At 44.4% G+C, this 144179-nt stretch overlaps 3 protein-coding genes and 1 pseudogene across 3 annotated transcripts; 2 read left to right on the forward strand and 2 right to left on the reverse strand.

The window, feature by feature from the left end:
- Positions 1-3989: 3989 nt before the first annotated feature.
- On the reverse strand, positions 3990-4913 carry LOC115465003 (olfactory receptor 13D1-like; the record flags this gene model as incomplete). The annotated part of the gene is made up of 1 exon (XM_030195399.1): positions 3990-4913. A coding segment is annotated over exon 1 (924 nt), but the record flags the coding sequence as incomplete, so codon positions are not given.
- A 36649-nt stretch (positions 4914-41562) lies between these two features.
- Positions 41563-45030, forward strand: LOC115465004 (olfactory receptor 2K2-like; the record flags this gene model as incomplete). The annotated part of the gene is made up of 2 exons (XM_030195400.1): positions 41563-42471; positions 44995-45030. Coding segments are annotated over exons 1-2 (945 nt in total), but the record flags the coding sequence as incomplete, so codon positions are not given.
- Positions 45031-52025: 6995 nt separating this feature from the next.
- On the reverse strand, positions 52026-84151 carry LOC115464566 (annotated as a pseudogene).
- Positions 84152-129374: 45223 nt separating this feature from the next.
- On the forward strand, positions 129375-130313 carry LOC115464567 (olfactory receptor 2G3-like). The gene has a single exon (XM_030194932.1). It carries the CDS (start codon positions 129375-129377, stop codon positions 130311-130313), a length of 939 nt encoding a protein of 312 aa, XP_030050792.1.
- The last annotated feature ends 13866 nt before the right edge of the window (positions 130314-144179 follow it).

The following is a 144179-nucleotide window of genomic DNA, read 5'->3' on the forward strand; positions in this document are numbered from 1 at the left end:
ATTGCTCAGTGCTGTATTCGTGAAACAATGGGGCTATTTTTCACCATCGCCCAACATTTATCGATCATAAATACAAATGAAGAAAATCAAGCACTTATCTACACCACTCTATTTGCAGATATGCTATCAAACATTTTTCTAAGGAATGAACACTTTTGTGGTGTTATTTTTAACTATTGTTGCTCTTTGCTGGCCCCCACCCAGAAGCTGCCGCTCTAGGTGATCACCTAGTTTCCATAATGGTTAAAAACCAGATCCAAACTTATTTATTTATTTATTGCATTTGTATCCCATCTCTTCGCAGGCTCAATGTGGCTTACAATACATCATGAATAGTGGAAATAAGAAAAGAATAGATATATGGTGTTACAGAAGGATATTGGTTGCATGGTAAAGAAATACATGATAGTAATATAACAGAAAACATTATAAGACATTTCCGGATAAGTGTGAGGAATTTCACATGTGTTGATCTTTGTGGTATATCTTGTCAAACAGATGGGTCTTCAGTAGTTTGCGGAAGTTGGTTAGTTCATAGATCGTTTTTAGGTTGCGTGGCAACGCGTTCCAGAATTGTGTACTCATAAAGGAAAAGGTTGATGCGTGCATTCATTTGTATTTTAGACCTTTACAGTTGGGGAAATAACCTGCCTTATTTTGTCAGTCCTCACCCTGTGCCCCCTATATTCACAATAAGATCAATCATTGTGGACCTCTCCTCTTTCTCTTCACTCATGTCCCCTACACCCATAGCAATACCAGTTTCCTTTCTCTTCTGTCATTTTTCAAACACAACAAAAGGGCATAAATATGACAGGAAAAAAGATTAAACCTTTCAGGCTCATTTTCGAAAGAGAAGGATGCCCATCTTTCAAAAACGGAAGATGGACATCCATCTCACAGAGACGTCCAAATCGGTATAATCGAAACCTGATTTTGGATGTCTCCAATTGCAGTCCGTCGCAAGGACATCCAAATTTCAAAGGGGCGTGTCAGAGGCGTAGTGAAGGCGGGACTTGGGTGTGCCTAACACTTGGATGTCTTTGGCCCATAATTGAAAAAAGCAAGGATGTCCTTGACGAACACTTGGACGTTTTCATCCGGATGTGTTTTTTTTACGAATAAGGCACAAAAAGGTGCACGAAATGATCAGATGACCACCGGACGGAATCGGGGATGACCTCCCGTTACTCCCCCAGTGGTCACTAACCCCCTCCCACCCTCAATAAACATCTTTTAAAATATTTTGTGCCAACCTCAGATGTCATACTCAGGTCCATGACAGCGCATGAAGGTCCCAGGAGCAGTTTTAGTGGGTACTGCAGTGCACTTCAGACAGGCGGACCCAGGCCCATATCCCCACTACCTGAACAGCAAGCTCTCCAAAACCCACCACAAACCCACTGTACCCATATTTAGGTGCCCCCCCTTCACCCGTAAGGGCTATTGTAGTGGTGTACAGTTGTGGGTAGTGGGTTTGGAGGGCTCAGCACATAAGGTAAGGGAGCTATGCTCCTGGGAGCATTTTATGAAGTCCATTGCAGTGCCCCCTAGGGTGCCAGGTTGGTGTCCTGGGATGTCAGGGGGACCAGTGCACTAGAAATACTGGCTCCTCCCACGTCCAAATGGCTTGCATTTGACCGTTTTTGACATGGATGTCTTTGGTTTCGAAAATCGCCGAAAGTCAGAAACGTCCAAATCCAAGGACGTCCAAATCTAGGGACATCCAAATTTAAGAATTTGGACGTCTCTGAAGGTATTTTTGAAATGAAAGATGGAAGTCCATCTTTTTTTGAAAATATGTTTTTTCTCGCCCCTCGATTTCGATGTTTTGCAAAGACGTTCAAATCGCAACTTGGACGTTTCTTTCGAAAATGCCCCTCTTTATCTACTATGATTAAATAAAACTCCAAATTTATTATAGTTCGAGGAAGGAGGACATTATATATTATTATGAAAACCAGGTCATAGGACCTCTTACAGTACACAGCTGTTCCAAGTCCAGACCTTCTCAAAACTTTTAATCATTTGTCATTCCCAACCTACAACCAGATTTCATTCAAAAATGTATAAATTCAAATAAAATTAAAAAGACACTTAGTTGAAATAACAACTTGCAGCACTGACACATTTGGGTCCTCTACAGACTTCTACGGTCTGTGTCCCACAAATGGCAAAAGACTGAAAGAAGATTCGCCAAATCCAGCATGGCGGAATTAAGGCTAATGCCAGACAGACTTCTACTGTCTGTGTCCTGCAACTGGTAAAAGACATCTGAAGCTTCGGCAGCTCCAGTGTTGTAGATCAGCTTATTGTCACAAACTGCGAGTGAGGGTGCTGTGCAGCTCAGGGGAGAAGAGAAGACATTCAATCTATAAATGCAGGAATATATTGGTGTGATCAATAGGTAAATCTATACTAAACAAAACAACACACCAGTCAAAAATGGCCAATCACATAGTGGTATTATAGGAGAAAACCCCTCAGAACCTATCGGACCACGCGTCCTAGGTTTACAACATGCCAAAAATATTCTATCTGTCACAATTCACTAATTGTAGATCGGAGTTTGTGGTATATACCATCATATGCCCGTGCAAAAAAATCTATGTGGGCATGACGACAAGGATGTTTAAAGTACGGATGTTAGAACATAGAGCGAATTTAGCGAGACAAAGTATAAAGGAACCTATTGTAGAGCACTGTTTGCAATTACAACATAAGTTTGAAGATTTGCGCTGTTGCGTTCTTGAGAAAGTAGAGGGAAATCTACGGGGAGGAAATAGAAAACTCATACTGTAACAAAAAGAAGCTAAATGGACGTTTAAACTTAAATCTTTAGAACCTGTGGGTCTCAACAATAAGATAGATTGGCATGTATTCTATTGACTGATTAGAATACTGATCCTATTGGATGTTTTTTACAATCAGCTGATCGAGTTGTATTTAAAGGTTCTTTTTGGCGTGTGACATCATAGCGCCATTTTGTTTCTGATGTGGGCAAACGAATGTATGTGAACCGGTGTGAAGATCAATCCTTTGTGTTATGGTTAAGAGTTTTACAACTGAATTTTTTATTTTCACAGAAAACTGGAAAGCTCTTTAAATACAATAAGCAAGTGAGCACAGAAGTCCCTGAGGAAGCCACTTTATGGTGAAACGGTGGCGCCGTTGGACACAAAAGCTAATTGCTGTATTTATTGCTTCCAGTATCACTACGATGAAGAAGTAGTTTGAGTTGTAATTTTGAGGCATTTTATTTGCACACAAAAAAAAAGAAAAGAAAAAATTAGTGGAGAAAAATTTATAACCCCCATGATTGAAACTATCAACGGCCATTTTTTTGGCATGTTGTAAACCTAGGACGCATGGTCCAATAGGTTCTGAGGGGTTTTCTCCTATAATACCACTATGTGATTGGCCATTTTTGACTGCTGTGTTGTTTTGTTTAGTGAGAGGGGAAGACATCTTGACTGGTAAGTTGAATACTGTCAGCAAAACTTGGGAATGATTTCACTAAAGTTAGTTATTGAGGGGTCCTTTTACAAAGCAGCAGTAAGCCCAATTCGAGCTTACCGCTCGCTAAAAGGGAAGTACCTCTGGGCTATCGCAGTAGCTCGGCAGTAGTTCTCACCCCCAGTGCACGCAGTTTCCGGCGCTACACAAATATTTTTACTTTTATAGCGCTGGTGTGTACCCGGCAGTAATTGGGCAGTTCCGTGCGCTGCCCAGTTACTGCTGGGGTAGTGCGGGAGCCCTTACCGCCATCTCAATGGGTGGCGGTAAGTGCTCCCACCCGAAATGGGAGTGCAGCAAGTTCTTCACTTGCCACGTGTCCATTTCTTAAAAAAAACAACAAACAAACAAATAAAAACCTGCTTTTTACCAGCTGCGGTAAGAGGGGGCCTCAGTGTATGTCAAAAACACACGCCGACACCAGCGTAGGCTCCCTTTTGCCGCAGCTTTGTGAAAGGACCCCTTAGTGACATCTTTTTCCTTCTCATTGTCTTTTTCAGGGCTTCTTTCACTTCTGAGTTCCTTAACGTATAGATAAGGGGGTTCAACATGGGTGCGAGGACCACGTAGACCAGAGAAATGATTTTGTCTTTCTCGGACATCATGGAGCGAGGCCTCAAGTACACTCCCATAGCAGTGCAATAGAAAAGAATGACAACTGTCAAGTGGGAGGAGCAGGTGGAGAAAGCTTTGCGTCTTCCATCTGTTGAGCTGATTTTCAAGACACTGGTGATGATGTGAATATATGAAAAGATAATTACAGAAAGGGGAATGATGATCACTAGCACATTTGACATAAAAAAGGCTACATCGATTGGATGGATATCAATGCATGTCAGCCGTATCACTGTAATAACCTCACACATGAAGTGGTTGGTTCTGTTGTGTCCACAGAAGGGCAGCGTCAGCATCAGAGCCACCGCTGTAATTGACAGCACAAAGCCAGTTATCCATACACTGATGGTTAAGTTCACGCAGACTGACCAGTTCATGATGATGGTATACTTCAAGGGTTGAGATATCGCCATGTATCGGTCCCATGCCATGACTGCAAGGAGAAGGTACTCTACCAACCCAAAAGCCAGAGCAATGTACATTTGTACAACGCAGCCACTAAATGAAATTGTTTTCCACTCTGAGAGTAAGTCCTTGAGCATCTTTGGGATACAGGAAGAGGAGTAACAGATGTCGAGGGAGGACAAAATACAGAGAAAAAAGTACATGGGTGTGTGGAGAGTTTGATCCTTCCAGGTGACTACAATGATGAGCGCATTGGCAGACAAGATGACCACATATACCAGCAGGAACACGACAAAGAGAATATGCTGTGTTTCTGATTGATCAGTGAGTCCCAGTAGGATAAATTCTGTGATCTTGGTTTGATTTTCAGTTTCCATGTGATACCTGGAAGGGAAAAAAGGATCTATAATCAATGAAATGCTTCAAAGCAGTTTCCCCAGGAAAATAGATATATACAAGGAAGGGGAAATGGGACTTAATATACTGCCTTTCTGAGGTTTTTGCAACTACATTCAAAGCAGTTTACCTGTATTCCAGTGGCGTCGTGAGGGCAGCTGACACCCGGGGCGGGTCGCCGCTGCGCACCCCCCCCAGGTGCAGCATGGTGCACCCTCCCCCCTCCGGAGCGCAACCCCCCCCAAGAACATACCTGGAAGGCGGTGAGGGGCGGGCGGGAGAGCCAATCCGCCGAGTGCACGCCGCTGGGGGGTGTCGGTGCCTCGCTGGTTCCCTGCTCTCTCTGCCCCGGAACAGGAAGTAACCTGTTCCGGGGCAGAGAGAGCAAGAAACCTGCGAGGCGCCGACACCCCCCAGCGGCGTGCACCCGGGGCGGACCGCCCCACTGCCCCCCCTTCCTACGCCACTGCTGTATTCAGGTACTTATTTTGTACCTGGGGCAATGGAGGGTTAAGTGACTTGCCCACAGTCACAAGGAGCTGCAGTGGGAATTGAACCCAGTTACCCAGAATCAAAGTCTGCTGCACTGACCACTAGGCTACTCCTCCACTCAGGCAGCTCTTGCTGGCTAATTGTTGAAATAAATGTGCAGGGTTCACAATGCATGTACTTTTAATCACATTAACAAGGAGGCAGTTTAGATCTACAGTGGAAAGGAAATGTGAAGAATGCCATTTTCAGTTCTGTATATATTCTTTTTTTTTTTTTTTTCCTGTTCTCCCTACCAGTGGAAAAGTACATAAGTACATAAGTACATAAGTAGTGCCATACTGGGAAAGACCAAAGGTCCATCTAGCCCAGCATCCTGTCACCGACAGTGGCCAATCCAGGTCAAGGGCACCTGGCACGCTCCCCAAACGTAAAAACATTCCAGACAAGTTATACCTAAAAATGCGGAATTTTTCCAAGTCCATTTAATAGCGGTCTATGGACTTGTCCTTTAGGAATCTATCTAACCCCTTTTTAAACTCCGTCAAGCTAATCGCCCGTACCACGTTCTCCGGCAACGAATTCCAGAGTCTAATTACACGTTGGGTGAAGAAAAATTTTCTCCGATTCGTTTTAAATTTACCACACTGTAGCTTCAACTCATGCCCTCTAGTCCTAGTATTTTTGGATAGCGTGAACAGTTGCTTCACATCCACCCGATCCATTCCACTCATTATTTTATACACTTCTATCATATCTCCCCTCAGCCGTCTCTTCTCCAAGCTGAAAAGCCCTAGCCTTCTCAGCCTCTCTTCATAGGAAAGTCGTCCCATCCCCACTATCATTTCGTCGCCCTTCGCTGTACCTTTTCCAATTCTACTATATCTTTTTTGAGATACGGAGACCAGTACTGAACACAATACTCCAGGTGCGGTCGCACCATGGAGCGATACAACGGCATTATAACATCCGCACACCTGGACTCCATACCCTTCCTAATAACACCCAACATTCTATTCGCTTTCCTAGCCGCAGCAGGGAGTAAAATCTGTGGGGGATCTTTGTGTTCCTATACTTGTGCTCATTAGTTTTCAAAGAAAAATTATAGGTAATGTCCTTTTTTTAAAAAAAAAATTGCTTCCCAGATTCACTGAATCTCTTCATAAAGGTGGTTAATAAATCCCAATAAATAAATAGATAAAATAAATAGGTGGAAGTCCACTATTGACAAGACAAGAATTCTATTTCTGAATACTATTTCATGATTTTTATTCTATGGGTGGAGCGAAATTTTAGTAAGGATATTCAAATTGGAACTGAGATGTCCAGGTCAGGATGACTCACATTCTGCTTGTATTTTAGAACAGGATTTCCCGACATTAGAATCTAAGCTCCATGGAGAAATGGATGCTTATGTTGTGGTTATGCGTGGCATAAGCATCCATCTTAGATAAATAAACATTAGCTCAAAACAGGCACATAAACTTTTATTTTGTGGAATAGCAATAGAAGCTGCAAGATTTAGGTCACTGTGAGTTACATGCATCTCATGTGATACACTGCAAGTTACGTCATGGGTAGAAAATCACGGTAAAATAACCCCAGTCAAAAGCTGGGATTATTTTACCATGTCGGAAGCATCTGGACACAAAGCTGTGGCCTGATACTCCCAGCTGGAGCTTCAAGAAGCTGCAGTGCTGATTCCGTACGCCCCCTCCTCGATCATAAGAACATAAGAATAGCCATGCTGGGTCAGGCCGATGGTCCATCTAGCCCAATACCTTGTCCCAACAGTAGTCAATCCGGATCACAAGTACCTGGCAGAAACCCAAAGAGTAGCAACATTCCATGCTACCAATCCCAGGATAAGCAGTGGCACCTTTTCCTCCCCCGATCCAGTACCCTGATACTCTCACCCCCCCCCCCCCCCCATCCAAGCCTCCATCCACATGCCTATACCTCCTTTCCCTCATGGTCTAGAGTCCCCAGGGCAGGAGCGATTGCCAGTTGCCTAGCTGTAGTCTCATGTGACTACAATTAGGGGTTCATGTTTCTTTATAAAGAAATGACCTCCCAGCAGAATAACCGCATTAAGGTGTGCCTAACCCCTTATAGAATAATAGCACAAAGCCACTTTGGGGCACCAAGACTTACGACAGTTTATGCCAGGTCAATGGCAAGCATAATTCGCCACACCTAAGTGTGCCTTACAATGTGCTCAAGTGATGGTGTTCTATAAGGTGCATGCTTTGGTAGTCAAATATCCATGATATATTCATGCTCTTCCCATGAGTACACCTCCTCACAGTTATGGGTTAACCCCCATATTCTATAAAAAGCACTAAAAATGCATGCTTATTTTAAATGAATAAAGAGCCTATTATTGCTAATTGACATCCTAACAAGCTAATTGGTTTTAATTAAAATGTACCAGTGTAAATGTAGGTGTGGGATCAGCATCTAAATTTTACACATGTCTAAAATGGGGGCGTGGAAATGGGAGGGTCATGAACAGTTCATGGGCGTTCGAGAATTTACGTGTGTAATTTATAGAATAAGGTGGAAGCATGTCTAATTTATGTGCAATGATTTGCATCACGTTTCATTTGGTACAAATGGTCGCACCTAAAGCTAGGCACGATTCCTGGCCATAAGCACTAAATCTATAACCTACACCTAACTTTAAGCGCGGCTGATAGAATACCTGTACGCACTTTTTTTGTGCTGATTTTTGAAGCGCCATATATTGAATCTAGCCCTAAGCAACTTAGGCACAATTTTTATAGAATACACCTAGTGCTTACGTGCATTAATGGCAATTGGTGATGTCATTTATGTACATATGTGCTGCTGTTCTATAAAGATGCACACACAACTGGCACCTAAATATGCGTCCTTTATACAATTGTCCTTTTATTCCTGGATTCTATAAAGGGTTCCCAAATTTGTGCGACAAAATTTGGGTGTGAGCCTGAGATTCACATGGAACTTAACTGGTTAATGAGCCAATTAACGGCAATAATCAGGAGCTAACAATCAATTATTGATGTTAATTGGCACCATTTAGTATTTGCATGTCCAACTAGCCATGCTATAACACTTGGTGCCCAAATCCCATAGTGTGCAACCATAAGAGGGGTATGGGTGGGTCAGGGGCATTCCAGAAATTTGCACGCAGTGTTATAGAATATTGGGGATTTGTGCCCCATTTGGGTACTAGGAATTGCACTGGTTTCAGCAGGTGTGAGTCCTCTGTACCACTGGCTATTCTCTTGAGGTGCTCAGCCCATAGTGACCTTTCTAGAATAGCACCAAGTGCCAGTTTTTTCTGTCAGCAATTCTTGAGTGCCGTTTACTGTATCCAGCTCGTAATGTACATTTTGATATTTAAGTAAACGTATACAAGAGAACATCAGTAAAAAGGAAGTTTCCAGGGTCCGAGAACCTCTTGATGTATTGTAAGAAAACTCTTCTTCTGGTCCTGTGAGAATCTACAAAGTCAGGAAATATCCATATCGTCTGTCCGAGGAACAAAGTATGTCATTTACAAAAGAACAGCCACAAGATAATCCATACTGGATCAGACCAATGGTCCTTCTAACCCAGTATCCTCTTTCCAAGAGTGGTCAATCCAAGTCACAAGTAACCTCCAGAAACTCAAATATTAGCAACATTCCATGCTACCAATCAAAGGGCAAGCAATGGCTTTCCCATGTTTGTCTCAATATCAGACTATGGACTTTTCCTCTAGCATCCTGTTTGCTTTTTTGGCCGCCACCACACACTTGAAAGAAGATTTCAGTGTATTGTCTACAACGACACCTAGATTTTTTGGGGGGTGCTGAGCCCCCAAGGTGGACTGTAGCATCAGGTAACTATGATTTGGATTGTTCTTCCCAGTGTGCATCACTTTGCATTTTGTCCACATTAAATTTGATCTACTATTTGAATGCTCAGTCTTCCAATTTCCTAAGGTCTTCCTGCAATTTTTCACATTCTGTATGTGTTTTAACATCCTTGAATACTTTTATTTATTTTTTTATTTATTTAAAAACGTATATTTCGCTTTATCAAAAAATCTTCTAGGCAGAGTACACCATTAACAAACATAATACATGACATTTGGCTTTCTTGAAGTACTCAGTGATAGTTCTCTGAAGACACTATTGTGTCTTTGAGTTTCATAGACTAACCAGCTTATTTTCGAAGGAGATCGCCGGCCATCTTCTGACACAAATCGGGAGATGGCTGGCGATCTCCTGAACCCGGCCAAATCGGTATAATCGAAAGCCGATTTTGGCCGGTGCCAACTGCTTTCCATCGCGGAACCGGCCAAACTTCAAGGGGGCGTGTCGGTAGGGTAGCGAAGGAGGGACGGGGCGGGACGGGGGCGTGGTCACGAGATGGCCAGCTTCGCCTGATAATGGAAAAAAGAAAGCCGGCCCTAACAAGCATTTCGCCGGCTTTACTTGGTCCCTTTTGTTTCAGGACCAAGCTTCAAAAAGGTGTCCCAACTGACCAAATGACCACCGGAAGGAATTGGGGATAACCTCCCCTTACTCCCCCAGTGGTCACCAACCCCCTCCCACCCAAAAAAAATATTTTTTTGCCAGCCTCTATGCCAGCCTGAAATGTCATACCCAGCTCCCTGACAGCAGTATGCAGGTCCCTGAAGCAGTATTTAGTGGGTGCAGTGCACTTCAGGCAGGTGGACCCAGGTCCATCCCCAGGCCTGTAACACTTGTGGTGGTAAATGTTAAGCCCTCCAAAATCCACTGTATCCACATGTAGGTGCCCCCCTTCACCCATAACGGCTATGGTAATGGTGTAGAGTTGTGGGGAGTGGGTTTTGGGGGGGATTTGGGGGGCTCAGCACACAAGGTAAGGGAGGTATGCACTGGGAGCAATTTTTGAAGTCCACTGCAGTGCTCCCTAGAGTGGCCGGTTGGTGTCCTGGAATGTCAGGGGGACCAGTGCACTACAAATGCTGGCCCCTCCCACGACCAAATGCCTTGGATTTGGATGGGTTTGAGATGGCCGGAATCGGTTTCCATTATTGGCAAAAACCGATGCTGGCCATCTCAAACCCAGCCATCTCTGACATTTGGCCGGCCCCAACCGTATTATTGAAATGAAAGATGGCCGGCCATCTTTTTCAATAATACGGTTCGGGACTGCTTTTTGCGGCGCCGGCCATATAGATGACTGCCCATGTAGATGGCCGGCGTTGTTCGATTATGCCCCTCTAAGTCTGCCAGATGGTAAAATCTGTCATAGAACTGACATCCAGTGGCCTCCAGATAGGCCCGCACGGTGTTGAGACTCTCCAGCGCTCTTGCAAAAGTGACAGGAGGTTGTTGAATTTCGTCAGCATGGACCTCGCTGCTCATTTAATCATCTGTTTCATCATCAGCCGTTGCCTGCGTGTAGGTGCATATCTGGACATCAGTGCTGTCATCAGCTGTTTGTAGATCGTAATCAACAGCTACGTAGTGATGAAACTCCTCTTCAGTAACACCGGCTGGGATGTCAATAGCCTGTTCATCTGACGCGTTTGCAACAGCTGCATCTGTTTCGTCCCTCTCCACATCCCTAACAAAGCTTGCCCACTTGTAGCAGTTCACAATGGTTGCCTGCGTAACATGATTCCAGGCTTCTTTCTGCATATGTAGGGAATCCAACGTTCAACAGCACGTTTATCCTTGCCAGTCTGGTCATCCATAACGCTCATCAGACAACGTAGCACAAAAGCCCAATAATGTTGTTTGAAATTGGCTATTATACCCTGATCCATAGGTTGGATCAGATAGGTAGTGTTTGGTGGCAGGAAGACCACCTTGACATTAGACAGCCTGACATCATCACTGTGTGCAGCACAATTAACACAAAGCAACAAAATCTGACCCTTTTGTGCCCGCATTCTAGTGTCTAACTTCTTTAGCCACTGCTTCCAAATTTCCCCAGTCATCCATGAATTTGCGTTAGCCTCGTATGACACAGGAAGTCGCTTAACATTCTTGAAACAACAGGGCTGTTTGCTCTTTCCAATGACGAGTGGTTCCAACTTCTCACTCCCATCCATATTGCAGCAAAGGAGGATCGTCAGTCGGTCCTTCGACATTTTACTTCCTGTAGTTTCGGCTTATTTGAATGCAAGTGTTTCATCAGGAATCGCTCGCCAGTAGAGACCGTTTTTGTCAGCATTGAAAATGTCACCAGGTGCAAACTCATTCAAGATGGTAGGAAGAACTGAAACAACCCAATTTTCAGCACCAAAGTCACCAGCATCTTGTTTTTCAACATGCTGTTTCTTGAATTTTATGTTGTTCCTCTCCTTCCATCTTCCAACCATCCAACAGTGGCTTTGAATTCAGTTAGTCCAAGACTTTCAGCTACCTGATTAGCTTTCTCCATAAGCAGTGAACCACTGACAGGAAACTGTCTGCTCCTGACTTGAGACAACCACCGAAGAAGAGCATCTTCTACATCCTCAGCTTTTCCCGCCCGCTTACGTTTACGGCGTGGATTTGTATTGTTTTGCCAGTCTTCCAGAAGCTGGTCTTTCGGCTTCAAGATACGTGAAATTTGACTGGGATTGACACCATATTCTTTAGCAATAGATGCTTGACTATGTTTTCTAATTTTTTAAGAACTTCTATTCGTTCAGCCAGTGTTAAAGTCTTACAGTTGTGCAACGACGACGACTCCGACTCCAGTGTACCCTCTAACATTATTCTTTCTCTTCTTCTGCCTGTGGCAGTTAACCGAAGAGATTTCAAATTTACCGCCCCTTTGTCACGTGCCAATCGGCTTCCATATTCCGTGTGTGCGCTTATGCGGAATCTTTCCTGCAGAGGAGCAGTCTTAAACCATGCAAATAAGCGAATCTTGCACTTATCAGTGGTGCGCGAAACCGAAGTTTGTCCCCATAGAAATAGATGGCGCCAAAAACGGGACCGAAGTACGGCATGCAGTTAGAGCATGCTCTTATCCAACGTGCACTTAAATGGAGTGCACTGTAATTGGATATAGCACATAACATCTAGTGACTATACATGCAAACAAAGCAAATAATGTAGCATTTTCCAGCCATATCACACAATGTATAAATATGCAACAAGATCCCAAAAATTAGTTCCATTTTGCCCAGAGATAAGTGGTGGTTTTCCTATGTCTACATGGTTAATAATGGTTTATTGACTTCTATAACCCCTTTTAGAACTCAGCTGTGTAATATCCTCTGGCAACAAATCCCACAACTTAATTGTGCACTAGGTGAAAAAATAAATTCTCCAATTTTGTTTTAAATGTACTATCTTAGGTCCATGCAGTGTCCTTTAGTTTTAGTACTATTTGAAAGAGTAAACATTTGTTCTTTACCTATTCCACCTCTTTCATGATTGTATAGACCTGTATTGTATCTCCTCTCAGCTATTTATTCTTCAATTCCCCTTACGTTCCCGCCCTTAACCTCCGTTCACCACCGCCAACTCCAGGCTCTGCTCATTCTGCCTCGCCTCACCCTATGCTTGGAACAACCTTCCTGAACCCTTACGCCAAGCCCCCTCCCTGCCCGTCTTCAAGTCTTTGCTTAAAGCCCACCTCTTCAATGCTGCGTTCGGCACCTAACCCTTACCGTTCAGTGAATCCAGACTGCCCCAATTTGACTGCCCCTATCGGACCGACCGTTCACTTGTCTGTTAGATTGTAAGCTCTTTGAGCAGGGACTGTCTCTCTTTGTTAAATTGTACAGTGCTGCGTAACCCTAGTAGCGCTCTAGAAATGTTAAGTAGTAGTAGTAGTAGTAGTTCTTTACCTATTCCACCTCTTTCATGATTGTATAGACCTGTATTGTATCTCCTCTCAGCTATTTATTCTTCAAGCTGAAGATCCCTAACCTGTGTAGCCTTTCCTCATAGGGGCATTGTTCCATCCCCATAGCCCTTGTCTAACTTCTCTAGTGTTACAATATACTTTTTAAGATGGGGTGACCAGAACTGCACAGAGCATTAACGATACGGTCAAAACATGGGTACATACTGAGGCAGTATGATATTATCTGTTTCATTCTCTATTCCTTCCCAAATAATTCCTAATGTTCTGTTTGCAGTTTTGACTGCCACTGTATTTCTAGTAGAGGATTCAACTGTTTCATCCACAATGACCCCAGGATCCTTTTTCTGGATGGTAACTCCTGATATGGAACCCGGCATTCTTTTTCCCTATAAATATCATTCTGCACTTGTCCACATTACATTTCATCTGCCTTTTAGTCAACCAGGGGCTGATTTCTATAATAGATAGAAGACATTTATTCTATACAAGAAAGTAGGTGCCTATTTTCCTATATAGAATACTACCATGATTGCTTAAATATGCACTTAAAATTTAGGTGTGAGCACTTAGCCAGCTATAGTGCTAATGTAAATCTTTGTGTCTGAATGCTGGAGATATGTATGTAATCATAGTATTCTTTAAGTTATGCGTAACGGAATTCAAACATGCGTGGGATATGCATAAAGGAATCCTGTGCAGAAGGAATGGATCCTCAGAAGCTTAGCCGAAATTGGGTGATGGAGCAGGTGGGGGGAAGAGGGGTTGGTGGTTGGGAGGCGAGGATAGTGGAGGGCAGACTTATACGGTCTGTGCCAGAGCCTGGTGATGGGAGGCGGGACTGGTGGTTGGGAGGCGGGAAATACTGCTGGGCAGACTTGTACGTTCTGTACCCTGAATAAGGCAGGTACAAATCAAGGTAAGGTATACACAAAAAATGGCACATGTGAGTTTATCTTGTTGGGCAGACTGGATGGACCGTGCAGGTCTTTTTCTGCCGTCATCTACTATGTTACTATGTAACTATATCTGTGATTCCCACCTGTGCTTCGCCCAGATTACGCCCATGTTTACACCCACCTGTCAAAGATGCGCTATTTCAGATACATGTGTATTTACAGAATAGTGCGTAAACCATCATGGAGGCATTTATGCATAGATTCTAGTCATTTGCATACATAATTGCTTTATAAATGCTGCCACCCTTATTTATAGAAGTGCTGTCCACTAGTCTTATCAGGTCTTGCTGTAAACTCTTAAAATCTGCTCATGATTTAACAACATTGAATAATTTTGTGCAATCTGGAAGTTTAGTCATCTCGCTTCTCACTCCCTTTGCCAGAACATTTACAAACATGATAAAAAGCACCAGTCCCAGTACAGATCCCTGAGGCATTCTTACCAAGTAAACCCCACTCATATAATTTAGTGAGAGATTGATCCTCTGTCTCATCCTGCTTTCTGTATATTGCCCGTCTTCTGATTCCTCCCTTTAACTAACTGTATCCTCAACAAGCATACTGCCTGTTTATTTCCACTGTTTCCCTACCTGCCTCATTCTCTTCCGAACAATACACATATCTCTGATGGTCATCCTTTTTCCGTATATCCATTTCTATGTTTCTGCCTTCTCCTCTCATCAGCATTTACCACATCTCTGTTAGGTGTCCTTGCTTTCTATGCCCTGTTCTTTTCTCAGTCTTCTTTATGGTTATTGGTACTATGTACACAGTGTCTGGGGGGGGAAAAAGGGACACCTTACATAGTTTCAAAACACTTTACAACTGTTTAAACCAGTGGTTCCCAAACCTATTCATGAGAGAGATTTGCATGTACTGCCTCTACTACATGTAGATCTCTCTCATGAATATTCATTGTGGATATTCTGAAAACCTGACTGGCTAGGGTATCTCCAGGACCAGGTTTGGGAACCACTTGTTTAAACATTTAGTAAGACCTTTGAAAATACATTAGTATAATGGGTTTTTTTCTTAGTTAATTCATTATTTGTGTTCAAAGTGTCTTCCTTTGACCCTGACATATTCACAAAATCTTCAATGCCACTGAGCTGTTGACTCAATGAATTCTCAGGTTTCATTCATTAAAAGCTCAACTGTTTCGCGAGTTCAATGCCCTGGAGTTTCATCCTTTTGAAAAATAAAGTACTCAGAAATGTCTCAAATTTGAGGCAGAGGTTTCTGCTGCAGTAGGACATTTTTGGGTTAATTTGAAAAAAGTTGGGAGTCCCTTTTTTCTGGACACTGTGTATATTGTTCTTTTTTTTCCCACTATCCCTGCTCTTCTTTCTTGTGGGCAGTAAAAGAAAGTCACAGTACCTCACATGTGCTGAGCACCACCGATTGAGACCAGCAGCTTTCCAGCCTTCTCAACAATGAAAAACAGTAAACTTGACTAACTCCAGCAACATGGCAATCCCAAAACTCATGCATAAAAGAAAAAAAACCTCATGCATTAAAGAAAAACAAGATCTTTAGGACTAAAAATACAAATCAAATACTAGATTAGCATCACTAATCAAATTTATAGCGTGACAGAGACAAAGATTTAAAGATCTTAGGGCTATTTTCCATCCCTGAAGAAGCTCGGGATTGACTGTGATTCATAGAAACAAGAGAGCATTTACCATTGTGAAGAAGCAGGTCTGCAGGTGATTGCTTTAATTAGTGAGGGAGGGCAATACTCATCACATCCTCTCCCAAAAGAAAAGAGGTTTTGCTTCCATTATATTCTAATCCTCAGAGAGGTCTTAGGGTTGAAAAGATTGAGGTTCTGAAGCATTTTACATTCGTTATAGAACTTAAGAAAAAATACAGTCATCAGCATTCTGTTCTACAATTATTCCACATACAATATCCTCCTAATGTACTACAGTAACTCTTAACCATACATGCCTATTGTTTTTTTATTTTTTTATCTAAAATCCTCTTTACTTGGTAATAACGGCAATCTGCCTCATTTGGTCATTCTTCACCTCATGTCCATTCCAGTAGAAATAATATACACCCCCAGACCTTTTATCATTCTTCATGCTATGTTGGCTATACTAATGTCAATAATTATCACCCAACCGGTTTCAATAATTCCTAACCCAATGTTCTTTAGCCATCAATCTCTTCTCACCTGTGATTTCTCATCCCATATTCTCTTCTTCAACAGTGAAAACCATCAGTTGAATTCTTTAGTCATTCCACATTCAATAGCCTCTACAATGACCTCTATCTACAATTATGACCTCTATATCCATAGTAATAATAATTCACCCTGTCACATAATCATTCTTCATTCCATGTCCACTACACCCCAGTAAAAACCAACAAACGGTCTCTTCTTTCATTGTTCATTATGCCCACAGCAATGACCATCATCCCCTTTCATTCTGTTTCTATGCTGTCGGTGATCTGTAGATCTGTCTGTTATATCATTGCTTCATTATGAAGCTAACCCCCAAATTCTATATATGGCACCTTAAGTTGTGTGTTATAATTTGGCTGCATGGCCAAATTGCACTCACAACTTAATTGATTATCAAACCAATCAGCGCCGGTAATTGGTACTTAACAAACAATTACCGGCACAAATAGAATTTATTTAGAATTTATGCGCACCACTTTCTAGGCGTATTTTTCAACATGGTATGCTTAAATTCTATTGTGCGCAGTCAAAAGGGGGCATGGTTATGGAGGTGGAATGGGCAGGGTCTGGGTGTTTCAGAAAATTATGTATTATGGAATACACCTGATCTGCGCCTAACTTAGGCACAGGTATTTAGGCCTGGTTTTAGGTAGCTTAAATGGGTGCACCTAAATTTTAGTTGCAAGAACAGCCCGTGAGCATATTCTATAAAGTACACCTAACTTTAGGCATAGTTTCTAGAATAACGCTAACCAAGTGGTTTTTCGGTGCCAATTTTTAAGGCACCATTTATAGAATTTAACCCTAATTCTATAAAGAAGTGCTTATTTTAGGCACTAAGAAGGCACCTATTTGGCCCTAATTTTATACTAAAAGGTGACACCTGCTTTATAGAATCTTATGAGCCCTTTTACTAAAGGGTTGGTCCACGGCAATATTCTTGCCATTCGCCAATCTGGAACTACCGCTAGGCTACTGCAGCAGCCCAGTGGTAATTCCACCACCAGCATGGTGCTACGGAAATGTATTTTCGTATTTTTACCTCCGGGTTAACACAGGAGCCCTTAACTGCCACCTCAGTGGGTGGCAGTAAGTGCTCCCCCAAAATGGCTGCGGGGCAGGTGTGAACTTACTGCACAGCCATTTCTTTTTTCAGCCTTTTTACTCTCTGCGGTAAAATGGGCCTCATCACGCGTGAAAAAATGTGCTCTGCTGCTAGCGCAGAGCCCTTTTACCACAGCTTGGTAAAAGGGCCTCTTAGTGCAGTATGTCAAACGTACATTTAATGTAAGAGTGATCATTTGCACCGCCCATAGAGCTGGTGTAAATGCTCATGCTTAGAATGTTAAAGAATGTGTGTCCATCTTGTGAGTGCCCACGCTGTGCCCAAACTTTGTTCATGTGATTTCCCACCTGGATTGTACATGCTATCGCATCTTGGTGTGTAGTTATCAATTACATTACAATATCAATATGAAGGGGAGAACAAACATGTGGATAAAGGTGAGCTGGTCGATATTGTGTATCTGGATTTTCAGAAGGCGTTTGACAAAGTACCTCATGAATGTCTCCAGAGGAACTTGGAAAGTCATGGGATAGGAGGTAGTGTTTGATTGTGGATTAAAAACTGGTTAAAAGAAAACAGAGAATAGTGTTAAATGGTCAGTATTTTCAACGGAGAAGGGTTGATAATGCTGAAATTGAATGGATGACGTTGGCTTAACCAGGTATCCTGTGATTGGTGGGAAGGTTGTCATCTGATGATACAAATTAGCATATAGAAAATGCGGCCACCATCTTGGCTGTGTTAATATAAGCCTGCAAGATGAGCGATGACTACTATTAGGTATGAAGTTTTTGTAGGTTAAAGTTTTTAAGTTTATTTACTATAGAAATTTGGGGGGGTCTTTTACAAAGCCGTGCTAGTGTGTTTAGCTTGCGGTACATGCTGAGACACTCATAGGAATATAATGGGTGTCCAGCATTTAATGCCAACTGATTTTTACAGCGAAATAAAAATGGTAGCGCGGCTTTGTAAAAGACCCCCTTGGGATCTTATTAATTGAATTTTTTTATTTCAGAGGATATCCTTGAAAAAGCTTTTTAGTGAAACTTGTGCCATGTCTGATGTGCTTACAATTTATTATGAAGATCCAATGTCTAAGATGAGTAAAAATTTGTTAATTTAAGTGTTAGTTTGTATAAATTGTTTAAGAAGAAAGTGCTTGAGTAGAAAATGTTTAATAAATAGAATGGAGGAAGGTACGACTGGTGACAATTTTGGTATCTAAATTGCTGTGGCAAAAGTTTGAAACCGCAACATGATACTACTGAGGTCCTTATATCATATATATATAAAATATATCTATATCTATCTATCTATCTATCTATCTATCTATCTATCTATCTATCTATCTATCTATCTATCTATCTATCTATCTATCTATCTATCTATCTCATGTATTTTAAGACAGGCTGTTTGTCACCTGATCCTGTTCTAAAATACTAACATCAGTATTGACGTGTAGACCTGAAAGTCCTTATTCTGAGCTGAACGTTGTAATGGAAGTGAATTTTAAAGATTGTTTTTCAACTCAGTCTTTGACCGAAAGTAACTTTTCTTGTAAATACAAAAATGCAGAAGATAAGACACAGCTAATTTGGTATGTAAAGGGGAGTATGGCACTTATTTCCCAGGCCCATCTTGGCCACCTGGACCACGTTCCCATAGACCTAAACACAGAAGCATTAGCTGTAACTTTCCCTAGCTCTGAATATGAGCTCAGAGCCTAATAAAAATGGAGGGCTTATCACAGCAGAGTCGGGGTTCATCTGTGAGGAACATACGGACTGCGCAGAGGGTTTGTTCCTGGTCTAAAGCTCCTAGCTCTCGCTGTGAACCGGGCCCCCCAGCTGATGATAAGAGCCTGGATGATGGAGACCAGTGATGATTGAATGTATAGTGTAATTATTGTTTCTTTCCTGGTCTAAGAACTCTTTGCATTGCTTAGATGTAGAGACCAGTGATGTAATGATTGTTTATACAACTAACCATTCTGTTTATAGAGCTAATCATTGTATATGTGCTAACCATTGTATATATCTTAATCATTGTAGAATTTAGCTTCCCTAATAAAAGTTTCATTTACTTATTATGAATCCAAAAGAATCCACGGTACTTATTGGGTAGTCTGTGTCAGTGAGACAGGCTGTAAATCGATAGCAGTTCATCTTGGCGACAAGCGTAGGGATTCGTACAAAGAATGACACCTTTGTAAGAGGAATGCATGGGAGAGTTGAATTCCAAGGCTGGAATTAGATACTATATGTTATTATAGCCATTGAGTGGTCCTAGTGGGAGGAATAGGATTCCGGTTTAAAGGAATCATTGCCCTTTGCTGAAAACAGAAAGGGAGAGGGAATTACTATGTAAAAATGAGCTTATTTTGTTGGGCAGACTGGATGGACCATACAGGTCTTTATCTGCCATCATTTACTATGTTACTATGTAACTATGTAACAGTACTATGTTATCTGAAAACCCGTTAGAGACGGGATAAACAGCATGGAAAAGGTACAGAATTGGAATGTTTAATTGTGTGATTTATGGTTGAAATGAGATGCTTGTCAGAGTGCTTTACAGTTAAAATGATAACTGAGCATACCGTTATAAAGTGTGACGCAGTTAGAATGATGTGTGATTTACACAGTTAAAATGATATCTGAGCATGCCGTGCTTTTGTAAGTGTGACGTAGTATATGTTTAGACTCATTTGGAGTTATTAATTGCACATAGGTATAGGAGGTAAATCTTATAAGATCCAAGGACTGTTTCAGGCAGGGAACCTTTTAAACTGTCAGACATAGGAATGTGTTAATTACTTAGCCTTTTTTTAAGCAGTGCTTATCAGGGAAAAAATGACCTTGAGTGAAGGGAAACGAGTAACAGGTTTTTTTTTTAAACAGGCTTTTGAGCAGACACAGATTGTCTTGGATCTGTGGGCAGTGCAATTAGAAGTAGAATTAAGTGTCTCAGGGAATAAAATTATGCTAATAAGAGTTTTTGGCAAAAATAAAGGATGGGGTTTTAGAGCCATAGGTTTTTTTAGAATTAGAAAAGAAAATATAAAGAACAAAATCAGGGATTGGGGGAATTCTTTTACTGCATGAAAAAGCGTCAGCCCTTCCAGAAACAGGATAAATTGGGCTAGAGCCTCTGGAACGGGTGAAAAGCCCAGTCAGGTGGGGAAAAGCTTATAATCAATTAACTAATGAGGCCTATATGGCTTTGAAAACTGAGAATTTAGGGCATATATATATACTGATTCATGGTCTGTGGCAAATGGATTAGCTACTTGGCTACCTACTTGGCATAAAAACAACTGGAAAATTAATATCAAAGATTTGTGGGGCAGAGAATTGTGGAAAAACACTTAGAATTATGTGCAGAATACTAATGTTATTGTTTTTTATGTAGATGCTCATTGCAAGGGTGATACTCTAGAACGTCTCTACAGCGCAGTGGCGGATGAATAAAAGTAGAATTACACTCCTCGAGGTGGAAAACTGTGGAAGCCAGATAATTACTCAGGTTTGGTGAAATGGGTGCACCAAAAATGTGAACATCTGGGAAGAAAGGCCACTTACAGGTGGGCAACAGATTGTGGTATTAGTTTAATTATGAATGCTATTAAAATTGTTATTGTTGAATGGTCTGTTAATACCAGACTAGGCGATCTGTTCCCCACATGTCTAAGGGGTAATTAAAAAGGGGAAAATTACCTGAACAAATTTGGTAGATGGATTATATAGAACCTTTACCCAATTTGCAAGGATGTAAATATGTGTGCACAACAGTAGCTAATTATTTTAGATATGTAATTGCACATCCTTGCAGGCAACACTATTAAAACTTTAGAATTGATCATTGATAATGGTTCCCATTTTTGAAGGTCAATTGGTATAACAAAATGCTTCAGACCATAATATATATTGGATTTTTCATATTCCCTATTATCCACAGGCAGCAGGTTTAATTGAACAAATGAATGGTCTGTTGAAACAACAAATACGTAAAATAGGGGGATCATTAAAGAATTGGAAAATAAATTTGATAGAGGCCTTAAGGATACTTAATAATCAGCCTATTGGGGAGGCAGAAACACCCCTAATGTGAATGGTTACTCCTAACCTAAAAGTCTTGACTACCAAACATGACTAATTAGGATATTGGGAAATTACAGCAGGAGCTATGATGCCCTACAGGGCCACTCCAGGAGTGGCAGGGCTGGATTTATATGCTTTACAAATGGTTAAATTGTTACAAATAGATATTCAAATAATAAATACAGGTTTTGGGAGGGGTGATTGATGCAGACTATCAAGGAGAAGTAAGGGTTATACTTAATAGCCAAGATTCACATGATGTGTTAATTCAGGCTAATGATAGAATTGCTCAATTATTAATTTTACCTGTGTTACAATCTGGAATTGTGAAGGTGGATCCACCCACCACCTTTACCACAAGAGGGGATAAAGGCTTTGGATCCACTAATCTGTCTGCAGGTGCAAAGGTGTGGGTTACCCAAGAAAATGGGCCCCCACAGCCTGCTGAAGTTATTGCCCAAGGGGCGGACAATACCATTCTGATCCTCCAATCTGGGCGGGAAAAATGGACTTATGTCTAGTAACGCTATAGAAATGATAAGTAGTAGTAGTATGTCCCAGCGAATAAATGTTATCTTAGAGAGTAATTAATCTGTTAATATGTTTCATCTATAGATCCTTGAAAGAGTCAGTATAATCCTCCTTCTTATGGTGTCTTTGGGTATTACCCATTACCCCCAGTGGATGACTATATCTTACAATCGAAAGACAAGGCAAGCTGATTTGGCAGTGGAAGAATCAGAGTGAAATCTGACAACAAGATAATTACACATGTTTGGCTAACTAGATGTGTTCTGTGGCAACTGTCAACAACATTCAAATATGGAAAGAAGTCCTGTCACATGAATGAGTTTAATATGACTTGCACAAGTCAGAGACAGTCAATACAGCATTGTTGACCCAAAAATGTGGACATTGTTGACATTTCCACCATTAGCAAATGTTTATATTCTTCTTGTGTGAACACTACACCTATGAAGACCTATGTAAAAACTGTAGTACTCTTAATTGCCTTAATTGTAGAGTAAAATGAGTTTAGTGTGATACATTATTGGGAGCTTTTGGTACAGGTGTAGAGATAATAAATACTATCGATGTTGAAACTTTAGCCAACACAAAATGTATTAGAACTGACATTAATCAGCTTGTTATTTTGCAATATGATAAGGTTTTTTTTGATTATACAGTTTACAAGTAGAAATTAATATAGCACAATTTACTACTTGCATGTTGTAACATTTATTTGCCCTTATACAATGGAATAAGGCTCAAGATGACTAGCTCTGAATACTTGTGGAGGTGAATTTCACCGGTGGGTTCCTTCCACAACCTGATTAATAATTTCAAATAGTGCCTTGTGCACTGACCTCTTTTGTTATGGGCAAATTGTGTAGTTTAAGGTAACTAAGCAGTGTGTATTATTTGTAATACTGAATTTTGGTTAGGTATTAGTGGGCAGCATTATTACTATTTACCCTTGGATTATACTTCCTGCTAATTTTAGTATGTTTGTTGAAATTAGTGCTTAGTATATTATCCATTTGTATAATCTGTCTTGTTACTTTTTTTTTAATTGTTTTACCTGATGTAGAGTAATGACTTATGTATGGACTGTCGTTCAGACAGAGTTGAAAATCAAGGACCGATTGTAATGGAAGTGAATTTTAAAGATTGTTTTTCAACTCTGTCTTTGACCGAAAGTAACTTTTCTTGTAAATAGAAAAAACAAGTTGGAATGCAGAAGATAAGACACAGCTATAACTAATTTGGTATGCAAAGGGGAGTATGGCACTTATTTCCCAGGCCCAGCTTGGCCACCTGGACTTGGGAAAGCATGTGACCAAGCTCCCACAGACCTAAACAGAGAAGCATTAGCTGTAACTTTCCCTAGCTCTGAATATGAGCTCAGAGCCTAATAAAAAGGGAGGGCTTGTCACAGCAGAGTCGGGGGTCATCTGTGAGTAATATATGGACTGCACAGAGGGTTTGTTGCTGGTCTAAAGCTCCTAGCTCTCGCTGTTGTAGAAATATGCTGTCCCTTGCTCTCAGTAAAATACAGGCCAATGGCACAGGCTAAGAACTAGGCCTGTAAAAATCAAAGATCGGGGGATCCAAGATGGCGTCTGAAGCAGATGTGCATTCTGTTAGCTCCAGACTACCAGAGAAATGCCAATAGCCTGGGGTTTCCTTGGAACCAATGATGGGGAAAAGGAAAGGAAAGACTACTGTGCCTATCTCCTCAGGTCACACAGGCCTTCCAACTATGACACAGGCGACCCTGGATATGATGGTCCTACGAATGCCAGCATCCATGCTGAACGCTTTGGTAACTCTGTATCAAGACCTGGAACATAGTGCTGAGGAAGCGACGCTGAGTCCTCCCTCACATACAGCCCCCCCACGACCTGGAGGTGAAAGAACGGCATCGGAGGAGCAGCAACCAGGAGCACCCAGAGATGGTTTAGCCCTGGCAGCTGAAGCAGGAGGCCCCTTTGCTACTTCTTACCCTGTGAATACATCAGATGCGGAAGGACAGGGTATGAATTTCATACCCTTACCGACTTCACAACAGGGTGAAACCTCCGAAGGGTTTCGAGGTGTAAGAAGACCAGCTGTTATAACCCTTGAAAGTATATGGGAAGCGATTCAAGGTATGAGTCTCACTCTGCAACAAAGCTTGGCTAGTACAAGAGGAGAAATGGCGGAGATTAAACAATCGCAGGAACATATTACAACTCGATTCAAGGCTATGGACACCAAAGTTCAGGTACTGGAAAGTGAAATTCAGATTTTCAAAAACTTTTCATTTGCTGTTTCTAAAGATAAATCTTTCCAGTCTTGTAAAACTGAGTATTTGGAAAATCAAATTCGAAGAAATAATTTGAGGTTGCTAAGTTTTCCAAAGTCTCCTTTGATTTTCCCTTTGGATATGTTTAAAAAATACTTAATGGCAGTTTTACTTATCTCCTCAGATAATCTCCCACCCATTACGGTTCAGTACATATCGGGTGCTAGAAATGTAAGAGATCTTGCTTCTGCTGATATGAACCTAACTGATTTTCTCCAAAACTCATTAGAAGTTATAACGGAGAGAACCACACTCTTGGTAACATTTGCTCTCGAATTTGATCGAAATAATATCTTCAAATTGTATTTCCGCCATATTAATGATAACTTTCTAGGTGCAAAAATTCAAATATTCCCTGACCTGGCCAGGGATACCCAGAAAAGACAGAAAGAATTTCTTCAGCTTAAATCCAGAATACTTAATTTGGGAGGAACTTTTCTGCTTAGGTATCCTTGTCATTGTATGATTGTATATAATTCTTCAAATTATCTTTTCTTTGACCCAGGAAAGTTACTTGAATTTATCTCTAGTAAAGAGTAAGTTCTTAATACCTGAATGACAAACTATGTACCGGCTGCGCTCAATATGTATGCTTCTGCTTCTAGCATTTATTTGCTTTTCTTTTTCCTATTGTTTAATTTCTTTGTACTTGGATATATTGTGGACTAAAAATTGAATAAATTTTTCTCTTTAATGCTTAATGTTTCTGAAATATTTCCTATTTCCATATATTTATGTTTAATGGCATTAATGTAAAATGAAAACTTTATAAATAAAGAATTTTAAAAAAAAATCAAAGATCATCTCTGACACAGATACATTTCACTGCAGCAAATGCTGAAATGAGGTAATTGGGAGCAGATAGAGAGAGGGGGGAATCTGCTTTGTAAACAAGGAGACCGGCACCTGCAAGAAGTCATGAGCGAAGATGTTTTGGCTAATGGAAGATAGCAGTAGGTCAGGTGCAAGTAGGATGAGAACATCCAAGGGGGGACTAGAGGAAGGCTTGGGAACATGTGAAGTCATTCTTATCAACTGATAAGGGCCAAAGAGTTCTGGTGAGAAAGCTAGGGTCCATTGGAATGAATAGAGCCAGAAGGGTATAAAACAGGGGCGTATCTGCATGGGGCCACAGGGGCCTGGGCCCCCGCAGATTTTGCCCTGGACCCCCCTACTGCCGCCAACCCTCCCCCGCCATTGCTGTCGCCTACCTTTGCTGGCGGGGGACCCCAACCCCCGCCAGCCGAGGTCCGCTTCCTCCTGCCGCTGCCGGCTGCCTTTAAAAGAATTCCTTCAGCTGGCAGGGGACCCCCAACCCCCGCCAGCCAAGCCAAGGTGCAGCGACGTCAGACTCAGAAGAAACTTTCGGCGCCAGCTTTGCAGACTGCAGTGGAAGAAATGAAAGGACCTTGGCTTGGCTGGCGGGGGTTGGGCAAGACAGATCAGGATGGGGTGGAGTGGGCTTTGATGGCAACTCAAGTAATTGGGAAGTGAAGCCGGTAGACTTCTACAGTCTGTGTCTCGAAAATAGCAAGACAGATCAGAATGGGGTGGAGTGGGCTTTGACGGCAACTCTAGTACCTGGATAGTAATGCCGGCATCAGGCAGACTTCTGCAGTCTATGTCTTGAAAATGGCAAGACAGATCAAGATGGGGTAGAATGGGCTTTGATGGCAACTCCAGTAGTTGGATAGTAAGGCCGGCGTCAGGCAGACTTCTGCAGTCTGTGTCTTGAAAATGGCAAGACAGATCAGGATGGGCTAGAGTGGGCTTTGATGGCAACTCAAGTAATTGGGAAGTAAGGCCAGTGTCTGGTAGACTTCTACAGTCTGTGTCTTGAAAATGGTAAGACAGATCAGGATGGGGTGGAGTGGGCTTTGACGGCAACTCTAGTACCTGGATAGTAATGCCGGCGTCAGGCAGACTTCTGCAGTCTGTGTCTTGAAAATGGCAAGACAGATCAGGATGGGGTGGAGTGGGCTTTGATGGCAACTCCAGTAGTTGGATAGTAAAGCCAGTGTCAGATGAAGGCAACTCCAGTAGTTGGATAGTAATGCCGGCATCAGGCAGACTTCTGCAGTCTATGTCTTGAAAATGGCAAGACAGATCAAGATGGGGTAGAATGGGCTTTGATGGCAACTCCAGTAGTTGGATAGTAAGGCCGGCGTCAGGCAGACTTCTGCAGTCTGTGTCTTGAAAATGGCAAGACAGATCAGGATGGGGTGGAGTGGGCTTTGACGGCAACTCTAGTACCTGGATAGTAATGCCGGCATCAGGCAGACTTCTGCAGTCTATGTCTTGAAAATGGCAAGACAGATCAAGATGGGGTAGAATGGGCTTTGATGGCAACTCCAGTAGTTGGATAGTAAGGCCGGCGTCAGGCAGACTTCTGCAGTCTGTGTCTTGAAAATGGCAAGACAGATCAGGATGGGCTAGAGTGGGCTTTGATGGCAACTCAAGTAATTGGGAAGTAAGGCCAGTGTCTGGTAGACTTCTAAAGTCTGTGTCTTGAAAATGGTAAGACAGATCAGGATGGGGTGGAGTGGGCTTTGATGGCAACTCCAGTAGTTGGATAGTAAGGCCGGCGTCAGGCAGACTTCTGCAGTCTGTGTCTTGAAAATGGCAAGACAGATCAGGATGAGCTACAGCAGGGGTAGGCAACTCCGATCCTCGAAAGCCGCAGGCAGGTCAGGTTTTCAGGATATCCACAATGAATAGGCAGGAGATAGATTTGCAAGCACTGCCTCCATGGTATGCAAATCTATCTCCTGCATATTCATTGTGGATATCCTGAAAACCTGACCTGCCTGCGGCTCTCGAGGACCGGAGTTGCCTACCCCTGAGCTAGAGTAGGCTTTGATTGCAACTCAAGTAATTGGGAAGGACAGTGCCTGGCAGACATCCATGGTCTGTGTCCTATTCATGGCAAAGACAAATCAGGATAGGAGTATATTTTCACATATCACACGCTGAAAGTGTGGGTGCTGTGTATCCTAGCAGGGGAGGGGAACACATCTTAAAGTTGAAATTAGGGAGTAAAATGTTAGCAATATTGTTGTATTGTTAATTTAATCATGTACTGATAATGAATGTGACTACACTGCAGCATTAATAATAACAGTGGCTCTGGCCGTCTTGTTGGGCAGTCTGGATGGACCTTGTAGGTCTTTATCTGCCGTCTTTTACTGTGTTACACCTGACCTATGACTACTTCAGTTTTGTAGAGAGAGGTCCTTCCGGTTATTATTTTGTCTCTCATTGTCTTTTTTCTAGGTAGCTATATCAATATTATTACCTGCTGATATATATAAGAGTACTTCTCCATTCACAAACTCTCTTTGGAGCACCAGGCTCTGTTTGGCTCTTTTTGCACAGACCTTCTTCAGGAGTTCCCAGTGAATCCCTGTGTGTCTTACCTTGACTTCATATTATTTCTAGAACTACTGAATTTCTGATAAACATACTGGGGTTGATATTCAAAAGGATTTAACAGAACACAAGAGGGCGATATGATGGAGGTATACAAAATCCTGAGTGGTGTAGAATGAGTACACATTAATGAATTATTTATTCTTTTGAAAAGTACTAAGACTAGGGTCTCTCAATGAAGTTATATGATAATACTTTTAAAATGAATGGGAGGAAATATTTTTTCACTCAACAAATAGTAGCATAGTAGATTGATGGCAGATAAAGACCTGTATGGTCTATCCAATCTCCCCAACAAGATAAATTCATAGCTTAAGGTATGATGTATACCTGACCTTGATTTGTTCTTGCCATTTTCAGGTCACAGACCATAGAAGTCTGCTTAGCGCTGGCCTTGTTCTCCAACTACTGAAGTTGTAATTGAAGCATTGGAGCCGACTCTGTGGGTGCTGTGGTTGCTTGAGCACCCCCAATATTGAGAAAATTCCTTGTATGTGTTCAGGGAGGGGTCATTTCCATTGGGCTTAGCACCCCCAATAAGTTGGCTCCTATGAATTGAAGCCCCACTCCAGTCCACCCAAATCTGTCCAGCCATTATGAAGACACAGACATGGGGTGATGAGTGATAGGAGGGGCAGGGTGATGGTTATTACTGGATTATAGGATACATGAGTGAAGAGTTTTGAATGTCTTCAAATTCTGTGTAACGTGGATCCCCTCAGTATCCCAGTGTTGTTTGTATCCTAATTGGATTGCCATTTAGAAAAGAAGAATTCAAATGTAGAAACTTTATTTCCTTCTGGGAAAGGGTGTAGGGAACATTGCTTGTTGCAGCTCAGCCTCCCACAGGTAAAAATTAGTTTGAAGGCAATTAATTTTGAGATTGATCAGAGATGAAAGTATCCCCCAGAAGACTTTTTACTGTGATCTGGTTATTCTTAAACATTTCCTCTATAAGACGGTCTGTTAGTTGACAGGGCCAGAGATGGCACTCTGAAGTTGTTTTCTTGGTAGATTTTCTTTTGCCAACAGTTTAACAGGTATTCTATCATAAGCACTCATGTTTTTGGACTGAAGTTGAAATTCACCAGTATTCTTTGACTCTCCTTTCATGCAAGGTACTAACCCTTTTATATAACTAATTCTTAGAGCAGGAAGGAAAAAACAGGGACAGTCAATATAAATGTTACCACTTTGTGACAATAAATTGTGACAGGTTCTAAAGTACTGAAGACTTTTGGAAATCTTTGAAATTAAAAAAAAAAAATAGGAAAACATGAAAATTGCATGTGGGTCAATTTTTAGTTGACTGTTGAGATGGTAAGGTAGCCCAGAGGTGCATCTCATGTAACCACAGGTACAGTAATCTAGTTGAGTCAGAACAAAATTGAATTAGAATTATAACTGATGAAAATAAAAATAACTTCTGATTTCTCAACTTCCTGAAGAATTTAGGAATTTGCTGTAAAGGAATAAAAAACATACAGACATAGAAGGAAGGCACAAATCCCTGGATTCTATATAGTGCACTTAGATTTAGGCGCCAAAATTGGTGCAGATTCTGTAACACCGCAGGCAACTTAATTGGCTTAATAACTAATGAGCTCTGATATCAACATTTAACAAACAATAATGAGCACTAATTAGCACTGATTAGAATTTAGGTGCACAACTTGCTAATCATATTCTATAATGATGTGCGCTGGACTAACGAGCTCAGGCAAAAAGGGGCGTGGTTATAGACAGGGAAATGGGCATTTTGTGGGCATTCTGAAATTTAGGCACCTAGTTATAGAATATGGCCCAGTGCACTAAATCTACACGCCAGGATTTACTCCATCTTTTAGTTGGTGTTCATGGATGCACACAGATTTAGGCACTGAAATATCAACTAAGCGTATTCTATAATCAGCTCCTAAATCTAGGTGCCAATTATAGAATATGCTTAGTTGGCACTGATTTCAGCACCAATTTTAATTTTTTTTAGGTGCCATATGTAGAATCTCCTCCAAAATGGATAAATTACAAGTTAACTGGCCAGAAACGGCTCCTGGCCAGTTAAATAACATGTTCAGGGTTAACTACTAATTTTCTATGGCACTTAACCAGTTATTGTGTCCCACTCATTCTGCTTTGGGGTGAGAGGGAGGGAATGGGGGGGTCTCGTTCTATGAGTGGGTGGAGGGAGGGGGTGGGAGCTCATTTTCTGTACAGGGTGGGGGAGAGGGAGGGAATGGGGGGGCTCATTCTGTGTGGGGGTTGGGCTAGGTCTGGCCCTAGTGGACCGTTTCGGCTTCATGCAAAACTGAGTGGCGAATTTCAGCCACAGATTCAGTTTTGGCTGAAACTGAAGAAACCGGTTTCGATTGCCCTCTAGGTACCAAAATGTAGGTGAACTAGAATTGACCCCCTTCTTCTTAAACTTAAGTTTGTTGGGAATGGGAATTTTTGTTTAGGGGATTTTGGGACAGATCTTTTAGGGTTTTTTGGGAGAGGAGGTTTATGAGTCCTCTTCCACCTTTTAATACATGTTTAGGTTTGTTTGTGAAAGGGTTGAGGAACTTGGGATCCCATTTTGCTCATACGCAGATGACATTGTAGACCTTGCACTTTTTCAGGATGACTTATAAGTTGTTGAATGTCTGTTGTTCCATAGTTGAAATATGGATGACTGACAATCAGCTGAGACTTAATCCAGAGAAGACAATTTTGTTATGGTTTTGTAGCCCTGAGTAGGTGGTAACAGCGGTTAGTGTATCTGGGTTTTAAAAAGTTTGGACAAGTTCCTGGAGGAAAAGTCCACCATCTGCAATTGAGATAAAAATGGGGAAAGCAACATGGAAACTTCTTACCATTTGGAATTCTGAGAGGTGACCTGGCTTGGCCACTGTTGAAAGCAGGAGATGGACCACTGGGCTGCCCCAGTATGGCTATTCTTATGTTTTTATAAAGAGAAGCCAAAAATGTGTCCTGCAGCAAAATTCCAGTGGTTGGATCTTTGAAAATTTGGAGAGTAATTTTGGAGTTGTCCCACACCTTGGAAGCTCAGACCGAAGAGGTACCTAGGAAGGTTAATTTTTAACTTTTTTGTATATATAAAACAAAGTCCTCTCTTTTGGAGGACAACTTACAGAAAATTATTCAAGCTACAATTCTCACACAGTTGGATTATTGTAAGTGCTTACATTTGAGTACATAATTACATATGTATTGCCATACTGGGACAGACCAAAGGCCCAGCAAGCCCAGCATCCTGTTTCCAACAGTGGCCAATCCAGGTCACAAATACCTGGCAAGAGCCCAAAAAGTACAAAACATTTTATGCTGCTTATTCCAGAAATAGTTTACATCACACAGTTGCAACACTTTTTTTTTTTTTTTTTAGTAAAGTTGCCCATTTGTGCATGGATTTTATTTAAGCTTTATATGATTTATATCTAAAATATTGTGGATGCATTTGGAGACTGATACATCTTTGAAAATCTTATGTTCCACTGCCTCGCTCATGTTAAAGTTCCCTACTCCAAGGGATATTATGACTGGAAAATTATGGAAAGATTTGATGTTACAAAGTCCCTTACTGCTGGATGGCATTCGCAATATAAGAAGTGACATTCCCTCTAGATCTATAACTTATTACCTACTATGGCACACCACCCCTTGGATTTTCTGGGGGTCTTTTACTAAAGCTTTGCTCGTTATTTGCAGCATTGCTCATAGGAATAAAATGGGCCCTGCTAAAGATAACTCAAGCTAAGCTTTAGTAAAAGACCCTCTATATATGGCATCTAAAGTTGAGAATGCAAATGAGCATTACCAACAACCAATTATTGGTGTTAATTGGCCTTAATTAGAATTTATACGCAGATCATATTCTGTAATGATCCACATGTAGATCCTAATGCGTGTAAATTTTGGGAGCATGGCTTGGGGTGATTCAGTGAAGGGAGCAAAACCACGTCAAAATGCGATGGCCTTCTTCTATCAAGCCACACTAGCGGCTGTTGGTGTGGTAATGCTGACAGAGCCCATTCACTTTGAATAGTCTCTGTCGGCATTGTCGCATGGTAGCCGCTAACATGGCTGTGTTCCAGCGATGATGCGTACGATGTGTTACAATGCGTTTATGCCATTCTGTGCAGTATAATCAAAACAGGCGTGCAAGGCTGCTTAGAAATCAATGTAGAAGATTTAAAACATATTAGGAGAATTAAAAATGATCATTTTGATAAAATACTAATTGTATCATGGTGTCCCTGTGTTTTAATACAAGCATGACTCAAAAAATAATTTGATGTAAAACATGAAATAAATAAATAACTACAATGTAATAAAATAGATTAAAAAGGCTAAATTCTTACCATAATGAATATAAATCAATAAATAATATGTAATATATACATAACATATTTAATAACAAAATAGGAACTGTACATAGATGGTGTATTAATGTTGAATATCTTAATATGTTAATCTGAGTGCATTAATGTTGAATATCTTAATTGTGAGAACAAAAATTTGAGGATTTCCAAAACTTCAAGGACATGACAATAAGTTAGAGCATATAAAGAAACAATGATCAAAACAAGGTCAAGTTCTTGATTTAATGTGGATGTACAGTATTAAATTGGAAAATGAGCATCCATTCTGACTTTAGCAAGATCTGATCTACGTTACCTCCTTCCCAAGAACATGTGGGTTGTATCAGCATACAGAACCTGTAATCCTCAAAGGGGTGACCAAACTGGAATGCGTACATATTAAAAAAATTCTTTTCTTAATGACAGGTACATAATTGAGTGTATTCTATAAGGTTAGTGCCTAATTCTTAGCACGCCCTTGTCCTGCCCATGTCTCACCCATGAAAATGCACCCTTGCAGTTGTGTGCTATTGAAATTAAATACTAACATTATAGGGTAATGACTAAGTGTCGTTAGTGCCAATTAAATCCAATTATTGCCACGTATTGGTTTTTAGCGCCAATTAGCACCTAATTTACCAATTAACTTATGCAACTAACTGGCAGTATTCTATAACCTGTGTACACAATTATGTGCGCTAAGGCCCTGATGCTAAAAACTCCAGCTCTGTTCCGAATAGCGCCATAAACATGCCACAGCGCAGAACAATTCCCTAATGCTCAGTGCTAATGAGATGCAAATATAGACGCATTCACAGCATTGAACAACAGAGAGTTTGGTGGGAGGATTGGGCCGGCACATGTCCAGAAGAGTTCAGCGCTAAGCTCGGCTCCTGTGTGCATTCACCTGGTAAAACCCAAACGTAAAGCACACATTGGCGTTTATTTTCTGTGGCCTAAATATAAGCATTTTTTATTTTTTTTTATTATATATATTTATTCACATTTTCAATATTACATTCATATTTTACAAATGCTAGAAATTAGAAATTCAAAACAAGGCAAAAATATTTTCCCAATAAGGGTTAAGGTATTTAAACTCTTAAACATTTGACCACAATTTTTGGGGACAAGATATAGGAAATTATAAAATAAAACAAAAATAAGTAATCAAGTCAGAGAGGAGAACAAAAATCTGCTCGCTAATGGTATTAACAGCATGTAATCTGTGTGAGGATTCAGGTTGAAACAGCACCCTTTTCCTTACATAATATATATTCCAACATTTTCTTCGGGTCAAGGAATAAGTAATTTGTATTATTTATGGATACAAGGCACCAACAAGGAAATTTTAATACAAAAGTACCACCTATTGCGAGAATTCTAGGTTTTAAAGCCATGAATTCTTGTCTTATTTATATTTATTTATTTATTACATTTGTACCCCGCACTTTCCCACTCAAAGTAGGCTCAATGCGGCTTACATAGTAATAGGGGTTACAGAGCGTTGCTAGAGAAAATATACATGAAGTATATTAGAATAATGAGAAAGAAGGGAGATGGGATACTGGATAGACATGGGGAATTTTTGTGGGAGGTGTAGTCTGGTTCATTGTTTTTGTCTCCTGGATATATGTTAGTGAGATGGGTTCATAGGGTTAGAATTTGGGTAGGCTTGTTTGAACAGGTGGGTTTTTAGTGATTTCCGGAAGGGGAGATAGTCACTGATTGAACAGATAGGTCTGGGGAGGGCATTCCAGAGTTGGCTGCCTAGGAAGGAGAAGTTGGATCCATGGTAGGTTTTGTACTTGAGTCCTTTGCAATTGGGGTAATGTAGGTCTAGGTAGGTTCGCAAAGTTTCAGACTTGTTTCTGGTGGGGAGGTCAGTCAGATTGAGCATATAGCCCGGGGATTCGCTGTGAATAATCTTGTGGATTAATGTGTGAACCTTGAAGTTGATTCGTTCTCGGATAGGGCGCCAGTGAAGTTTTATACGAAGAGGAGTTGCGCATTCAAATCATGGTTTGCCAAAGATGAGTCTTGCTGCTGTATTTTGGGCATTCTGAAGTCTTCTTTTCTGTGTGTCTTTATTTAAATCAGGAAATATTTGAATCCTTTCACCAAAAAATTTATCATTCATATGTCTAAACTATAATCGAAATATATTATTCCTATCTGATTCAAATGCAAATGAGACTAATAAAGTAGTTCGATGTGTAACAACTTCCAGTGAGCTTTCCAAGAATTCAGTAATATTAAGTTCAGGTTGAGGTTCCAAGGCTCGAGTTTTGATTCCGGTTATATATTGAGCTCTAACTATGGGAGGAAAACCCTCCGTTGGAAGTAATAGAACTTCTCCAAGGTATTTTTTCAACATATCAGTTGCAGGCACCAATGGTACTTTTGGGAAATTAAGAAATCTTAAATTTTTCCTCATTCCTTGGTTGTCAAGATATTGTAGTTTCCTAACTAGAATATCCCAGTCACATTTTTAATTTTTTAAAGCTTGGATGCTTATATTTATATGCAGGAAAACAGACGCCAATGTGTTCTTTCGCTTGCGTCACAACCAGCACTTAAGGGCTTGCATGGGCTTTCTTCTGCTTCCAAAAGCAATCAAAACTGGCAGATTTTACAGAAAGAATCATTGGAGAATCATGAGAAATCCTCGCTTCCGGCGCCTCAATGCCTGCTCTGACCTGGCGTTATTTCTTGCAGTGGTAAGGCAGTTCTGTTTCAGGCGCTCTTTTCTGAGCCTTGGGGAGGAATACAAAGTGACTTCGTTTACATGAGCTTGACTACTTTTGCATACTATCTGCGCTAGTGCCTGGAGTGCTCCTTTCCCACGGTAGACTGTTCTGAATATTCGCGGGTAAATGCGGGTGCGCCCACGTTTACTTTAGAGTATTGGGGCCTAAGCGAGAAAATGTGTAGTCAAGATTATACAATTAGAGGGTACATGTCGGTGAGAGAGGCAGGGAGGTCAAAAGGGTAAGATTTTAGGGTAGTGAACAGTTCTGAGAAGGCCGCATTGTTAGGTGATGCCTACAGAGGGTAGGAGAGTGCTTGGTGATTGTTTTTCTGGATTTAACAGCAGCCTTCAATACAGTACAGGAATTAAGTGTCTGAGGGATGGTTGGGCAATGGAAGATTGCTGCCTCTGTGTCACATTGGTAACATGCACATTTGTAGGTCTGCAGAATACACGTGCATGTGCTGATTCTTACATGTATAAGTACCCATTTATCCCTGGTCAATATTTTCTATGTTTAGAGTAGTATAATGGATGCTCCTACTGCATATACCAGCACAAACATATGCAATCTTGTTTGTATTTAAGAACAGGCTCTACATTGGCAGATTGTCTTCTAAAATATTACCAGATCTGCACACATCCAGCAGTTAGCGTATTTGGGTTTAAAAAAGGTTTGGACAAATTCCTGGAGGAAAAGTCCATAGTCTGTTATTGAGTGTCACAGTTGTGGCCGTGCCCTTATGTTCAGACCTACTGTTTCTCTGTATCTAACTCTGTGACCTCTCCAGTGTGCTTCATTTCCTGTTGTTGTTCTTCAAGTTAGCCAAGCCTCGCTTTGGTCTCCCTCTTTCTGTTTCATTTCCTACTTACTACTACTACTACTTGACATTTCTAAAGCACTGCTAGGGTTACGCAGCGCTGTACAATTTAACATAGAAAGACAATCCCTGCTCAAAGAGCTTACAATCTAAAGGACAAATGAACAGTCAGTCCGATAGGGGCCGTCAAATTGGGCAGTCTGAATTTCCTGAAAGGTAAGAGTTAGGTGCCGAAAGCAGCACTGAAGAGGGGGGCTTTCAGCAAAGACTTGAATATGGGTAGGGAGGGGGCTTGGCTTAAGGGCTCAGGAAGGTTGTTCCAAGCATAGGGTGAGGCGAGGCAGAATGAGCAGAGCCTGCAGTTGGCGGTGGTGGAGAAGGACACTGAGAGGAGGGATTTGTCTTGTGAGCGGAGGTTTCGGGCAGGAACGTAAGGGGAGATGAGGGTAGAGAGGTAGCAAGGGGCAGCAGACTGAGTGCATTCGTAGGTAAGAAGGAGGAGCTTGAACTGAATGCGGTATCTGATTGGAAGCCAGTGAAGTGACCTGAGGAGGGGGGTGATATGACTATAACGGTTCTGGCGGAATATAAGACGTGTGGCAGAGTTCTGAACAGATTGAAGGGGGGATAGATGGCTAAGTGGGAGGCCGGTGAGAAGTAAGTTGCAGTAGTCAAGGCGAGAGGTAATGAGAGCGTGGATGAGAGTTCGGGTGGTGTGTTCAGAGAGGATAGGGCGAATTTTGCTGATGTTAAAGAGGAAGAAGCGACAGGTCTTGGCTATCTGCTGGCTATGCGCAGAGAAGGAGAGGGAGGAGTCGAAGATGACTCCGAGGTTGTGGGCAGATGAGACGGGGAGGATGAGGGTGTTATCAACTGAGATAGAAAGTGGGGGAAGAGGAAAAGTGGGTTTTAGTGGAAAGACGATGAGCTCGGTCTTGGACATGTTCAGTTTCAGGTGGTGGTTGGACATCCAGGCAGCAATGTCAGATAAGCAGGCCGATACCTTTGCCTGGGTCTCTGCGGTGATATCAGGTGTGGAGAGATACAGCTGGGTGTCATCAGCAAAGAGATGATACTGGAAGACATGAGATGAGATCAGGGAGCCCAGGGAAGAGGTGTAGATTGAGAAGAGAAGGGGTCCAAGGACAGATCCCTGGGGAACGCCAACAGATAGGGGGATGGGTGTGGAGGAAGATCCATGAGAGTGAACTCTGAAGGTGCGTTGGGAGAGATAGGAGGAGAACCAGGAGAGGACAGAGCCCTGGAACCCAAATGAGGACAGTGTGGCAAGAAGTAAATCATGATTGACAGTGTCAAAAGCGGCGGATAAGTACATAAGTACATAAGTAATGCCATACTGGGAAAAGACCAAGGGTCCATCGAGCCCAGCATCCTGTCCACGACAGCGGCCAATCCAGGCCAAGGGCACCTGGCAAGCTTCCCAAACGTACAAACATTCTATACATGTTATTCCTGGAATTTTGGATTTTTCCAAGTCCGTTTAGTAGCGGTTTATGGACTTGTCCTTTAGGAAACCATCCAACCCCTTTTTAAACTCTGCTAAGCTAACCGCCTTCACCACTTTCTCCGGCAACGAATTCCAGAGTTTAATTACACGTTGGGTGAAGAAAAATTTTCTCCGATTTGTTTTAAATTTACTACACTATAGTTTCATCGCATGCCCCCTAGTCCTAGTATTTTTGGAAAGCGTGAACAGAAGCTTCACATCCACCTGTTCCACTCCACTCTTTATTTTATATACCTCTATCATGTCTCCCCTCAGCCGTCTCTTCTCCAAGGATCAAGGAGGATGAGGATGGAGTAGTGGCCTCTGGATTTGGCAAGGAACAAGTCATTACAGACTTTAGAGAGTGCTGTTTCTGTCAAGTGTAGAGGGCGAAAACCGGATTGAAGTGGATCGAGGATGGCATGAGAGGAGAGAAAATCAAGGCAGCGGCTGTGGACGGCACGCTCAAGTGTTTTGGAGAGGAAGGGTAGTAGGGAGATGGGTCGGTAGTTGGAGGGACAGGTAGGGTCAAGTGATGGTTTTTTGAGGAGAGGTGTGACTACGGCGTGCTTGAAGGTGTCAGGGACAGTTGCAGTGGAGAGAGAGAGGTTGAGGATATGACAGATGGAGGGGGTGACAGTATGAGAGATGGTGTTAAGTAAGTTCATGGGGATGGGGTCAGAGGAACAGGTGGTGCATTTCGAGGAAGAAAGAAGGCGAGCGGTTTCCTCTTTGGTGATGTCAGGAAAGGAGCCTACTCCTTTATAAGGACCCAGGGAGCTTTCCTACGTGGCATTTGCAAGAGGTCTCTTAATCTTGTGTTACCTGTTTAGAGCATTTCCTTGCTTGCCTTGGTTCCTGAGAGTCTTGCTCCTGAAAAACACAGCACAGACCTTCAGGAGCAAGACTCTCAGGAACCAAGGCAAGCAAGGAAATGCTCTAAACAGGTAACACAAGATTAAGAGACCTCTTGCAAATGCCACGTAGGAAAGCTCCCTGGGTCCTTATAAAGGAGTAGGCTCCTTTCCTGACATCACCAAAGAGGAAACCGCTCGCCTTCTTTCTTCCTCGAAATGCACCACCTGTTCCTCTGACCACATCCCCACGAACTTACTTAACACCATCTCTCATACTGTCACTCCCTCCATCTGTCCTGTGAGTCTTGTGTTTCAATGCTTTCCTTTGTTTCTGTGAGTTTGCTGTTGAATCTTGTTTCCTGAAAGCCTGGCTGTAGAGCCACACCCTGCCCTTGGTGTCTGTATCTGTTTGATTCTACCCTTGGCTCCTGCTTTTAGTCTAGCCCTGCTTTTGACTCTTGCTATATTTAAGCTCTGTGTTTAAGCCAACCTCTGTGTTTAGCCAAGCTCTGTTTCTGTATTCCCTGTTCTGTTTCCTATGTGTGTGGTTCTTGTCTGTTTATTCTGAGTCTGTAGAAGCCAGCATCATACCTGATTATTTCACTGCTATCCAGCTGTGGGTGCTGGTAAGCACATTGCTTCTTTGTTTGTTTGTGTTCCCTTAGTCTGCTTAATCCTTTGCCTGCTATGTTTGCTTCCTGGCTCTTGAGCTCTGTTTCTGCCAAGTTTTGTTCCTGTGTGTGTTTGAGTCAGGTTCTGCTCCTGCTGTATGTTTGAGCTAGTTTTGTCCCAGTTCCCTGCCAAGCCAAGTCCCTTTCAGTATCCTGTTTCAGCCAAGCCAAGTCCTTTCAGTATCCGGTTTCAGCGAAGCCAAGCCTGTTCCAGAATCCTGAATCCTGTTCCTGCCTTGTGTATTGTCTTGTGTCTGTTATTCTGTTGCCTAGCTTCTGCCCTGTCTTGCCTGTCTAGGTGTGCTTTGTCTTGTCTCTTTCAGTCTGGTCCTGTCCGGATCCAGTCCTTGCCTTGTCCTTGTCTTGCCCTTTTCTGGACCCAGTTTGAATCTACTTCTGTGTTTTGCCTTGTCTTGAATTTCTGGGTCCCAGTCCCAGTTTTAATCCAGTTCTGAGTTTTCCCTTGTCCTGTCTGGGTTCTAGTTCTGGCCCCTTTGCCTTCCTTTCCTTGCCTCATCTGGATCCGGTCCTTGTTTTTTCCATTGTGTTTAGTTACCTCTGTCCTGCCTTGTTGACTCTGTTCTGGTGATTTGTCTGGCAAAGCTCCGGCTTTGGTTCAAGGGCTCACCATTCCTGAGAGTTGTGACATTGAGATAGATATGGGGAAGCCACTGCTTGCCCTGGGATTGGTAGCATGAAATGCTGCTACTATTTGGGATTCTGCCAGGTACTAGTGATCTGGATTGGCCACCGTTGGAAGTAGACTACTGGGCTAGATAGACCATTGGTATGACCTAGTATGGCTACTCTTATGTTCTTAACTTGGATATGTTAGTAAAAAAACAAATAAAATCTATTTTGGGGATTGTTTTGCCTGGCTTTACATTTGATCCTTGCTGTAACAGTTGATGCTGTTTCATGCACAGTAAACAAATCTTTGATTGAGGGACATTTGCCTGATTCGTTAAAATTGGCATCAGTGAGACCATTACTTAAGGATGTAAAGCTAGATGTTTCTAAGGCAGAGAATTTTAGACCTATCTCTTCTCACCCGTTTTTAGCAAAAGAGATTGAAAAAGCCATACTATCTCAGTTAGTTGAGTTTATGAATGAACATCAGGTATTGGATCAATATCAATTTGGCTTTAGGAGTGAACATGATACATAGTCATTACTGCTCTCTATGTTTGATCTTATTAGGGCTGGATTTGATAAAGGCGAATCTTTTTTCTAATCTCATTGGACATTTCTGCTGCATTTGGCGCTATTAGTCACTCAGTTTTGTCGCATCATTTCTGGAATGACAGCACTACTGTGTAGTGCAGGGAAAAGATAGATCTGATGTGACTAGTTTATCTACTGGTGCTCCCCAAGGATCCACCTTATCTGCAATTTTGATTAACATTTTCCTTCTCCCATTGTGTACCCTTCTTAAAGACTTGGGTGTACACTATCATATCTATGCAGATGACATCCAATTTTTCTTTAAAATTGAGAAGTTGGGTAAATGAGAGCATTCAGCTGTTATGTTTATATTTGAGAACGGTTAGACAATGGATGAAAGCAAATCAACTTAGCCTAAATATGGCAAAAACACAGGCTGTTGTTGTATCTGGTTCTGTTAGCTGATGTTTAGCTGATGTTCCAGATTCTTTCTCAGTAGATGATACTGAGTGGTGGGAGGCAGGGATAGTGCTGGGCAGACTTATATGGTCTGTACCAGAGCCGGTGGTGGGAGGCAGGGCTGGTGGTTGGGAGGCGGGGATAGTGCTGGGCAGACTTATACGGTCTGTGCCAGAGCCGGTGGTTGGGAGGCGGGGCTGGTGGTTGGGAGGCGGGGATAGTGCTGGGCAGACATATACGGTCTGTGCCAGAGCTGGCGGTTGGGAGGCGGGGATAGTGCTGGGCAGACTTATACGGTCTGTGCCAGAGCTGGTGGTTGGGAGGCGGGGATAGTGCTGGGCAGACTTATACGGTCTGTGCCAGAGCCGGTGGTGGGGGGCAGGGCTGGTGGTTGGGAGGCGGGGATAGTGCTGGGCAGACTTATACAGTCTGTGCCAGAGCCGGTGGTTGGGAGGCGGGGCTGGTGGTTGGGAGGCGGGGATAGTGCTGGGCAGACTTATATGCTCTGTGCCCTGAAAAGGACAGGTACAAATCAAGGTAGGGTATACACAAAAAGTAGCACATATGAGTTTATCTTGTTGGGCAGACTGGATGGACCGTGCAGGTCTTTTTCTGCCGTCATCTACTATGTTACTATGTTACTATGTAGTAAGAAAATTCAATCTTTGGGTGTCTTGATAGATTCTTCACTGAATATGAAATCTCAGGTAGGTAAGGTGATTAGTAGTATCTTTTTCAAATTAAGACTTGTTAGAAGATTGAAGGATTATCTGTCCCACGAGAATTTTCGTTTAGTAATTCAAAGCCTAGTGATTCCTCGTTTTGACTATTGTAATGCCTTGCTTTCAGGATTACAAAAATATGCTTTATATTATATTGTATGTTTTGTGAAATAGTATTGTTCACTTCTTAGGGTTGCAGATATGCAGGTTATACATTTTTAAATAAAATAAATAAATATAATTTCTAATTTCTATGTTCTATCTAAAACGAGCTTCTAAATAAATAGGTAGACAATTTCAAAATGGCAATAATTTCTGCTGTCACCTGCAGTATATTTATATTTATTTTTTTTTTACAGATGTAGGTTAACCCTCCTCCTGTGTCACCTGAATACCTCATGGAAATTGAGAACCAAACATCCACGCTCGAATTCATTCTACTGGGAGTTTCGGACCAGCCAAAGCTAGAACTAATCTTATTTGTGGTGTTTTTTCCAGTGTATCTGGTCACCCTCTGTGCCAATGTGCTCATCATCATGGTTGTTCTTCTAAACCGTCATCTCCAAAACCCCATGTACTTCTTCCTCTGCAACCTTTCCTTCCTGGATATCTGTTATGCCTCTGCGAACATTCCCAAGTCCCTGAAGAACTTTCTTTCAGAGAGGAAAACCATTTCTTTCAATGGTTGTGCAGCTCAAATGTACATCTCTCTCTCACTGGGGGAAACAGAATGTCTTCTCCTCGCAATCATGGCGTGTGATCGTTATGTAGCCATATGTCATCCCTTGAACTATACCACCATCATGAACAGAGTGGTGTGTATAAAGATAGCCACCTGTACCTGGATAAGTGGTTTCCTGCTAGCTGTGATCCATGTAGCGTTCACATTGACATTGCCATTCTGTGGACACAACAGAATCAACCACTTTACATGTGAGGTTACGGCAGTTCTGAGATTAGCCTGCACAGATATCCGCCTTATAGAAATAGTGATTTTTGTAGTAGGTGTGCTGATCCTCATCTTTCCCCTTTCCTTCATTCTCTATACATACATCCACATTCTAGCTGCCATCCTGAAGATCCACTCTGCTAATGGAAGGCACAAAGCCTTCTCTACCTGCACCTCTCACTTGACAGTCGTTACTATCTTCTATGGAACTTGTATACTTATGTATATGAGGCCTCGTTCAGTGGTGTCACCTCAGAATGACAAAATCATTTCCCTGTTCTATGGAGCCATCACCCCTATGCTGAATCCCCTCATCTACACATTACGGAACAATGAAGTGAAGGGAGCCTTGAGAAAGACAAGAACGGGGATCACTTTATAGTCCAATAAATAGATTCTTTAAATCTGTTCAACCAGTAATTCTTGACTTGTCAGCACTTATCATAAAGAAGAGGGAAAGAAATAGGATGAACATAAAAAGTAAATGCATTAGACGTAGAGAGTGAGGGAAAAATAGGAAAAAAGAAACAGAAATGTGAGAAAGGAAAAAATACAAAACGGATTCACGAGAAGGAGGAAGTACATTGACAGGAATTCAGAGAGGAAGCTGCTTCTGTAAAATTAACAAACTCAGTAACTTCAGCTAGTAAATTAGAATTAGGGTCAAGGCTTGCCACATTCACTTCTGAAACACTGTTTATAACTGACTCATGCTGATTAGAGGTTGTTTTTATTTTATTTATTTATTAGGATTTATTTACCGCCTTTTTGAAGGAATTCACTCAAGGTGGTGTACAGTAAGAATAGATCAAACATGAAAAATAGGCAATTAGAGCAGTAAAAATATTCGAACAACAATACAAAGTATGGCATGGTATACTACTTGCAATGACAACACAATATGTACTAGAACATTATAATTGGTAGTGAAGGGTAAGGCAAAGTTGTAACATATAGATGAGTAAGAAAGTAGGAAGAATTAGAAAGTAAGGTGATTGATTTGAAGAAAGTTGCACGTGAGGTCAGAGAGATGGTTAAATATTATCTCTGCTAGGGTAGGAGTGGATAAACATGTCCCGCTGCAGTGTGTGCAGCCCGAGTCAATCCTTGTGTGTGTGAGTGAGACTAACAGGTACCTCTTCCATTAAACGCTTGGTTGAAGAGCCAAGCTTTCACCTGCTTCCTGAAGTAGAGGTAGTCTTGTGTTAAGCGAAGCCTTTCAGGCAACGCATTCCAGAGTGTGGAGGATACTCCGGAGAAGGTTCGCTTGCGGGTATCACATCGTGTAATGTCTTTTGGAGAGGGTGTAGTTAGTGAAAGTTCTTGGGAGGACCTTAGTGTCCTTGGTGGTATGTGGAGGAACATCCTATTCTTCAGATACTCAGGGTCATTTCCTTTCAGGGCCTTGAAGATTTTTTATTTATTTATTTGCTGCACTTGTATCCCACATTTTCCCACCTATTTGCAGGCTCAATGTAGCTCACAAAATGTTATAGCAACATGTACACATTATAGGATAAGAATTTCAAAATATAGATACAGATAGGTACGTAGAATATCAAAGCAATCATAATAACGGAATAATCAGACATAGAGTTTTAAATTTAGCCCTGTATTGTACTGGTAGCCAATGAAGCTTTTGCAAAAATGGTGTGGTGTGATCACGTTGCTTGCAACTTTCTATGAGTCTTGCTGCTGCATTCTGAATCAACTGGAGCTGGTGCAGGCCCTTTGTAGTCAGACCATTGTATAGTGTATTGCAGTAATCCAGTCTTGATGTTACCATGGCATGCACAACTGGGATAAGATTTACCTTCTTGATGTAAGGAGCAATGGCGAAGCCACAGGTGGGCCTATGTGGGCCAGGGTCCACCCATTTAGAGCTCAGGCCCACCCAACAGTAGCACACGTTTAGTGGTAGCTGGTGGGGATCCCAAGCTCAGCCAGCTGAAGACTTCCCCCTGATGGTAATGAAAACGCTACTCTCCATGATACTGGCACCTGAGCATGCTCATTTTTCAGCGCATACCTGCTGCAGACTGCCAAGGTGGAAAGAAGCGTTTTCCCGCCAGCTGAGATATTTTTTTGGTGGTGGTTGGGGGGGGGGGGGGGAGAGGGACAACACTTGGTGCCCACCCACTTCTTGCCTAGGCCCATCCAAAATCTGTTGTCTGGCTACGCCCCTGGTAAGGAGAGAGGCAGCGTAGCTGTTGCAAATAGTAGAAGCAGCTCTTGAAGGTTGCTTGCATTTGGGGAATCAGAGTAAGGGTTGAATCTAACTGTATTCCAAGGTTCCTGACTTGTGATTTGAGGGGGAGTTCATACTTTCCAAAAGGGATTTTGATGTCAGGTATGTATCCACTTGTGTTAGGGACCCAGAGAAGCTAGGTTTTACTTGAGTTCATAACATAGTAACATAGTAGATGATGACAGAAAAAGACCTGCATGGTCCATCCAGTCTGCCCAACAAGATAACTCATATGTGCTACTTTTTGTGTATACCCTACTTTGATTTGTACCTGTGCTCTCCAGGGCACAGACTGTATAAGTCTGTCCAGCACTATCCCCGCCACCCAACCACCAGCCCCGCCTCCCAACCACCGGCTCTGGCACAGACCGTATAAGTCTGCCCAGCACTATCCCCGCCTCCCAACCACTATCCCTGCCTCCCACCACCGGCTCTGGCACAGACCGTATAAGTCTGCCCAGCACTATCCCTGCCTCCCAACCACCAGTCCCGCCTCCCGATCTTGACTAAGCTCCTGAGGATCCATTCCTTCTGCACAGGATTCCTTTATGTTTATCCCACGCATGTTTGAATTCCGTTACTGTTTTCATTTCCACCACCTCCCGCGGGAGGGCATTCCAAGCATCCACTACTCTCTCTGTGAAAAAATACTTCCTGACATTTTTCTTGAGTCTGCCCCCCTTCAATCTCATTTCATGTCCTCTCGTTCTACTGCCTTCACATCTCCGGAAAAGGTTTATTTGCGGATTAATACCTTTCAAATATTTGAACGTCTGTATCATGTCACCCCTGTTTCTCCTTTCCTCCAGAGTATACATGTTTAGTTCAGCAAGTCTCTCCTCATATGTCATGTAACGCAAATCCCATACCATTCTCGTAGCTTTTCTTTCCACCGCTTCAATTCTTTTTACATCCTTAGCAAGATACGGCCTCCAAAACTGAACACAATACTCTTGGGTTCAGGCAAAGTTTGTTGTGTTTAGCCCATTCGTGAATTGATGTTAGACAAGTGATCAGTTTATTCAAGGCTGTAGGTAAGTCAGGTTCAATGGGTATGTGTAGCTGCACATCATCCACATAGATGTAGAACTGAGTGTCCATTGACTGAATCAGCTGAGCTAGTGGTTTGAGGTAGAAATTGAACAGAATAGGTGACAGTATCAATCCTTGTGGTACCCCGCAGGTCAGTGTCCATGGTGGTGATGAGTTGCTGCCAATCATTATGGATTGTTGCCTATCTGATAGATAGGATCTGAACCAGGCAAGTACTGTTCCATTGATACCTGTTTCTCTCAGTCGTGCTAGTAAGATGTCATGATCCACAGTGTCAAAAGCTGCTGAGAAATCTAGCAGTACTAACATCGAGGCAAATCCCTTGTTTCGGTTTCTGTGAAGATCATCTAGCAGGGATAATGAGGACCATTTCTGTTCCTTAACCAGTTGTGAATCCAGATTGATATGGATCTAGCCAGTTACTCTTTTCTAGTCATTCATTAAGTTGAACACAGACTGTTTGTTCTATGAGTTTCCCTAGAAACGGGATGTTGGATACTGGCCTGTAACTTTCAAGTTAGTGAATTTCCTGGAAGCAATAAGTTGCAAGATCCGAGACAACATGGTTTTACTAAAGGTAAATCGTGCCAAATGAATCTCATTGAATTCTTTGACTGGGTGACCGGAGAATTAAATCATGGACGTGCTATAGACGTAATTTACTTAGATTTCAGAAAAGGTTTTGACACGGTTCCCCACAGGAGGCTCTTAAATAAACTGGCCAGGCTGAAGATAGGCCCTGATGTGGTGAACTGGATTAGGAACTGGTTGACGGACAGGCGCCAGAGGATGGTGGTTAATGGAATTCGCTCGGATGAGGGAAAGGTGAGAAGTGGAGTGCATCAGGGATCGGTGCTGGGGCCGATTCTATTCAATATATTTGTGAGTGACATTGCCGAAGGGTTAGAAGGTAAAGTTTGCCTTATTGCAGATGATACTAAGATTTGTAACAGAGTGGACACCCGGGAGGGAGTGGAAAATATGAAAAAGGATCTGCAGAAGCTAGAAGAATGGTCTAAGGTTTGGCAATTAAATTCAATGCGAAGAAATGCAAAGTGATGCACTTAGGGAGTAGAAATCCATGAGAGACATATGTGTTAGGCAGTGAGATTCTGATATGTACAGACGGGGAGAGGGATCTTGGGGTGATAGTATCTGTGGATCTGAAGGCGACAAAACAGTGTGACAAGGCGGTGGCTGTAGCTAGAATGTTGCTAGGCTTTATAGAGAGAGATGTGACCAGCAGAAGAAAGGTGTTGATGCCCCTGTATAAGTCATTGGTGAGGCCCCACCTGGAGTATTGTGTTCAGTTTTGGAGGCCGTATCTTGCTAAGGATGTAAAAAGAATTGAAGCGGTGCAAAGAAAAGCTACAAGACGTGTGAGGAGAGACTTGCTGACCTGAACATGTATACCCTGGAGGAAAGGAGAAACAGGGGTGATATGATACAGACGTTCATATATTTGAAAGGTATTAATCCGCAAATGAACCTTTTCCATAGATGGGAAGGCAGTAGAACTAGAGGACATGAAATGAGATTGAAGGGGGCAGACTCAAGAAAAATGTCAGGAAGTATTTTTTCACAGAGTGAGTGGTGGATACTTGGAATGCCCTCCCGCGGGAGGTGGTGGAGATGAAAACGTAATGGAATTCAGAAATGTGTGGGATAAACATAAAGGAATCCTGTTTGGAAGCAATGGATCCTCAGAAGCTTAGCGGAGATTGGGTGGCAGAGCTGGTGGGGGGAGGCAGGGCTAGTGGTTGGGAAGCGGGGCTAGTGCTGGGCAGACTTCTACAGTCTGTGCCCTGAAAATGGAAGATACAAATCAAGGTCAGGTATACACATAAAGTAGCACATATGAGTTTATCTTGTTGGGCAGACTGGATGGACCGTACAGGTCTTTCTCTGCCGTCATCTACTATGTTACTATCAGGCTTATTTTCGCTGCAGAATCTGAGGAATGCAAGCCTCTGGCAGATAAGCATAACAAGAATGCTAATATGAGCTAAGAATAGATTCAACTACATATCCCTCAAATTGACTACAGCATACATTGAAACCCAATAACAAATCAGAAGCACCATATTATGGCTAACATGTAACATTTGCATAAAGAGTTAAAACAATATATATCCACACTGCATAAAAATAAAAAGCCCTTTCTCTTTTCCTCTCAGTGTGTCTGCACACAATACTACACGAATATAAATGTAAGCCAAGGTACAGCTCCTTATCAGTCAAAGTCACTGTGCCAGGAAGCCTAGAGAAAAGAAAGAATATTTAAAACCTTTGCTCTTCACACCAGAGCTGTGCAATCTACAAAACTAAAGGCCTGTCAGTATTAATTAAGTAATTACAATTCAAATAACTGCTATATCTAAGTAGAACCTCCAAATCTAAAGTGGCAAGACAGATTGTGGAAGCAGACACAGTCAAGGTAGAAGATATGTTAAAAATCTTTATTAAAGTAGATTAAAATGCTGTCCGACATGGTCCTCTTTCACCCTAATTGGGCTGCTTCAAGGGATAAACTTTTACCTTGTGGTGTCTGTGAAATACACCATCATAAGGCATTGCAGGACCTCTAGACTCCAAAGAGGGATTCCTGCATGGGCACATAAGAACGCGGATTGTATCGTAATTAGCACTCTGGAAATTCTGGAATTTAGAAAAATCACACTCACGTTCTTTGATTTATAGATCGAAGTCCACAGCCCCTGTTATATTGGCAAGCATAGATCACAAGGCCCAAGTGTTATAAAAATAAAATTAACTATCACAAGTCAAAGCAATTAAATAATGATATAGACAAACTTATATATATAAAGACAGAATCAGAACAGAGACACAGAGGCATATTTTCAAAGCACTTTGGGAGGCTAAGTTCCATAGGTTTCTATGGAACTTTGGGAGGCTAAGTGCTTTGAAAATGAGCCTGTAAGTAACTTAGGAGAAGTAAAACATGATGCAAATAACCTAGGCCCCAATTATAGCCTTCTGATTATTTGCCCATTATGATAAAGAGCTTGGCTACAACCTGATAAGGGAGGCTGACTCTGGGTGTCAGCAGTGTCAGATCCATAGCTGCTGTTTGCTATGATGAATCCCTCTCCCTGGAATGCAGACAAGAAGTCTTTGCAGGAACAGTGCTATATGTGGCTTTGATCCTGATGACCTGGGTTCAATACCCACTGCAACTCCTTGTGACCTTGGGCAAGCCACTTGTCCCTTTATTGCCTCAGGTACAAAACCTTAGATTGTGAGCTTTCTAGGGACAGAGAAAGTACCAGTCTGTAATATGTACAGCACTGTGTATGTCTAGTAGTGCTATAGAAATGAGTAGTAGTAGTATGTTTTAAAAGCTGAGAGATGATGACACAGGGCCACTAGTTCAGTTCCAGTGATAGCACTAGACAAATAATATCCTTGAAGATGCTAGTAATATACAGTTCTGGCTTTAGCATCTGGCACATAGGCACTGCCCCTTGTTTTGAACTTTCTGAGACCCTATAAATCACAAGGATATCCAGTTTGCATCACTAAGGGTGAAAGTCCCAGACTCTAAATAGTCTAGTGATATGGGTGTTGTAGCCTTCCTCCATGCCCAGGCTCCTAAGAGCTGGGTTGGCCTGACTTGAGTTCTTGGTATTGTACAAGAGGATCAGGTTGCAATCCCTGTCAGGTGATCCGAGCAGTCCTTGAGCAATTTCTTAGAAAAGCAGTTCTCTTTGGGACACAGCACTGTCCATAGTAATAGCTGAAAGGTGCTAAGCGCTGTGTGTGGTAGCGCTATACAAATGCTAATAATAATAATAATAATAAATCAAGCTCTCACCATAGTTATTTCAGTAGGGGCATAGCCCCTATATAATTATTCATGAGTTTTGCATTACCTTCTAAAGGTGCACAAATATGTGCCAATGCTAGTATTCTCAATATTTATGTATGCAATGCACATGTAAATGCAAGCACCTAAGTTATAGAATTATTCTGTAAATGGATAGCATAGGGTTAATATTCAGTTGGTGGTGGTCAGCATTTTAAACGCTGATCGTGGCCAGCTAAATTACTCCCTGATATTCAGCGCCATGTATAGGCAGTGACATAGAATATTATGGGCTAACTGTTCCCATGCTGGCAAAGGCTCCCGGTATAAGAGGCTTGGGGAGGCTATGCCTCCCCAGCCACAGCAGGATGGATCAGCTGTTTCTATAGAAATGCTAAATAGTATTAGTAGTAGTTCTTCTGCGAGTCCTGCTGCTCTGGGGGGTTTAAATAGCAGCAGTGAAAGCCGTCTCTAGCCTTATGTATAACCAGTTGTAATTTGATTATCTTACTGCTGGGAGAGCAGAACAGGGGGGTTGGCTGGAGGTATCCTGGGTTGCCACGGAGATATTTAACTAGGATCATGAATTCCTGCACATGAGTAGTTCACACCAAAGAGACTTGCACTGACCCCTGAAATTTTAAAAGTGCTAAAAGTAAGTTTTAAAAGTATTTGCATTAAATCTAATTGCAGAATTTAGGTGCTAGGAAGTGGGATTGGTATGCTATGTACTCAAATTTGCTCAAGCCATATGCAAATTAGTCTGTTTTTGGGAGGTTCTCATTTGCATATTTATGGGTAAAAATTGTTGGAAATGTTTACAGCCTTAATGTTAGGGCATGGCTCTGATCAAAACAGGGGCGTAGCCAGACAACAGATTTTGGGTGGGCCTAGGCAAGAATGGGTGGGCACCAAGTGTTCTCCCCCCTCTCCAAAAAAAAATTATCTCAGCTGGTGGGAAAACGCTTCTTTCCACCTTGGCAGCAGACATGCACTGAAAACTCAGCATGCGCAGGTGCCAGTGTCATGGAGAGTAGCATTTTCATTACCATCAGGGGAAAATCTTCAGCTGGCGGAGCTTGGGATTCCCACCAGTTACCACTAAACATGTGCTACTGTTGGGTGGGCCTGAGCCATAAATGGTTGGGCCCTGGCCCAGCCAAGCCCACCTGTGGCTACGCCACTGGATCAAAAATGTGTTTTTGACTAAAAATTCCCATTAGAGTGTCTGTATGTTAATCTGCTTTCAAATAGAGCTCTCTGATTGGATGAGCAGCTCCTGTTAGAAAATCTGCCTGGGAACAGAGAGGAGAGGAGAGAATCAATGGGTGGGTGGGTGTGGATGGCTGGAGGGGGGCAGGGGAGAGGAGAGAATCAATGGGTGGGTATGGATGGCCGGAGTGGAGGCAGGGGAGCGAGGACAGAAATGAAGAAGAAAGGCAGAAAGTAAAGAAATAAATGGAAAGGAAGCCCTGGAAATGGAGTTAAGAGGACAGATAGCACCAAAATCGGATACTGGGCCAGCATGATCAGAAAAACAAAGTCACCAGACAACAAAGGTAGAAAAGATCATTTTATTTTCATTATAGTGTTTGGAATATGTCCACTTTGAGAATCAGGTGCTCAACATTAAATGTTTATATTTATTTACTTATGTATGGCATTTTATCCCACATTAAACATGAATTAGGATGTTTTGTGGCTCTACATGAGAATTGTGATATTATGATCCTTGTTTCATATTGTTGGCGGTCTGCATTTTCCATATGGGTGGTATATTGGTGTGTTAGGTTCTGCCCAGTGTAATATTTATGGTACAGTAAGGTTCTGAGTTTGTTTTTGCACAAAGTTGTGCATAGTGTTTTGTAGTTGAGCGATTGTGGCTAGTATATGCTTTGAGCAACCACTTTATTCTTTGACATATGATACATATCTAATATCTAAATTTAATAAAAGGTATTAATTGTGACTTTTATTTTTATTTATTTATTTTTTCTGTGTGTTATCAGACAATTATGGATTTAAGCTCCACCCCTGGCCCCACCCCTAACCCCGCCCCCTCTAGCCTCCCCAAACAGTTGGGCCACCGATCACATATGCGTGCTGGCCACCAAAGCTTTTGCGGATCCCAACCGATATTCAGTCGGGGCCCACATAACAAAAAAAATCTGCAGATACCCTCCGATCCTCCCCTCCAGTCCTGATTCCACCTGCCATGCAAATTCCTCACACTCTCTCCCAATCTTTCCACATCCAGGATAGCCCCCGCCTCCACCCACGTTGAGGGGAGATATGATTGAGGTCTCCGTAATTCTGAGTGGTTTCACTCGTTCAAAAAGTACAAAGACCAGGGGACACTCAATATAGTTACATGGAAATACTTTTAAAACAAATAGGAGCTCTTGAACTAATTGCCAGAGGATGTGGTAACAGTGGTCAGCGTATCTGGGTTTAAAAAAAGATTTGAACATGTTCCTGGAGGAAAAGTCCATAGTCTGCTATTGAGATAGACATGGGGGAAGCTGCTACATGCCCTGGGATCAGTAGCATGGAAAGTTGCTACTTTTGGGGTTTCTGCCCGGTACTTGTGACTTGGATTGGCCACTGCTGGAAGCAGGGTACTGCACTACATGGACCATTGGGCTGACCTATTATGGCTATTTTTATGTTCTTAGATTGTGGTATATGGGCCTTTTCTCCACAGTAATCACGTTTTCAGGGAAAATTCACATAAATGCACTTTGATTCTCCTATCGCTAAATGAACATATTGATCACTCAAATCTTCAGTTTTTTGTTAGGTATTTCCTTTTGTTCCTATCGGGCCTCAGAAGGATAATGTAGCACTTGGAGAAAAATATACAGCCCAAAAGTCCAGCACTGGAGGCCAGGATGGCGAATATCTCCACTGCCACCATGTACTTGCCCTTGGTGCTCAGGTACGTTGGGATGAAGGAGATCCAGACACTACAGAACACCAACATGCTGAAGGTAATGTACTTGGCTTCATTGAATCTGTCAGGCAGATTTCTTGCTAGGAAAGCTACGATGAAGCTGATACCTGCCAGAAATCCCAGGTAACCCAGAACACAGTAAAATGCAACTACTGAGCCTTCATTACATTCAATTAGTATTGTTCCAGTTTCTGAGTACATGTTAAGATATGGGAATGGGGGAGCAGTGAACAACCAGATGAAGCACAGGAGGGCTTGAATAAGGGAACAGGAAAGAACTATAGTGTTAGGGACCCTGGAGCTCATCCATTTTCGGAGCTTGCTACCAGGCTTGGTAGCATGAAAGGCCATGACTACAGTAATGGTTTTTGCCAGTACTGAGGAGAGAGAGAGAGAGAAAGTGATCCCAAAGGCAATCTGTCTGAGAATACAGGTTATCTTTTCAGGATGGCCGATAAATACCAATGAACAGAGGAAACAGAGCATGAGTGAGATGAGAAGAATATAACTGAGGTCCCGGTTATTGGCTCTCACTATGGGAGTGTCTCGGTAATGAATGAAGATTCCCAGAATGACAGCTGTGACAAGAAAGAAGAAAATACATATGAGAGTCAAAGTTATCCCTAAAGGCTCTTCATAGGATAAGAAGGTTATCACTTTTGGGATGCAGGCATCTCTCCTCTGATTGGGCCATTGGTCATCTGGACACTTGATACAGTTGCTCATATCTGTGAAGAAAGCATATTCTCTCAGAATCTCCTTGAATACTATTATTAGCATAATAAACGATTTTCTCTTTCATTAAAAAATATTTCTTTTCCCTGTAATTTAAATTATGCAGTATTACAGTATGTCCCAGGGTGGAAATTTTGGAAATTGACCCATAAAAAAGACTGTGTGTATTTTCTATCCTTCTCAGAGTAAAAGCATGTGTGTGTTTTCATTTTTAAAGCAGTTGTATATAAAAAGTATTCATAGCTCCTTGCACATGGCTTTTTTATGGATAAAATAATTATTGAAATGTACATGCAAGGTTTGAAAATGTCTACCTTTCCTAGCCACACTTAAAAGCACCATTGGCAACATCTCTCAGTGAACTGAGGGAATCCAATAAATGGCATTCAAAATTCCACTAAGCACGATTCAATAAAAGGCATGTATGCTTTATAGAATTTCACTTAGTTGCAGATCACCGCCTAACTGTTGAGCGCAAGACTTACACCTGCTGAAAACAGGTAGAAATGTGGCACCTAACTTAGGCATGGATCGACCTAATCTAGAATTTCGTGCACAACTTTTGGAAATGCCTCTGCCATATCCCCTTTTCAGATACATGCTATAAACGTTGTGCACGGATCTTAATAGAATAGCACGCAGCAAGATGCACATGCAACTGCCAATCAAAGCCAATTAGCTGCAATAATTGGTTGTTAGCATCCAATTATTGCTAGTTAAGGCCTTGACTCCGGTCAGGTTCTTCCCTTCTCTTTCTCTGTGCCTTGCCCCTTTTTAGGCACCATCGAGTTGTTTAATTTGGCCAGCGAGGTTTTCCCATCCATGCCCACGAAGACTCCCAGTGGCTTCAAGCGCTATACACTGTGTAATCGGATGTTCCTTATCATCAACAGCAGATGAATCCAGGAACTGATGGGTTATATCTGCCTACCAGCAGGTGGAGATAGAGAACACTGAAAGAAGGCAGTGACCCTGGATGTCCAGCCCCTACTATCTTCAGTATATCTCTATCTCCAGCAGGTGGTGGACGGATTCCCTCCAGCTCCTGGATTTGTGTCTTGGGGAGGATCCTGCGCTTGGGCCAGTTGAGCAGGGGGTGTGAGGCTAGTGGTGCCCACTTTGAGGGCATACTTGGTTCCAGGTCCCTGCCTTACCCCATATCTCCCAACCTCCCAGCTTCTGGTCTGTTAACTGCCTGTCTCATACTTTCCTCACAGTTAAAAAAAAAAAAGCAGCATTGTGTGGAGGAGTAGCCTAGTGGTTAGTGCAGTAGACTTTGATCCTGCGGAACTGAGTTCAATTCACACTGCAGCTCCTTGTGACTCTGGGCAAGTCACTTAACCCTCCATTGCTCCTGGTACAAAATAAGTACCTGAATATATGTAAACCACTTTGAATGTAGTTGCAAAAACCTCAGAAAGGCAGTATATCAAGTCCCCTTTCCCTTCCCTCTTTTCCTCTCACTTTGTGAGATGCTGCAGACGACCCGAGCTCCTTCTGACTGGGTAGTTGGCTGTGTGGAGCATGCTGCTCAGCTCCTCCTGGGAAGGTTCCTGCTGTCAGTGTTTCCGAGCAGGGTTTCTTTTTTGGCACGCCACCGCCATTTTGTTTTTGCTAGCGAGGGGGGCAGTGGCGGCTGAAGCGGTAAAGCGCAGGACCGCAGCGGGACTCTGCAGCGCGAACTGCCTTGACTCGGGTCCGGGAAGCATGGCGGTCTCGTCTGGCAGAGAGTCTTTCTGCCCTGCTGATCTCGGTGCTGGCGCCATCTTGGTGGCACGTGCCTCACTGTAGTGGGTGATGGTGAATGCAGGGGGGCACCTGGAGTCACTCCCGATATTCCGAGGGACTCTCATGATTTTGCTGCCTCAGGTTCGGGGGCAGATGCTCAGGGTGAGGTTTTCTCCCCTGAATTTGTTTTATTATTACATCAGGCTTTTCTTTTAAAAAGAGCCCTGCCTGAGTCCTCTGACAGGTCATTGCAGCCTGGGGTTCCTTCAGCTGCTGAGGCCCAGTTTCTGCTGGCTACTTGCTGTCTTCTCCTACGCGCACTCTGATTCCAAGCGCAGACAGGTCTCTTCCCTGTCTGATGTTGTCTCCCTCCTGCCTCATTCTCCTCCCCATTCTGTTTTTGGCAAAGTGCTATTGGTTCTCATAAGGAGAGTCTTGTGCAAAGTCTGAGCGTCACTGTTCTCGAAGCATGCACACTCTCATCCAGAAGCTCAGAAGTTTTCTTTCTCCATTTTCCTAAGGTGTTGTTAGAGAAATCCAGTGTTTGCACAAGACACTCCTTATGAGAACCAATAGCACTTTGCCATATAGGGGCTCCTGAGGCAAGCCTGAACAGCCGAAACACGACTCGTGTCGAGTCCAGTTTTTTAAGAATAAACTCTTGCTGTGAACTTTTTTCTGAGTCCAGTAGAAGTTTGTTTGGCGTCATCCATCTTGTCACCTTCGCTGTTGTCAGTGGCCCATATTGCCTGCCAAAGCAACGTGCAGGCCGATTTCCTCAGAAGGCATCGGGTCAACCCGGCAGAGTAGGAGCTGGCAGAGGAAGTTTTTCTTCAGATTTGTGCCAAATGGGGGACTCCATGATTAGATCTCATGGCGTCAGGATCAAACGCCAAGGTCGATCATTTTTTCAGCAGAAGGAGAGATCCTTGTTCTGCAGGGATGGATACCCTGTCTCAACAGTGGCATTCGGATCTCCTTTACGTGTTCCCTCCTTGGCCCTTAATGGGGCGAGTTCTTCTATGGATTTGTTTGCACCACGGGTTGGTGATACTGGTTGCTCCAGATTGGCCGCTTCGTCCATGGTACGCGGATCTCAGGCGAATGTTGGTGGCAGCTCTGTTTTGCTTGCTTCTCTTGCCAGACCTGTTACATCAGGGTCCGGTGGCTATGGAAGATCCCTCCCGCTTTGGTCTTACGGCCTGGCTATTGAGAGGGCAAAGTTGAAGAAAAAGGGTTATTCTAACAATGTTATTGCTACTCTTCTGCAGGCTCGCAAGCGGTCCACTTCCACGCCCTATGCACGTGTTTGGCACATCTTTGAGGCGTGGTGTGCTGCGAAGTCTTCTTTGCCGATGCTGGCTTCGGTCTCGCGGTTGTTGGAATTTTTACAGGAAGGTTTACAGAAGTGACTCTCTTACAATTCCCTTCGGGTTCAGGTGGCGGCGTTAGCTTGTTTCTGAGGGAGAGTGGCCGGTTTGTCCTTGGCTGCTCATCCGGATATTGTCCGGTTTCTGAGGGGGGCTTTACATCTTCCCCTCCTTTGCAGTCGCCGTGACCGTCTTGGAACCTGAGGGTCGTGTTGAAAGCGCTCCAGAAACTGCCTTTCGAGCTCTCAAGTGCGCTTCGGAGAAGGATTTGACTCTTAAAACATTTTTTTTGGTGGCCATGGCTTCAGCACAGAGAGTGTCAGAGCTTCAGGCTTTTTCCTGCCAGGATCCGTTTCTGCAGTTCTCTGAGTCCGGCGTTACAGTCCGTACTGTACCTTCTTTCCTGCCTAAGGTTGTTTTGGCTTTTCATATCAATCAGCCAATTTTTCTGCCTTCCTTTTGTAAGGAGGACTTTCCGGAGTCTTTTGGACAGTTGCGTCTTTTGGATGCCCGCAGGGCTCTGTTACAGTACTTGCAGATGTCGAATGATTTCAGGTCTTCTGATCATCTTTTCTTTCTTTTGGCGGGACCAAAGCGTGGTTGTCCTGTGTCTAAAGCCACCATAACTCGCTGGCTTAAGGAAGTCATCTTTTATGCTTACCTGTTGTTGGGTAGGTCTCCGCAAGAGGTGGTTTTTTTTTTGAAATTCTTGTTTATTCACAACAGTGCACAAGGAAACTTAGTACATACATGTAAATTACAATATTGATAACCATCCTTACAACCAAAACTGTTCTCCTTGTTTTCCATTTTTATTCCCCTTCTTCCCCCCCTGAATATCTCCCCTCCTTCTATCCCACCCTCTCCTCCCTCCCTTCCCTTCTTTCAAGAGTTTAATATTCTACTTTTTGTAGTTGCAGTCATAGTCTCCCAAAATGGGGCCCATATTTTGCAATAGTCATCCCCCCTCTGGGACGCTAGGTCCGGGATTCTTCTTCGTTCTAGGGAACACATGTGGATCATCAGTGCTCTCCACTGTGATATCATTGGATTTTCGGAAGACAACCAAACCTGCAGGATCACCTTTTTCCCCATTAGGACTGTCCTCTGTAAAAAGGTTTCCATGCCAGCCGGTTTATGACTTTGTATTGTAAATCTGTGGAATAATTGTCTCGGGGAGTGGTGCCACTTTACTTTCCACATGTCTGACACCTGTTCTGCCAGAGATTTCCAGAATTTGTGCACCTTTTGGCACGACCAAAACATATGGCCTAGATGGGCATTCGCTAACCCACATTTTGCACAGGCATCATTTTCTCTTAGTGTCGCTTTATAGGCCCTGCGTGGTGACACATAAAGGCGCAGGATAAACCTAAATTGTGTTTCTTGCCAGCACGCATTCTCAGTCAATTTATAGGTCCTTTGCACACAATTTCCCAGCTGTTCCGCTGTGACAGTTACTCCCAATTCTGCCGACCATTGTCCCGCTTCTTTATCATAGTCATATTTCTTTACCTGCTCCCTAAGAAGGCAGTGAAAGCATTTAAGTGGTATCCGCGTTTGGTCGTCCAGGCCCAACATTGTATTGTATGTCTCCCAACTTCCCGCACTAAGCGATGGGCTAGGAAGTGACTGGATATAGTGCCGTAATTGCATAAACGCAAATACATCTTTCTTGTCCAGTTTGAATTCCGTGCACAATTCTGTGAATGGCTTCATCGTGCCTTGCTCCGTCACCACATGGAACAAGTATCTAACTCCACGTTCCTCCCAAATCTTGAATATCTTAGACGTGTCCCCCACAGGGAATGCCGGATTGCCCCTAATTGGCAATAACGGTGAGGATGTCGTGCTCAGTTCGTAATGTTTTGTCAGCCATCTCCACGTTTTTTGCAAGGGTCTGAAGATTGGCGCCGCCGCCCCAACAGTCTTTTTGGTGTCTGAGGGCGTATGTAGCCAACTGGCAAAATGCTGATGTCGAAACCATTGTATCTCCATTTGTGTGTTTGTAAAGTATTCTTTACTCCGAAACCAATCGGAAATGTGTCGCATTGAGCTTGCTGCTGAGAAGAGCCTCAAATCCAATAGTCCCAATCCTCCCTTCTCTCGCGGGAGCATGACTCGTTTGATTGGCATTCTCGCTCGTTTACCTTGCCACAGGAATTTGTTGAGTTGTTTATGTAACCATCTCTCATCTTTCCCACTCAGGTGCATTGGCACCATTTGAAAAGCATAAATCCATATGGGGAACAGGATCATGTTGTAAAGAGCCACTCTTCCCATTAATGAGATGGGCAGTGCTTGCCAGTTATGAAGTGCGTTCCCAACTCTGTCTTTCATTTTGTCCATATTTAGGGTATACAGTGTGTTAAGGTCAGCCGGGATCTGGACCCCTAAATATGTCACCGCCCCTTGTGCCCATTGTAATGGGAACCTTCCCTCCCATTCTGTTACCAACTCCGGGCCTACAGGAAGAGCTACTGATTTCTGGGTATTTAAAGTGAACCCTGAGTGGAACCCGAACTCCTCTATTGTCATTAACAGCCGAGGTAACGATGATTGTGGCCATGTTAAAGTTAAAAATAGGTCATCCGCGAAGGCTAGTACCTTCACCACCTGCCCCGGAAACTGAACCCCTTCTATGTCCGGATCCATTGCTATCGTACGCAACAATGGCTCCAAGTAAATCAAAACAATAGTGGTGATAACGGGCATCCCTGTCTTGTGCCCGCCTGTATCTCAATTTTGGGAGACTTGACCCCATTTACTAAAATCTTCGCCGTGGGGCCGTCATACAAAGTTTTGACTGCTTTTAGAAACCAGCCATCTCCCCCCCACATATGTTAGCACTCGAAACAGATACTCCCAGTTAACTTTGTCAAAAGCTTTCTCTGCATCGAGGCTGGCCATCAGCATCCTGGTTTTTGTGTCTTGGCTCTGGGCAATTGACATAAGGACCTTCCTCACATTAATTCCTGAATGTCTTCCCCTAATAAAGCCCACTTGATGTTCCCCTATCAACTCCTTCAACCGAGGTGCTAATCTCTCCGCCAGTATTCGGGCCAGAATTTTTAAATCTACATTAATAAGTGATATTGGGCGGTATGACTCAACTCGGTCTTCCGGCTTACCCGGCTTAGGAATTAGTGTTATTATTGCTTCATTTTCTCCAGGAGTAAAGGAGCCCCTCTGTACCACCGCTTCATAATACTCTATCAATGGCCCATAAAATTGTATCGGCAATATCTTATAGTATTCAGCTGAAAATCCATCTGGGCCCGGAGCTGAACCCAGAGGGAGGCTTTTGAGCACCTTTTGAATCTCTTGGGCCTGTATTGGTGAGGAGAGCAAATCTCGCCCCGTCTGTGTCAATTTAGGCATTCCAGAGTCCATTAAATAGTCAATGGTTAATTGCTCCTCTGGACTATCACCCCTGGAATACATCTCTGTGAAGTGCTTGTGGAAGGCCTCTGTGATTCCCTCTATATTATGAACCCGTGGACCCCGTTTAGGGAGGATGGAGGCTACCAGCTTCCTAGGCCTCTGCGTTTGTGCCACTTTGGCCAGAAGTCTACCCGCCTTATTCCCAAACCTATGATAATATAACCGGCTCCCCGTCATCTGTTTTTGGGTCCTTTCGTGTATAAGGGAGTTGAGGGCCACCATTGTGGCTGTTAAAGCATCTCGGTTTTCCGTTGTTGCGTGTTGTATGAATCTATGTTTTACCCTCTTAAGCTCCTGCTCCAGGTTAATTATGCCCGCCGCTATCTGTTTCCCCCTAGCACTCATGTATGCTATTATCCCCCCTCTGACTACTGCTTTAGAGGCCTCCCAAAGTATAATTGGGGATACACATGTTCCTGCATTCGTAGCTATGTACTGGTCCCATTGTTCTCTAATGTATTTGGTGAATCTTTCATCTTTATACAGGAAGGAGGGGAATCTCCAAGTATAGCCCTTCTCCCCGGGAATGTCATGCACCACATCTATCCAAATTAATGAATGGTCTGACACTTCCATCGGGCCTATCTCTGCTCTTTCAATTCTAAAAAATAATGACTGGTCCACTAGTATATAATCCAGTCTGGACCACGTCCCATGGGCCTTTGATTGGTGAGTGTAGTCTAAGGTGGTTGGGTGCAGTAACCTCCAGGGGTCCACCAATCCCAACTCTGTTCCCAGCTCCTGCAAACTAGCCCTCTCCTCGAGTTCCCTCCTCCCTGACCTGTCCAACTGCGGGTCCAGAACTTTATTAAAATCACCTGCCCATATCCATGGCGCGTCAGTATATTGGAGGCCCAATGAAATTAGTGTTTGGTAAAACGTAGTTGCCTGGGAATTGGGGGCATATACCGCACACAAATAAACCCGCATTCCTTGCATGTTTAAACTTAACAGTACCACTCTTCCCTCCCCATCTTTATATATTAGTTTAGAGCCACACATCAGACCTTTTTTAATGAGAATTGCCACCCCACTTCTCTTTGCCCCTGAAGACGAGTAATAGCATTCTCCCACCCATTTTTGTTTTAACTTTTCATGTTCTATGTCTGTTAATTTAGTCTCCTGTAAGCAGGCTATCGAGGCCTTATGATGTTTAAGCTGGTTTAAAATCTTGGTCCTCTTGATGGGGGATGTTATGCCCGAAACATTCCACGATATTACTCGCAAAGTGGACTTATGTGCCTATCTCTTCCTCTATGTCCTCCATTAGTTCCCTTAGAAAAACTACCCCAGGGGCCCAGCCCATCCCCTGTGGTTCCACCCTACCATTGCCCTGCTTCTTAAGTCGCAATATGGTTTAAATTTTCCCTATTTTGACTACAACTTTCAATATTCTTCTCCCTGATACCCTCCCCCCTCCCCTTCTCCCCTCATGTCCTACCCTACCTCTCACTGTTCCACGATTACTATATTTTCTTCCCCCCTCCCCATAGCTCTCCCCTCCCCTCCCCATTCTCGCTCTGGGCTCCCCTCTTTCTCTGAGGGTTAGCCTATCTGGGTCTTCACCTGGTGCCTTAAGGCCGTCTCCCCCCCATCATTTAACTTCTCCCTCTTGTAACTTAAGCTTAAACCATCCATCTTATAACCAAAAACTTCACTTCCCGGCTGACCCCCATTACACACCTGCAATGTGTACTGCCTTCACACTGGTTCCAAGGATTTCACCCATTCTTCTGCCTCTGCTGCCTCTGTAAATGCGTGCCAGCGGTTCAAATGTTGTATCTTTAAAATTGCTGGGAATTGTACCATAAAACGATACTTCTTTTCAACTAGGTGGGAGCAAATGGTTGAAAATGCCCTCCTCTTGGATGCTAGTTCCGCCGAATAGTCCTGGAACATCCTGATTTGTTGCCCTTCGTATTTCACAGACTCTCGCTTGTTTTTAAAGGAACTTAGAAGCTGCGCCTTCTGAGCATATCTATGAAATTTTGCTATAATTACTCTGGGTTTCGTGGCATCCGATCTCGCCGGGCCCACCCGATGTACCCTATCCATTGTTATCTCCCCTTGTATAGCCACCTCAGGGAAGTGCGCAATTAGCCATGTTTCCAGGGTCTTTGCCAGCGACGTCTCTGCTACCGACTCAGGGAAGCCAACAAATCTGAGATTGTCCCTCCTCGCTCTGTTTTCCAGCTCCTCCAGCTTATCGTGTTGTGTTTTGATTATGGCCTCCATACTGTCCACTTTATCCTTGTACTCCTGTAGAGTGTCTTCCACGTCCGAAACTCTGCACTCGACCTCGCCGGTCCGCCGTTGCAACTCTGTTGTGGACTGCGCAATTCCTGCTATTTGCTCCGAAAGCTGCTGCAGTCGGGGATCTAACGCTTTAACTACAGCCTCCGTCAGCTCCGCCGTTAGATTTGTCTGGGCCGATCGGGGCGGCGAGTTAGGCGCCATTTTGTCTTCTCCCGATTTTGCCTTTTCCGCGCCTCTGCGAAGTGTTTTTGCAGCCATCAACGTTTGCGAATTGGTCAGAAATTTGTCCATATATTCTCGGACTGTTCTGAGCCCTTTTTCTCTCAATCTGGGTATTGATGTCGAATTTCAAGGTGTTTTGGGGGAGTTCGGGCCTCGCAGCAATCCCAGGTGCGTCTGCTGTTGTTCACAGCATCACGTGACCTCCGCAAGAGGTGTTTAAGGTGCATTCCACGCGGGCAATGTCCTCTCTGTGGGCTGAAATGGGTGTCTTTTCTCTTCAGTGGAGGAGTAGCCTAGTGGTTAGTGCAGTGGACTTTGATCCTGGGGAACTGAGTTCAATTCCCACTGCAGCTCCTTGTGACTCTGGGCAAGTCACTTAACCCTCCATTGTCCCTGGTACAAAAATAAGTACCTGAATATATGTAATCCGTTTTGAATGTAGTTGCAAAAACCTCAGAAAGGTGGTATATTTTCCCTTTCCCTTTCAAAAGATCTGTTGTGCTGCTACTTGGGCTTCTCACCTTTCTTTTGTTCGGCATTATCGGCTAGATGTCGCAGCGCAGCAGGATGTGCGGTTTGGGGCACAGTTCTCTCTCGCGGAGCCGCATGTTCCCATCCAATTTAGGGAGTGCTTTGATGCATCCCATCAGTTCCTGGATTCATCTGCTGTTGATGATAAGGAAGGAAAAATTAGGACTTGCCTGATAATTTTCTTTCCTTTAGTCACACCGGATGAATCCAGGATCCCGCCCTGTCTGCCTTTGTTTTATACAGATGTTTTGATTCATACAGAGATATTGAAGACAAGCACACAGAATTTATAAATGTTGTTATGAAGCAGGAGGTTGAGAAGGTCCCTCCTTCGCTTTTGTTCTTGCTCCAGTTCAGGGTGCGTTTGTTCACTGTGAGGAAAGTTCATGTTGTGTTGTGTTTCTTCTTCGTTATGCTTTGGAACTTTTGTATACTGAAGATAGAAGGGGCTGGACGTCCAGGGTCACTGCCTTCTTTCAGTGTTCTCTATCTCCGCCTGCTGGTAGGTGGATACAACCCATCAGTTCCTGGATGCATCTGCTGTGACTAAAGGAAAGAAAATTATCAGGTAAGTCCTAATTTTTCCATCTCAGGGAAATGACACCCATTATTAGTGTCTGCAGTTTCTTGGGCCTGACCATAGCCCTGCTAAGTGTGTTCTCTGTCTTCACATGAAGAAGAGGACTCAGGTTTCCCGATAGGCTCAACGCGAGAAGGTTTTTGGAGTCAAGTCTGATTCCTCGACATCAGTATCGAGGGCGGAGGCATCAGAATTGATGTTGAGCATTGCACTGATATCGGAAGTGGTGGTAAGCATGGCTTTTCGAGACCCTTAGACACTGGGAGCAGTGAGGCGTTGAGTGGGTCTCCACCTGTCTCATGGCCTTCTGCTGTGCAGGCCCCCCGGGACCGTTCGTCGATAGACCCGACCCCGAGGCGACATGAGGATTCAACGTCATCCTCAGCAGCACCAAGGGGCCTGGGTGATGTGCTTTGGGCGAAGGTCAAGAAGCATCGTCATCGGTCACCCTCTATACATGGTGCCGGGAGCTCCGGAGCGTCGAAGGATTCAGCTCCCCAGAAGCGTCGGCGCCAGGAGGACCACTCTCCCTCCATACAGGAGGTGCCGATGTGACTGTCTCCAAGCAGCTGAGATCCTGCTCCCGTATCGACCCCAGTGGTTCTGAAACCTACGCCTCAACCAGTACCCCAGCTTTTCCCAGTGTTGGCCCTCAATGAGCGCACCCACCCAGTGGCAGCACCACACTCCCTTCTCTACCTTTCCACCATCAGCGGCCCAGTATCTGCCCCCATCTCTGAATCCCACACCCTGTTATACCTCAGATGCGGCCACAGAGGTTAACTTTTGCTGCCTGCATCGACCTGGCAGGCTTCCCTCTGCCACTTTCCACCAGTAATGAAACAAGAAGTGATGTCAGTGAGGGCGAGATGCTGAAGAGGAATGCCTGCCGGTTTGGCGCAGGCAGTGAAAATGAATCACTGCAGCCGCCTCTGAAGTTCACCAGGGAGGGGATTCAGAGACAGGAGGAGTTGCCATTCTGTGGGATGGGGATTGGGGAGAGAGGAAGAGATGTTGAATGCAGGTGTGTGTGTGTGTGTGTGGGGGGGGGGGGGGGGGGTAAGCTGGGTGTGCCTGAGCTAAAAATAGGTGAGTCTGTGTCCACTCAGGCCCATCCTTAGCTACATCACTGCCCTGATGCCACACATTGAGAACCTATTCTACAATGGTTCCTTCGTGCCCAGATTCTGTTATAAAATACTAGCGTAACCTGGTATTGGCGCACTTATGCACCCACAGTTACACCACCCATAGGTGCCAAAATGCAGCAAGAGTGCACATCAGTTACTGTATTCTAGAAGCTTTGTGCGTAAGTGACAGCCCTGCTGATGCCCCTCCCATAGTCTGATCATATAAATGCACCCTTGTATTTACACGCTATCCACTGGATTCCACTTTTTCGGCACAGAAAAGCATTCTAATGGATTCAAGGAGCCAAAATGGGTCAGAAATGGCAGATCCGTTGCTAGAGGGGAATGGTGTTTTCAATCACTAGGGACAAGCAGGTTCCCTGGAATCCTGCAGTGCTTGTCTGTTTTCACTATTGAAAATGTGATAGTGAAACATCACCCGCACTGGCAGGAATGTAGGTGGAAGTTGCCCGCTTACCTTAGAAGGAGCAAGTGATTCCACTCCCTGATAACCTCGTCTTTCCTTTCTTTTTGATGGGATGTATATATTGAAAATTCTTTTGATCTGAGGAATATCTATCAGACTTCAACATAAAAAAGTTTTTGACTCTAAGGGAAAGGGAAATGGGACTTGATATACTGCCTTTCTGAGGTTTTTGCAACTACATTCAAAGCGGTTTACATATATTCAGGTACTTATTTTGTACCAGGGGCAATGGAGGGTTAAGTGACTTGCCCAGAGTCACAAGGAGCTGCAGTGGGAATCAAACTCAGTTCCTCAGGATCAAAGTCCACTGCACTAACCACTAGGCTACCCCTCCACTAAGCCATATCACATCATTTTTATATTTAATGATAATAATTTTGTGTGCTCAGAAAAGTGCTATTTGCCCTTAAAATTCATGTGAAAGGAATAATTATTGTGTACTAATAGTTCGTCCATATCTCCTGATTCATAAATAAACAAAAATTAATTATCTTAAAGTGTGCTCCCAGTCATTAAAAAAAAATCATTCCTTCCATCATGGATAACTTCACCCAATTTTTTCATGAAATTCTAAATCAAATCAGTCCAAATCTTAGTAACAATATCATTTCCAAAATTCCAATGAGGCAGTGGACAAAGAAATGATATTAAAAGTCTGGTGTTTAAAAAGTTCAATTTTTTTACCTTGCAACTAAAGTGAAGGAATGCCAGATGGTTCAGGTTATTTTCAATGTCTAGCTTGGCCGAGCAAAAGGTTAGAAAGGTCAGTGAGAAATGAAATTCTGTCCCTTGTGAATAATGAAGGCTAGCTCAACATTTGTATACTATTAGGCATATTGAATAGTTTTGCAAGCAGGCATGAGCCAGACATATGACATATTGTAGTTTAAAGATTAGGCAGAAATACTGTTTAGAGAGAGGCAATAGATTAGAATTTAGAAGTTCTTGATATTTAGAATATGTTTTATAAGGATGCTTATTTTAGAATATGTTTTATTCTGTAATTTCTATGTAGAATATTTGTTCAATTCTTTGTCTGACTTTCTAAGCAAGGACTGCAGTGAAGAGGCCAACATGTGTTTTAAGTTATTCTGCAGTTCTGGCTGGTTCAATGTATAAGCTGATAGGTGAAAAAGGTCAGGACTAGTCAGCTCTCTTCTCCTTGATTAATTATAGGTAAAATGTAGGAATGGATCTTGAAAGTAATAACTGATATGTATGCTATTAAGTAAGATTGGCCCTTGACCCCTTTAATGAATGCCAGAGTTTAGTTAGCAGTTAGTACTAGGAATATGAGAATAATAAATGTAAGAATATCCATTATCCTCTAAGTGAATCCAGGTTAAGCTATAGATGAGAAATCAATCATAATAACATGCAGGAGTTCTGGAGCCCAAATGTCTGGCTTGAGGGGCCCCAGGTCAGAGGTCAGTTTGAGAAATATCAAACCTATGTAACTGATATTTTAAAAGTAATGATTGGTTGAGGCAAGGTAGCTAATCTATTCCTTAACCAATTGGAGAGTAAGGGGGGGCTAGGCTAGGAGGGGGATAGAACTGTATTTAAGTGGGAGAAGAAGCAGTTTACGTCAGAAGGAGCTCAGAAGAAAGAGAAGGACAGAAGGAACAGACAGAAGAAGGAGAAGACAGCATAAGAAGAGAAGCAGCTGAGACAGAAGCCACAAAGACACAGAGAGCTGAGAAAGAGAAGAAGAGACTTAATGCTGATGTTCTACTTTGTTTGCTGGCAAATAAAGAAGATTTCTCTCTCATTCTGGTGTGCTGTCTGACTCCTGAAGTATCATAAATTCATGCATCAATTCCTGCAACACCAAGATTTATGAATCTGGAGATATGGAAGTGCCCTTCATGTTTGTAGCTGAGGCAATGGAAGGTTAAATGATCTTCACAAGAAACAGCAGTGGGATTTGGACACTGGCTTCCCTAGTTCTCTGCATACTGACTTAACCATTAGACTCTTTCTTCATCTATGATGGATTATTTAAGATAGAAAATGACAGCAGATAAAAGCCATATGGCCTATCCAGTCTGCCCATCCATATCATCCACTTTTGCTTCCTCCCCGTAACAGATCCCACATGCCTGTCTTGTGCTATCTTGAATTCAGATACAGTCCTTATCTCCACCACCTCCATTGGGAGGTCGTTCCACACATCCATCATCCATCACCCTTTCTGTAACAAAGTATTTCCTTAGTTACTTTCCGTAAAGAAGTATTTCCTTAGTTACTTTCCGTAAAGAAGTATTTCCTTAGTTACTTTTGAGTTTATCCTCCTTCGTCTTCATCTTATGCCCTCTTGTTCCAGAGCTTCCTTTCTGCTCAGAGAGATCTGCCTCCTGTGTGTTTATGTTTTGGAGATATTTAAATGTCTCCATCATATCTCCTTTCTCTTGTCTTTCGTAATTCCTTCCAAAGTAAACATGGATTATATAACATTTGCTCACCTGTCTGGTTGGAGATCTCTCCTTCCGGACAGACAACACAATCATGGCAGCAAACTGGTTCTTCCCTCCTGGTTAATTTCATATAACCAGGAGCACAGCTCTCACTGCATTTGGATTTTGGAGGCGACTAAGGGTTGAAACAAAAACAGAATAAATCTAGTTTGTGCTTTTCAAAATAATCTGCCTTTTTTTTTTTTAATAAAAAAAGAGTTCAAACTTTTTATTTTGGTAGAATGTATCAAATGTATGGTTGGAGTGGGGAGGAAAGTCAATATTTTAAAAATCAGGTGCCAAAATCAGGTGATTAAATATAGGCAGATTGCAAAGAGTCATGTGATGCAGTGGACAGCTACGGATATACCTAAAGACCCCATCCCACATACAGCATGTAATCAGTGTCCTCCTGGTTGGATTGTGCCCAAATTGTACAGCTCAAGCTTTAAGCCTGCATGGACAAACATGGCATCATTCTCTAAGCTCCCGCGGAGAAAGGATGAGCGTGAACAAGCATCAGGAAACAACATGGCGGCCTCCCCACCAGCGTCACAATCATTTGCCAGCTCGGACTTATTAATCGCAGAGCTAACGGAATCTGTAGTGAGAGCTCTATATTTAAGATTCACTCAATTATCTGATCAAATATCAGTGATAGCAGTGATTGCCTTGGATCTTACACGAAGTACTGGTGAACTAGAAACACATGTCTCGGAGGTGGAAGATGAACAACAAGGCCGACCTCAGGGTTGGCCCATTTAGAGCAACTGGCACAGGAATTACAACAAAAGATCAACGATCAAGAAAATCGCTCCTGACAAGACAATATTAGATTCATGGGTTTACTCAAATCGATCCCTGAAGCACAGCTTCAGAAAACTTTGGAGACATGGCTCCTGGTGAACTTTCCAGAATCAGGGGAGGGCTCCACCATTAGACTGGGCCGGGCTCATCACATCGGATTGCAGCACACCTGAGATTTACGCCCTCATGTAGTCAAAACGAAATTCCATCGCTATGCTCTAAAAGCACGGGTACTGCGACTCTACAGGGGCTGCCAAGAGACATTGAAATATGACAGAAAGTTGGTAAAGTTCTTTCAGGATTATTCAGTCTCGCTTGCAGCCTGACGTCAGGGCGTTTATCCCTGTGTGTGCAAAACTTGTGGACAGACATCAGCAATTTATTTTACAACTAGTAAAAAAGGCCCGTTTCTGACACAAATGAAACGGGCGCTAGCAAGGTTTTCCTCGGAGTGTGTGTGTTTGGGAGAGTGTATGTGAGAGTGAGTGTTTGAGAGTCAGAGTGAAAGTGTGAGTCCAATCCATGCTCCTCTGTCACCTGGCCCCTCCATTCATCCCTATCCAGCAATTCCGCTGTCTCCCTGAGGCCTGCCCTGCAATCCATATGCATCCATGGCCATCTGTCCCCTCCATTCATCCCTATCCAGCAATTCCCCTCTCCATGAGTCCTGCCCTTCCAATCCATGCCCATCCATGCTCCTTTGTCACCTGGCCCCTGCATTTTTCCCTATCCAGCATTTCCCCTCTCTGCCTGAGGCCTGCCCTGCAATCCATATGCATCCATGGCCATCTGTCCCCTCCATTCATCCCTATCCAGCAATTCCCCTCTCCATGAGTCCTGCCCTTCCAATCCATGCCCATCCATGCTCCTTTGTCACCTGGCCCCTGCATTTTTCCCTATCCAGCATTTCCCCTCTCTGCCTGAGGCCTGCCCTGCAATCCATATCCATCCATGGCCATCTGTCCCCTCCATTCATCCCTATCCAGCAATTCTCCTCTCCCTGAGTCCTGCCCTTCCAATCCATGCTCCTCTTTCACCTGGCCCCTCCATTCATCCCTATCCAGCAATTCCCCTCTCTGCCTGAGGCCTGCCCTGCAATCCATATGCATCCATGCCCATCTGTGCCCTCCATTCATCCCTATCCAGCAATTCCCCTCTCCCTGAGTCCTGCCCTTCCAATCCATGCCCATCCATGCTCATCTGTCACCTGGCCCCTCCATTTTTCCCTATCCAGCAATTGCCCTGTCTCCCTGAGGCCTGCCCTGCAATCCATATCCATCCATGCCCATCTGTCCCCTCTATTCATCCCTATCCAGCAATTTCCCTCTCTCCCTGAGTCCTGACCTCCCAATCCATGCCCATCCATGCTCCTCTGTCCCCTGCCCCCTCCATTCATCCCTTTCCAGCAATTGCCCTCTCTCCGAGCCCTGCCCTCCCAATCCATGCCCATCCATGCTCCTCTGTCCCCTGCCGACTCCATTCATCCTTTTCCAGCAAGTCCCCTGTCTCCCTTCCATGACCCCCCCTTGCATCCATGCTCCTCTCTCTCCCATGTCCCAGCCTGGGCCGCCCTCTTCTCCCCCACCCCCCCCCTTCGCATCCATGGTGTCGTTTCTCCCCTGCCCTCCCGCTCCCATTGTTTTTCTTTTGTGGCCACCCTCTTCGCTCCCCCCAACATGGTTTTTATTTTTTTTTCTTGTTTTTAAATGTACCTCCGTGGCGGTTCCGGCAGCGAAGCGTCAGGGAAGGAGGCGGTGCTCCCGACGTCTAGCCTTCCCTTCGCTGTGTTCCGCCTTCTTTTGACGTCATCCTTGACATCAGAAGAAGGCGGAACACAGCGAAGGGAAGGCTAGACGTTGAGAGCGCCGCCTCCTTCCCTGACGCTTCGCTGCCGAGCGTTGCGATTGGATGAGTGTCATTGCTCCGCCCTCGACGTCATCACGTTTGACGCGTGGGCGGGGCAGACACAATGCGATCTCACCCCCTTCACTTTTGGCTAACAGGCTTCATTCGAACGTTGGAGGTGCGTTTTATATAGAGAGATATCCAGTGACTCTCAAAGTGCAAGTTGATGGCAAATGGGTTGCTTATTTGAGTCCTGAGGAAGCTCTAGACTGGCTGAATCTTACCCCCCTCCAACTTAAAGTCTGGCCTCTGCAGGAGTGTTGGAATTACAGGTATCACATTAACAGCAGCTATCTATACTTTATGTGAGACTTATGAACAGTATCCTGGTTAAGCAAGCTGGTGGCCTCAAGCGATAAAAATGATTGAATTGCAGGTTATACATTGCATGGGGAGGATTTAAGATTGATGTTCACTTTAACACAAATCCAGGTGTGGGATGGGGTGCTCGAGGCATTAGTGCCGCTCTACCTACTCACACTTTGTGGGGTTGGTCACTAGATTGCGAGAGGAGAAGGGAGAAGTGGAGAGGAAGGATGCAAAATGGGTTGGGGGTTCACAGCACTTGGACAGTCCCTAAACATGCAGGAGTTAAGGTTTATGATATTGCTGTTTTATATGCTTACTCTTTGTCTAACTTCTAGGATTTTGGTTACAGCTACACATAGCGTAATCTATTCAATTCTATATTCTATTGGAGACTTGATGTTGGATTGGGGCTAGGCAGCCTGGGGCTGTGAGATCTTGGCCTGCCTGCTTGCCTTTTCACATCGTGGAGTTCTCTGCCTAACTCTACTCTGACTCGATTAATATCTTGGAATGGTTTGGGCATAACTTCACCCATAAAGTGATCCAAGATTCTTTCCCTTCTTAAACATCATAATGCTGCAATCACATGCTTGCAGGAAAGGGAAATGGGACTTGATATACCGCCTTTCAGAGGTTTTTGCAACTACATTCAAAGCGGTTTACATATATTCAGGTACTTATTTTGTACCAGGGGCAATGGAGAGTTAAGTGACTTGCCTAGAGTCACAAGGAGCTGCAGTGGGAATCGAACTCAGTTCCCCAGGATCAAAGTCCACTGCACTAACCACTAGGCTACTCCTCCACTCCAAGGAGACTAAACTATCTGATGAAGATCAAATTGTGCCAACAATGGGTGGGAGAATGTTATTTTTCCTCTAGTACAAGTTGTTGGTGAGGCCCCACCTAGAGTATTGCGTTCAGTTTTGGAGGCCATATCTTGCTAAGGATATAAAAAGACTTGAAGTTGTGGAAAGAAAAGCTACAAAGACATATGAGGAGAGACTTACTGACCTGAACAGGTATACCCTGGAGGAAAGGTATTAATCCACACACAAACTTTTCCGGAGACGGGAAGGTGTTAGAACTACAGGGCATGAATCAAGGTTGAAGGGGGGAAGGCTCAGGAAAAATGTCAGGAGGTATTGCTTCACAAAGAGGTTGGTGGATACTTGGAACGCCCTCCCGCGGGACGTGGTAGAAATGAAAATGGTAACAGAATTCAAAAATGCATGTGATAAACACAACGGAATCCTGTTCAGAAGGAGTGGATCTACAGAAGCTTAGCGGAGATTGGGTGGCAACACCAGTAATTGGGAAGCAAAGCTAGTGCTGGGCAGACTTCTGTGCCCTGAAAATGGCAAGGACAAATCAAGGTAAAGTAGCATATACAATGAGTTTATCTTGTTGGACAGACTGGATGGACCGTAGAGGTCTTTATCTGCTGTCATCTATTATGTTATTCTTTGCTAGAATGGTGAGGGGGTATGGCCACACTTATTCATAAGGACCTGCCCTGTACCTTGCGGTTAATGGTGAGAGACAGAGTGGCAATATTTATTCATTTAAACTTTATAGGTACTGAATACTTTTTGTGTGTAGTTTATGCACCAAATGTCTATGACGCAGCCTTTTTCATTCTTTGGTGCAGTTGGGCTTATAACATGATAGTGCCCCATGGATATTGCTAGGAGTCTTCAACCAAGTTTCAGACCCTACCTTAGATCGCTCCTTCCTGGGAATATGGAATGGAATGGGGCGTGACAGGTGCCTCCTTCACCTTTGCAAAATTCTTAACTTAATAGACCCCCGGCGACTCCTGAACCCTGCATCACGTGATTCCACACACTTATCCTGTGCACATCAATCGTGGTCCTGAATAGATTATATGCTTTTATCCACATCAACAGAGTGAAAACTGCTGGGACCCATTCATCTCAATTACTGGATTCAGGCACCTTCGTCCACACCGCAATTACCATTGCATTTTGGTTTCCATTTCAAGCCATTGCGGAGGGTGTAGCAATGGCTATGTAAATTTTATTGCCTGAACCCTAATGTTTCTCTTTTACTACCCCTGTCAGGAAATGTGGCTTTTCCAGTGGGGAGTTCCTCCTTGGTTTTTCGGAATTGGAAAAACAATGGTGTTATGTACCTTTTCCATGTTCTAACAGAGGAGGGAACCCTTAAGCCCCCGGTGGATTTGTGGGCAGGCCGTGAACCCCATCTCGCTGAACAGTTTACATATCTACAATTATAACACTATGTAGCATCACTTCCACGACCCGCCTTGTCTTCTGAGGTGTGGGACACTAGTAATGAGATCTTGGATCTGGATGCACAGTTGTCAGTCCCACTGAAATATTATCATAGACAACTCAGGGAGAGTAACCCGGCTATTAACAATGAGTTACTAGCACAGAAATGGTCAACCGAGTTATCTTGTCAAGTGCAAGGTACCCAGGTGAGAGCTAGTTACTTGCTACCCGCACATACACAGTAAGTTCAGTGCATTGGGAGCTCTAGTTTGTTTTTGATGCACCTCCATATATCACAATCACGGACGATTGTCCAAAGTGTGCGGGCATACACTGCTTTTGGAAGCAGCTGTATGCACACGTTTCTAACATTTGGCAAATAGCTTGGCAACGTACGTCCTCCTACTTTTTGAGGGTTTTGTTACAAGATGCAATCCCCTGGCGGGCATGAAGGCATTTATGAAATGGGCTGCCCTCATGGGGAAAAAAGTAATACTAATGCATTGGCTCACACCTGACCCTCCATCTGTATCACAGTGGCACTCTCTGATGATCCAACTGAGTGACTTGGAGCGTAGAGACATTTCCGACCCCTCCTCTGCAAAAGGAAATAGCTTCTTACAGCTTTGGTCCCCATTCTGAGACACTTTGACTCCTCTAATTCTTAGTAGAAGAAATGAATAGCTGACATATAATGAGCTGAGCCAAGTGCCGACAAGATAGGATGGGAAAGGGTGGAGGGATGGAGAGGGGGAAGAGAGGAGGGAGAAACAACTATATAAAACTATTTTCTTAGCTGTTTGTATCTTACAAAGTTTGTAACCAGCTGATTGTATATTATCCTCACAGTTTTTGGCATTACTGTTTTTATATGGTTTATTTTGGATTAATAAACATAAAGAAAAAAAATGTAGGCAGATTGCTAGTAACTTAGGATCCTAAATTTTAGACCAAACATTAACTAAAACCTAGACCTGCAACTTAAGAAAACAATTTTCAAAAGGCTTTCCAAAGGCAGAGGGTGGGGTAGGGAGGTTACCCTTTGAAAAATGTTGCAGGTCAGCAAAACATTTTTCAAAGGGTAACCTCCCTACCCCACCCCCTGCCTTTGGAAAGCCTTTTGAAAATTGTGTACTTGCTGACCTGCAAGTACACACCAAATGGAAATACTCCCAAACACAGAATAAACGCCAAGCAATTTGGAACCAATATTCTGTATGGTTAAACCACACTGGTGACTAAATTCCTTATAATAAAGGAAAGAGGTGACTCTCATTAATCAATTCATACCATCAAAGAAACCAAACTCGGGTTGCAAGTATAGGCTAGGTAAAGGATGTAATCAAAGAGTTCCTCTTCCACCTTCAAAAACTGTGCTCAACCTACAAATAATGTTCAACTTATAAGTGGCCGCAGACTCGACATAAACACTTCCAATAATGCCTAATAATCAAGATTGAAAATACAAAAGGCACTTATCTGTGTTTATTGAGCATTATTGGAAGTGGTTATTTTGAGTTTCTGGACACTTGTAAGTTGTTTAGACATTATTTGTATGCTGAGCACAGTTTTTGAAGATGGAGGAGGAACTCTTTTTGATTATATCCTTTATCTAGCCTATACTTGCAACCTGAAGTTTGATTTCCTTGATGGTATGAATTGATTAATGAGGGTCCCTTCCTTCCTTTATTATATTGAATTTAGTGGGCAAAAATGTATGTCAAAATGATGAAAAAAGCACAATGGACATTCAAGAATGGGTTGGCATTAGAATGATGTTTTTTTAGCAGAATGATATTTATTGAGTCATCTAATAAATATCATTCTGATGCCAACCCACTCTTGAAGGTCCATTGTGCTTTTTTTTTGTCATTTTGGCTTTGTTCTTTGGACTCTCTCTCTCTCTCTCTCTCTCTCTTTTTTCTGTTCATTCAAAAATGTGTGTCAGTCAAACATGCTATGAGATCCTTCCCATCATTTTATGAAGGTAGTTCGGATGATTTATTGTCTTATCTCATGCCTTAACGTTATATAACTCTGACCTGGGTGAACGCTTTGTCCCACACAATCGCCTTCTCGTTGATGTTGAACTCTTGTCCTGCAGGAGCATAAGGGTTGTAGCTGCCAATTATTTCAGAGGTTTGCCTCCCGTTAGGGAGATACACCATGTTTACAATATCGTAGCCAATGGCGAGATCTCCATTATCAAAATAGATCTCTTCACCCAGAATATTCTTAAAGTGGACATTCTTCAGATAACGGTGGAGCTATGGATTGAAAAAATGCTCTTTTGAAACCATAATTCATACATTCTAACATGATGTGTAATGAGACAGTAAGGCATATTTTGTAGCTATGGGGTTACTATTCAAAAGCACTTATTCAAGTAACAGAACCTGCTATCTCAGATAAGTGCTGCTGACTGGGATATTCAGATATTCTAATACCTCTAGATATCCTTACAGACCACTTCTGCACTATGGGGTAGATTCTATAAGTAGCGCCTAAAAATCGGTGCCAAACATGTATTGCTTAGCATGATTCAATAAGGGGTATGTATCTCTTATAGAATCATGCTTAGGGCACAAACCCTGCACCTGCAATTACACCTGCTATAAGCAGCCATAAATGCTGGTGCCTACATTAGGCACAGATTGGCCATATTCTATATCTACATGCGTAAAATTTGGGAACGACCCTGGAATGCCCCAGAAATGCCCCTAGCCATGCCCCCAAATATTTACAAGTGTTAGGGTTTATGCATACATCGTTATAGAATACGATATGCATGTAAACCCTAAGTAGGGCAGATTAACACCAATAATTGGTTATCACCCAATTATCAGTGCTGATTGGCTCGTTACTCAGTTAAAGTACATGCATAAATTACACGCATAAATCCCAATTAAATCAAATTAGTGCCAATAATTGCTTATTAAAAAGCCAATTATTGGCACTAATTAGCTCATTATTCAATTAAATTGCCTGTGCAAATTGGGTGCATGCCCAAATGTGCACATACTACACTTGGCAACTTTTATAGGATTAGGGGATTAGTGTATACTATCCTAGTGCCTACCTTTGGGCACCCTATACAGAATTCTACTCTAGCCCCCAGATTCTATAAAGGTCGCCCAAATGTGGGCATGGATCCCAGCTCAGCACCCCAAATAGTTAATTGACTCTAGTGATTTAATTATTGGAGCTAACAAGCACTTTATTGGCACTAATTATGATTTGGGCACAGATCTGGCTACACACTATTCGGTGACATCGTGTGATAAAACCGGCTAACCACTGATTTTCAGCTTATCATTTGCTACGTTTGGTGGCCAGATTTGGCCGCTCCAACAACAGGTCTATCTTTGGCCACTATGAACTTAGCTAGCCAGCGCTGAAAGCGCTTAGAGCTGATTTCCACTTCAAACTTTGGGTGTGAGAATTTATACCAACTGAAAACCTGGTGTAAATCCTGGCATGTAATTTTGGCACTGATCCCCAGTATTCAGTAATACTATGCGCATCTTTCGTGAACATCCCTAACCCACCCATGCCCCTCCTATAGCCACCCCACTTTTGAGTCTGTGCTATATGATTTGCTTGACGATCTTTACAGAATAGTGCCTAGCAAGATGCGCATGCAAATCCTAAATGTTGCCAATTAATGCCAATAATTGTTAGCACCTAATTATTGGTGCTAATTGGCACGGAAATTTGTGTACCATTTATAGAATGTAGGAGTATTGATAGTAACATAGTAGATGACGACAGATAAAGACCTTTCCGGTTCATCCAGTCTGCCCAACAAGATAAACTCATAGCATAGGTATAATGTGCTACTACATATATACACTTAATCTTTATTTGTCTTTGCCATTTTCAGGGCATAGACCATAGAAATCTGCCCAGCACTGGACTTGTTCTCCAACAACTGAAGCTGTCATCAAAGCCCACCCCACCCATCCAAATCTGTCTAGCCATAATCAGGACATTTTCAGGGCACAGACTGTAGAAGTCTGCCCAGTACTGGCTTTGCTTCTCAATTACTAGTGCTAGTATCTAATCACCACTAAGCTTGCTTGGTTTCATGCCTTCCATATAGGATTCCTCTGTGTTTATCCCACATATTTTTGAATTCCGTCACCATTTTCATCCTCCACAACCTCCCGCAGGAAGGCATTCCAGGCATCTACCACCCTCTCTGTAAAAATGTACTTCCTGATGTTATTTCTGAGTCACCCCCCCCCCCCCCCCCCTGCAATCTAAGTTCACATCCTCTAGTTCTATCACCTTCCCTCCTCTGGAAAAGGATCTGTTTGTATAGTAATAGCACTTATTCTGCTTATATGCAATGTAACACAATAGGACGTTAACTGATAAGTATACACAACTGAAAAAGCTGGTGTTTTGTACACTTGTGTGTGTGTGTGTGTAAATGTGGGCACCCAGTTAGAGAATTGCAGTTTATATGGGTGTTTTCTTCTTAACCGTGATTTGTCTCCCTCAGTTATTTTTTTTGTGTGGATTTGGTAAGCCTGCCTAGAGACCCATATACAGATTACAAACAAAGGCAGACAGGGACCCTTTATACATGTTGAGAGAAATTCTAGAAATGGGGCCCAAAATTCAGTGCCCCCCCAAAATTGGCGCTGAACGGTATTCTATAACGGGCATTCTGGGATAATCACCTTTTATAGGATAGTGTGCAGTGCTAGGATTCACACTCTACTTTGGGTATAAGGAGTTACATCAGCTGAAACCGTGTGTAAATGTCAGCATGCAAGTTGGGCGTAGATTCCAAAGTTGGGCGTGGATCCCCTGAATACTGTAACACTGCGTGCATTTTAAAGGAACACCCCTAGCTCACTTCAGTGGCATAGCTATGGGGGCCCCCCAAATTGGATCTGTGCCCCTGGTTTGCTGGCGGGGTCCCCAACCCCCGCCAGCTGAAGCTTTTTTCCAGCGCTGACCTTTCGCAAATTCTTGAAGGCTTTTCTTTTCAATAAATTCCTTGACTAGATGTTGAAATGAGTTATAGCAAAGATCTTTCTCCTCACTTTTTCAAGAATATTCCTTTAACTCTTACAGTTTTCATAATATGTACTATACTACTACTACTACCGTGTTTCCCCGAAAATAGGACATCCTCCGAAAATAAGACCTAGTAGAGGTCTTGCTGCAATTTGAAAATATAAGGCCTCCCCCGAAAATAAGACTTAGCAGGGGAGGCCTTATTTTTCGGGGAAACATCGGGGTCACCCCCCCCACCCGAGATCGCCGGCTCCCCCCCTCGATCGCCGGCTCCCCCCGCCCTCAGTCGCTCCTGGAACTAACCTCTTAAATGCTTCCTTTCACCTTCGCACTCGCCGCAAGCAGCAGGGCAGGCCACTCCTTCCTTCCGTGTCCCGCCCTCGCCTGACGTTACGTTACGTCAGGCGAGGGCGGGACATGGAAGGAAGGAGTGCCTGCCTGCTGCTTGCTGCGAGTGCGAAGATGAATGGTGAAAGGAAGTGTTTAAGAGGTTAGTTCCGGGAGCGACTGAGGGTGGGGGGAGCCGGCGATCGAGGGGGGGGGGGAGCTGGGCGACCTCAGGTGGGGAGGGCGACCCGATGTTTCCCCGAAAAATAAGGCCTCCCCTGAAAATAAGACCTAGCGGGTCTTGGGGAGCAAAAATTAATATAAGACAGTGTCTTATTTTCGGGGAAACATGGTACTACTTATCATTTCTATAGGGCTACAAGTAACTTATACTGTTTAGTACTTATGTAAGCTACATAAAGCTGAATAATTGTATTAGGATAATGTGGGATACAAGTATCAAATAAGTAAAAGTGTCATCAAAGACTTAAACAGAGCCACTGCCACATATGTTTTCCTACTTACCATTCCTCTCCCTATGCATCTGCTGTTTGGAGTGCTCAAATTTTCTGGGTTAATTTGCATGTGCATGCTAGAATTTTCAAAAGTAGATGCAAAGCTCATCCCTGGGAATGTCTCTTAAATTCTTAAAAGGGGTATATAAATGTTTGTAATGAATGTATGTAGGGCTTTTCATTTGACTGAGTGGAGGAGTGGGCCTAGTAGTTAGTGTAGTGGCCTGAGAATCTGGGGAACCGGATTCCATTTCCACTGCAGCTCCTGTGACTCTGGGGAGTCACTTTACCCTCTATTGCCCCAGGTACAAAATAAGTACTTATATGTAAACCACTTTGATTGACAAAGAAACCAGCAGATCCGATGATCAAATTCATACAACATTTCATTGAAACAAAACCCAATGTGGTCCATATTTGGCCCCAGAGGGCTGCTTCAGGGGTACAGGTCTGGAAATGGCCATGAATATTTATAAAGGGAAAGGGAAATGGGACTTGATATACTGCCTTTCTGTGGTTTTTGCAACTACATTCAAGTGGTTTACATGGTATATTCAGGTACTTATTTGTACCAGGGGGCAATGGAGGGTTAAGTGACTTGCCCAGAGTCACAAGGAGCTGCAGTGGGAATTAAACTCAGTTCCCCAGGATCAAAGTTCCACTGCACTAACCAGTAGGCCACTCCTTTTAAGTATGAGTTTTTGCAATATGTATACATTTTATATGTGCTTTGTTTGTATGTTTGTTAGAGCACATAATTCTAGCGCTGGGATCCCTCACATTTTGTATGTATTATGATCCATTAGGTTGTGGTTGTGTTTTGTATGTTAATATGATTTTATGGCTATTTCTAGTTTTGTACCCCTGAAGCAGCCCCTGTGGGGTTGAAATGTGGACAACGTCAGAATTTTGTTTCATAACATTTTGTGTGGATCTGCTGGTTTCTTTGTTACTACTGTTGCGGACCTGAAGTACCTCTGATATACATTATGAACTATTTTGATTGTTAACCACAGAAAGGCAGTATATCTAATCCCATCCCCTTTCCCTACAGTCCTGTTTCACATTCATGTTGTCTTGGGTGAATTTTTTCAATAAATTTTGTTTTTGATTATCTTGGAACAAACTAATGTGCGTTTAATCAGTTAAAACATGGCAATGCAATTAACACGTTACATGTGGAAGGGCATAATCGAACGAAAAACGTCTATCTCCATGGGCGTTTATCTCCGAGAACGGGGCGGACCGAACCGTAGTTTCGGAAAAAAATAGACGTCCATGTTTTATTCGACAATTTGTGAGCTGGGCGTTTTTGTTTTCAGTGAGAATGGAAAATGAAAGCGCCCAGCTCAAAACGAATAATCCAAGGCATTTGTTCGTGGGAGGGGCCAGGATTCGTAGTGCACTGGTCCCCCTCACATGCCATTACACCAACCGGGCACCCTAGGGGGCACTTTAAAAAAAAAAAAAAAAAGGTAAAGAGCTCCCAGGTGCATAGCACCCTTCCCTTGGGTGTTGAGCCCCCCAAATCCACCTCAAAAACCCACCGCCACCAAGTCTACACCATTACTATAGCCCTAAGGGGTGAAGGGGGGCACCTACATGTGGGTACAGTGGGTTTGGGGGGCGGTGTGGAGGGCTCCCATTTACCAGCACAAGTGTAACAGGTGGGGGGGGGGGATGGGCCTGGGTCTACCTGCCTGACGTCCACTGCACCCCTAATAACTGCTCCAGTGACCTGCATACTGCTGCAGGGAGGTGGGTATGACATTTGAGGGTGAACATAAAAAGTGTGAAACGGCATATGTTTGTGGTGGGAGGGGGTTGTGACCACTGGGGGAGTCAGGGGAGGTCATCCCCAACTCCCTCCAGTGGTCATCTGGTCATTTAGGGCACTTTTTGGGGCCCCATTCGTGGAAAAACAGGGTCCAGGAAAAGTGCCCTAAATTCTCGCTAAAAACGCATATTTTTTTTCCATTATCGGCGAAAGGCGCCTATCTCTGATCGGCCGATAACCACGCCCCAGTTCCGCCTTCACCACGCCTTTGACACGCCCCCATCAACTTTGTCCGCATCCGCGACGGAGTGCAGTTGAAAACGTCCAAATTCGGCTTTCGATTATACTGCTTTATTCGTTTTTGTGAAATAAACGTCTATCTCCAGATTTGGGTCACAATATAGGCGTTTTTCTTTTTCAATTATAAGCTGGATTGCAAGCCCCAATATTTTTGTGGGGGCTAATTGCTCACAATGCACCAAACTCAAATCAATAAAAGGCTGTTACCTTCCAAGGCAAGTTATCCTGTAATTTCAGACTTTTTGCATTCTCCAGCCTGTTATTTCTAGAACCCTCTTTGGCCATTTCATGTAAGGCGTATGCCAAGGAATACACAGCATTGTAAACTTTGTAGCTGCTTCCCAAAAATTTCTGGGTACAGTGTAGGAAATTCAATTTCATAAAATCTGTGTAATTTTTGCAGGTTCTTTTAATGCTCGCGGAGCACTGGGGGTGGCACAGGTCCCACCACCAAACATCAGTCCCCTCGTTGCTTGGAAAAAGGCCTGCATCTACCTCACGGACAAATTTTGAAAAACTTGGAATAGCCCTGTTTGGTGCTGTGAATGCCAAGGTGTTGTTCTTCAGATTCTGACTAAATAAGGTGTATGGATAAAATTCCCATTCAGCTGTAGTGATCCAAACTTTCCTGGACATCTTCAGAAAGTCTGTTCTGACGTACAGGTCTAATACATAGTGCAGATTACTGTAGATAATAATCACGTTAGTTGATGTCTGCATTTGCTTCTCTATTTGACGTATCCTCTCTTCTAGTATGTAATTGGTATAACTGAAGAGTTCAATGAAGGCAATACAGCCTCCATTCTGGACAATCCCTTCTTTTATGATCTTGATGCCTTCCCACTGCTGTCATTATCAGGTGCGATGATACCAACCCAGGTCCAGTCAAAATGCTTCAGCAACCTAACGATTGCAACGCAAAGAGACAGCTCACTGGGAACAGTCCGGTAGAAATAAGGAAACTTACTAGTGTCATTCATAAACAGATTCTCTGAGAAAAAGCTGATCTGTTGACAGAAATGATAATGCAATTGCTGTCTTTAGGCTGACAGATTTAACTTTTTGATCCTATACACAATTTAATAAACAGTGGAAACACAACAGATTTGTTGCAATATGCAATGGACTTGGCAAATTTAATCTCTTTACTTGTATAATTTTATTTAAATTGTTACTTTTTTTTATTTTTGAATTCAGTAAAAATTGCAGACTTCAGCTCAGACAGGTGAAAAAAAAGGGTCAATATGCAGCCATTACAGTCACCACTATCACCGATCCTTTTCAATCTAATGATGACCCCACTAGCCAAGGCCCTATCCAACCAAGGCCTTAACCTATTCATTTACGCAGACGATGTCACATTATACATCCCTTACAAACATGATCTAACGGAAATCACCAACGAAATCAAACTTAGCTTGAACATCATGAACTCATGGGCGAATGCATTTCAACTCACTTAACACAGAAACAACACACACTCTCATCCTCTCATCCCAATACAACACGAACAAACCCACCAATATAAACACCCCAGACTACACCCTACCTATCTCAGACAATCTGAAAATTCTCGGAGTTACAGTCGACCGAAACCTCACGCTAGAGAATCAAGTGAAATCAACAACAAAGAAAATGTTCCACTCAAAGTGGAAACTCAAACGAGTGAAACCTTTTTTCACGAGGAAAATATTTTGCAAATTGGTACAATCTATGAATCTAGACTATTGCAACAGAATCTATGCGGGATGCAAAGAACAAATCATAAAGAAACTCCAAACTGCTCAAAACACAGCAGCCAGGCTTATATTCGGAAAAACGAGATTTGAAAGCGCCAAACCCCTATGGGAAAAACTGCATTGGCTTCCAATCAAAGAATGTATTGCATTCAAAATCTGCACCCTGGTTCATAAATTATATACGGCAAAGCCCCGAGTTACATGACAGACCTACCACAACAAAATCAACATGAACATACCTAAATCTCAACCACCCAAGCTGCAAAAGCCTCAAATACAAATCAGCCTATGCATCCAGCTTCTCCTATCTCCTATATAAGCACACAACTATGGAACGCATTACTGACCGCAATGAAAACAACGTATGACCACCTAAACTTCCGGAAATTACTAAAAACTAACCTGTTCAAAAAGGCATAACCTAATGATCCAACTTAAACGCTTGAACCCTGCAACATAACGAAACCAAAACTCGTACTGGACATAACTTAACCTCCTCTTTATGATTCCCCAATGTGTCTGTCACACATGAACTTTTACTCTACTACTATATCACTTTGTATTTGTTCATACCAAAACTGGCAATCACCATTAAGGTACCATAACCAAAACCGAGCTTCTCATTTTTCCCCCCAAACCCACCTCCCCGCTCCCTCCGTTTTCTATTTCTGTTGATGGCTCTCTCATTCTCCCTGTCTCTTCAGCTCGTAACCTTGGGGTCATCTTTGACTCCTCTCTCTCCTTCTCTACTCATATCCAGCAGATCGCCAAGACCTGTCGTTTCTTTCTTTACAACATCCGTAAAATCCGCCCCTTTCTTTCCGAGCACTCTACCAGAACCCTCATCCACACCCTTGTCACCTCTCGTTTAGACTACTGCAATCTGCTTCTTGCTGGCTTCCCATTTAGTCACCTCTCCCCTCTCCAGTCAGTTCCAAACTCTGCTGCCCGTCTCATCTTCCGCCAGGGTCGTTTTACTCATACTACCCCTCTCCTCAGGTCGCTTCACTGGCTCCCTATCCGTTTTCGCATCCTGTTCAAACTTCTTCTACTAACCTATAAATGTACTCACTCTGTTCTCCCCAGTATCTTTCCATACTTGTACTTCCCTACACTCCTTTCCGTGCACTCCGTTCCATGGATAATCCTCTTATCTGTTCCCTTCTCCACTACTGCCAACTCCACACTTCGCTCCTTCTGTCTCTCACTGCACCCTACGCCTGGAATAGACTCCCTGAGCCCCTACGTCTTGCCCCATCCTGACTATCTTTAAATCTAGATTGAAAGCCCACCTCCTTAACATTGCTTTTTACTTGTAACCACTCGCCTCCACCTACCCTCCTCTCCTCTTTCCTCTACACATTAATTGATTTGCTTGCTTTATTTTGTCTATTAGATTGTAAGCTCTTTGAGCAGGGATTGTCTTTCTTCTATGTTTGTGCAGCGCTGCGTACTTTGTAGCGCTATAAAAATGCTAAATAGTAGTAGTAGTATGTAAGCCACATTGAGCCTGCAAATAGGTGGAAAAATGTGGGATACAAATGTAACAAATAAAAAATAAATAAAAACATTTTTTGATACCCTGGCTGCCTCGGCTAATAAAAATCCAGATATTCAGCGTCTACCCCCTCTAACTGTTCCACAGACACAGTGCTGGTACTACAAGATTTCTATCATTCAGGTGTGTTCAGTGTCTGCTGATAATATTCATATCACCTTGATGAAGAGTAATGCTTTGTAGACATGGCTAATTTGTTAGAATCTAAAGTATAAAAGAGAAAACCTCCCTCCCCTACCTGTGAATAGTGGTACATTTCAAACAAGTTGGATATCTGCATTGATTCCTCAGGTGGAAGGCCTTCAATGATTGCAGATAGTGTTCCAGAGGTTCCACATCTGTAATTTAGGATTCCTTTGTCCTTTCCTGAAAACACATCCACAGCGGCCGCAAATGTTAGGAGTGGATTATTGTAAGAATCGTAAATGTGGAACCCTAGGGTGATGTTGGGTAAGAGCTCCGAGCTGTTGTTGATCTCCTCCACTGCGGCAACCATGGCCAAGAAGTTATAATAGTAAGATGGAACATTTCTGTAATTAAATGAGTTAGTAGTTAAATTTGTATCCACGCTCCCAATGCTCTGGCCCTTAGACTGAGAAGATCGCTTTCCTAGTGTGCTTGTGAAAGATTTCTGTAATTGAGGGTACTACTAAGCGATTTTGGAATGATGATCTTAAAGCTCTCTGGGTGGAGTAGGGAGTCAGTAAGGGGGAAAGGTATGGGGGCTTGCCGGAAAGGTGGGTTTTATATACCAGTAGTATGGTTTTATAAATAAAGAAGACTCTCATCAACATTCCTGGCGATATACAAGTGCAAAAGAATGCACTTGGATCACACAGCACATACATTTAGCAATATATGGGGGTAGTTCAATAAGTGGGCATTTCCTTTTAGGTGCCCCAAAGCCATGCGGTAGAAGCGTCTATAACCGCACCTGGGTGCCCAGATTCCATGATAGAATACTAATATAACCTGGCATCGTCATGCCTTACATTTACACCCCTGCAGTTATACAACTATAAACCTGGTATAACTCCGGTTGCCCACACACGGCAAGGGCGCATGCAGCTTACTGCATTCTGTAAGTTGTGCACGTAAGTGGCAGCTCCACCTATGCCCCTTCCGTACTGATACCCTCCTTGCATTCATGCACTGTGCCACTTAATGTGCACCCTTACAAAATCACATTTAGGTGTTCTGCTGCCCCTTACACACGTAAGTGTACACGTGACCGTGACAGTATTGTGTACACTTATGCATTCAAGTGGTGCGTAACTGTGGACACCCTGTTATAGAATTGCCCTTTACAGGAGTAGGTGTTCGGGGGGGCAAAGAAGAGTTGAGGTACGAAAAACACTTGTGTATAACTTGATGTGGGAGTCTGTTTTAAAAAGGCACATCAGTGCATGTGTTGCTGTTAGGAAACAAACATGTCATCTGTGCCTATGTGCCTTTCCTACCTAGATGTCCTCCACGAATTACAGGGGTATGACCTTTAAATGCATCCATTCTGCAGCCCCCCATTACCTTTCCACTTTCATCTCTCCCTACATTCCTCCCTGTGAACTCCGCTCGCTGGACAAATCTCTCTTGTCATCTCCCTTCTCCTCTACTGCTAACTCCAGGCTTCGTTCCTTTTCTCTCGTGGCACCTTATGCCTGGAATAGACTTCCTGAGCCTGTACGTCTAGCTCCATCTCTAGCACCTGTTTTCAAATCTATGCTGAAGACCCACCTTTTCACCACTGCTTTTGGCTCCTAGCCATTACTCAATTGCCCTCCCCTTGTTCCTTCTCACCCAGTACTTCCCTCGCCCTTAATTGTCTTGTCTGTCTATATTTTTAGATTGTAAGCTCTATTGAGCAGGGACTGTCTCTCTGTGTCAGGTGTTCAGCGCTGCGTGCGTCTGGTAGCGCTATATAAATGCTAATAATAATAATAATAGAAGAGGATAATAAACCTTTAGATCAATGTCCCATGAAACAATGAAAGAGAAATGTGAAGTTCAAAGAAAACTCTCCTATATCTAGTGTATCCTTGGTGCATCTGTAACTTTTTCAAAGGCGCGGTAATGTTTTTAGCGTGTGCTAATAATTAGTGCACACTAAATGCTTTGGGTGTCTCTAGCATTTAGCTCACACTTCTTTTTAGCGTACGCTAAAATTGCTAGCACGTCTTTGTAAAAGGACCCCACAAAACCCAAAGTGGATCTCACAAAGGAGCAAAGCCATGAAGCTACCTACCTTGCGTACCCTCTCAAGATTGGAGAAAATTGGAAGGAGAATGGCTTAGTTATGTGAAAAAAACTGGTTGCTATAATTCCTCCTATTGTTATATCTCCTCGCCTGTGGTATCCTGGTATGGAGAAGACCTTTCTCTGTCTACAGTTGTGCTCATCGGTATTCCACATAGAATCACTGAACAGCAGTAGAAACAGAAATAGGTGGGTTAACATCTTTTCCTTTAGAAAATAGCATATCCTGTAGAGTAATTGCACGTCGTGTTCTGTGGTCTTGTTCGTGGTAAGGGTGGGAGAGATGTTGCAGGGGTCTTGAAAGCCTCATCCAACCGTAGCTTCACCTATGAATTGAAGAATATTAGGCATTTGTCAAGTGATCTCTATCTGTGCATGAGTAGACTCCTATATGGACACAAAGGAAATGAAGAAAAGCTTTTTGAAACCATAACACTGATGCTGTTGAATTGATGCTTTTAAAGGCACCCTGTGACCTGCAAAGACCCTGCTTCTCAGAGGTTCAGCCTCAAGGGCTCCCTCCTCCTCTACTGTGTATTTAGTATTAATTATAGGTTTACTTTTTTAATGTAACCTTACAAAACTTGTGCCTTTATTACAAATCATGCAAATATTAATCTGATTGGAAACACTTACTAACAAACATAATAACGTTTTATTTGTAGCCCACAGCAAAACATTTTTGTCAGAAAAGAAACAAATTGATGCTCGATCCTTTGAAGGAGGGTCTCTGAGGCACTTTTTATAGAACTGGGACTCCTAGGACAAATCATCTAATACGTGTTGGCTTTGTGTGACTGAGGAAGTCACACTGTCACATCTGTTGTTTCAGGGGCCCATTTACTAAGGTGCTAAGGCACCTACTCGCATCCAATGTGCGTCAGTTTGGAACTTCTGACTGGCTACCGTGAACCCTAGGCAGTAATTCCAGTTTTTACGTGCAGCGCAAAATATTTTTTAATTTTTCTACCAAGTGGAGCTAACTGAGTGGTAATCAGCAGTGTACGCGCGCTGATGACTGCCCAGTTAATGCGTGAGACCTTACTGCTAAGTCAATGGGTAGCGGTAAGGTCTCAGGCCCAAAATGGACGTGCGCCAATTTTAATTTGGCTATCCATTTTTGGCAAAAAAAAAAATAAAAAGACCTTTTTTGCAGGTGCGCTGAAAAATGGATCTGTGTATGTCCAATACACGTGTCTACTCCTGCGCAGGCCACTTTGCGGCACATCTTAGTAAAAGGAGTTCTCACAGTCCAAATCCAATAATATTCTGGGCACAAGCCTGGGATTAGATAATAAGAACATCAGAACATAAGTGTTGTTGCCATACTGGTACAGACCAAAGGTCCATCAAGCCCAGAATCCTGTTTACAACAGTGGCCAATCCAGGTTACAAGTGCCTGGCAAAATCCCAGAACAGTAAAACAGATTTTATGCTGCTTGTCGTAGAAATAAGCAGTGGATTTTCCCAAGTCCATTTTAATAATGGCTTATGGACTTTTCTTTCAGGAAATTATCCAAACCAGTGGCGTAGCAAGGGCGGGGCGGTGGGAGCGGTCCGCCCCGGGTGTCAACGGGTGGGGGGGTGCATCCGTCCAGCCCCCCCGGCGCAGCGCCTCCCCCCCGACACGGTCCCCACCTGCCTACGAGCTCCATCCATCTGCAGTGCTGCTGTAAAGAAGAAATCGCTTCGTCGGCCCTTCCCTCACTCACTGTCTCCCGCCCTTGAGGAAATAGGAAGTTACATCAGAGGGCGGGAGACAGTGAGTGAGGGAAGGGCCGACAAAGCGATTTCTTCTTTACAGCAGCGCTGCAGATGGATGGAGTTCGTAGGCAGGTGGGGACCGTGTCGGGGTGGCGCTATGCCGGGGGGGGGGGGGTCCACGCCGGTGGGGGGGGGTCATGTTGGTCTGCACCCGGGGGGGGGGGGTGCAGCGGCGTTCTGCCCCGGGTGGCAGCCGCCCCCGCTACGCCACTGATCCAAACCTTTTTAAAATCCTGCTAAGCTAACTGCTTTTACCGTATTTTCTGGCAATGAATTCCAGAGTTTAACTACATAGGGCCCCTTTTACCAAGCTGTGGCAAAAAGGGGCCTGTGCTGGTGTCGGTGCGTGTTTGTGACGCGTGCCGAGGCCTCCTTTTACCGCAGCTGGTAAAAGGTAGGTCTTTATTTTTATGAAATGGTCAGGCGGCAAGTGAAGCACTTGCTGCGCGGCCATTTCGGGGGGTTGGGGGGGGGCAGCCCTTACCGGCACTCATTCAGTTGGCAGTAAGGGCTTCAGTGCTAATCCGGTGGTAACCAGGATATGATGGCGTGCTGGGAGTGGGAAGTACCGCCGGGCTGCTGCGGTACTTCTTTTTTAGTGAGCAGTAAGCCTGCTTTGGGCTTACTGCTGCTTTGTAAAAGCGGCCCACAATCTCTATTGTTTTTCAGATTTGAGTACCCCTCACATACTGTAATATAGTTATTTAGAGGTGAGTAGCATTGTTACATCAGTTGAAAAAAACAACACAAGATGCTCTTTCACATGTTTATGGCATTAGCTATTCACGCCATACTAGCTACATGGAAGAATAAGACAACTTTGTTGTTCTATGCTTGGGGGGGCTCAGGTATGTGTGAATGTGAAGAAAAGGCAGCAGCAAAAAGAAGGACTTGGGATACTTTCCATAAAGTATAGGCTCCTCTTGAAACTTTTTGTGTCTTAGATCAGTGTTTCCCAAGTTGGTTCTGGAGTACCCCTTGCTAGTCAGCTTTTCAGGATATCCACAGTGAATATGCATGAAAGAGATTTGCATACATATTGCCAGAGGATGTGGTAATGGTAGTTGGCATATCTGGCTTTAAAGGTTTGGACAAGTTCCTGGAGAAAAGTCCCATAGTCTGCTATTGAGATGGATATGGGGGAAGTCACTGCTTCGCTGGGAATGGTAGTAGGGAACAGGGCCGGCCCTAGGGTTTCTAGTGCCCTCATGCAGTCTATTAGTCGGCGCCCCTACCCATCCAGAGGTGGGATCACTATGGCTCCGCCCCCACAGTAGACACACCCCTTTTACCTACCATGGCATAATTGAAAATATTACACCAGTATAGAAGAAAAATAACTTAGCACACAGACCAGGAATTAGGAGAACAGACAGTCTTGCCAACTCTGAAAAACAATGTGTTATCAAAATTTCAGAATCTAACAAACATCCCTATTCAGACACTTGGCCTTGCAGTCACACATGTAGAACAGAGATAGCCCCTCTTCAAATTCTTCAAAAATTAACCTGAAATCCTAAGAAGTTAGACTCTGCATGCAGCACAATAGCCTTCCCATCAAGCACAGCTTAGGATCTAGCTAGGACAGACTTAATCAGCATAAACTAACATGTTCTACAATCTGAGTTGGACAGACTAACAGGAGTTACTGAAGTGGGAATGAGAGATAGGGATGTTAGGAATTGAAAGCAGGCATCTAGCCCTCCTATCCTGTGAGTTGCTGTGTTTGGGGGGGGGGGGGGGGGGGGGAAAAGGGGTGGGTCAGGTGCAGCACTAAACAGCAGTCTCTGACAAAACAAGGGTCCAGGCTCTGCTGTGCTGTCTCTGTCTGAGCCCTCTCTGGGCAGAGGACGAGGGTAGCTGGAGCTCCACAAGTTTATTTCAGAGCCAGATTCAGTTGGAGCAGTGATGTCCTCTGACAACACAAGGAGGATATTTCTCTGCTTGGGAGGGGGAGGGGAAGGGACAGAGAGCTGACAGCTTTGGAGCCAGACTGAGATGAGCAGCCAGAGGATTAGATACTCAGCAGAGCTTGATTGCTTGCAAAGTGGCGCCCTTGAAGGCATGCGCCCCCCCTGCAGTGCTTACCCTGCTTACCAGGTTTGACCGGCCCTGGTAGGGAAAGTTGCTACTAACTGGGTTTCAGCTAGATGCTTGTGACCTGGATTGGCCACTGTTGGAAGCAGGCTACTAGGCTAGATGGGCCATTGGTCTGACCCAGTATGGCTATTCTTAGGATCTTAAGATCTTATATATCCTCTCAAATCTTTTTAGAACTAGGTGTTCAGCAGATTATGGAAAACAAAATAGTTACTTTTCTGTCTCAATTCCTCTGGTAGTTGAGTCCAATCAAAATACTTAACTTGAAAAAAATAAAGAGTGCATTTACTTTTATGCCAGCTGATATTTTATAAAAGGCCAATCAGGCTTGTATGTGGCCACAAAAACATAAAATCTACCAAAAAGAAGAGGAACCAAAATAAAAAAAGTATACAAATCACAAAAATAGTAAAACAAAACACAATGGGAATGACCAAACGAATGAAGGAAGGTGATCCAGTACAAAACAGTCCTTTATTATGGCAAATCTCACAAATCTAATGATTAGGTACACGCGGACACGACATATTGCTGTTTCCTTTAGTACTCGTGGTCTCCTGATGCAGTCAACAGTTCCAAATCATGCTCCACATCGAATATACATGTACCTAATTATCAGAGATTTTTGTGTTGAAATTTGCCCTCAGGGAGGCTAACTTTATAACAAGCCATCTGAACAGGAAAAGTACATGGGCACACACATTGAGTAAATTCCTCCAAAAAGGTGGTAAATAAAATAAACATAAATATACAAGCAATATACAAGCAGCTTGAAATGTTGCTACTACTTGGGTTTCTACCATGTACTTGTGACCTGGATTGATCACTATTGGAAACAGGATACTGGGCTAGATGTATGGCTATTCTAATGTTATTATGTGCTTATGTGTCTATTACACATAGAGGGGCATTTTTGATATGACGTGTAAATCTGATTTTGGATGTTTTGCGGAAAACGTTCAAAATTCCAGTAGTGATTTGCTAGCTGTTGTGCTCAGTGCTTCTATCTTTTTGGACAATTTAATGTCCACATGAAAAACACACAAAATCTAGCCACTGGGATGTAGAAGGAGCCTGCATTCTTAGTAGACTGGCCACACAGACATCCCAGCAGAGCACCTTAGGGGGCACTGCAGTGGACTTTATACACTGTTACCCTTTTATATTACATGATGAGCCTCCGAAACCCACCAAAAACCTAGTGTATCTAACTGTACACCATATAGTAACTCTTACACCTGTAAGTTTATTTATTTATTGATTACATTTGTACCCCACGCTTTCCCGCTCATGGCAGGTTCAATGCGGCTCCCAAAAAAACAACAAGGCAAATGATCTGCAAAATCCAATATGGGAAAGAAAGCCAGCAGATCAATATCACAACAAAAAGATTTTATTGACGATACCGTGTATGAACAAACCGCCCGACACAGACCGTGTTTCGCCCACCTAGGGCTGCGTCAGGGCTACAATGAACAATATATAATAATTATCATAGATCATAATAAAAAAATATAACACACATACGAGCATAATATATCAAATATATAAATTGACAAAAACAAATAATAAAATATGGAATATTACTAAGTATACATAGAGAGTATACTAGAATAATTACATGAATAAGAATATCGCTATGCACTGTCCAATATAAATAATATATATTGTGATAAACACAGTGACCGCCCTACCCTGAGGAGACTGCCAGAGGACGCTCTCCACCTGAAAACCTGGGATATGCCCATTCTGGTCACTAGAGGGAGCCAAAGGGGATATACCAGTGTAATGACCTGAAGGGACAGCTGGGGGTGCTCGTGGTATAGGACCTGTCCTTCCCTGAAGAGGCCACCAGGGGGAACTCTCAGAGTAGAAGCTGGAAAGTTGGAGAGAGTTCTGGGTCTGGACCTTTCTGGAAGTAGGGGGGAGAGGCCTATAGAGGGGGGTGGATTATTGGCCACCCTATATAAACACCCTCTAAGCCAAGGAGAGAGGAGATGGGATGAGAGGAGAGCCTGGAAAGCCTGCTGGAGGAGGAGTACTGGGAAGATGGAAGAGAGAGAGAAGGAGACTCAAAGTCTAGGAAGGTACTTACCAGACCAGGTTGTGGATGGACTTGTGAACCAGGCTATGTTGTTGAGGGACTTGGGACTATGTAAAATGAACTAACAGCCGTGGGATGGAGGATAGGACTGTAAGGTCAATGAGAGTGAAGAGTGTCCTATCCAGGGGTGGTGGCTGTTTTACACTGGGACCCAGGTCTCCCAAAGTAAATGGGCTCAGTGAGTGTATGTACAAATGAATAACTGGAAAGAAGTTGTTCCCCAAAAGACTGAATCCAGGTACTACTAATAAAGTGAATGTGCATATGATGACTGCCTAATCTGCATATTTATGAAGGCTGGAGAAGCAGAGTTATAGTCCCAGAGAAAATGTGTGGTGGGTCACTGTCTGTGAACCAGAGGAGTGACCGGGGCACGGTGGACATAACGGGGAAGGATATCCAGCAGGAGGAAGGCATGTCAGAGCAGTCACCCTGAGTAAGGAAGGAGCCCAGGATATAGAGGTGGGTGCTTGCCAGTGACTGGAAGAAGATGAGATGGAGGCCTGCTCAGGAGCTAGGGGCCAGGGAGGTTGGGTAGAGAGCAGGAAGTGCATGTGTCTAAAGATTACTCTGAAGCCAAGTGCCAGGGAGCCTCAAGAGGGCTTAGTTCAAGAATGCCCTGCGGAGGGGAAGATAAAGGAAACCCCTTTGTTTTGAACTGTTTGCTTCTGTGCTGTTTTGCTGGAGTTACCAGGGATCTACCACAAATTGTTTTGAACTGCTTTGGTTGGAACTGCTTGTGGCAGAGCAGTTTGCTGGTCAGTTGCCATATTGTAGCTTGGCTTGGGAGCCAAGGGAACTCCGAGGAGACTGGCAAGGGCAGCATAACAGCAAAGCAAGGGCACTGGTATAGGTTGCAAACTTCATTACAAATATGTATAAAAAATGTATAAATGAGGTAATAAAAGGGGTGTAAGAGAGTAGGGGGGAGGGGTTGTGGGAAGACTGGTAGGAGGGGCTCTGGTTCATTGTCATTAACACTTGGTTGGGTGTTGTGTGGATGGGTACATAAGTTTAAGTTGGATCATTTGGGTAAGCTTGCTTGAAAAGGTGGGTTTTCAGCAGTTTCCGAAAGGTTAGGTGATCATTGATTGCTCGAATGGATCTTGGTAGGGCATTCCAGAGTTGGCTGTCTATGACAGAAGTTGGATGCATAGTAGGTTTTGTACTTGAGTCCTTTGCAGTTGGGAAGGTGTAAGTTGAGATAGGTTTGCGAAGATTTTGATCCGTTTCTGGGTGGAAGGTCAATTAGTTTGTCCATGTAGCTTGGGGATTCTCTGTGGATAATCTTGTGAATCAGTGCGTGTATTTTGAAGTTTATTCGTTCTTTGATAGGAAGCCAGTGGAGCTTTTCACGTAGAGGTGTTGCTTACTCAAATTGTGACTTACCAAAAATGAGTCTGGCTGCCGTGTTTTGGGCAGTCTGGAGTTTTTTCAAGACTTGGGCCTTACAACCAATGAAAATACTATTGCAGTAGTCGGGTAGTACTGTGGATTGTACCAAGCTGCTGTCACCAGGGAGAGCGCTCCAGGTACAATCAAGAAACAAATGTCCACCAGCAACTTCAATCTTAAGGCTTTTATTCCATGCAGGTTTCTAGTAGACCTGATACACGGTTCCAACAGCAGCATTCACCTTCAATCTTAAACACATGTAAGCCACCTGAAAGTGTGTGGCAAATAGAACCCTTTAAGCAGTAGGCTGCCAGCACCTACCAGGATTCAATGATTCAATACAGGCTCACAGTCAGCTTCAGTCTGGGCTCTTTATCCAGTGCACAGTAAACAGTAGTTCAATTCCCAAGACAAACAGTTCATTCAGTTCATCACCCCAGTTAAATCACAAAGCAGCCTTTACCTTCAGGAGGTTTCAATACTTTAGGGACTTCTCACACCCAAGGGATTTTCCCTGCAACTGCTTCTCTCTCACTTCTTCTCTCTTCCTGAACTGAACTCCTCTGGGACTCCTTCCCACCTGCCTAATCAATCCCTGGCTTCTGCTCTCACAACCAATCATACTCCCTCCACTAGCTTCCCCCACACCCATACCAGCTGAGTTAAGCATTAGACTAATGATGAGCTCCTGCACACAGGGTTTCCTATCTCTCTTTCCCCTTAGTGGCAGCCACTCTACACATCCTGCCAGCTTACACCCATATCTTCCCCAATTGCAGCTAGGAGTCCAGTCCGGGTTCTTCATCTCACCCCCTGGCTCCTTGCCTGCAATGCCTTCTGGGACTTGTATTTCAAACTGAAACTGCCTTAACCCAACTATCCTGGATGTGACTATCACACTGCGGAATGTTTTAATGGGGAGGTATGGTTTGACACGTTTCAGCACCCACATCATATTGAACATTTTCTTTGTGGTGGCTATTGAGTGATTTTCAAGTGATAGATGGTTGTCTAATGTTACTCCTAGAATTTTCAGTTTGTCGGATATGGGGATTGTGACGTCAGGGGTGCTAAGATTAGTTGGGAGGAGTGTGGAGTGTGGGGATGATAGGATTAGGCATTGAGTTTTCTCCTTGTTCATTTTCATTTTAAAGGCGTTGGCCCAAGAGGTTATGGTATTCATGCCAGTGAATATTTTGTTGGAGATTTCTGATAAGTTGGATTTGAAGGGGATGAATATGGTAACGTCGTCTGCGTAGATGAAGGGGTTGAGGCCATGTTTGGATAGGGATTTGGCTAGGGAGATCATCATAAGATTGAAGAGAATCAGGGATAGAGGAGATCCTTGGGGTACACCACATTCTGATGACCAGGGAGATAAGATTGTTGAAGTTGACTTGATTTGGTAGGATCTTGTGGTGAAGAAGCTTTTTATCCATTTAATGATATTTCCGCCAATCCCTAGTTTATCCAGTAGTTTTGTCATAATGTTATGATTTACCATGTCGAATGCACTGGATAGATCGAAGTTTCACCTGTATGTAGGTATAGTAGGTTTTTGGTGTTTTTTGGAGGGCTCAAACTTTCCATCACAAGTGTAACAGTTAGACCGTGGTATGGACCTGGATTTCCTTCTCCACAGTGCACTGCACAGACCATTAGGCCACTCCAGGGACCTGCTTGTTGCTCTAATAGGTCTGGTCATAACATCTGAAGCTGTCATAGATGCTGGTATACACTGTTTTTTTACATCTTTGTGGGAGGGGAGGGGATCAGTGATCACTGGGGGAGTAAGGGGGTCATGCCTTAATGCCTCCAGTGGTCATCTGGGGCACCTTTTTGTGACTTAGGCATTATTAAAACAGGCCTAGCCCCAATGTCTTGGTTTTAGCCCTGACATTTTTGTTTTGTTCCATTATGGCAGAAAAACATCCTAGTGTTACAAACTCCCAAATCCCATCTCCAACATGCCCTGACACACCTCCGTGTGATTTGAATGCACTTAGAAAAACATCTTAAAATGGGTTTCAAAAATAGCAATTTGGGTGTTTTGTGAAAAAAGTCCATCTACCACTTTGTGCCTCATTTGGACATTTTTCTGTTTCAAAAACAAGCTACATAAGCTTTTGCAGAAAGTTACATCTGTTTCATGGGAAGAGTAACTTTGATGCCCTTTTACTAAAGTCTGGTAAATTTTTGTGATTACAGCATTTCACTGTTGGGGCATCAGGGCCAGCCTTAGGGTGAGGCGACCGCATAGGGCCTTGCGCTCAAGGCAGCCCCGCGCGGCGCGCCTGAACTCCGCCCCAACTGCCCGAGTTCCAGTCCCCCTCCCTCTGAATTTTAAAAGTCATCTAAGTTACCTCGTTGGGGTTACGGCAGCAGGCGGCAGCAGTGAAAAGCGTGTGAGCTGCTCGGCGCTTCAGGAGCCTTCCCTTCCCTCTCTCAGCTCTGGTCCTGCCCTCCCGCCCTTGTGGAAACAGGAAATGAGGGCGGGAGTCAGGAGGGGTTTCAGGCCCTGGAGCTCAGAGTGGTGGAGCTAGGGTAGGGGTGGAGCTAGGGTGGGGCAGGGCTAGGATGGGACCCCATCAAATTGGTCTGCACAGGGCCCCGCACTTGCTAAGACTGGCCCTGTGGGGCTTTGCCTGACTTATTCTGTGCAGTGTCTGCACAGGAAAATTCTTACCACACATTTAACAATTCCTAATCTGGGGTAATAAATGATAAGGGAGGGCAGGGTGGTGCTTTCTACTGGGGCACATGGGGTGAGGAGTGATAGGAAGGGCAGGGTGATGGTTATTATATGGGGTGAGAAACATAAGAACATAAGCGTTGTCATGCTGGGACAGACCAAAGGTCCATCAAGCCTCGTATCCTGTTTCCAACAGTGGCCAATCCAGGTCACAAGTACCTGGCAAGATCCCAGAACAGTAAAACAGATTTTATGCTGCTTATCCTAGAAATACAAAAACAATGGCACAGTTTTGTCCAAAAATAAATTGTAAAAATACACAATGTTAACCGGACAAAACAAATTTATTGCAACATTAGAATGTTGACTGGTGAGGGTATCTCATAACATCAAAGACATCTGTGTTTACCACCTTATAATGTGGCTCACAGGTCCGATTAGCAACTTACAGCGTTATCGGAGTTGCTAATATGGTGTCGTAGAGCACCGCTATAACCTGATGAGCTCCAGCCTCAGAAGACGTTGTACAAAGTTTGGAGCTCTCAAGCTAAGTTGATTTTGTGCATTATTTGCTACTTTATTGCAATAATGTTTATTTTTTGAGCAGTAGTACACTTAAGGTTTTTAATGCCTGTTTATCAATGAATGAAAGACAATTCGATATTTAGGTTTTGATACATGAATAATACAAGGTACTACTGGTTGGCTGGGGGTGATCTATGATCACAAGTTTTTATAGACCTGTGAGCCACATTATAAGGTGGTAAACACAGATGTCTTTGATGTTATGAGATACCCTCACCAGTCAACATTCTAATGTTGCAATAAATTTGTTTTGTCCGGTTAACGTTGTGTATCCTAGAAATAAGCAGTGGATTTTCCCAATTCCATCTTAATAATGGCTTATGGACTTTTCTTTTAGGAAATTATCCAAACCTTTTCTAACCCTGCTAAGCTAACTACTTTTACCACATTCTCTGGCAATGAATTGCCCCATGTAAGCCGCATTGAGCCTGCCATGAGTGGGAAAGCGCGGGGTACAAATGTAACAAAAAATAAAATAAAAATAAATTCCAGAGTTTAATTACATGTTGAGTGAAGAAATATTTTCTCCAATTTGTTTTAAATTTACTACTTAGTAGTTTCATTTAGTGATGGGAGGGGGCAGGGTGCTGGTCATTACTGGTGGTTGAGGGGGCATGAGGTGATGAGAGTGCAGGATGATAGTTATTACTGGGGTTGTGAGGAATATGGGGTGAGGAGTAATATTTCCCGTACCTGGATGTCTGCAACTACATGCACTGTACTTGCGGAACATGCAGCTGTGGGAAATATAAGGAACATACATATTTTATTGTGTATATATGAAGAGGTTCACACTCTTGATAATGATATATTTATTTATTTATTGCATTTGTATCCAGTGGCGTTCCTAGGGGGGCGGACACCCGGGGCGGCGCCCCGCCCTCCGGGTGCAGCACCCCCCCCCGATGCAGCGCGGACGCCCCCCCCCCGCCAAAGCACCCCCCCGGCGAAAGAAACCTCCCCTGGGTGCACGCCGTTGTGGGGGGTACCGCAGCGCGCGCCTGCTCAGCGTTGGCGCGTTCGCTGCAGCCTGCAGCTCCCTCTGACCCGGAACAGGAAGTAACCTGTTCCGGGGCAGAGAGGGAGCTGCAGGCTGCAGCGAACGCGCTAACTCAGCCAACGCTGAGCAGGCGCGCGCCGTGGCACACCCCCAGCGGTGTGCACCCGGGGCGGACCGCCCCCACCGCCCCCCCCTTGGTACGCCACTGTTTGTATCCCACATTTTCCCACCTTTTTGCGGGTTCAGTGTGGCTTACAATAAGAAATGAGTGATGGAAGTACAATTTGTTACAAATTGGTTATGGATTACATTGTGCAGAATTATGCGAGACAATCGAAGTGTCGTTAAGGAGTGCAACAGTGGAACACAAACATTGAACATTGGAAGGAGACAATGGGAGCTTGAGGGGCAATAATAAGGCGTAAAGACATATGGTATACATATTTCTGTGAATAAGGGTATGAGTGATGTGGGAATATTATATATATATATATATATATATATATATATAATATATATATATAATATAATATATATAAGGAAGGCTCCGCACGTATGAACACGTACTCATCCAAATAAGGCCCCGCACATGTGATGATGGCCCATGGACGTCCGTGCATCATGGTCGTCCACGTGCCGACCCATCATATATGGGGCAGGACGTCCACCTGCTGACTCGTCCATATATGGGATGGTCGTCCATATATGGAACTGTGCATGTAAGAACGTCCATCACGCATAGGCATCTATATAAGGCGATGCACATTTTCCAATGGTTATTCACTGAGAAACATGGCTCTCAGACAGGAGCCCCCCAGGACTGTGTCCATTAGAACACGGACACAGATACGACAAAGGCTGGAAAGGTAAGTGCTTTTTTTCACCCCCCCACACCCATTGTTCCTGGGCTATCAGGTCCCCCTCCTGTAGCAACACATTTAAGAGCTCCCTCAGCAATGTAAGCACTAACTGTAGTCTGCATTCAAAGATAATTAGTAATATGTGCACATGCACTGTGGAGCCAACTTTTCAAAATTATTGGGGGTGCTAAGCCCAATGAAAATAACCCCTCCCTGGACACATACAAGGAATTTTCTCAATATTGGGGGTGCTCAAGCACCCACAGAGTCGGCTCCAATGCATGCACATTCATTAATAGAATATATGTACTAGAAAGGAAAAACATTCCCACATCCTTGCAATACTGCACATAAATGGTACTCTCTGTCCTCATGTCCACCTCAATGACATCACCTGTACCAATGTAATGCCCCCCCCCAGAAGCGTAGCCAGGTGGGGCGCAGGGAGAGCGGTCGCTCCCCCAAACAGCTGTTCCGAAAAAAGGCGCCTCTGTGCCCTGTGCCAATAATTATTTTTCTGCTCCCTCCTGAGTCCTCTCTTCTGCCCGTCTTCTCCCTCCTGCGCAGCACCGGCGATTCAGAGTGAGCCATGCTTCTGCCGGTGTCGGGGCCTCTTCTCAGGTGCGTCCCACCTCTGTGGAAAACAGGAAGTTGCAATAGAGTAGGCGGGACGCGCCTGAGAAGAGGCCCCGACGCCGGCAGAAGCAAGGCTCACTCTGAATTGCCGATGCTGTGCAGGAGGGAGAAGACGGGCAGAGGAGAAGGTGAAACTGAAAGATGCAACGCTCGGGGAGTGCTGGAGAAGGGAGAAAGCGGGTGGGCGTGGCTGGAGAAGGGAGAAAGTGGGCGGGGGGTTGTGCTGGAGAAGGAAGAAGGCAGAAAGCAGGTGGGGGGATGGCTGGAGAAGGGAGAAAGTGGGCGGGGGTGTGTGCTGGAGAAGGAAGAAGGGAGAAAGCGGGCGGGCTGGAGAAGGGAGAAAGCGGTCGGGCGGAGGCTGGAGAAGGGAGAAAGCGGGCGGGGAAGGTTTAATAGGCTCACTTCCACTCTGGTCAATCTAGTCCATCTAGTCCACTTTAACAAGGGAGCCAAACTTACTTTCCTTGTGCCATCACTATCCAGCAGGATAGGCAATGTCTTGAAAGGTGGAGGATAAAGGATTTTTTTTATATATGTTTATATCACACATTATCCCAAGCAAAGCTGGATTCAGTGTGGCTTACATTTTAAAATACAGTGAGACAGAATAATAGAATTTAGTTATATCATGGGAATAAATAGATGGATGTGTCTGAAACATTTAACAAAGTTGAGATTAGCATATATACCCAACTGGGCATTTAAATGTTTATCCTTTATTGATACCACATGTTCAGAAATCATAGCCATAAGTATAGATAGTTATTCAAAGATTATCACATGGGAGGGGAAGGAGATAGGGACACAAAGAGGGCACTACTGGAACGGGGAATGGGGATATGGGGACAATGGTGAAAAATGGGTGAGATGGGTACAAAGAGTTAATGCTGGAAAAGGGGGAAGATGGTAACAGGGGTAATGCTGGAAAAAGCAGGAAGATGGGGACACAGGACAATGTTAGAAAAAGGGAGAGGTGGGGGACACCAGGATGGCAGGTGCTAGAAAGTGGGAGATGAGGAGAACAGGTAGGCTTGTGCTGAAAAAGGGGGAAGATGGGGACACAGGGCAGATGCTGAACTTGGGGGTAGGGTAGGGACAAGGAACACAGAAGGGAGATGTTGGACAGGATAAATAGTGGTGCAGAGGAAAAAAGGATGGTGCACTTGGAGACAGAAGAAATGTCAGATGGGCAAGAGACCCTGTAAAGGCAGAAGAAACAGAGAAAAACAGAAAAGAGACAGTGGGACCAAAGCAAATGAGAAAACAGTAGAGGGGTCAGAGTGCATTTTCTTAAGTCATTTTGGACGTACTGCAGCACAGATTTTGATGGGTAGAATCAGGGACTGCAAATCCCACATGAATTTGGGATGTGAGTTCACACTAGGACTGGTTGAAAAATCTCCCTTCTGGAACTGGATCACTTGGCAGCTTTGCACACAGCTATTTGATAGTGGGGACATAAAATGAAAGATCAGAGCCAAGCAGATGTAGAGAACGAAAGGAAGAAGACAAGAGGCAAGAGAAGAAATAGAAAGGTCAACCTGGAAAAGAATTTAAGGCTGACTCATGGAACATGGAAAAAAAGACTATTCCCAGACAACAAAGGTAGAAAAATATTTTTATTTAATACTTTGTAAGCCCTGAGATGAGAGAAAATGCATTTCTGTCTCTCTCTCTCTCTCTTTTTTTTTTTTTTTTTTTTACCAGTATTGCACTGTTTAGAGTCTGGCTTCCTTGGGCAGGGGGTCTCTATTTCAATCTTTGTTGTTGTTTTTTGGGGGGGTTTTTGTGGCTCCCTATTCTGCATTAGATTGGTAGCACGGAATGTTGTCATAATTTGGGTTTCTGCCAGGTGCTTGTGACCTGGGTTGGCCACATTGGAAACAGGATACTGGGCTAGATGGACCATTGGTCTGACCCAGTATGGCTACTCTTATGTTATATAGATGAGGGTCTGTCCATGTTCTGCATGTGTGACTGAGGTGAAGGATTCTGCCAGCATGTAGTATCTGTGTAGGAATGTGTAACAGTGCAGCTTGTTCCAGTTTCCCAATAGTAGGTATATTGGTTTTTTAGAGCCCAGTGTAATATATATAGCACTGCCTTCTGATAGGTGGTTTAGGGCTGTTATGGTGTGGTAAGTTTTGTGTTCTAGGGCAGTCCTGGAGTACCCCCTTGCCAGTCAGGTTTTCAGGATATCCACAATAAATATGCATGACATTGGTTTGCATATACTGCCTCCATTACATGCAAATCTTTTTCATGCAGATTCATTGTGGACAGCCTGAAAACCTGAATGGCAAGGGGGTACTCCAGGACCACCTAGGGAAACATTTCTCTAGGTCCCACTGTAATATTTATAGCATTGTCTTTTCATAGGTGGGTTAGGGCTGTTTTGGTGTGGTAAGTTTTCAGTATAGGTTGTGGGTGTCTTTTTGCAGGGGTTTGTGTTATTTCACAAAGTGTCTAGCCCTATTTGAAAATAGGCTCTGGGGCAAGGGCCACCAAAGGTCACCCAAAATAAAAATGCTCAAGACTACTGTTCTTCACATCCTGTAGAGTTGCCACACAAACAAAAGCCCATCTGATTTAAACAAGGTGTCTAGCAGTGGAAGGACTAGGTGTGCTATTCCTGAGGTGATGGTCACAATTTGAATATTTTTATTTGAAGTTAAGAAGACAGGTTGCCTGCTCTGGCCAGTCCAGGGACCTCTTCTGTGTCCTGCCTACTGATGTAACTTACTGTTTCCTTGTAGGCAGGACGCAACAATGCCTCACTTCTGTATCCCCCTTTCTGGGGTGGATACTGTTTCATGGTATTCTTGCCTGATGTCCTGCTCTTAGTGGATGTCATAGCCATGAGTGTAGACTGGGGGGGGGGGGGCGAGGGGTGCAATGCCCCCCAAATGACGACGACTTACCCTGGGCACCAGAAGTAAAAGAAACAAGCAGGCATGCTCGTCTCCGTCTGCTTCGCTTCCCTGCCCTCTCTGTCTGCGTCCCGCCCGAAAGGAAATGACATCAGAGGAAGGCGGGACGCAGATAGAGAGGGCAGGGAAGCGAAGCGGACGGAGATGAGCGTGCCTGCACTTGTTTCTTTTACAACCCCCGCTCGCTCGCCCGACGCCTGTTCGCTGCTGGACTGGAAGGCTCCTGATGCCCACCACTGTAAGGAAGGAAGCCATGTGGTACATCTCTGTTTCCACTCCCCTGCACAGCCGTCGCCATTCACTCAAAACACAGCAAGCAAACCTGCTGTGAGCTGCTGCATCCATGTTGTCGTTCTTCATGGGAGATGCTGCGAAGGAGGAGAGAGGGGGACGGGGAGACGCTGGATAGAATGGGGAAGGGGATAGATAGAAACAGGATGGGCAGGGGGAGAGACGCTGGATAGAATGGGGATGGATAGAAACAGGATGGGCAGGGGAGAGAGGAGAATTGCTGGACAACAGGGATTGGAGGGGGCAGAGGAGAGAGGAAATTTGATGGATGGAGGAGAGGGCAGGGGCAGCGGCATTCCGAGAGGCACTGACACCCGGGGTGGATCACCGATGCGTCCTGCCCCCCGGGTGCAGCGCGACCCCCCCCCCCGGTGAAGGGACATCCCCCCCACCCCGATGAAAGAACCCCCTCGGGTGCACGCCGCTGGAGGGGGGTGCCGCGCGCCGGTCAGCGTCGTTGGTTTCCATGCTCCCTCTGCCCCGGAACAGGTTACTTCCTGTTCCAGGGCAGAGGGAGCATGGAAACCAACGACGCTGACCAGTGCGGGCACCCCCCCCCCCAGCGGCGTGCACCCGGGGCGGACCGCCCTCACTGCCTCCCCCTTGGTACGCCACTGGGCAGGGGAGAATGGAGAGTTGCTGGACAGATGGCTGGAGGGAAGAGAAGTCAGCAAGGAGATGCACATGGATGGAGGGGAAGGGAGAGAGGAGAGATGGTGGACATGGATGGAGGGTAAACTGCTGAGTTTAAGGGCTTGGAACACGTTGAGGGCAGTGAGGAGAAATGCTGGATATGGATGGAGGGTAAACTGCTGAGTTTAAGGGCTTGGAACACGTTGAGGGCAGATATAGAAACTCGAGGAAGGATAGGGACAGGGCTACAGATAGACAGGATGCATTAGGACACAGGAGGATGGTGGACATTGTGAGAGAGAAAATATCAAATGGAAATAAGACACTGCATAAAACAGAAGACACTGGGACCAAAGCGAATAGAAAAACTAAATGATCAGACAACAAAGGTAGAAAAAAGTATTTTATTCGGAATTTATTAATTGGAATATGTCAGCTTTTGGAAATGTGCATCTGTGATATTTTGCATGTAAATTTCAATTTTTCTGGTATTGCTGCATGCTGAGTCTGACTTCTTCAGTTAACTTTTCAGTTCAGTATTTTGCCTTCATATTTTTTTATTTCTAGTTCCTTGTGTCATGTCTGTTGTGTCATGTGTTTTTCATGTGTGATCAAGGTGCAGTATTCTGCTAGTGTGTAGTATTTGCAGCCCTTTTTGTTTTGCTTTTTTTCACGAGGTAGTGTATTGGTGTTTTAGAGCCTGGTGTAATTACAGTTCTGCCTTTTCATGCATAAGGTTGTAGCTCGTCCTGTCCTTGGAATTAGTGCTGTTATGGTTTAGTAAGGATATGAGTGTGTTTTTGCACAAGTTTGTGTATAGCGTTTTGCAGTGGAGAGATTGTGTGTTGGCCTTACTCAGGTGGCACCAAAACATCAGAAAGGGTATAGAGCCTAAATCATGACACACTACCTCTTGAAGGATCTACATATAGAGCCTATGCATTTCTAAGGTCAACACTGCTATGGTATGGGAAAGGGGGTGGGGAAATACTACTGGAGATGAAGAGGGAGTGCTGGGTAAGGAGGAAAGAAGGAAGGAAGGAAGGGAGAAAGAGCTGGCTTGATATCTCATACATATTCATTAATAAAATAAAATTATGGTTATTCCCCAAAAAAGCCATCTCTTTTTCCCTTCCTTCCTCCATATTAGCATATTCATTTGCATATATATATATATGAATATGCTAATATGCTCCGCCCCATCCTTTGCCCCCCCACCCCCAAATGAAACAGTCAAACTACGCCCATGGTCATAGCATGATTTGAAAGTAATGTAAAGAAATAATGCTTCCACCCCCTCCTCCTCCCCCCCCCCCCACAAAAAAATAAAATGATCAGCCTACCATAGTCACAACTCAAAATGCTAACATGCTGCTGAGGAATGAGTGTTGCCTGCCAACACATCTTATAGTGCACTCCTTTTTCAGACCAGCTTCCAGGGTTCCCTGTCATGTCATCTCATGCATCTCACACCCCATGTGTCTAGCCCAGGGCTCACCACTGACCCCACCTTTCCCCATTCCTGCCTCATGCCAGCCAGCCAGCTCCTGCACTACAACATAGTAACATAGTAATGTAGAGGGCATAATCGAACGGCGCCGGCCATCTATATGGCCAGCCATCTTCGGGGCCGGCTCCGCAAAGGGGCAGTGCCAACTGTATTATTGGAAAAGATGGCCGGCCATCTTTTCTTTCAATAATACGGTTGGGGCCAGCTAAATCTCAACATTTAGGTCAAATGTTGAGATCGCCGGGTTTACAGATGGCCGGCTTCAAAAAAAGTGGAAAAAAATCCACGTGCTCGTCAGGGATGGCTTTTTCAGTAGTACCAGTGGATTTTGAACCGGCCACCTCTGGATTACAAGACTGATGCTCTAATCACTTGGCCACAGCTCCACTTACTTGGATGTCCCTCCCTTTTGATTATGCCCCTTCAGGTCTCTCTCAGCCAATCACAGACAGCTAAATGCGCTGTGATTGGCTGAGAGAGACCCCTGTCTGTGATTGGATGAGAGAGACCTGAAGGGACATAATCAAAAGGGAGGAACATCCAAGTAAGTGGAGCTGTGGCCAAGTGGTTAGAGCACAAGGTGGTCGGTTCAAATCCCATTGGTACTACTGAAAAAGCCAAGCAAAAATAGTTTTGATTTAGGACATCCCTGCCGAGCACTTCAATTTAAAAAAAAATTTTTTTTGGGTGGGATGGGGTTAGTGACCACTGGGGGAGTAAGGGGAGGTCATCCTCGATTTCCTCCGGTGGCCATCTGGTCAGTTGGGGCCCCTTTTTAAAGCTTGGTTGTGAAAAAAAAGGGACCAAGTAAAACCGGCAAAATGCTCGTCAAGGCCGGCTTTCTTTTTTCCATTATCAGGCGAAGCCGGCCATCTCGTGAGCACGCCCCCATCCTGCCCCTGTCCCGCCTTCACTACCCTACCGACACGCCCACTTGAAATTTTGCTGGCTCCACGACGGAAAGCAGTTGAAGCCGGCCAAAATCGGCTTTCGATTATACCGATTTGGCTGGTTTCAGGAGATTGCTGGCCATCTTCTGATTTGTGTTAGGAGATCGCCGGTGATCTTTTTCGAAAATGAGCTGGATAGTAACATAGTAGATGATGGCTGAGAAATACCTGCAAGGTCCATCCAGTCTGCCCAACAAAATAAACTCATATGTGTTACTTTTTTCTGTTACCTGACCTTGATTTGTATCTGCCATTTTCAGGGCACAGACCGTAGAAGTCTGCCCCGCCTCCCCCCACCGGCTCTGTACCCAATCTCCGCTAAGCTTCTGAGGATCCATTCCTTCTGAACAGGATTCCTTTGTTTGTCACAAGCATGTTTGAATTCCGTTACCATTTTCATCTCCACCACCTCCCGTGGGAGGGCGTTCCAAGTATTCACCACTCTCTCCGTGAAAAAATGCTTCCTGACATTTTTCTTGAGTCTGCCCCCCTTCAATCTCATTTCATGTCCTCTAGTTCTACTGCCTTCCCATCTATGGAAAAGATTCGTTTTTGCGGATTAATACCTTTCAAATATTTGAACGTCTGTATCATATCACCCCTGTTTCTCCTTTCCCCCAGTGTATACATGTTCAGGTCAGCAAGTTTCTCCTCATACGTCTTGTAACGCAAATCCCACTATGCAAGCTATGCTGAATGTGCTGATCTCAAGGACAATCCTTTTACATACTGTTTTTATTTAGGGGTGTCTATCCCTCCCAGGATGGTAGCCCACCTACCTATACCTAGGAGTAAATAGACCAACCAAGGCTGCATCAGTTTGCTCTTTATTAAATATCTCATCATGTATTTGTACAATTAACTGATCAGTGATATCTCACTAGGAGTACAGAATATTGGTATATAAAATTACCTCTATATCTAAGACTCCATAGTATATACAAGCAATGAAATGCTTTTATTTTACTATTCTCCAAATTTATGTACAATCACATAATTATGGGAATACTATACCACAGGTACACATAGGTGTTTTCTGGGTCTGAGTCTCTGATGCCAATGCCAATTAGTGGATATAAAAGACTCAAAGTTACTTATGAGAAAGCAATTGGGTTACTTGCCAATTCAGTTACAATTAATTGGTTTCTCATGAGGGAGCAGCTCTATGGCTGTCTCTCTGGCTTGAAGTAGGACGTACACTCATTTTTATATGTCCTCTCAGAATATAGATAATATGACAGTAAGCACACTTGATTGGATCTATATTAATGTCATAGTTAACACTGATTGGCTATGGTAATGAAGTGGTTAGTATTTTACTGGAAAAGCCAACAATAGACCACCTCTTACTGGAAGACAAACTCATGTTCTTGCAAGACCACTCATTTCTACATTTTTGACTACATCTTCCTCAAAACACTTTCTGTGACACCTGGTCATCTTCCTGTGGAGCCATCTTTGCACTGTTTTTCAAGAACATCTGTTACCACCATATTGCCACATTCATGCAACTCTGCAAGTTAGACCCCCACCCTTGTGTGTTTCTTCTTGCTTTGCAGTGTTTCAACATTGGAGTTCAAGTCAGAGGCACAGGCCTGTAGTTTTTTTTCCTCATTTTAGATCCTGAAGCAAAGTCAGACCTGGGATCAAACAGTAATAATATTCATATCCCCACTTGAAGGTCTGTGTAAACACGACCTTCACCAAATATGGTTAAGGCTAATGCTTCTCGCTAACGACCTAGTCCTGCACCTAGGTGTTTGCTGTCACCTCATAGTCTTGAGCTAACTTTTTTTTGTCATGAGCTCAACAAACATATGATTAGTACCCTGATTGCAGGCTGTCTTAGGTTGCAGGTATCCAGAATCGCTAAGCAGGTTGGAATTCTCGGGCCTTACTTTACCCGTCATGGCCACACCCAATCATGAGCACTAAGAGGTGGATAGTAAATAGGAGAGGCCCTAGTAAGGGGAATCTTTGTGTTCAAGATTGCCAATGGTGTAACTGAAAATAGGCTGAAGCTATAGTTAGGCCTTCCATCACAAAGTAAAATGGTGGCAACAATTTCTATGGGTAATTCTCATATACCTTTATAATTTTTTATTTATTTATAAATTTTTATTAATCAAACAGGTTGACAACATTCCGGAACCACAGGTTCCCTCAACATTTCAACTTATACCTTTATAATTATGAAACTCCAAAGGAAGAGAACCTAAGGGGAAAAAATTATACTAAGAAGGGTCATAGTCAGCAATGCGGCAGGCTAACGAACAGCACTTCAGGGTGCAGAGGCTGCTCCTGGTGCTGCTCGTTAGCCTGCTGCACAATGCTTTGCAGGGACGAGGATGTGACCTCCCATAAAGGACTTTGGGGGAGGGGGGAAATTTGTACATAATTCTATTTTTGTTAAATACACGTTGGATATTTTTTTCATATAACAGGGTGTGTGTCTCTACTTTGTGCACTACATATTATCAAATGCTGGGGTTGATGTGAGAGGAGTCGGCAAGCTGGGTTGCATGACAGGTGAAGTGTGACAGAGAAACTTTGATACATATGTGTCATAAGTGTGGCCATACAGAAGGCCACCTCTTCCTTCCAAACTGAATGGCTGGGTGGGCATTTCTGTTGAGAAACAAAAATGCCCATCCAGCCTCTCCCCCCTTACCATAGAGCCCCACAGCACAGAGTTGTGTAAATAGGTATGTTGTCTAGCACTAGTGATCTGCCAAGTAGAAACTTGCAGATAACCATAGGTATTGCATAGACAATGTTTGCTGTCTGATCACCAGGCACCCTTACCCATAACCAAACCACATTGGTGAGGGCGAGGAAGGAGCTACAAACAGCTGGGTCATCTTTTCACATTGAATGTATCAGCAATGGTATATAGTTCTGAGGAGAAAAGTGAAAACAACGGTAAAAGCATTAGATGGATGTTTACTTTATCACAATTGCAATATAATACATCAGGTACAGAAGGGCACAGGCTAGGGGAATTATATAGGCACCGGGCTGTAGCCACCTGCAGGTAATTTAGAATAGGAACTGTAACAAGAACCCCTCTCCCTCACCATGACTTAAGGGCTGAAGGCCATGGTAGGCACGCACCTGTGGCCACCTTGAAAATGGTTTGCAGGATAGAATTTAGAAATGTTGTTGTTCCATAACTATGGAGGATTGTAGAACTGTGTTGAATAATCTGTAAAAGACATTCAGTGCATATATGCTCCCCCCCCCAGCAACCTTGAGAACGGGTGGGCACTTCATAAAAGGGGACTGGGGTTCACCACATAAAGAAGGATGGAACCTACCGGGGAGCAGTACAGGCCCAACGGGAAGCGATACAGCAGCTCCAACGGCTGGAGCATAGCATCGAGGGTCTACGGCGTGACCTGCAAGCACATAGTACAGCCCTGATGCAGCAACAAGTGGCATCTCCTTCCACCAGCAAACCTGGTGAAAATAGAGGTAAGATTTGAATGCAGAGAACATAGAGAGAATAGGGAGCCCTTGACCATGAGGGATGCACACATCCATTCTCAGGGCCTCTCCCCCTCCCCAAAGGCAGCCACAACTGAGTGTGTCCAATAGAGAACAAGACATCTGTACAATGAATTGGGTAGAAACAATCATGGCTCTCAGAGTCCAGTGTATTACAGTCCACTGCTGTCTCTTGCAATCCTCTTGACCAGCTGTCCTGCAAGATGCGAGAAGTGTTTGTTTAGCACCTACATAGCAGAAGGAGAAGAGGTGGCTGAGAGGTATGAACTTATCTTGAACTTGTGGTTCCAGAAATTGCTAAAAGGAACACCAATCTGTTTGCTCTAAGGGGCCAGAGGCTGGCTGCTTCAACTAAGGAGAGAGAATGGGGGTCAGTGAGGGACCGCATCAAACATAGCAAGCAGCTCCTGGAGGGTAGAGGATGGAGAGTTGGTCAGATGCAGAAAATGCAGAGTATATGCTAAGCTGCCAGCTAACACTCAGCCAGAAACTTTTTGAAAGAAAAGGTACACAGCCCACACACCAGTTATCTTTTAAGAATTGGCCAAAAGGTATCCCCCCCCCCAAAAAAAAACAAACAAACAGGTCTACAAAAGCATACAGTGGTAAAAACAAGGTTTACTATAACTGTGGGTAAAACGCTTAAAAATACCACCTCAAGATCTAAAGAAAAACCTCTAGTGCAAGCACAGAGAAAGCCGTTTTAAAGAGGCGCCAACAACGGGAATGCAAACTTCCAAACCGGAAGAGCAGCTGGGGACGTTTATCATTTTCACCCATAATCGAAATTAGGGTGTCCAAAACACAGAGCAGCTGGGGACGTCCATAGTTCTCCACCCATAATCGAAATGGGGATGCCCAAATTGCAGAGAGCAGTTGGGGACGTTTAGGGATTTTGTCAATCGAAATTAGGACGCCCATCTCAGGGACACCCATCACATTCTTACATGCAGGGCCGGTCTTAGGCAGAGGCGACCGAGGCGGCCGCATAGGGCCCCGCGCCTAAGGGGGCCCCGCGCGGCGCGCCTCAGCTCTGCCTCGCCGCCGGACTGCCACTGCTCGCTCGCCCGCCCTCCACCCATGTCAAACGAAGGGACTCTCCGTGTTCCCCTGCTTCCCCTCCCTCCAGGCACCTGAGCCCCCCCTCCCGTCCGAGCCCCCCCCCCCCCCGACCCGCAAAACGACCCTCTTCTGTCACCCGACCCGGCCGGCACCTCACCTGACCCAACATTTCAAAAGAAATCTTCAAGCGGCAATGCCTGCGTCTGACTAGAAGAAGAAAAACCGCTTCGCGGTTCGTCCATTGGCCGGCCTTCCCTCATGTCCCACCCTTGCGGAAGTTACATCAGAGGGCGGGACATGAGGGAAGGCCGGCCAATGGACGAACCGCGAAGCGGTTTTTCTTCTTCTAGTCAGACGCAGGCATCGCCGCTTGAAGATTTCTTTTGAAATGTTGGGTCAGGTGAGGTGCCGGCCAGGTCGGGTGGTAGAAGAGGGTCATTTGGCGGGGAGGGGGGCTCGGACGGGAGGGGGGCTCAGGTGCCTGGAGGGGGAGCATGGAAACGAGTCTCGTGCTGGACAAGGGTGGAGGGCATGGGGGACGGGGATGGGGGGTTACTGGACATGGGTAGATGGCAGGGGAGGGGGGGTTGGACATAGGTGGATGGCAGTTGGCAGGGGGAACAGGAGGGTCGCTGGACATGGGTGGATGGCCTGAGGGAGAGTTTGGACATAGGTGGATGGCAGTTGGCAGGGGGGACAGGAGGGTCGCTGGACATGGGTGGATGGCAGGGGAGGGGGTTTGGACATAGGTGGATGGCAGTTGGCAGGGGAGGGCAGGAGGGTCGCTGGACATGGGTGGGTGGAGGGGAGGGGGGTTTCTGGACATATGTGGATGGCAGGGGGGACAGGAGGGTCGCTGGACATGGGTGCATGGAGGGGAAAGGGTTTCTGGACATAGGTGGATGGCAGGGGCGGGCAGGGAGGACAGGAGGGTCACTGGACATGGGTGGATGGCAGGGGAGGGGGGTTTCTGGACATATGTGGATGGCAGGGGGAACAGGAGGGTCGATGGACATGGGTGCATGGAGGGGAGGGGGTTTCTGGACATAGGTGGATGGCAGGGGCGGGCAGGGAGGACAGGAGGGTCATTGGACATGGGTAGATGGCAGGGGAGGGGGGTTTGGACATAGGTGGATGGCAGTTGGCAGGGGAGGGCAGGAGGGTCGCTGGACATGGGTGGATGGCAGGGGAGGGGGTTTCTGGACATATGTGGATGGCAGGGGGGACAGGAGGGTCGCTGGACACGGGTGCATGGAGGGGAGGGGGGTTTCTGGACATAGGTGGATGGCAGGGGCGGGCAGGGAGGACAGGAGGATCACTGGACATGGGTGGATGGCAGGGGAGGGGGGTTTGGACATAGGTGGATGGCAGTTGGCAGGGGAGGGCAGGGGGGACAGGAGGGTCGCTGGACATGGGTGGATGGCAGGGGAGGGGAGTTTCTGGACATAGGTGGATGGCAGAGGGGACGGGGGGGGGGTTGCTGGACATAGATGGATGGCAGGGGGGACAGCAGGGTTGCTGGACATGGGTGGATGGAGGGGAGGAGGGTTTCTGGATATGGGTGGATGGCAGGGGAGGACAGGGGGGTCACTGGACATGGGTGGAGGGCAGGGGAGGGGGATTTCTGGACATAGGTGGATGGCAGGGGCGGGCAGGGAGGACAGGAGGGTCGCTGGACATGGTTGGATGGTAGGGGAGGGGGTTTCTGGACATAGGTGGATGGCAGAGGGGACGGGGGGGGGCGGTTGCTGGACATGGGTGCATGGAGGAGAGAGAAGAAATGCTGGACATGGATGGAGGCAAGGGAAGAGTGAGGAAGGCGATGAGGTGAGGGAAAAGGAAGAGAGGAGAAAAAGTGCACATGGATATAGAAAATAGGCAGAAGCTGGATCCACTGGACAGTCAAGTCTGCAGAGGACCCAGCTTTTACTTACGGATGTAGGGCAAGAAATGAAGAAGAAAGGCGGAAAGGAAGCCCTGGAAACGGAGTTAAGAGGACAGATAGCAGCACAATCGGATACTGAGCCAGCATGATCAGAAAAACGAAGTTACCAGACAACAAAGGTAGAAAAAAACTATTTTATTCAGGATTTATTAATTGGAATAAGTCAGTTTTTGGAAATGGTGGAGGTTCCCTAGCGTTTACAAGCTGCCGTCATTTAAAGATAATTTTATGCACTGAGATATGTCGGGCATATTTTATTATTAAAAACAGTTTTGCTGGATTACATAAATTATACGACTTGGAAATTAAACAGTGTGATATGAATGATAAGAAGGGGATTCAATGAGGATTTGCACCACACCATTGCGCTTGTGACGCAAAGAACATAACTGTTCAGATGGATGTGAGAGGCAGTTAGATCTGATGAACCCCGAAAATAATTTGGAGTAAATCGTGGATGACTATAAAAATTTGTAAACCCTGCAGTGAATATATATGTTTGGGACGCTAATAGGATATTGGATGGAAGTTTAGTCCCCACATTTGTTCTATCTGGTGGGCTGTAATTTGAATAGTTTTTGGAAATGTGCATCTGTGATATTTTTCAAGTAAGTTTCAATTTTTGTAGTATTTCTGCATGCTGAGTCTGACTTCTTGAGGTAACTTTCCAGTTCAGTATTTTGCCTTCATGTGTTTTTCAGGTGTGATCAAGGAAGGTACAGTATTCTGCTAGCGTATAGTTTGCAGCCCTTTTTGTTTGTTTTTTTTTTCACTAGGTTGTGCACCGGTGTTTTAGAGCCCGGTGTAATTACAGTTGCCTTTCCACGTCACGCATAAGGTTGTAGCTCGTCCTGTCCTTGGAATTAGTGCTGTTTATGGTTTGTTAAGGTTATGAGTGTGTTTTTGCACAAGTTTGTGTACAGTGTTTTGCAGTGGAGAGATAGTGTGTTGGCCTTACTAAGGTGGCACCAAACATCAGAAAGGGTGTAGAGCCTAAATCATGACACACTACCTCTAAAAGGGTGATTTGTGGCTCTACATGAGAATTGTGGTATTATGATCCATTGCTAGCTTCATATTGTTGACGGTCTGCATTTTCCGTATGGCTGGTATATTGGTGTATAAGGTATTAATTGTGTCTATTTTATTTTTACTTATTTTTTTTCTGTGTGTTGTCAGACAATTATGGATGACAGACAGAGTCGGAGTCTTCTTGAGTCAGAGAGTTGTGGTATATATTTTAAAACAATTTTAATACCTTGGTGGTGTATATGTTTTTATATTGTACATTATATTTTACACATCACTTAATTTTATTGTATATCTTTTCATTTCATTTTTCTTTTATTGCATATATGGGTTACAGAGTAATAGGGGAATTTGAAAGTACTGAATCTTTTCTTAATATTTTTCCTTTATTCTCCTATGAGAATTGGAATTACTAATTGTAGTGGACTTGAACTGAATAATTTCTGGGGAGGGGAGGTTTCATGATAGCATTGTGTTTATTATTTCAATCAGTTTTTTTGTACAAGTTTAGCTTCATTTGTCGTTATTTGAAATTTCATTATAAAATGGAATAATTGTATCAATGGGGCTGAGCTAGGGTGGGGGCGGGGCTACAGTGGGGCGGGGCTAGGATGGGGCCCCACCAAATTGGTCTGCTTAGGGCCCCGCACTTGCTAAGACCGGCCCTGCTTACATGGACGTCCCTGGGATAGTATTTAAGTGCCCTTCTCAGTATTTTTGATTCTTTGCATCACATTGGTACAATGGCACCAAAACAGTCACCCACCCACAAAGGTAATTTCACTGTGACCTCTACACTCCTTCCACAGTTTTATGTCTACCCCACCTGCCTATGTGGCTCTCTTGCACATCAGTCTCTAAAGTGCACTCTACTCCTCCTCTCCATCTGTGATTACCTGCTAATGCCATTCTTCATCATCTGTTTCCTGGGTCTTCACATGTGGGGCTATAATGCTGCAAAACAAAATGGGTTATTTTAAGCAACACACTTCCGCCCCTTTTGCTGTGCAGGTGATGACACCAGTCAGACACAGAAGCTGGTCTTAGTGGGCACCAGCCCCAGCATACTGAACAGCAGATAGAGCAGCAAACCAGGGACACAGACAAAGGTAACAATAAAGACTTCTCATAAATTTAAACAAAAAAAAGGTAACAGGGCACTGAACAGCTCTCAACTTTCTCTCCCAACAACGATCTCGCCACTCTCCAACTCCACAAAATCGCTAATAGGTCTAAAGAAGACTTCCCCTTTAGCCTGGTCGCTTTTATTTCAGGTCTAGCTAAGGATGCCTATGTTCCCGCCCATGCAAACCCATTTTGCTAGCCGTTATACGGTGGAGGCGCCCATCTTGTAAGGTCGCCCATAACACGCCCCCTGTGGGGACAACCATAGATGGGCGTCCTCGCACTGAGGACGTCCTTACGGCCCTGTTTCGATTATTGGATTTGGACAACCTTCTTTCACGGGGACGCCCATGTGCCTTTTGTGTCGCTTTTTGGACGCCCTTCTCTTTCAAAAATGAGCCTGATAGTAACATAGTAAATGACGGCAAATAAAGACCTGTACAGTCCATCCAGTCTGCCCAACTGTAGGGTGTAGGGTGAGGAATAATAGGAGGGGGCAGGTTGATGGCTGTTACTGGGGGTATAGAAGATATAGAGGAAGCAATGATATAAGGAGGCAGGTTAATGGTAATTTTGATTGTTCTACTTTCTAATTTGATACAATAACTCTTACTTCCTTTTAAATGGCCTCCCAGAGGAACCCATTATTATATTCCCTGAATTTTCTAGTGTCCTTAAGTGTCATCAGGAGATTTCTCAAACTTTTTTTTCATCAGCTTCTCAAAGTCTTTCTAATTCTAAATCTGATACTACTGTCCACTCAAGAACCCAATGGAAGCTTACATTTTTTACTTATGGGAACGGGTGGATGCACACAGCTGCCCTCCCTTTGAGATTTAATTAACTTCATGCAGACCTGTTCCCTCACACAGTTAAAGGTTAGTTGGTGTCTGAGACAATTAGCTGTGAGGTTCTTTGGGGATGGAAATGCCCCCATAAGACTTTTAAAGACGAATCACTAAACTCTTAATCTACTCCATAAAGTGGGTGTGATGCATTGTTCACAGTTTTGTAATATCCGTCACTGGTGTTGCTCACACATTCCATTTTATCTCAGTTATAGAGGATAGAAATCTGCTTGTGTCACCTGTGTCTCCTCACAAGGTACTTTGTGGTTTTCTTATGTCTTATTGTAGAGTCTTAATGGCAAATATCTGAAAGCAAAGTTAGTATTGTGATAATCATTGAGCTGGTGTTTAAAAATCTCTCATAAAAGTGCAATATTTTGATTGTTACCACACAGGGAAGCTCACATGGAAGCTCACTAAATGACCATGGGCATTTAGTATGTGGTCCCCTTTCACCTTGTTGACTTTACTGCATTCATCCGCATGACACCTGCTGTCTCTAAATTTCACCCACAAAACTGTTGTATACCCACTTTTGGACCTGTAAACTCATTGAACAAAAAACTTTCTTGGATGTAATACTCATCTATGTTAACGTTATAGCTGATGTATCTACTGTATGTGCAAGACACACATTTATTGATACGGTGCATGTATTCCTCTAACTCCCAGAAAGGTTGAAAGTGGGTCACAAAATGCCGTAAGTAAATGACAAAAATCAGAGAAAAAACTTTTTCAATAAATAAGTCTTTAGATTTCTCGTGAAGAGATGAGAAGATGACAATAATTTTATATCATTTGGAAGAGACTGCCAGATCTGAACTGCCTTATATGAGATTGAGCTCTCGAATACCCTCATGTTTTGAACACCTAAGGGAGAGGGGAAGTAAATTAAATGTAAGTTGTTTACTTTAGAACATCTACGATTAAGAGGGAATGAAAACAAACTGGCCCTCAAATATTTTAAAGACCAGGCATTCAAGCTTATTGCTACTTCTTCTCCTGTTGGTCTAGTGCAGTAGGGGACACACAGCCAGTCAAGTTTTCAGGATAATCCGCTTTCCTACTTGTTGTTATAACCACAATGAATATGCATGAGATAAATTTGCATGTGCTATTTCTATTTTAGCAAATCTATCTCTTGCATAGTCATTGTGGGGAACTGTAGGTAGTCACAGATGATACTTATCGGAGAAATCTCCCAACAGTCTCATCTGCGCCCGAGGTTCCCAATACAGAATTATCTGCAAGCAAAATACTCTGTTGTCTGTCTAGGGAAGGAGGGAACCTTGGATTGGCACCAAGCCAATACTTTTGATAGAAACAGAACTGCAAAAACCAGCTGGAATATATATTAGATTTTATTATAGAAATATAATAGAAGATATACAAAATAGAACTCTGTAGCAAAGCGGAGCGATACAAATATATATATAACTTGCTGAGAAGACTTACAAAAATATATTGTCACTCACTAAACACTCAGATTCTTACTGGTTACTAGGTAAATTACACAACCTGATTTGGAATACTACTGAACTATGTGAGGTAAGTACGGTTATTAGCAGCAATCTTCTGACCACAAGTATGACGTAACCAGTCTTTGGCTAAGACAACACTAAATGCTACTCCCTGACTAATAGGAAATAAATCTCTGAGTCTCACCAGGCTGTCTCTCCAGCAGTTAGGATGAGATAAGAGTGGATTCCTTCGCAGACTCAAGCTGTCTCTCACAGCGAGTCTCTGTCTCAGAAATAGGACAGGGTCTCTGCAACAAGCAGGGGTCACAGTCATTCCATTCGGGTACAGCTGAATCAACCGGTACACTCTCCAGATAGACAGTTCACAAGGTTGTGGACCACATCAGGTCTCACTAGTCTTCTTGCCAGCTCCAACCTCTTCCATGGATTCCGAACAACTCACTTCTTTCTGTTCCCACTTTCCTTAGTCCCCTCTTCCCAGGTGACCAGACGGGGCCAATCATGATCTTGTCCAGCTCATTCCCTTAGCAAGAAAACGGCCGTTGTTCATGACCTTGAAACTGTTACTTCTTGGTATGCATTTCTGTTTCTCACCCGCCTTCCTGGAACCATGTCTCACTCCCTATTCAGCTTCTCAGGGAGATAAAGGTGGGGGTGATTGCCCACAGCATGTCCTTGGATATTGCATGACTGCCAGTGTTTTTCCACAAGCAGAGAGCTGAATATACTGGCTCACTGACGTGCAGGTCATAGGTTGCAGACTCCATCTTGATGTATTAGGATTATACAGGCTAAGACCAGCAAGGTGAGATACACAGGGAAATATCCCTACATAACCTGACTGGCTAGATGTGTCCCAAAGACTAGGTTGAGAATCCCTGTACCAATAAGAGGTCTCACAACATGTAAAGAATCCAAGTTTCTTTAGCACCAATGCAGCTTCTAGATCTCCAGAATAAAAAAGGAATGAAATATTTAAGATTCTTGTGCTTCAACTAGAATGGGATGTCAGCATGAGATGAACATGATACTTATGTTGGCAAGCAAAAACCATTTGGCTCACTCAGAGTGCCTGTTTGACCCACTCTTATGCTGCATTGGCTAATGATTTTTTTTCCAGTAGTAAAGGGTAAAGGGAGCATGGATTTGATATACCACCTTTCTGTGGGTACAACCAAGGTATTTTATTTTTCAAGAAAGGAACGCAGGTACTAGATAGTCCCACATCATAGGTTTGAGAAGTATATTGCTCCAAAAGGAAAAATGAAAACAGTAAGGCAGCCTCTTTCTCAGCTGTTGTAGTTAGAGACCTCCAAACTCAACACATCAACTCCACAGCATGGTCAATTGGATGGAATTAATCCAAGAGTTGATTTTGTCCATTCAAAGTCTCGTCCCTACTCTTTTCTTGTTCTTTCAGCAACATTAACCCTCTGTTAAACTCTGACTTACTCAGGTTTTAGTGTTCAGAGCTCTGGTACTCCTGTATGGATGTTGTTTCGTTATAGCTGTTTGCATGGTCCTCCTAGGGACTTTATCAATAGACTCAGATTCAAGGATCCTGGTCACTGGTTGAACATTCCAAGTTGAAAAGAGAGCTTAGCCCTTTAGATGTTCACTCCTCTGTGATGAGCTTCAGAAATCAACTAAATGAAGAACCAAAGCCAAATACCTTAAGAGCAATTCTTTTTGACCTTCTTTTTTAAAATCTTTTCCAAATCAATGGATGTTGGAAGGAAATTATATATAAGCGGTCGAGAATGAATTTTCCTGTCAGAAGAACAAGACAATCTGGGTAACCTGGATGATGAAATAATGGATCGCTCCTGGGGAAGCCTGATGTGAAATGGTGATGTACTGTAAAGCGCATTGACTATAAAATTGAGATAAGTACCCACAATTTATAGTTTTCTGTAAAGTTTCATTTGAATAGAGTTAAAGATTTCATTATAAAAGAAAATAAAAAATAACTTCTGGAGAAGAATAGTGAATTGATCTGAAGATATAAAGATAAAAATAAAATAAAATAAATAAGGAGGTTTTTTAAAGGACTTGTGAGCAACCAATGAGCAGGACAGATTCTGAGCTTCTGAAGTCCTTTTTCCTCCATTTTGGAAATGTCTTCTGATAAATAAGGACTTAGCATTGTCTAAACATTACTTGCAATATTGGAGAGTGTTTATATTCTTACAGCAAGTTAATAGCCATTTTGGACAGTTAGAACACAATTTTTGGCAACTTATAGAATTAGAAAGTTAGCGCTTATTTATTTATTTATCACATTTATATCCCATGCTATCTAAAAATCTAAGCAGGTTACAATAAAACATACACAGTATTAAAATTATATCAAATACATAACTAACAACTACAAAACCAACCTAACTGAAAGAAGACAAAATACAAATCAGCTTCATCGTGGAAATCATTCATCAAGGAACATCAAATGGCCAGTTTAATCACCATACAAACTTACAAAACCTATTAACCACAACCACCCTCAACATTAAATGCTAGTTGGATAAGATGGGTCTTGAGTTGTTTCCTATAAACAAAGATACTATTTTTCTTATAGAGGGAGATTGTTCTACATTGTAGGACCAGCAATATAAAACATGCGGGAACAATCTTCCTCTAGGTGGACCTGATAGAAGGAACAATGGAATATCTAACAAACACTTCTCCCATGACCTAAATACTCTGAGACTTGTAGAAACACTGGGGCCCTTTTACTAAAGGGTTGGCATACGGCAATGGGTATCTTGTGACTTGGCTGTGAATAATGGATTTTTTTGTACATTAAGGGTGGAAGCTAGAGTTGTAGAGGTAGCTGCATTTGTCTGTGGGTTTCTTGTATATGGATGTTTGTACGTTGCCATTGCTGATTGAAACTGTGGTGTCTAAAAATTGACTTTTTCTGGGGAGTGTTCAATTTTGAATCTGATTGTAGGATGGTATGTATTGAAAGAACTGTAAACTTGTTTTAGAGTTTCTTATCCCTCAGTCCAAATCATAAAAATGTCATCGATGTACCGGTAGTATCTTAGGAGTGTGGTCTGATATGTATTTTTTAAAATGTCTCTTCCAGTTCAGTCATAAAGAGGGTGGCATATTGGAGTGCTGTCCTGGTGCCCATCATAGTGCCCAAGATTTATAGATAGATATCATTGTTAAAGCGGAAATAGTTGTGAGTTAGAATAAATTTGATTAATTTTGTAATATTTTCTGGTGAATGCTGATGATCCAGTGTGGATGTTTTTAGGAGTTTCTCACATGCAGCTATACCATCTGCATGGGGAATGTTGTTGTATACCACCGTATCTGTTCTGACCCCGGGGACAGAGATAGACACCTCAAAATCCTGGCTGCATCCTTCAAACATAAGGGCTACAACCCCAAAATAATCTCCAAGAGTATTGCCTCCTCCCTCAAAACACCCAGGGAAAATCTGCTACAGTACAAGGAAAAGAGAGCCACAGACAGAATCCCCCTTGTAGTGACATACAACCCAGAGCTGGAAAAACAGAGAAAAATCATAAGAGATCTGCAACCACTACTCCAGGAGGATGAATTACTGAAAAAAAATATTCCCATCCCCACCAGTGCTGGCCTTCTGACAACCACCCAACTTAAAACACAAGCTAGTGAGAAGTAATCTCCCTACAGAGACGCAAAAAGAAGAAAGTGGCACACATCCTTGCAATATATCCAGCTGCAAACTATGCCAAAACATTTCACAGGATTCGACAGTCATCCACATAGAAAAAGTATTCAATATAAAGGAATCCTACATATGCTCATCTTCCAATGTGGTATATATCATTCAGTATAAGAAATGTGACAAAGGGTGCTATATTGGAGAAACAAGTCAGATGAAAAATGCCAATACCAACCAGGATACCACCTCTGTGGGACAGCACTTTACAAAACCAGAACACTGTATCAATGATTTTATGGTGAGAATACTAAAGGGGAACTTTAAAATAATACAGGAACATAAAACCTTTGAAATCAGAATGATTAAATATTTTGACACCCACCAGACAGGACTTAACAAAGATCTGGTTTTTCTAGGCCACTATTAACCATAGAAATTCCACTGCCTTGTCGCCCGCTTATCACCATGCATATCTTCCTGTCCCTCATCCACTCAGCCCTCCCTGTCTCTCACCTAAACTGCCCCACCCTCACCCTGTTAGACTGTCACTGAAATGCTTTGATGTTTCACTTATATATACTGTCATTAATCAACATTTGCCTATTTCTGATCTGATGAAGAAGGGCTACCTTCGAAAGCTAATCAAAAAGTGTATCATCGTATTTTCTTTTCTGTGTTTTGTTTTATTTTATTCCTATTGATAAAATGGGGGAATATCTGAAGAAGGAACTGATGGCATGGGTAGGCATAGGTGAAGTGGAAAATAGTGGTCCAAGCTGAAAGCTGCAATAAATATGGCAACTGATCTTTATGCAAGAAAAGTAAACAAAACAAGAGAAACAGGAAGCCTATATCATTCTCCAAACAAGTGGCTGAAAAAATAAGGGCAAAAGAGGCTTCGTTCAAGAAGTACAGAAGAACACAATGAGAGGATCACGGAAAGATTATCAGATTAAACTCAAAGAAGTGAAGAGGGAAATACTGCTAATGAAAGTGGGCAGAAGAAAAATTGGCTAAAGATGTTAAGAGAGGTAACAACTTTTTTCAGATATATTGGGGAAAGGAGGAAAGACAGGAATGGAATTGCAAGACTGAAAGATACTGAGAATGGCTATGTGGAGAATGATGAGGCTAAAGCGAGCATGCTAAACAATTACTTCTCTTCAGTGTTCACGGAAGAAAATCCTGGAGAAGGACAGCGGTCGGCTGCCGAGGGCATATCTGGGAATGGAGTGGATATTGCGCCGTGCACGGAGGGAAGCATTTATAAACAGTTTGAGAATCTGAAAGTGGGCAAAGCTATGGGGCCGGATTGGATACATCCCAGGATACTGAGGGAGCTCAGAGAAGTCCTGGCTTCTTAAAGATTTATTTAATAGATCTTTAGAGATGGGAGAGGTTTCGCGGGATTATAGATGAGCAGATGTGGGCCCTCTTCATGAAAGCAGAGACAGGGAGGAAATGGGAAACTACAAGCTGGTAAGTCTCACGTCGGTGGTAGGAAAAATAATGGAGTCACTACTGAAAGAAAGGATAGTTAACTTTCTAGAAGCCAACGGGTTACAGGATCCGAGGCAACATGGCTTTACCAAAGGAAAATCCTGCCAAATGAATCTTATTGACTACTTTGACTGGGTGACCAAAGAACTGGATGAAGGATGTGCGCTAGATGTAATCTACTTGGATTTCAGCAAAGCCTTTGATAGTGTCCCTCACAGAAGACTCGTGAATAAGCTGAGAGGGCTGAACTTAGGACCGAAAGTGGTGAACTGAATAGAAAACTGGTTGACTGATAGATGACAGAGGGTGGTGGTAAATGGAATCTGCTTGGAGGAAAGGAAGGTGAGTAGTGCAGTGCCTTAGGAGTTGGTGCTGGGGCCTAATCTGTTTAATATATTTGTGAGAGATATTGCTGAAGGGTTAGAAGGAAAGGTTTGCCTTTTTGCGGATGACACAAAGATAGCCAATAGAGTGACTTCTATAGAGGGAGCAGAAACCATGAGAAGGGATCTCCAAAAGTTAGAAGAATGGTCGAGGGTCTGGCAGTTAAAATTTAATTAGTATGTATCTTCCAGGGTTCCAGGGTCCAAAAAGGTATCAATATAAAACATACCATGAACCCTCTTCAATGTATTCATCAATATATGACATAATATTTCTTTGAAAACATTTCTATAATTAAATATTTTGTGGTGCTCAGTGTGAAATGTGCAATTCTCCGAGGACAAGCAGGCTGAATATTATCACTGATGGGTTGTCGTCCGCGACGGCCCAGGAGACCGGAACTTGTAAAAAGCAAGAACTTTCCAGAAATGCCCAGTTGCGCGGGACAAGACATACCGCGCATGTGCAAGGAGCTTCCCGCCTGCAACGCGAGCGTGCCCTCCTCAGTTCTTTTCTATCTGTGGACTGGAGAGTAGCTTTTTATCAATGCTCCTTGTTTTCAGCTCAGGAGAACCATTTGCACGTTTATCACTCACTTTTTTCAGCGGCTATTTGCCTTTAGTTCTTTCAAAAAAAAAAAAAAAAGTTAGTTAGTTTAATTTTTTCCTTTTGTTTCTTAGTTTTCTTCATTTTTAAGGTTTCCTTTCTTTTTCGTTGCGGCCGCTTTTAGGCTGCTCGGTCGGGCCTTTTTCGCCTTTTTTGTGCCTTTTTGTTTGGCACCATCAAGCCTTTTAATTTCACGGCTCCTATTTTACTGCCCATGTCATCGAAGACTCCCAGCGGCTTCAAACGCTGTACTCGCTGCAACCGGATCATCTCGGGCACCGACCCCCACGCGTAGTGTCTTCAGTGTCTTGGGCCCGACCATCTTCCAGCTGCCTGTAAGCTGTGTAAGTTGATGAAAAAGCGGATTCAAGTGGCTTGAGAGACTCAGCGTGAGAAACGTTTTCCAGATCGGTCCTGTCCTTCGACGTCAGCATTGACATCGGCACCAAGGTTAGTGGCATCGGCATTGGCTCGATGTCAAGGGAAGCAGCAACACTGAGAGTCCAGGTAATGGCTGCCAAGAGTCCGCATCGAGCTGGGAGCAGCGAGGAATCGAGTGGATCTCCACCTATCTCGAAGCCTACTGCTATGTAGGCCCCCTGGGACCGACCTGCATCGGACCCAGCCCGGAGGAGGCGTGAGGATTCCACGTCCTCCTCTTCGGTACCGAGAAGTCTTGATGACGGGCATCGAGCGAAGGCTAAGAAGCACTGTCATCGATCTCCTTCCATGCACGGTACTGAGAGTTCCAGGGAGCTGAGAGAGTCAGCACCCGAGAAGCGCGGTGCTGGGAGGACCGCTCACCCTCCATTCAGGAGGTGCCGATGCATCAGTCATCTGGCAGCCTGGTACCAGCTCTCGAGCCCCTTCAGATTCTGCAACCGACTCCTGTACCTGCCCCCCAGCCTTTTCCAATGGAAGCTCTCGACGAGTGCATCCGGGCCCTTCTTCCAGAGCTTCTGGAAGAGTTGCTTCGCCAGTCTGCCTCAGTGTCGGGGGTGCTTGTGCCTCCCGTACTGACTGCGGAGGCGGCATCTGGACCATCGCCTGTGAGGAGGTCCCTGTCCTCGGTTGGCTGCCGCCCAGGTCAATTCCCCCTTGATGTCAGTGGAGGGAGCTTCACCGGAATCCAGGCAGGGGTCGACTTCTCGACAACCCCCTCGAGGTCATCGATCCTCGACATCAAGACAGGCTTGGGTTCGGACTGCTCTCAGGGAGCTCTTGTCCAACACCGATGAGGAGTGCTCGTGGGAAGAGGTTGAAGACCCCAGATACTTTTTGGAGGAAGAGTCATGTGGGGTTCCCTGTGATCTTACTCCGCCAATTGAGAGTAGAATGTCTCCACCTGAGATTCTCTCTTTCTCATCTTTTGTGTGGGAAATGTCTAAGGACATTCCATTCCCTATGGAGGTTGTGGATGAGCCCAGGGCCGAGATGCTCGAGGTCCTGGATTATCCTTCTCCGCCTGCTGAGGTTGCTACAGCCCCCTTGCATAATACACTGAGGGAAGTGCTTATGCGAAATTGGTTGTGCCCTCTTTGTAATCCAGTTGTCCCCCAAAAAAGCCGAGTCCCAGTACAGAGTCCATGGAGAGCCTGTAATGGTGAAGGCCCAACTTCCTCACGATTCCATGGTGGTGGACTCTGCTCTCAGAAGAGCCAAGAGTACTAGAGACTATGCACCGGCACCCCCAGGCAGAGAGTCTAGGACCTTGGATTCTTTTGGGAGGAGAACGTATCAGGCCGCTATGCTTGCCGCTGAAATCCAGACGTACCAGCTCTACACAAGCATCCACTTGCGGAACTCGGTGAGGCAACTGTCTAGTTTAGTTGAAGCACTTCCTCCGGAGATTGCTGAACCTTTTCACCAGGTGGTCAGGCAGCAGAAGGCGTGTCACAAATTCCTGGCCAAGGGCTCTTACGACACTTTTGATATGGCATCCTGAGTAGCTGCTCAAGGTATAGTGATGCGCAGACTCTCATGGCTGCGTGTCTCTGACCTGGATCAGAAGACCCAGCAGCGAATGGTGGATGTTCCTTGCCGGGGAGATAATCTCTTTGGAGAAAAAGTAGAGGACATGGTTGATCAGATAAAAAAGCATCATGACGCCATGGATTCTCTCTCCCTCCGGACGTCTTCTGCTACTGCCTCCTAGGAGGTTTTTTGGAGGGAAGAGGAGTGCTCCCTATTCCTATAATAGGCGTAGGTACACTCCTGCTTCTCGGCAGCCGGTTCAGGCTCAGCCCCAGCATGTGCGTTCCCGTCAACGCCGTGCACCTAAGGCCCCTAGGGCTCCCCAGCAAAAGCAAGGGACGGGCGTTTGACTGGCTCCAGTGCAGCATAGCCTCGGTACAAAAGTGTCCGTGCTGGACGGCTTGCCCGTCGGGGGGAGGTTGATAATTTTTCACCAAAGGTGGCCTCATAACCTCCGACAGGTGGGTTCTTCAAATAGTCTGGTTAGGATACACTCTCAATCTGGTACCCAAGCCTCCAAATTGCCCACCGGGAGCTCAGTCCTTCAGCTCCCAGCACAAGCAGGTACTTGCAGAGGAACTCTCCGCCCTTCTAAAGGCCAATGCGGTTGAACCCGTCCCACCAGGGGAAGAAGGGCTGGGATTCTATTGCAGGTACTTCCTTGTGCGAAAGAAAACAGGGGGGATGCATTCCATCCTAGACCTAAGGGCCCTGAACAAATTTCTAGTCTGAGAAAAGTTCAGGATGGTTTCCCTGGGCACCCTTCTTCCCATGATTCAGGAAAACGATTGGCTATGCTCTCTGGACTTGCCTATACTCACATTTTGATACTTCCAGTGCACAGGAAGTATCTTCGATTTCACTTGGGAACTCAGCACTGTGTACTGCCCTTTGGTTTCTCATCTGTGCCCAGGGTATTCACAAAGTGCCTGGCAGTTGTCGCAGCATCGCTACACAGACTGGGAGTGCATGTGTTCCCTTATCTCGACGATTGGCTGGTGAAGAGCACCTCGGAGGCAGGAGCTCTACAGTCCATGCGGATGACTATTCGACTGCTAGAGCTACTAGGGTTTGTAATCAATTATTCCAAGTCCCACCTTATCCCGGTTCAGAAATTGGAGTTCATTGGAGCTCTGTTGGACACACGGACGTCTCAAGCTTATCTTCCCCAGGCAAGGGCGGACAATCTCCTGGCCCTAGTGTCCTTCGCTCGAGTGTCTCAACAGGTCACAGCTCAGCAGATGTTGAGACTCTTAGGGCATATGGCTTCCACAGTTCATGTGACTCCCATGGCACGCCTACATATGAGAGCAGCTCAATGGACCCTAGCTTCCCAGTGGTGCCAGGCCACAGGGGATCTAGAGGATGTAATCCACCTCTCCACCAAGTTTTGCAGATCCCTTCAGTGGTGGACCATTCGATCCAATCTGACCTTGGGACGTCCATTTCAAATTCCTCAGTCTCAAAAAGTGCTGACAACAGATGCATCCCTCCTGGGGTGGGGAGCTCATGTAGATGGACATCACACTCAAGGAGCTTGGTCTTTTCAGGAGAAGGATCTTCAGATCATCTTCCTGGAATTACGAGCGATCTGGAACGCTCTCAAGGCTTTCAGAAATCAGCTGTCCAATCAAATCATTCTAATTCAGACAGACAATCAGGTTGCTATGTATTACACTAACAAGCAGGGGGGCATCGGATCTCACCCTCTGTGTCTGGAAGGCATCCGGATGTGGCTTTGGGCTCACCACCATGGCATGTTTCTCCAGGCCACGTATCTGGCGAGCGTAAACAACAGTCTGTCTGACAGACTGAGCAGGATAATACAACCTCATGAATGGTCACTGAACATCCCCAAGATCTTCCGAGCGTGGGGCACCCCCTCAGTGGATCTTTTTGCCACTCAAATCAATCACAAGGTCCCTCAGTTCTGTTCCAGACTTCAGGCCCACGACAGACTAGCGTCATATGCTTTTCTCCTACATTGGGTGACAGGCCTTCTGTATGCGTATCCTCCCATACCTCTAGTAGGGAAAACTCTGCTGAAACAAAAGCAAGACCGTGGAATCGTGATTCTGATTGCACCTTTTTGGCCCCGTCAGATCTGGTTCCCTCTTCTTCTGGAGTTGTCCTCCGAAGAACCATGGAGATTGCACTGTTTTCCGACCCTCATCACTCAGGGGTCGCTTCTACATCCCAACCTTCAGTCTCTGGCTCTCACGGCCTGGATGTTGAGAACTTAGAAGTTGCCTCTTTAGGCCTTTCATTGGGTGTCTCCCGAGTCTTGCTTGCTTCCAGGAAAGATTCCACAAAGAAGTGTTATTCTTTTAAATGGAGGAGATTTGCCGTCTGGTGTGATAGCAAGGTCCTAGATCCTTTTTCTTGTCCTACACGGACCCTGCTTGAATACCTTCTACACTTATCACAATCTGGTCTCAAGACCAACTCCATAAGGGTTCATCTTAGTGCAATTAGTGCTTATCATCAATGTGTAGAGGGTCAGCCTATCTCTGGACAGCCTTTAGCTGTTCCCTTTATGAGAGGTTTGCTTTTGTCAAAGCCCCCTGTCAAACCTTCACCAGTGTCATGGGATCTCAACGTCATTCTCACCCAGCTGATGAAAGCTCCTTTTGAGCCACTGAATTCCTGCCATCTGAAGTACTTGACCTGGAAGGTCATTTTCTTGGTGGTTGTTACTTCAGCTCATAGAGTCAGTGAGCTCCAAGCCCTGGTAGTGCATGCACCTTATATCAACTTTCACCATAACAGAGTAGTCCTCTGCACTCACCCTAAGTTCTTGCCGAAGGTTGTGTCGGAGTTTCACCTGAACCACTCAATTGTCTTGCCAACATTCTTTCCCCGTTCTCATACCCGCTCTGGTGAAGACAACTTGCACACCTTGGACTGTAAGAGAGCATTGGCCTTTTATGTAGAGCAGACTAAGACCTACAGACAGTCCGCCCGATTGTTTGTTTCTTTCATCCCCAACAGGAGGGGAGTCACCATCGTAAAACGCACCATTTCCAATTGGCTGGCAGATTGCATTTCCTTCACTTATGTCCAAGCTGGGCTGACTCTCGAGGGCCATGTCACGGCTCATAATGTCAGAGCCATGGCTGTGTCAGTGGTTCACTTGAAATCAGCCTCTATTGAAGAGAAGAGATCTGCAAGGCTGCAACATAGTCATCAGTCCACACATTCACATCTCACTACTGCCTTCAGCAGGATACCCGACGCGACAGTCGGTTTGGGCAGTTGGTGCTGCAGAATCTGTTCGGGTTTTAGAATCCAACTCCACCCTCCTAGGCCCATTTCTGTTCTGTTCCAGGCTGCTCTCTCATTTAGCTGAATTTTATTTTCAGGTCAATCTCTGTTATGTCCTCACTGTTGCGAGGCCCAATTGACCAATGTTAATTGTTTTTAGTGAGCCTGCAGGGCTTACGAGATGGAGCAGGAAGCGGGGTGATGAACGTGACGGCCAGACAGGCAGCAGGCAAGAGAGTGATCCAGGTACAGGCAGAATCAGTAGGCAGGCAGCAGACACAAGAGTAATCCAGGTACAGGCATTGCCGCCGAGAGGGGGGGGGACAGGGGGGACAAAATGGCTCGGGCCTCCAAGGGGGGCCTGGCACTGCAGTCCCACCCGCCCTCTGTCGTCGACCGTCTGCCACCAGGCCGGGCCCCCTGCATTGAAATCACAGCGCCTCTCACCTCTGTGTGAAAGCTTCAGGCAGCAGGCAGCAGATTGCCTCCCTTCGGGCCTCCTTCCCTCCCTGTGTCCCGCCCTCGTCTGACTTAATTTCCGCGAGGGCGGAACACAAGGAGGGAAGGAGGGCCGAAGGGAGGCGATCTGCTGCCCTGCTTCCTGCAGCGCTTTCACACGGAGGTGAGAGGTGCTGTGATTTCAATGCAGGGGGCCCGGCCCAGTGGCGGAGGGGGGAACGGCGAACTCGGGGGGGGGGGGGGCGGTGGCACGGGCTTGGCCCAGTCTCTCGGCAGCCCTGGGTACAGGCAAGGTCAGTAGGCAGGCAGCAGACACAAGAGTAATCTAGGTACAGGCAGAGTCAGTAGGCAGGCAGCAGACACGAGAGTAATCCAGGTACAGGCAGAGTCAGTAGGCAGGCAGCAGACACAAGAGTAATCCAGGTGCAGGCAAGGTCAGTAGGCAGGCAGCAGACACAAGAGTAATCCAGGTACAGGCAGAGTCAGTAACAAAGAACAAAGTAGAGGAGAAGCACACTACTGAGCAAGTAACACCTACCAAAGTAGAAGCCGAAGCATGGAGTCCAGGAAGAGCTCAGCTGATAAAGTGTTGGTGTCTGACTTCAGCAGGGACCAGCAGGGAGAAGGAGCACAGCCATAGGATGAGCAGGGGAAGGAGGAACCAGAAGACCAATAGGAGAGAAGCAAGGGAAGCCAGGCAGAGAGAGAGCAGACCCAGGTGCATGGAAGCAAAGCAATCAAGGAGCCTGCAGCCAGAGAAGAACTACACACACATGGCTCAGGGCTGTGCCAGTCAAGTGTGTGTGTCGACGGGACCCCGCGCAGCCCGAGGATGACGCTTACGTTGAGGTAGGGGTCATGACAACACGTCCTACTTTGGCTTACTCACGCATATTTTTCACTGGGTAACAATGACAATTTTCCGATACCCAATATACATGAAAACATTGCTTCTGAAAATGGTTCTAATGAAGTACAAGATATTAACACACAACCTTTTCCTCACACCCCACCTCATTTGCAGGAATCCAGCTTTTGAAAGTCAACTTGTATGTGATTGTTGCTTGAAAATCACATGTGTATCTCTGCAGTTGGGATCATTGCTAAAAATTTACAATTTTATGTCATTTTACTGGTGCAGGTGATCTGTCCTCCTATGCCCACTGAAGATCGCATGGGAAGCTGGAATCAAACAGGTGTGACAGAATTCATCCTGCTGGGACTTTCAGACCATCCAGAAGCAGAGATTGTGCTCTTTGTGGTCTTCCTGCCTGTGTACCTCATCACCCTGGGTGCTAACATGCTCATCATTGTCGTCGTCTGGGTGGACCAGCGCCTCCACAACCCCATGTACTTCTTCCTCTGTAACTTGTCATTCCTGGACATCTGCTACTCCTCTGCTAACATCCCCAAGTCCCTCAAGGACTTCCTCTCAGAAAGGAAAACAATTTCCTTTGGTGGATGTGTTGCCCAAATGTACATCGCTCTTTCCTTGGGAGTAGCAGAATGTCTCTTTCTTGCAGTGATGGCATGTGATCGCTATGTGGCAATATGCCACCCATTGAGCTACACCACCATCATCACTTGGGCAGTGTGTATGAGGACAGCAGTCAGCACTTGGATAGGTGGTTTCCTGCTCTCTGTGGTATATGTGGCTTTCACTGTACCATTGCCCTTTTGTGGGCACAATCGGATTAACCACTTCACCTGTGAGGTCACAGCTGTCTTAAGATTGGCATGCACCGATATCCGGATAAGTGAAATAGCAATCTTTGTAATGGCTGTGTTGGTGCTTATCATTCCCCTATCTTTAATTTTCCTTACCTATGTCCACATTATTGCCGCCATCTTGAGAATCCGCTCTGCTGATGGAAGACGTAAAGCCTTCTCCACTTGCACATCCCACTTGATAGTTGTTACCATATTCTATGGAACCGCCATGGTGATGTACCTGACTCCTCGTGCAATGGTGTCAGCAGAGAAAGACAAATTTTTTTCCTTGTTCTATGGGGCCATTGCTCCCATGCTGAACCCTCTTATCTATACACTAAGGAACAAAGAAGTGAAAGGATCACTGAGGAAGATAATAAATAGGAACAAGGCGTCCCTATAAAACTGATTAAAACTTGGCTACGTGTCTAGCATACTCCCATGCTTAAAGAAATACCAGAAACAGCATCCCTCCCCCTTCTCCTCTTAGCCCCTCCCCCACCTTTCCCACTCATTCTATAATTTGGTGCCAGTAATTTATAGAATGCTAGCTCTTACATGGGTAAGTGATAGGCACAATTGTACACCTTTGCACTGTTCCCTCTAAACTGAGCTTGAGAGTTCAAACTACATTGTTGCCAGTAGGGGGTTTTGCTTCAATATTGTGTTTTCCATTGCTAAGGACAGGCAGATTCCTTGGAGTCCTGCAGAGCTTGCCTGTCCCTCACTATTGAAAATGTGATAGTGAAACTGGCAGAACTGTAGATGGAGGACTCTGCTCATCTTAGAGGGAACAAGTGGCTTAGAATGTAACTGCAAGAGGGTGTATATATGTATGGAGCATGGGCTGGGGTCCTAGATACCTTTGTAGCGTAGAATACTGTAAGTTATGCACTAAAATGTTGTATTTAGACACCAACAGTTAACACCTGGTGTAATTGATTACACCTACATTCAGGCACACCTATGTTGACTTACACTAGAATTTGATAGTGAAATCTGGGCACATGGATGTTGTTATTGAACGAGCATTCAATGTGCAGCATCAGCACACCAAAATTGTGGCACTCAGTTAAAGAATCGCCTCTATAGCAGTGTCCTCACTCCTCCTCCTCCCTGGGTCTCTTCCCATTTCCCTTGTTCCTTGTTTGTGCTGCACCTTCCCATTTTCTTTCCTAATCCTTCATCCTCTGCCTCTATTTTTATTGTATCAATGGCTGTGCTTTGTCTCCGCTTTAAGGGTGGTATATCATATGCATGTGCATAAGAACATAAATGTTTCCGTACTTGGACAGACCAAAAGTCCATCAGACCCAGTATCCTGTTTCCGACAGTGGCCAATCCAGGTCACAAGTACCTGGCAAGATCCCAACAGAGTAAAATAGATTTTATGCTGCTTATCCTAGAAATAAGCAGTGGATTTTCCCAAGTCCATCTTAATAATGGCTTATGGACTCTTTTTTTTAGGAAATTATCCAAACCTTTTTTAAATCCTATTAAGCTAACTGCTTTTACCACATTCTCTGGCAATGAATTCCAGAGCTTAATTACACGTTGAGTGAAGAAATATTTTCTCTGATTCGTTTTAAATTTACTACTTTGTAGCTTCATTGTGTGCCCCCTAGTCCTAGTATTTTTGGAAAAAGTAAACAAGCAATTGTGAAGAAGGGGATAAGGGAACAGAGAGGGGGGTACCGGCGGCGGAGAAGATAAGGCCCAGAGGGGGGGGACAACCCAGGTTCTTAGCTCAAGGAGTTCCACATGTCAGGAGAAGGCATAGATCATTTTCCCCAGAGGGCTGGAGGCAGGTTAAAAACTACGAATCCCAGCAGCCCTTGAGGAGGTCTTACAACAGAATCAAAGACTTCTTCTTATCCCAGCAGCCCCCGGTGGAGCCCAAGGGAAAGGCAGGTAAAGGTGAAACCCAAGACACAGGAGGTCAGAAATGGAGGAGGAGCCTCTAAGCAGAACTAATCAGGAGGAGGAGGATCAACTGGAGAATGGGTGGGGCAAGGAGCCCATGGAATGGAAGGGGGAAGAAAAGGAGGAGGAAGTGAGGCAAAGGGAGCCGATGGAGATTGCAGCTCTGGCAAGATCCAAAGGTAAAAGGCTCAAACAGCAGATAACCGCTTGGTGCGGGGGGTCTTGGTAAACAAGGGAAGGCAGTGGCTATCGTGGAGGAGCCAGGAAGCGACGGGGTCAAGTGGGAGGAAGCCAGGAGATAGAGCTGACCAGAAGAGGGAGGGGAACCCTGGGAGCTCTCTGTCTCTGAACTGCTGATGGGATTTCTAAACTGCTTGTTTGAACTGCCTGTTTGGAAGTGCTTGTTTTCTTTGAACTGCTTGTTTTTCTTTGTGGAACGTTTTTTGCTTTTGGAATTACTTATTTTGAATTGCATCATTGGGACTGCTGACATTCATGTCCTGTTGGTTTATGAACTGCATTTTGAAGCTGTGGAGATTCCTGAACTGCTTTGGTTTTGGAACTGCATTATTAAAAACTACTTTTTCTAAACTGTTTGTTTTGGGATTGCATTCTTGAAACCGCTGGGATAATTTCCCTGGCGGATATCTCAGGAGCTGTGCTGGAATAGTACCTTAGGTCAGAGGGTACACCTGGAGGATTACAGGGAGTTGTACCTAAGTGGAATATAATATAGAAAACCTGGGCCGGAAGCCAGAGTTTTCCTGAGAGGAGCGGAGGGATCCTTCACAAGTGGTGGCAGTGGTGGGATCCGGTCTGCAAACTTCCACGTGGAAAAGGTCAGGGAGCCCGTCTGAAGGAGCAGCGGCCAAGAAACCTCAGCAAGGTGGGGAGAGCCAATGCAGAGACAGGTGAAGACCTGTCTCTCTGTTTCTGGTAAGCAGAATCGGGGGCAGGGGCAAGGGAGGCGGTGAGTGTGGGTCCTGGGGGAGGGACCTGAAGAAGCAGTACCACACTTGGAGGTCTCTTTGTTTTCCTTTCCCACAGGTGGTGGCTCAGGAGAGGTATGGATCCCAAGGAAGGTTTTTTGTAGATGACGCTACAATTCCAAAAACAGCAGGAATTAGCGGAAAAGATGATCGGGGAATCTTGGACGGCCACTCGGGCCCAGCAGCAACTGGTGTTGAATATGTTCCGGGATTTCATGCAGAGGGTCTCCAGTCCTCAGGGGAGCTCGGGTGGAGCAGGAGAGCAGAGCCAGAGCCAGCCTGAGGGAGGTATGGGAGGACCTTTGTCAATGAACTGGCTTACCTGGGGCAAGTTGTCAGAAGGGGACAATGTAGATGACTTTTTATGTGCCTTTGAGAGGGTGGCCGGAGCAGCGGGGTGGCCGCCGTAACAGTGGGCCCTTCGGTTGGCTGCTTCCCTGTCCGGGGGGGGGAGGCTCTAGATGCTTTCCGGTATTTGCCACCCGCGGAGGCGGCCGATTATATAAAAGTGAAGGATGCTATTAGGGATAGGTATGGGCTGAGTGCTCATGCCTATCGGAGACAATTTAGGTCCACACAATGGAGCAAAGGGGAATCCCCTAGGGCCCTGGTGACCAAGTTGTTGGACCTGGCTAAGAGGTGGTTAGAACCTGAGAGGCATACAACTGCGGATATACTGCAGGAGGTGGTGTTAGAACAATTCTTACAGTCTGTACCTGGAGACATAAGGGTATTGGTAGTGAGGAGGGGTGCAAGACCTTGGAGGAGGCAGTATTAGGCCTGGTGTTGTATGGAGGCCCAACATTGGGGTAGGCCGGGGAGGGACCCAGGAAAGGGAGAAGCAAGTCTCTCCGAGTGTCCTGAAGCTTGCTACTCCCGAGGTTAAGGGGGGACTACCTGAGGTAGGGCTATCATCTCCCTGTCCCAAGGTCTTTGGGCTCGGGAAAGGGCAAAGGGGAGGAGCTCAGGACAGGCTGTGTTATCGCTGCAGGCAAAAGGGACACATCCGGAGTAGCTGTCCGGGTAGGGTGGGGTGGACCTCGCGGAGCTTCCCCAGGGTTAATTCAGGTTATACCCAGGAGATGGAGGGAATCCCGGTGGTGGCCCTACTTGGAGGATTACAGGGAGTTGTACCTAAGTGGAATATAATATAGAAAATCTGGGCTGGAAACCAGAGTTTTCCTGAGAGGAGCGGAGGGATCCTTCACACAATTCATAACCTGTTCCATTCCACTCATTCTTTTATAGACCTCACTGTGACAAACACATCATATGTGAAATGCAGCAAGTTGGAAAAGTATGCAGATGATGGCTTATAGAATTCTTCCACAAAAGAAGAGTCACAGTTAGTGGCATGGTGTAACATATATTCTATTATCAGCAGGGCTAACAAATTCTGTACATTCCAAAGTACGTTCACATGGTTTACATTTGTCACATTTTATATGCCCGTCAAGAGATCCAAACTGGAAACTAATCGTTGGTCATTGTTGTTATTTAAGCAGAAGAGCTCCTTCAGGTTTCTGTTACATGAAAAAACCCACTGCAATCTAGTATCAGGAAATACAGGATGTGCTTGAATAATCCTCAATAGTTGCTTAATGATTCTTGCAGCAACATTGTTCCATGAACCGCATCACACAAGTATGGACATATGATCCGACATCAACAGCCTGAGGATGCAACAAGTATTGACAAAGGTTATACTTGGCTCTGGTATAAGCCCTACATAACAGTTTATTAGGGTACCCCAATTCTGTAGCTGTGGATCACAGTAACATCCCCCCCCCCCAAAAAAAAATCTTGGTCAAAGAATTTTGAGAGGTAAATCTAATATGAGGATAACATCCATTACGCCAGCCCATAAAAGACTGAAAAGAGGTAACATCACCAGACCAGAGAGCAAAAACATCAATGAAAAGATACCAGCAGACAATCTTCTTTTTATCTTCATATTCAGAAAGCCAGGGGTTTTCAAAATTGGTCATATAAAGACACATGACTAAAGGGGCAAAAGTAGCACCCATAGCAACACCTGTAAGTTGCAAATAAAGCTGGTCCAAATACATAAAAAAATTTCCTTCACAGCCAGTGTAGACAAATCAATAAGAAATGAAGTAGGGACCTGATGTGGCCGAGGTTGAGAATCCAAAACCTTCTCAGGTGTGGAGGAATAGAGAGAGACAACATCCAATGTAACCATAATCAAAGGAGGTAGTTGGTCAGAGATTTGCTGCAGAATACGAAGAAAATGAGTAGTATCCTGTATGTATGAAGTACTACCCTCCACCAAGAGTTTCAAGAAGCAATCTACACTTATAGACAGTGGTTCAAGCAAAGAATTACAAGAAGACATGATTGGTCTCCAAGGAAGAAATGTTAAGCTTTTGTGTATCTTGGGAAGAATATAGAAACCTGGGATGGAGGGATGCTGGAGATTCAAAAAGTGAAAATCATTCTAGGTCAAAAATCCCACATTCAGACCCTGTGAGGTGATGTCAGAAATCACAGTATGCAGTCTCTTAGTCAAATCCATGCAAAGTTGTTTATAAGTAGAGCTATCATAGAGTTGCCTGGACATCTCTAGTTCATAATCAGTTTTGTTCAAAAAAAACACTGCTTCACCTTTGTCTCCTTATAATGATAGTCCCATCTTCTTTCAAAGATTCCATGGCTTTTTTCTCATGAACTGTTAAATTACCTGTAACTTGGTCCTAAAATCACACTGATTCTTAATATCTTGAATGACCAGTTGTTTAAAAGTAGAAATTATCGGGTCCAGAGAACCAGGAGGACTCCAGGTGGACTTACATTTCACTATGGATCGATCATACATTGAAGGGAATGCAGAAAAAAATAATTTAAGAGATAAACTCCTAATGAACTGGTCAAAATCTATTTAGAATTGAAAAAAATCAAAGGGGCACTCAGGAACAAAAGATAACCCACAAGCTAATAACTGGAGCTCTGCCGAAGTCAAATGCCAGTTGGATAAATTGATCACCACCTCCTTTTGTTCTGTGATCTTGTATAGGGATGAGTTTGCTGATGCTGACCTCCTCGGTATGACCTGTCCCCCCTGATCCCGCCATCGGAGGGTAGAACACAACCCTGAGAAGTCATCAGAAGAATCTGACACAGTAAAGGAATCTGAAGCAGATCCAGAAGTTACAGAACCCTGAAAAACAACTTTTGTAGCTCCAGAAGTTTTAAAGGGTTCTGGAGAAATATCCAGCGATACACATGGTTCAAGTTGTAATCATGCAAAAATTACTTTAGCTTTTGTTTGGGCCCGCCTTAAATTTTTCAATAGATGCGAAGGTGTCAGGATAATGGTCATCAAACGTCTTCTCCCCCAAAGAAGTTTTAAGCTTCTTAATTTCATCATCTAGTAATGCCTTTTCACTCAATAAAGCCTTTTTATTTTTCTGGATGATGAGCATTAAATTCAAAGAGTAATGATTTAGAATCTTATTCCATTTATCAACAAAATCCTAATAATCTTGGAACTGCTGGCCATGGGGGATACATTCAAGTATCCCCCATGATGCAGAACTGTATAAGAAAAGCACCATAACTTCCATCTTAGCAATTGATTTCAATCTTAATACTATAGACAAATCTATCGAGGCGGCAGGGACATCTGATGCACCAAACATAGTGGAATCTTTTAGTCAGTCAGTTGCTTGTTCAGTTGAAAAACCATAAGCAGTGCACCATGAGTTAGTCCATTATAAATATTTTATTTATTTATTTATTTATTTATTTATTTGTTACATTTGTATCCCACATTTTCCCACCTATTTGCAGGCTTAATGTGGCTTACACAATACCATAGGTGTACGCCAAGCCGGTAAAGAACAAATACAAAGTGGTATAATGGTAGAATAAGATACAAGTGTTACAGACACATTTGGGAATCGTAGCGAGGAGAGGATTGCGTTAGGTCCATTAGTTTCTTTATATAGTTGTATAGCAGGGTTCAGGCTTTTAGTATGATTTCTTTTATTGATTTTGAATACAGAGATAAACAAGAGCTCACAACATAGTAGCAAGCAACCTTTTTACAAAATATGGCAATACCAGAGCTCACGTTAAAGAAGTAGCTATCCATATTAAGAAAAGAGAGAGGAAGAAGAGAGAAAAAGCGGGGGCTGGAGGATACAAATCAAATCAAGGAGCATGCATAGGCCATGAGATACACCAAGTTTAGTGCTTATCACTGTACAGTGTTAAAATAAGATATAAGTGGTTTTTAGGTTATGTCAGTAGTGTATACTTTTTTGAATAGGTAGGTTTTTGGTGATTTCCTGAAGTAAAGATGGTCGTATATTGTTTTCACTGCTTTTGGTAGTGCATTCCATAGTTGTGTGCTTATGTAGGAAAAGCTGGTTGCGTAAGTTGATTTGTATTTGAGTCCTTTGCAGCTTGGGTAGTGAAGATTTAGGTATGTTCTTGTTGATCTGATTGTGTTTCTGGTTGGCAGGTCTATGAGCCCTGTCATATATCCTGGGTCTTCGCCGTAGATAATGTTGTGAACCATGGTGCAGATTTTGAGGGCGATACGTTCTTTGATTGGGAGCCAATGTAGTTTTTCTTGGAGGGGTTTGGCACTTTTGAAACATGTTTTTCCAAATGTTAGTCTGGCTGCTGTGTTTTGGGCGGTCTGTAGTTTCTTTATAAGTTGTTCTTTACATCCTGTGTAGATGCCGTTGCAGTAGTCTGCGTGTCTTAGTACCATTGATTGTATCAGGTTGCGGAATGTTTCTCGCGGGAAGAAAGGTTTCAGATGTTTCAGTTTCTACATTGAATGGAACATATGAAATATGAAAAACACCAGCCCACTAATGCGCTAAAAACTCACAAACAGTTACGCAATAAGATCTAAAGTGAATAATATATGAAAATCCAACCACTCAATGCTTTATAAACACACAAAATGGCATAGGAGAAAAAAGCTTCAGTGTCTGCTACCAGCTAAAACGATACTGGAGAGCCTTACACAGAGCACATCACTAGTCAGAAAAAACTCCTTGCCAAATGTAAGATTTATACCATTTGTGCAGGAATGCAGAAATTAGTCACGCTGGGGAAAGGCCTTGTGGGGAGGGGGCACCTTAGAGGGGACTTGAGTGGAGTGGAGGAGTGGCCTAATGGTTAGTACAGCAGACTTTAATCCCATCATCCTGGGTTTGATTCCCAATGTAGTTCCTTGTGACCCTGGGTAAGTCACTTAACCCTCCAATGCCTCAGGCAGGGGCGTATCTGCGTGGGGCCTCAGGGGCCTGGGCCCCCGCAGATTTCGCCCTGGACCCCCCTACCGCTGCCAACCCTCCCCCTCCGTTGCTCGCCTACCTTCGCTGGCGGGGGACCCCAACCCCCGCCAGCCGAGGTCCGCGTCCTCCTGCCGCTGCCGGCTGCCTTTGGTGCTTTCATTTGTCCATTGAAGCTGGCGCCGATGAAAGTTTCTTTTGAGTCTGACGTCGCTGCACGTTGTACGTGCAGGACGTCAGACTCAGAAACATTTTCTGAGTCTGACGTCCTGCACGTACAACGTGCAGCGACGTCAGAGTCAAAAGAAACTTTAGTTGGCGCCAGCTTCAATGGACAAATGAAAGCACCAAAGGCAGCCGGCAGCGGCAGCGGCAGGAGGACGCGGACCTCGGCTGGCGGGGGTTGGGGTCCCCCGCCAGCGAAGGTAAGCGAGCAACGGAGGGGGAGGGTTGGCAATGGTAGCGGCTGGGGGGAGGGGGATCGGCAATGGCGGCGGCGGCGGCGGCGGCGGCGGGGGGGGGGGGCTATAATGTGCCCCCTCACTCTGGCCCTGGCCCCCCCTACCGCCGCAGTTCAGATACGCCCCTGGCCTCAGGTACAAAAATCAAGAGTGTGAGCCCTCTAGGGACAGAGATAGTACTTGCTTATAATTGGATTGTAAGCCACATTGAACCTGAACTCGTGTTTGGGATAATGCAGGATACAAATATCATTGTAAATAAAACAATTGAATTTGGTTTGGGGGCGGACCTTATGTCACTGATACTTTTGGCCGATACTGACCCTTGAGCAATGTGGCCCGGAAGCGTTAGTCCTTTACCACAGGAGTCAACAACCTGCGGTATAGAGGTACTAACGGTTGGTGATTCCCATGGTAAATCAAGCTACAGTAAAAGCTCACTTCTTCCTGCACCTTGATAATTTCTCCCCTTTGTATCAGTCACAATCTCTGACTGGAATCTCAGATGTGTTCAAGGCAGTATGGACAGAATAACTGCACAGTGGATGTGCCATTTAATCTGTTTCTGTTATCATCAACTATGTTAGACTATTATGTTATTGTATTGTGTCTTGCATAAGCATTTCAACTAAATTAATATTTTTCTTTAATTTAATGAAGACACAGGAGCCATAAGATTATATTTAAAAGAAACAACCTATATTTCAGGAGCAGATATCCCTTATGGCTGAACCTCTGAGCAGCAGGGTCCAACAGAGACCATACAGTGTCTTCACAGGTGCTCGAGTTCAGCTAGAAATAGAGCGATCACCTCACCCTAATTCCACATTCTTTCCTCATTCTCCTTGTATATAAAGGCACAGGTCTAATTAATAATTCATGTTTTCTGCCTTTCATTCAAATATTTAATTTGATATCACTATTAAGAACTGTACATCATCCCACAAAACCCAAGTCTAACAACTGGACTGGGAACAGTGAGAATTATCATAGAAGTTGTTTCAGCAATGTTAAAGATGGAAGCTCATCTGGTTCTGACTATACTGATGCTCTGTGACATCCTGTGGAAGACAAATGAGTGTCAGTGTACACTTAGAAACTACTTATCAATAAATCTAAAACCAGGATACCATAGAGATGGGGACATCATGATTGGTGGACTCATATCTGTGGAAACCTTATATCCATTTGATCATCCATCCTTTATAACTGTTCCCTCATTTGAAGAACAAGCATTGTAAGTAGCACTATGGTTTAGCTACTATGTGAGACAGGCTTTTAGTTTTATATTATTTTTCACTGCTGATATAACCTGTGTACTTTTTACCAGTTCTCTCAGATAAAGTATGAGTGTTTTCCTTTTGAAAGTTGCCCTGGGAAAAATTACCTGCTAAGACTTCCATCTTTTTCTGTCTGTACATCTCCCCTTAAAATAATCATAGAAATACAAAACTAGATGTGTGGTTTTCTCTCTCAAGTCATCATACCTTTCTGGCAGGTAGAAATACACTTTTCTCTGTGTGCATTTAGGTAGGCCAGCGAGGGGCATGCCGAGCAGCCGCACATAACATGGCGGCTGCTGCCCGGCAGCTCCTGCGTCAGAGCGACCCTTCCTTTCCGGGTTCTCCATCGGCGATTGAGATGACGCGGCAGGAGACCCCCTTGCCGTTGGTTGGGAAGCCGGAAGGGGCAGGGCTACAGGGGAAAGCATAAAAGCTGCCAACGAGGGCTAGGGAGCCTCTTGTTGGCAGTGAGCGGCTCTGTGTGCATTTTTTTCCAATGTAGAGAATGGGAAGTTTTCAGACAGCCTCAAATCCTGAATAAAATACCTTCCTCATGTCCATCCAAAGTACATTTTCATTCTGATGCTGTTTTGTATTGAACTACTTCAGATATTCATCAAACTCTCTGTGAATGAAAAAATTCATTTCTTGTTTTTGAGGTTCACTACTAATTAATTCCTTTGACATTCTCTTAACATTGAGGTTTTCATTCTTTTGAAAATACTACTTGCTTGTACCATATTGAAAACAGATAAACATTTGAAACATTCCGTTATATCTTCCTTTTACTTGTCTTTTTCTGTAGATTACATATTTAGCTTTTTCTGCCCCTCTGTGTATGACCTATTCTGCAGATTATGCACCATTTGGGTCATATTTTATTTAAATTACCTCCACCTTATCGATGACCATTTGTGCATTTGGTGTCCAGTACCCAAGGTGGTGTCTTATCATAGACCTATACACACTATCTTCAATTTCACCCTCACAAAGGTCATTCCCTGTTTGCAAATTCTGTTAGTCACTGAATTTCTTGAGTATTACATTTTGCTCCAATTTGTCTTCCATCAGTACTCTGAGTAGTAAGAAAACTCTGCTGTATCACTGAACTTTTGAGCACAGTAATTTCCTAAAATCTTAATCAATGAGCTTTTACTGATGCTATTTTCCGTGACACATCTGGATACATCTTTACTGCAATAATTGGAATTCCCTTTTCATGTCTTTCAATGGTATTGTATATATCGGGTCTGTTTCAGCAGATTACTTATTGCCAGATAGTCAGCTGATCGCACCTCATATTTCAATTAAGAACATAAGAATAGCCATACTGGGTCAGACCAATGGTCCATCTAGCCCAATATCCTTCTTCCAGCAGTGACCAATTCAGGTCACAAGTACCTGCCAGAATTCGAAATAGTAGTAAAATAAATGCTACTGATCCCAGGGACAAGAAATGCCTTTACCCATGGCTATCTCAATAACAGACTATGGACTTTTTCTCCAGGAACTTGTACAAACCATTTATTAAACCCATAGATGCTAACTATTGACACCACATCCTCTGGCAACAGGTTCCAGAACATAACTATTTCTTGAGTACTACTACTACTTATCATTTCTATAGCGCTACAAGGCATACGCAGCACTGCACACCATACACAAGAAGACAGTCCCTGCTCAAAAAGCTAAGAAAATATTTTCTCCTGTTCATTGTAAAAGTAGTACATGTATCTTCTTTGAGTGTCATCTAGTCTTTGTACTTTTTGAAAGCATAAAAAATCGAATTACGTTCACTCATTCTACACCACTTAGTATTTTGTATACCTCTATTGTATACCCTCCCCAGCTGTCTCTTTTCCAAGCTGAAGAGTCCTAACCTCATAAGGCTTCCTCTGTCGCGTCCCGCCGCGCTCCTACCTGCTCTCCCGCTGTGGGGGGCGGGAGTCAGCGGCCTCCGCGGCGCAGGGTGGCGTTCCAGGGGCTCCAGAGTGGGGGTGGGCGCTGTGGCAGGAATGGCGGGTCGGCCCAAGACCGGCGGTCGGCGACCACCGGCCCCGCTATCGCCGGGTGTGGAGGCGAGGTTCGCGCCGCTCAAGATGGCGGCGCTGGTATGCGGGCACGGGGGTCTTCCTCGCTCCCGAGCCAGAGCTCCGCCCACCAGGCCCCGGATTGGAGGGCCGAGACAGTGGCTCCACCTGGGAGGCCGGGCAGCGCCAATCCAGGGGGCGCTGCCGACTCCCGGGACCGGATTGGTGGTCTTCTTCCACGAGGGCGGGGCGGCTATTAGGGCTCGATATTTAAAGAAGGAAGCTAAGCTGACACTTCGCTTCCGGTTCTGTTTCCGTAGCCGCTATCCAGAGACTGTGCTGAGATTATCTACAGGATTGCTAGCCGCCCTTGCTAGCCGCTATCCAAAGACTGTGCTGATATTATCTACAGGATTGCTAGCCGCTCTTGCTAGCCGCTATCCAAAGACTGTGCTGATATTATCTACAGGATTGCTAGCCGCCCTTGCTAGCCGCTATCCAAAGACTGTGCTGATATTATCTACAGGATTGCTAGCCAGCCTTGCTAGCCGCTATCCAAAGACTGTGCTGATATTATCTACAGGATTGCTAGCCGCCCTTGATAGCCGCTATCCAAAGACTGTGCTGATATTATCTACCGGATTGCTAGCCGCCCTTGCTAGCCGCTGTCCAAAGACTGTGCTTGTTGATTGCTAGCCAGGTCAGTCCGACAACCCCGTGGTTCCAGCAGTCCTGCTGGCCGCCTGCAGCTGGGGGCTCAACCCTTGGTGAACGGCGGCCGCCGCGGGTGAAGAGTCGGGGTTGCACGGCTGTCCTCTGAGGTCCTTCGGGCCGTGCGGGGCATAAGGGCTCACCAACAAAAGACAAGACAGGAACCGGAAGCCATGAGCTCGCCTACGCAGCCCGATCTACGGGACCTGGCTAAGGTACTTCAGCAGCAGCAGGAACAGCTGAACGCCCTGTCGGGGGCACTCTAGAACGTGTGCTCTCAGCTGTCGTCGCTTCAGGTACAGAGCCAGGCCGCTGCGGTCCAGGGGGCCGCAGCGGCTCCCCGTCCGGGAGTGTTCCGCGCGGGACCTCGGTTCCCTGAGCCTGCACGATATGATGGGGCCCCCGGAGGCTGCCGGGGTTTCCTCAATCAGTGCAACTTAGCCTTCCGGATGCAACCGGAGGCATTTTCATCAGACCAGATTAAGGTGGGATATGTGCTTGGCCTATGCGAGGGGAAGGCTCTGGCATGGGTGTCCCCGCTGAGCGAACAGCAGGACCCCATCCTGGACGATTATGCCGAATTTCAGCGCCGTTTCCGCATGGTGTTCGACCTCCCTGGCAGGCCGTCCTCCGTGGCGTCGGAACTGCTGCGAATTCAACAGGGTGAGGGGACGGTGGCTGATTATGCCATTCGTTTTCGGACCCTCGCCACCGAACTACGTTGGAACCAGGAGTCCCTAGCGGCAATCTTTTTGGAAGGATTGCAAGAGCGAATCAAGGACGAATTGGCAGGGCGGGAGGTCCCGGGACAATTGGACGCCCTGATTTCACTCTGTATTCGAGTGGATACCCGGTTCCAAGAGAGAGCGAGAGCCCGGGCAGAAAGGCAGAAGTGGGGCGCCCCGGACAAGCAAGAGACCGTCCCCCCGCCGTAGTACCCGGGACCCTAAGGAGACTGGTGAGGAGCCGATGGTGATCGGCCGTCAACGATTGGCCCCTTCGGATAGGAAGAAGCGCTTGTGGGGCGGACTGTGCCTGTATTGTGGTGAGGCCGGGCATTTTGTCCGTTCTTGCCCCGCACGTGCGGGAAATGCTTCCCCCAAGGCACCCTGAGGGGAGGGATCTTGGGGCACTCCGCTCCCCTACCGGATCCTCTGATAACACTGCCAGTAACTCTGCGATGGCACGAGACTATGATCCGGACCCGGGCCCTGGTGGACTCCGGGTCGGGGGGGGAACTTTATTTGCCACGAACTTCTGCAACAGATGGGGTGGCCCATGCTTCCCCATCGGCCAGCGCTGCAAGTAACATCCATTCAAGGGACTACCTTACCACAGCCGATAACGGAGATCACACCTTTTTTGGAACTTCAGGTAGGGGAGGATCACCGGGAGGAGGTTCGATTTCTGGTACTTTCTCGGACCATTCATCCGGTGGTGCTGGGGTTGCCTTGGCTACGGCGCCATACCCCCGTTATTGACTGGACCGGGGGGAAGATCCGGTCTTGGGGTAGCGCCTGTTTGGAAACCTGTTTGAAGGGCCGGAACTTCAGTTGTCCCGCGATGGCAGTTGCCCCCGGGATCGCGCTGGCGGGTCCG

The sequence above is a fragment of the Microcaecilia unicolor genome, chromosome 3 (assembly GCF_901765095.1).
Source record: "Microcaecilia unicolor chromosome 3, aMicUni1.1, whole genome shotgun sequence".
In the NCBI taxonomy this organism is placed as follows: Eukaryota; Metazoa; Chordata; class Amphibia; order Gymnophiona; family Siphonopidae; genus Microcaecilia; species Microcaecilia unicolor.

Bases quoted from the DNA above. Each gene is read 5' to 3' on its own strand.
- LOC115464567 (XM_030194932.1), top strand. From the start codon at position 129,375: ATGGGAAGCTGGAATCAAACAGGTGTGACAGAATTCATCCTGCTGGGA.